This window comes from Accipiter gentilis, chromosome 24 (genome assembly GCF_929443795.1).
Source record: "Accipiter gentilis chromosome 24, bAccGen1.1, whole genome shotgun sequence".
Lineage (NCBI taxonomy): Eukaryota > Metazoa > Chordata > Aves > Accipitriformes > Accipitridae > Astur > Astur gentilis.
In genome coordinates, this window is record NC_064903.1 from 23,699,680 (window position 1) to 23,838,483 (window position 138,804).

At 57.8% G+C, this 138,804-nt stretch overlaps 1 protein-coding gene across 1 annotated transcript; it reads left to right on the forward strand.

The window, feature by feature from the left end:
* Nucleotides 1-33,139: 33,139 nt before the first annotated feature.
* On the forward strand, nt 33,140-85,592 carry EFNB1 (ephrin B1). The gene is made up of 5 exons (XM_049827770.1): nt 33,140-33,383; nt 64,848-65,125; nt 81,652-81,744; nt 82,784-82,912; nt 84,030-85,592. Exons 1-5 carry the CDS (start codon nt 33,268-33,270, stop codon nt 84,416-84,418), a joined length of 1,005 nt encoding a protein of 334 aa, XP_049683727.1. The 5' UTR covers nt 33,140-33,267; the 3' UTR covers nt 84,419-85,592.
* Nucleotides 85,593-138,804: the final 53,212 nt, after the last annotated feature.

Sequence of the window (138,804 nt, forward strand, 5' to 3'; positions counted from 1 at the left end):
CAGCCCGCACACCCCACATCTGCACAAGGGGCAACTCATTTTCTTATCAGAAACGACCCGGCAAAGCCTCAAGCGCCGGGGAATTGCTTCAGCTCAAATAAACGAGCTGACAGCTCCATGAGACGGGGGTCTCCTGGCAGAGGGCAGCGGGGGGGACAAGCCAGCCGCTCGGGTTTTGGCCGTTCCTTGGGAACATCTTTGCCTGAAGGCTTTAATGGCAAACACAAATGTGTTCGACTAGGTGTAAGCCAAGGAGCCTGTGCCAGGTCTTGCTACCTACTTAATACCTGGGGCCTGTTCAATTATGATGACTCCCTCCTGGGTAATGAATATTTTTAGCACTCTGCTATAGTGATTTTAGTGCCCGGAGAGGCCGGTTCCTGGCCGGCCTCAGAAGGCGGTGCTGGGGCTGCTTATGTTATTCCAAAGATGTCTTCCCCTATACAGATCCCAAGGGACCTACAGAATATCCTGATCTCTTTCTCTTTTGTTGTTTTTTTTTTAACTTTCTCTGATGTAAGCGGAAATAAATCTGCTGCTTTGGAAGCGGGGGAAACTGCCGGTCCCCTCGCTGCTTTGGCATCAGGCTCAGAGCTTGGACAAAGGGCAGATCTGTCCCTGCTCGCCCCCTCCGGAGCCTGGGGCCGAAGAAAAGGTCCGTGCTGAGAGCAGAAAGGGGGGTTCGCCCCTACCCTTTGGTCTGCACGAGGGGCTCCATCTGGAAGCACTAAGGACGGAGGGGAAACTGAGTTTCTAATATTGTGTTTGGCTGCAATCTTGTTGTAGCGACTGCTGTTAATGCAAATCCCGTGTTGATTTTCTCCAGCTCACTTAGCTCGGTCGCAAGGCAAAAAAAGCAGGATTTCTCTCCAGCTGGAGCCAGGAGGCAGGGCTGCGGAGGAGGAGAGGGGGGTCGGTCAGGCAGGGGCGAGGGCATCGGGGCATCGAAGCCGTCCCTGGCTTCACCCACGCGCTCCCCCGGGCAGCGTGGGTCGGAGCCCACCAGGGACATCCCTCTGGTGTATTTGCTGGGCTCGGGAGATCATACTCCCCAAACTGTGGGCAGCTGCTGTGTCCGGGGGATAAACACCCACCCTGTGCCCCGAGGAAGAGACGACACGGCTTGAGCTGCAGCCTGCACCCGAGGAAGGGTTTCTGAGGCGTACCCTACCCAGTGGGCACCCGCTCCCTTCAGAGGGTTCTGCTTTATTTATCGCCGTTAGAAGACTCTTTTTCTTGCAGGCTTAAGTAGAAATATGGGACGGTCCATGACTCCTGAAGAGGAGCGCTGAGAATGAGCGTGGGCAGCTCGCCACGAGCACCCGCAGCCACTTGAGGCAGAATCCGCTTTTCCAAAAGCAATCTGTGGCTCAGTCACCTGTTGATTAATACCACGGCTCCGCGAGGTTTCCTCACGCCTGCGAGCCTCCCGGGTGATATCTCCTCGAGTCGCTCCAGTTACTCGCCTCTAATCCCCGGGCAGAGGAGAGCAGAGGCGATGCTGCTGGCAGCTCGGTGCAGAGGGATGTTTCCCGCTGGCCGGGGTCGGGGGGACGCATTGCTGATAACCGGGAGATCCTTTTGGGTGGGAGGTGGCTGGGTGCGACCGAGCATCCATCCGGACCGCGCTGAGGAGGGCACACGTGGCAGCCCTGGCGTCACTTCTCGCCTTGGACTGAGCTCTGGAGAACTTCAACCAGGAATGACAATAATTCATCTGACGTGGGGAGCGAGCACCGACACCTCTCTTTGACCATGGTCTGGAGCTGCTGATTGCGGTTGAGGGGTTTTCTGCTCTCAAAGGGACCCGTGCTGCGTGTAGCCGCCCCACAGCCTCCCCTCCCCGCACCGAGGGTAGGGTCAGGGTCAGCAGGTGACAATTTGAGCAAAAACCGATCCCATACCAGGTTCTTGAAGTCATTTTGCTTTTGTAATGTGCTAATTCCTGGGCCCAGAGAATAATTGATTCCAGATCCTAGAGCATTTTTGCAGGAGGGCGATGGATCTTGGCAGCCCTTCCCACCTCCAGCGTGAGCGGCGGCGGCGGGGAACCTGCGGGAAGGACGGCAGCGGGGAGGGCATCAGCTCCCCGTGCCGCTGCGGTGCTTGGTCCTGCAGAGCCAGGGTGGCCGTGGGTGGCCGTCGTGCATGCCACACCGCCCGACCTGCCCGCTGTGACTGCGGGTACACCCCCCTGCTGATCCTACCCACCCGCCCTGGCTGCTGCACGTGTCCCCCGCCGCGGGGGACATCTGCTCGTGCTTTTCTCTTTCCCCCGGCTCTCCAGGCCGGAGGTGCAGCTTCAATCTTTCCGAGAGTTCAGGAAGGTCAAAGACTTTTTTCAGTGGTTCTCATGGGGCTGCGTCTTCCCCAGATTGCATCAAGGCGAGAGGCTCTGCATTATCCGCCGTGTCCGACCCCGCGGTTAGCTCATTCCTTGGCCGGGATGTTCCCATCCCGGTCGGATTTATTCACCCATCTGCTGGTCCCACAGAATGTGGATCCTTTGGGGCTGCCTTTGGATCTGCCTTCCTGGAGACCTCTGGCCAAAGCATCTGCACTGCGTGTGTGGGAAAAGTCCCGCTGACCCCCTGACCAGTGCTGGGGGGTGCCAACAGCCCCCTAAACTCCGTCTCTGCCCCCCCCCAGGCCCTGGCTGGAGAGCCAGTGGAGGTGCACGGGACTGCTCGTCCTGCAGCATCGGCTGTGGCTCGTCCCCTGCACATCCCCAGGGAAGTCCCATCCCCCGTGCAGGGATGGAGGGATGAATGGCCGTGGCTGGGAAAAGGGGGACGGGACCGACCATGTGTCAAAATCCACTCCTGCAGCCCCACGGCTCCTGGGTGGCTGCTGAATAGCACCGCATCTCTCCTGAACCCTCCCTCTGTGTGACCCAGCAGCAGGGACGTGCTTTTTGCCAGCTCGCCGGAGCCTGGGGCCAACATCTGAGGTTTTTCCTGGCTCCAAGAGCAGGGAGAGCTGGGTGCCCTCCCGCAGCCCCTACCTGCCATCGGCACCCACTGTGCATCCTTCCCAGGCTGCAGGCTGCATCCTGGCCCCCGTGCTGCGGTCCAGGGGTGATGGGAAAGTGCAGATGTGGGGGGGAGATGTGGCGGGGGGGCAGCCAGGTCCGCAGTGTTCAGAGCCCAAGGGGAGCCTCTGTGTAGCCAGAAGCTTTTCTGCTGAAGATTGCACTCGAGCAGAGTCGGCTTACGTTTATTTTTTCCTCTAATAAAAAACTAATAAAGGAGAAAATGAAAAAATAATTTTCTGGAATTTGGCTGTGTCTGCCCAGTTTCCTTTGTCCGATCAGCAGGGCTGCGGATGCGCCGGCGTGTGAGACGCAGGTCATTGCGGCGTGGGTGCTGCAGTGCAGGGCACCGTGTCCCCTTCCCCTTCCTCTTTCCCTTCTCCTTTTCCCTTCCCCTTTTCCCCTTTCCCCCTGCCCAGGCCCTGCCTCCTGCAGAGGGACAGGGTCAGCGCACGGTGCTGTGCCAGAGCCCAGCATCGCAGGGTCCCCATCCCACCTGCAGACCCTCTTCCCCGCCTGCCTGCTCCGCTGCCTCCTGCCCACGCTGCCCGCTCTGCCTGCCCTCGCCGCAGCCGCCGGCACCCCTTTGCAGGGGACAAACCTCCCTTGTGCCTCCCTTGTTGTTGTTTTGGGCTTTGTCTCTCTCTAAGAAAACCGCCCGGTGTAAATCTCTGCAAAGGGCCCATCCTGCATTATTTATGCTCGCAGCGGGACCCTTCGCGCTCTTTTATCCTGCCTCTTTAATACGAACCAGAGATTTTTTTGGCTTAAAAAAGTCTGCTGTGTTCCCGCTCCTTCCCCCGCCCAGTCCCGCTCTTTGGAAGTTCAGATAAGGGGAAGATTTATACGGGCGAGGAGGGAGGCGGTGAGCAGGGGGTTAAGAGAGAGTCACTTTTGGGGGTTCTTTGAAGATAAATTTAACTTGTTCTTATCTGGGCTTCATGCACTCAAGAAAATGTTAACACTTGGGGGGGCTGGCCACGGCTGGGGGAGGTGGGGGCTGTTTTTAATCTTTACCCTGTTCCATTTTGGGTTCATTATAGCGACATTCATCACTCCGGCCAGGTAAATAACTCGGGTCCTCGCTATTGCCCAGCGCAGCGGTGGGAGCTTTCGGGGATGCTGGCAGATAAACGTGGGCTCTCCTGCCCCGGGCGCTTAATGGGGTGATGCCGGAGAAGCCGTAAGCACTCGCAGGATGCGCTTTTATTTCACATCTCATCTATTAGGAGTCGACGGGCGGGAATGGGGAGCGGGGGGGGGTCCCTGCCCCGTGGGGCAGTAATCGAACACACCCCCCCACGTCCGCTGTCAGCAGCCGGGAGCGTGGCCCCGGCCCCGCAGCTGGGGCTAATGAGCACGGGGGCTCATTAGTGACCCACGCGCTCACGGCGCAGGACGGCCGAGCTCGGCGCCAGGGGTTATTAACGCGCTGCCAGCCGGGGTGACGCGGGAGGTGCGGGGGGATCCCGTCTGCGGGAAGGGGGGTTTTACAGACCGGCTTGCCGGGAGTTTTCCTCACTTGGCTTCTTCAAAGCCGTGAGGTTGCCTTTGCTTGCAGGGTCTTTGCCCGGATCTTGGGGCTTCACGCTGTGTCGAAGTGGCCCAACGCCTTTAGGGGAGCACTCGCTCGTGGGGTGACCTGAGCAGCCCCGGCGATACCCGGGATGAGCTGTGCTCGCCGCCCTGGGCAGCCAGCAGCATGGCTGGGCAGAGGCTGTGAATGCTTGTTTTGTTTTGTTTTGGTTTTTTTTTCCACACAGTTTCTTGTGGTGGGAAATTTCAGGCTAGAAGGTTGAAGGTTTTAGCAAAGGAGGGACACGCACAAGCAAGGAAGGGACAAGGAGATGAGAGCACATCTATGCTCATAGGAAACTTTTACCTTCTTGTTACCTGGCCTCTGAGAAAAGGCAGAACCGCTTCGCTTTTCTCCAGTTCCTGCAGGTTGCATCCCTTCCCAGCAGCCTGCCTGGCACCCAGGGACCACCCTGACCCCAGCGCCGTGGGGTGTCGGGGCCCCAGCCCGGGCAGTCCCGTCCCCCCCAGCATGGCAGCGGTGCCTGGGGCAGATGCGTGTCACTGCAAAGGCCATTTCCCCCGGCTCGGCGGGACGGTTTGGTGCCTGACCCGTGACCTCGGTGTCAGCAGGTATTAACGATCCCCTCATGCCTGGCGGGGGAACGAGAGCCCAGGCTGCCGAGGAATTCGCTGCCTTTGGGGAGGCAAAGAGCATCCCTGCTGTCTTTGGGGAGGCAAAGAGCATCCCCGCGCTGCCGCACCGGGGACGAGCACCCGTGACCCCCGGAGTGCTCAGCTCCCGGCCCCTATCTCTGATCTCCATCACTAATTTATGTCCCGAGGCTTCGGCTGCCAGGGCTGCTTTAATTCACCGGAGGAGGGAGGGCAGGTCCCTTCAGCCTGGCCATATATCTGCCTGGGGTTATCTAGGAATTCAGCCCTGCTATCGCGGCCCTATAAAGGGCTGAGCATGGTGGCGGCCGTGCCCTCTCCTGCCAGGGTCCCTCTCATCGCCCCGATGCACTCCAGGCTCATCACCCCCCTCCCTGGGGTCGCTGGCTCTTAACCCGGTGCAGGAGCGTGGGGCACAGCTTTTGGGGCAGGAGCACGTGCCTCTGCTCTGGGGACACAGGGAGGGAAAGGGTCCCGACAGCGCTGGGGCTGGGCGAGGATCCTGGTGGTTTTGCTTCCCAACTGGGCTTTTCTACGGTGACTTCATTGCCTTTTTGGCCCAAGGGCTATTTAACGATGCTCCAACCAGCAACAAATGGTTAAAACCAGCCACAAGCGTTTAAAATCACAATAGAAAGGACAAATGGTGAAAAGAAAAGCTGTGGTAGAAAGGGGTGAAATAAATGACTTTCCTAAGACCATACCAGCAGGTCTAGAAGGCAAATCGGTATCTCATCCGCAGAGCATTGATGTTTTCCATGTGCTTTGTGTTCTCTCATGCAGTGGTCTGGGTGGAAAACACATAGGAAACCATTTCCTCTCCTTTTCACTCCCCCTCAAAGGTAAATGCTGGGCAGAGCAGAGGCGATTCATCAGGCTGAGGACATGTATTTATGTTTCAATCAACTGGAAATGAGTAAGTACCTGGGTAACAGGAGTGGGTATTTTGCATCTGGCTGTTGAAAGGTCGGGGACCCTGGGGGTCTCTTCGCATCTCCTGATATATTGAGGCTGTGTGTTCAGATGCCGTCCAGTGTCAGCCCTTCTCCGCCTGGGAAGGAGATGGGAACACTTTCCTGGAGCTGGTGCCGGCTCACCGGAGCATCGCCCCGGGTGCGTGCGAAGGGAGAGCGAAGGCGTCCCCCCGCTCTTGCTCCCAGTGCCCCCCTCATTCAGGCAGCGAGTGTCCTTAGGAGTCCAGTCCCTGGTGAGGCAGGAAAATCTCCATGTCCCCACATCTGAGGCGCTCACCAGTGACCTTCTTTTCCAAACCCTTTGCTACAGCACTGGATGCTGATGCTCTGCCTGACCCCTGCTACCCGAGCGGGCTGGGGTGCCGGGGAGCCCCGACGGGAACTTCAGGTCCCAGCCCCACGACACTGAAGGACAGGATCCTCTGCGGGACCCCCTTCCCACTCACCAGCATCCTCCCAGCACAGCCCCACGCTCTAACCGGGACAAGCCGCGACCATCCCAGTGCGCAGAAATACCCCACGTGGGATCTCGGCAGTGGGTTTCGGCGGTGCAGGCAGCGCTCGGGCAGGGTGCAGGCAGGAGTGCCAGGAGCCGAAACACTTTGGGAAAGGCAGAGTCCTTGAGTGCCGGCGGGGAGGACACAGGGAGCCCGAGGCCGGCCGGAGAGCGGCGAGCACGGCCCCGGAGCTCTGTCGGCAGAGAAGGGATGCGAGCGGCAAAGGGAAAGGCAAGGCAGAGGGCAGGAGCTGGCGGGGGCTCGAGCTAAAAAAGGCTCCTTTCAGCATCGAGGAACCCAGCTTGCCTGAAGGCAAGAGAAAGGAGCAGAAAAATATGGTAGGTCAGTTGTAAGATGTGGCTTAGGGGGGATACGGTGAGACTGAGGCAAGGGTAGGGAACAAAGTCCTCTAGCACATCAGAGGGAGAAGGGCTGCGAGGGAATTCGTGCATCCACGAGAAACCCACAGGCAATAAAAGAAAAATGAAGGAGGGAAGGACACTGCAGAGGAGAGAGAGGATTTCTCTGCACAGACTTTTTCAGACCGAGTACGTGCGCCGGTGATGCCAGCCAGCCCAGCCGCGGGCAGGGGCGAGGGAGCTGCCGCTGCCGAAGAGGGCTCCCGAAATCACCGGCACATCAGAGGGCGCAAGGACGGCCAGCCTCCTCCAAGAGTCCACAAGGATGAAGCAGCTCAGCTGCTAGACTACATAGATCGGGCTGAGAACTGGCCAAGGAAAAAAGACTTTCTCTTAAAAATGCCGATTCATCAACTTTGTCATGAACAGATCAGCACTGTTTTCTTTTTTCACTGCAAAAAAGGGAAAAACCTCTCAAAATTAGTGAATTTTTAGCTCTTTTCCGTTTCAGAATACCCTGAAATTAAAGTTAATGATAGGAAAACATATTTAAAAATAAATGGCCATCATGACTGAAACAAAAGCTTATGAAAATAAGGGGAGAGCACATTTTGATTGTCCTGAGCTCTTCTTTGCAATTATTTTCCCTTCCCCTGCTCTTTTTTTTTTTTTTTTTTGAGATGTGACACCCTTACTGCCCAGCCCTGCAGCCGTGACTGGATTTGGATGGAGGGGGTGAGAGGACCCCTGGCTCAGGGGAAGTCACTGAGCCCCTGAGGATGATGAGGATGGGGCTGAGGTGGTCCAGGGATCCTCCTGCAAAGAGCCACGGAAGGAAGCTCTGCCCCACCAGCACCGCTGGAGCAGCAGCAAAGTGCTGCGAGGAAGGTGGGAGGCAGGCGCTCGCGAGGGACGGATGCTGGCACATTGCGTTGGGTGGATTGAGCCGTGAGCTGGTAGTTTTAGCTGCACCTCTTGACTACTTTCAAGCCAACGTTGAGGCCATTTGGTATTCTGTTCCTGTGACTTTTCAGAGAGGGATTACGAAGTCTTCGAGGCATTACTAGGTGCTAAAGTTATAATGAATAACGCTTTAATTAAGCTTGTGGTCCCTAAAAAAATACCTCAATGAAAGATTGGAGAAAATACTGCAGAGGAAATATCTCCTGTACAAAGAGCGAGGCTGTGCGAAACCAGTAATGGGTCTAGCAGAAGTTCTCTCCGTTGGATATAGAGTGAGAAAAGATGTCTTAATTGCTAATCCAGAGAAATTTGGAGCAATAGCCGAAATGTCCCCTCCCCAGCGCAAAGTGGATCTGCAGAGGGTTCTCGGAAAGATTAATCACGGGAGAAATTCATTATAAACATAGGTGAACCCGAAGACTTGAGGCGCTTCGCGAGGCTGCTCTGGAAAAGGGATTTTCAGTGGAGAAGAGGAAGCTGAAAGAGGCGTTTGAGCAGCTCCGAGCACCGATTGCTCCTGGGTGACCACGCTGGTGGCTGCGTGGGGCTGTCCTGAAGGAAGGGCGACGGTGGCATTGCCCAGCCACCACAGCATCGCCGCTGAGACTTGGGGACCGTGCCGCTGCGAAGGGAAAAGCCTTGCTGCAGTTCTCCATCCCGGGGGCGTGGGGCAGCAGGGTTCAGGGCTTGGGGAGCAGGTGGATGCTCCCCACAGTTGGCCGTGCCCCTGCTCAGAGGACCGCAAGGTGACGGCGGGGCTGTGAGACATCCCTTATGACAAGACAAAAGTCCCTCGTCTCTGCTGTCCTGTGCGAGGGAAGGCACGTCCCTGCAGGACCCGGGCGGCTGGGATGGCAGCGTGCCATGCACGCAGACCTCGGTTGGGTGCAGCAGCGGCACGGATGCTGGGGAGGAGAGGGCAGCAGGGAGAGGGGCAGGGAAACTCCGGTGGGGAAACTGCTGGGGTGTAGGGCCACGAGCCCAGCAGTCCCATGCAGCATCGAGGGGCATTTCTGCGGCAGCGGCCAGTGAGAAGCTGCAGTTCCCGTGGGAGCATGGTGGGTCCTAGCAGTTCTCTCCTCCTCCAAATGGGGTGCTCCCCCCTGCAGCCCCATATTTCCAGGCTGGTTTCCCACCTGCAGCCCCCCGGCAGAAGCACGAGCCGGGAGCGCCGTGCCGTGCCCCACGGCAGCACTGCCGGCAGCGAGAGCTGGTGGGGCGGCTGGCGAGCTCGGGGCAGAGCAACCTGCGGCATTTCGGTGTCTGCTCCCGGACCCAGCCCTGAGTCCCCCCAGGCAGCAGGAAAGGGGGAGCGGGGCAGAGAAAGCAGCTTCACCCCATCCACGAGGGTCTGTGCCCCAACTACAAGCCCACCCACCTCCCTTAGCAACCCATCCTTTTTGCTGGGAAAACAGCCTCTCTGGGGAGCTGACGGGAGCCTGGCAGCACCCACAACTTGGGCTTGCGGAATGGGGACCCCCAAGTGCCGTAATCCCACGGCAGGGCAGCAGGCAGGGATCCTGCCTCGCCGACCCGCTCGCTCAGCAGCGATGACCAGACACCAAAGCAGAGCCGGGCTGGGGTCTTGTTTTCCCACCTTCGCAGCTGCGGGCGGGAGGCCAGGGAAGCCCCCCCGTGCCCTGAACCGTGTCTGGAAGCACTTGCACAGCCCCGGCTGGGAGGAGGCAGCCGGGCACCCGAGAGGATGCGCGGGGCTGGGGAGGGAAGGGGCGATGAGCGGAGCAGCATGTGTGGTGGGGACGGACGATTTAGCGCAGCCGTCCTTCCTGCACCGCTGCTGACAGGGTCCCGACCCGCGGGGGAGATGTGCACAGCACAGACCCGATGTCGGGGCGATTCACGCGGCTGCAAAGCCGATTAAACTGCTCCGCAAAAATGCGTGCGCTCAACGAGTGGGGAAGTGGCTGGGGTGGCCATGACCTGGCCCCAGGAACCCATGCAGGGCTCACGTGGGACTGGGTTTATTTTGGTGCAGAGCTGCAAGACTTTTGCACGTCCGGACTTTGCTCCTGAACCGGGTGGATGCAGCTGGGGAGGATGCGGCCCCTCCTGTCCTGCAGCTCCTGGGACTCCAGTGCCCTGGAAAAACAGCCCTTGCTCAAGGGCTTGGGCTGACCCCATCCCAGCAGTGCAGGGGATGCTGCCATAGTCCTTGTGCCGCCCAACATGCAAAGCACGAAGCCAGGATCTGGCCCCTCCAGGGCTGCTGATGAGCTTTGCGGTTTCACCCTTATCTGATCGAGCCCGGTGTGGAACAAGCTGGGAGCTGCGGCCCCGGCAGCACCTCGCCGGGGGGCAGCAATGGGAAGAGCACCCTAAAACCTCACCCATCAGCTGTATAAATGGGGGGGGGGGGGGGGGGGGGGCATCCTGCAGACCCCAGCCGCTTTCTCTGCCCCCTCAGGGGTCCCAGGCATTTTCCAAGCTGTCGCAATTTGGAACAGCAGCTTGTTTCACGGGGCTGACATCTACAGCCAAACGCTCGGAGCTGCGGCCGCTGCTCCCAGGAGGACAGGGTGTGCAAGAGCCCTTTGTGTCAGGGCACGGCAGAAGGTCCCCATGGGGTGTCCCAGGAGAGGACCCAATTAACGGGGGGGTGGGATGCCCCCGCATTGAAGCGGCTCGGGGTGCAGGACAGTCCCCGCAGCGTTGTACCGAGCGCTGCCCTCGTGCATCGACCCGGGGCAGGGAGGATGCAGGCAAAGGTCTTGATCAAAGATAGGTCACTTTTGTAAACACATCTGAAGCCACCCCACCGCTCCCCTTCCCACGGAGCATCTGCTGGGTAATGTCTTTGAGGTGTCCCAGAAGCAGCACGTTGCAGGGGGAGGTGCAGGAGGAGAGCACGGGCGAGCCCAGGGTGCAGCGGGACAGCGGTGCTGGGGGGGGAGGCAGGAGGTTGCAGCACCTGGGCAAGAAAAAGGGCGATGTTAAACCAGTCCAGCCTCTGCCACAGGCAGTCCTCCCCACCTTGTGGCAGACAGAGGCTGATGTGGAAACCTCCTTTTTGTCAGTCGTGACATGGAAGACTCTGGGTGGAGAAAGAGAAAAATTCAGAAATGAAAGTTTTGGAAGGAGTTTTTATATTTCCCTGTTTGACTCCAAGAAACAAACTCCTATTCTCTGCCCCTTGCCAGTTTCAATGAAAGGCTGTGAAAACACATTTTCCCATCTTTCTTACATCTGGGGGAGGTGTTGTCTGGTTTACAACCAGTCCCACTCCCCCAGTTTACCTCACCCCTTTTATTTGACTGAGTCACGGGTGCCCATGGAAGCCCTGCCAGGACCGAGGCGGATGTGGTGCGATGGCGTTATCGCTTAACGAGTTACCCACGTTGGCAAAGGAGGAGATGAAAGAGATTTCATCCCCCCGGGATGGAAGCGAACATGTTTTGCCCCATGCTCGCCCCGGCTGCGAGCACTCGTATGCTGCAGCTGGGCTGGCCTGGGGTAAACACAAGGAAAGAGCCCACGGGCACCTGGCACCACCGAGAGCACGATGTGGATAACCGGGATGGAGCTGGGGTTCTGCTGGCCTGTGCTGGTCCCAGTTGGCTGGCGGAGACTTTGGCTGCTCCGGCATCCCGGGACGATAGGGCTGATCTCAGAGCAAACACCTGCAGGGCTCGGCACAGGGAAAACAAAGGTGATGTGTGGGTTGGAGGGAGAGGGGCTCAGCGGGTCACCCGGCCTCCTTATCTCCCGCAACTGTTTGCTCCAAGATTAAGTCAAAGCCTACAAGATGCAAAAGTCCAAGGAGAGCCAGCCCGGAGGAGGCCGGGTCAGGATGATCAGGGGACTCTCCCCCCCTTCCCACCACGGGATTTCTGGGCACCTTCACCGAGGGCTGCCGTTTAAAGTCCAGGCAGATTGCTGGCGTGATTTACGACCCATTATTCTTTGGTGCAAGACTTGGTTAATGAGCAATGAGGGGTTGGGCAGGCTGAAGGGGTGATGTGAGGAGGGGGCAGGCTGGGCGCACCCATGGGAACCCATGGGGAAAGGGCTTCTCCTCTGAGCAAACCCGGGCAGCTGCCTGGGCATAAACATTAACAGATTTAAAAAAAAAAAACCCCGTAACTAAATCCCCACTGAAACTAAAGCACTCCCCAGGGGGAGGGAGGGGAGAGCAAAGGTGAGCAAGGCTAGTCTCCTGGCAATGCCTCGGGGAGTGCAGGGTACGGCCGTGCCTGGTGGGCACCCCAAAACCCTGCCAATCCCTGAGGCAGGAGAGGGGCTGGGCAGGCCCTGCCCGACCCCCAGCCCTCCTGCAGGACCATGTGTCTGACCCCCTGCGCTCCCCCCCACTCCCCGTGGGTTTCTCTAAGGGCATTTCTGAAGCTTTGATTCATACCTTCCAGCCTGCCCGGAGGCAGCCCCTCACCCCAGCCCCGTCCCAGCAGGGTGGTGAGATGGGGCCAGGCTCTGCGGGCAATCAGGCAGACAGTCTCTGCCTGCTTGAGGCCGAGACGACCGTAAATCATTGCCCGAGAAGGGGTCTGCAGCCTGGAGTTCTCTGCAAAGCCTGGGCCGCCGTGACGTGCTGCCCACAGGTCACCAGCTGCGGGCAAAGGGCACTGTCCGGGGTCTTCGTGTTTGCTCTGGGAGGTGATTCTGCAATAACAGTTTCTGCTCGACTCGCGCCACGTGTGCCTTCGCATCCCACCCCCCCCAGCATCCCACCCGCCGGGGGAAGCGGGCAGCACATCTGCGTATACAGCGTAAAAGTGATGACAGCCCCCAAATCCCCCATCCTGTGCGTGGCAGTTGTACCGGCCGGCTGCCAACTCGTTCTGTGCCGTGTTTCCAGCACCCTTGGGTGCTCCCTGTCGCAGGAGCCATGCACCGGCCAGGGAAGAGCTTCCCTGCCTGGAAAGCTGCCTGCGTGGGATGCTCTCCTGCCTGCCAGGCAGGGCCCGCAGGGAGCGATTTGTTTGTAGAGAGGCTGAGCAACCGCTCCCATCTTTCCCTTGAAACTGCAATTTCATTAAAGTGGTATTCAGCTAAAAGGTCAGCACAAAACCCCCGGCTGAGCTCACCGCTCGCCCCCCCCCCAGCCCACCGTGAGCTGTCCCCACTGTGGGGGTGCACAGCCCACCTCCCGGCTCCGACACCCCCCCCCCCCCCCAGGGGCAAAGCCAGGGCTGGAGACAAGCCACGATGGGCATCCACATCCCACCCCAGAGATGAGTTACCTGCAACAGCTCGGGTCCATGCTGGAGGTAGGGCCAAAGACATGCCCACACCGAGGTGAGGAAGGGGCTGGGGGGCTCCAGGCTGAGCTTAAATAGAGCCGCAGGCAGGGCTGAGGACCCCCAGGTGGGGCTGCTCAAGGTCTGACAGCCCCGCAGTGCACCAGGGCTCTGACAACAGCTTAACTTCGCTCTGTGTCTCGCTGCAGCATCCCCAGCCCTGCAGCAAGGACCACAAAGCCCATCTGAGCCAGCCGGGGTGACAACGGTGACACCAGAGCTGCACCCCCCCGCTGTCACACTCTTCTGCAGGCAGCAAGCGACTGGTCCTGGGAGAGGGAGCCGCCGGCGAAGCCCGTATCCCGCGGTCCAAGCGAGCTGGAGAAGGCAGCCAACTCTGCCTCTCCAAATCCCTTCTGTTTTCTCTGTGATACGGATTTAGGGAAATGAGAAGAAAGTGGCGGAGAAGGGCCAGAGGGTCCAAATCTAATTTAAGTCAGCGCATTAGGCCAGGGGCTTATTTGGCCCAGGCAGCGTTGGCTGCGAACAGGATCTCAGGGAAGGCACTCAGCACGGGATGTCGGGAAAAGCTACCATTCCTGAGGCCTGGGTACAATGTGTTGTAATTAATATCTGTGGGGAATTAGGAAGGATTTGAAGACAAAATGGCCTTAGATTAAGTTAAACAGCAATGTGATCTCAGCTTTGTTAGAAATCTGCTTTCCTGAACGGCTGGGTGCTTCCTCACAGTAGCGGGGCTGGGTGGCCACCAGCGACTGTCCCCCCGCCCCCCCCCCCCCCGTCCCCCCGTCCCCACTCACCCAGGCAGCATCGGGGCCATGCACGGCCCTGGGAGCCCACCCTAATCCTGCACCCACAGCCTGAGGCATCCCCCATGGTGTCAGGGCTCTAGGAAAGGCTCAGAGCTCAGCAGCCCTGCTTAGTCACCGGTCTTAAGTCCCCTCTGATGGGGGGCAGAAGAATCCTCTCTGCCTCCCCAGGGATCGGATGTCAGGGGAATTAAGCAAGAAACAGGATCCAAATCCTCCAGTTCCTCTCTAAGCCGCCTCTTGCACAATCGGGTGCCTCCAGGTGGGTCCGGTGGGTCCAGCCTGTCCCCAGCCACGGATGTCACCCCTCGCTCGTGTCCCCGCGTGAGCTGGCTGCTCTGCAAAACGCCCGGGCGCGGGAGGGTGGCTCTTCTCCGGGGTCAGAGAGCTGGTGCTGCTTTTGGGGTCCTTCGGGATGTTTTACAATATGGGGTGTTATTGTCAGCAGAAAGCCCAGGCTGAGGGTCAGGTGGCAGGAGAGGAGGAGGAGGAGGAGGAGGAAGGTGGGTGCTGGGGCTGCTTTGCCCAGAGAAAGCACCACATTTGCCCCCCATCCAACCCCATCTCTGCTGCCCTTTGGGGATCGCTGCGGACCACTTGGCTGCAGAATTAGCCCCAGGGCAGGAGGAGAAGCGCATTCTGCTACCCCAGCCCTCGCTCCTGCCTGCCCTCCCCGGGGCATCGCGACCCCAATTCCTGCAAAATGAGGCTGCAGGACCGATGTCCCCACCTTGCCCCTGTGGGTTGTCCCCGCAGCCCAGTGGCCTCGCTCCCAGGAGACCCGGACCCAGCTCTCCCTCCCCTCGATGCCACAGCTCTGCCTGCTTCTTCCTCGCCTCCTCTTCCTCGCCACACGCCGCTGCACATGGTGGCAGCGCTTTGCATCCCGCCCTGCTCAGGCAGGCTCTCCTTCCCTCTGCCAAAGTCAACACGGCACCGGCGACGCGCTCAGCCCAGTCCCGGTGCTGACAGTCCCCCAGCCTCCAATCGACAGGTAGGAAATAAATAATGTCAGAAAGATAAACAGAGTAAATACAGCCCCGGCTATTTCATTTCGGAAAATATTTGCAGAAGAGGCGCGCCCATCCCACCCGGCGTGAGTCAGCGGCCAGGCAGGGTGCGGCTGGGGGGGGGGGGGGGGGACGGTGGCAGGACCCTGCCCGTGACCGCGGGGGGTCCCCAAAACCGACACCGGGGGTGTAGCACCCGGCTTTCCCCGGCACTTCTCCTCCGTGGCCGTAAAGGGGCACCCGGTGCCTTCTGCCCTGCGGGCTGTTCATTTGCGACAAAGCCCTTGTGCAGGGGTGGGTGGTGGGCACCCAGGGGTCCGTGTAGGGGGAGAGCTGCCCGCTTCTGCAGACCCCCTCTGTGTTGTGCAGAGCTTGTAGGTCACCTCACACCAGGGTGGGTGTCAGGACCCTTGGGTGGCCCCCCAGCTCCCCGAGGAGTCCCTGGGAGATGCTTGTTCTGCAACCCCCAGTGCAAAGCTGCAAAGCAGGGGGATGCCTGGTTCAGCGGTCGCTGAGTTTGTCAAACCAGGAACCCAGAGTCCAGCTTCCAGGCTGTGCGGAGGGGCTTGCGAAGAGCCCTGAGCACCTCCAGGGACCTCAGCGGGGGCTGACCGCGGTGGTCCCGCAGACGGCATCAGGAGCAGCAAGAGCAGCCAGCCTGGCCGGGAGATGTTCTGCAGCAATCCGGGTGCTTAGCGCCGTGATTTATCTTGCCTTGCTCACAACTTTGCTTTTTCCTTCCCTCCTCACATCTGGCCACATGTGCCTGTGACAGCGCTGGCTGCCGCCGCACCCCCGTGCCTGCAGATCATGTGCGTCCCGCTAATTGGCGGTGATGAATGAGGGAAGGAGCGGAAGCGTGGCTCGCATCCCAGAATACGGCTCTCGGCGTGACAGTGACAGATCAGCCTCCTCGAACCCAACGGGGAGCTCAGGCTGGGCTGCTCGCTCAGGCACAGTCTCTGGGGACTCGCAGAGGAGGTCCCAGGAGAGCACCGACCTCCCCACGGCCACACTCGGGAACAAATCCGATTTGCAAGGGCAGGTTGCGGATGCTGCAGAGGTGCTTCCCCCCCTCCCTCCCAGCTCTGCGGGGCTCGTGGGCTTAACCCCTCCGTGTGCCGCCCACACATGCATCATGCAGAGCTGGTGCAAGCTGATGGGGCTGCACCGACATCCACGGAGCGAGTCTGCTCCACCGCAGCCGGGTCCTGGGATGCTGCAGCTTTGCTCCCCATCCAGATGTCCGGGATGGCTCAAGGGGGTGGGATTGGAAAGGGAGGCTTCCCTTCCTCTGTGCTGACTTGGGCTGTCCAGGGAGGTTGGTATTGCAGTGGGCGTGCTGCAGAAATCAGGAGGCTTGGGAAAACTCCCACAAAACAGGGATACATTCCTAAAAAAGCATTTGGAAAATTCCTTGGAACGTTGGAGGTATTCCTGAAGTGCAGGTGAAAATATCCTGGAAGGCACAAAGAAAATTATTAGAAATCACCAGGAAAATTGCTGGAAAGGTCCTCGTCTGAGGAATTTCTGGAAAGCAGTGGAAAAGTCTGAGAAAAGTCTTAGACTGAGGGTTTCCTAGATGGGGAAGTTTCTGAAAAGTATTTGGAGAATTTCATGAAAGGATTCTAGACTGAGGAATTTCTTGAGAGCCCTTGTGGGATTCTTGAAATGCTTTGGGATTCTCCTAGACAGGTTGTAGATAAGGAAATACCGGAAAACTCCTGAAAGAAAGAAAACTCCCAAGAATACTGGAAAATTCCTGGGAAGTTTCTAGATGGAGGAACGTCAGTGAAGCTCTAGGGCATTCCTTGAAATGTTCCAGATCGGGGAAGCCCTATGAAGCCCTCGAATATTCCTGGAAATGTTCTAGACACAAGCCTTAGAAAGACCTGTGAAAAATGTAGGAAGGTTTTAGACTGAGGGATTCCTAGGAAGATATGGAAGATTCCTAGGAAGATATGGAAAATTCCTAGGAAACAGTGGGGCATTGCAAGAAAGGATCTAGATGAAGGATTTAAGAGGAACAACCCCTACCCAAATTCATAGCTGTAGGAAAAAACCCTCTAGAAACTGTGGACATGTGGATCCCTAGGAAGGTCCAGGACTTTCCCAGGAAGTTCCAGGTGAAGGACTCAAACACGGTGCTCAGCTCGATCCTCTTCACTTTTCTTTTCCTCCTCCCTAAGCTCTCCATCTTTCACGGAAAGCTGTGCAGAACTCGTGGGACATGACTCTCTTGTCTCACGGACCTCAACGTGTTGTTTGATTGCGATGGTCAAACAGACATGGCACATCAAAGGGCTCCGCTGGCGGAGGGAAGAGCTGCCGCTTGCAAGAGCCGGGCAAACTCTTGGGGCAGGTTCATCGCTCGGTGCAAGCACCAGCACACCCTGTGCCCCAGCAGGATTTAACTGGAGCTGATCCTGGTTTTGCTCGCTGCCTACTTTTCGGGCTGCTGAGCTGACCGCAGGGAGCCATCAGGGTGGCGAGGAGTCTCCTCTGGTGACAAGTGCCACAGTTCCATGAATTCACTTTGTGGGAAAAGTATTTCTACTGCTTCGCGTTAAAGCTGTTGTCTAAGGATTGTGTTGTCAATTTTTCCATTCACTCTTTTGTAAACCTCTATAATTTTCAGTTATTTGCCTCTTCATCCTCTTTTCCAGGCTGTGGGGTCCTGGTCCATTGTAACTTTCTCTATACAGGTGCTATCCCAAACCTTTGATCAGTGGTGCAATGCTTTTCTGCACCCTCTCTTCTTTTTATGGCGTGGGTCAGTTGGAGCCAAGCTGCAGGAGCTTCACAACTCCAGATGAAGGAAAAATGACATTTTTCTCTTTTGTTCTTTCTTCTGGCTCTAAGAGTTCTTAATATTCCACTTGCCTTTTTTGACTCTCACTAATCGTTGAAAGGATGTCTTCAAAGAGTTCTCTGCAATGTCTCCAAGATCTCTTTAAAGACCAGTAATTGCTGATACAGAGCCTGTCGCTGTGCGTGTACGGTGGGGATAATGCTTTTCATGTTCATTACTTTGCAATTATGAATAGTGAAGTTCATCTGCCATTTTATTGCCCTGTTCCGCACGATCATTACATTTCTCTGCAATTCTTTAGTGTCAGCGTTAGATTTGGCTGCCTGAATAACTTGGTGCCACGTACAAGCTCACTGCTTCGCTGCGCTCGCCCCTCTCCCAGATGGTTTCTGGGAGGGGACCGCTGGAGGTCCCTGGCCAAGGCTCCCATGGGATCTCGCTGAAAGCCCTCTCCACCGCAGCAGCAGGCTGTTCGCGCCGAATCCTTGCCTGCTGTCTCTAACCAGTGATTAATCTGCAAGACCTTCTCATTTAACCCGGGGCAGCTCTCTTGCCTCACCAACCTCTGCTGAGCGACCTTGTAGAAAGCTTTTAGAAACCCCAACTATTGCACAGCAACCTCCCTGCTCAAAACGTCTTCCGAGAGCTGAGCTCAATTACTCTAATTGCACTCTCATTACGGCACGGCTGGGTGCAGACAGACCTGCCCCAGCCCTGTGAGCTGCCGTGGGGCAGCCGGACCCAGGCAGGGTCCCAGTTCGGGGACAACTCCATCCCTGCCAGGATGCGGAGTTCACCCTGCTTTCCTCCCAGAGCATCTAAAACTGGAGACTTTGCAGGTCGCTGTCCCAAACGGCGCATGAGCTAAGTGGGCTGGAAATTCAGGGGAGGGATGCTGTGCTCCTCGGGGCTCTGCTCTACAGCTTCAGCCCGGCTAGAGAGGAGCTGGGCTGACTGGGAGGGATGCTCCTTCTTTAACAGCTTCCAGGAATGGCAGCACAAGAATAGTAGAAGGTAGAGGAGGGTAGAGGGGGTTTTTGGAAAAGCTCCTCAGGCTTGACAAAAGCTCTTGAGATGCTTCTCCTGCTGTCAATGGTACCCGCTCCTTTGGCCAACACCCCGCCGAGGTCAGACAGCTGGGAGGAAAGGGGCGGCTGAAGGGCCTCTTTTTCTTCCAATTTTTCTCTTTTCTTGAGTGAGGAGCTTGACAGGAATCAGCTTAAAGTAAACAGAGGAGTCCTTGGGGCAGGATGGCCAGCCGTTCTGCAGAGCTGGCAGAATTTGCTGAGGTTGGCGCTGCTGCGGACAGGGAGGATTAAGCGTGGGATAGTTAGCTGGGCTTTCCCAGCATCCATAGGATGTTAGTTTTCAGACTTCATCAATAAGACTCTTCTCCTGTGGCTCCCAAAGATGTTTATGAAAGAGATACAGGAAGGGAGGAAGATCAAACCTGCTTTAGCGAGGCCTTTCTGGCTTTATCTGTGGTTTATGAGGTGACCAGACCTTGGCGGCTCTGTTTTAACTTGTTTTGATCTGGCTGTGCTTTATGACTATTATTCTGAAATGTTTTGACAGAAGCGAGCCTCACCCGTCTGGGCCGCTCCGCGGGAGCCGCATCTCCCCGCCACGGGGAGTCTCGGGGCCACACTTTCCGGCTGCGGCCGGGAAAGTGCTCCAACAGCCTGGTTTTTCCCTAAAAACAAAGGCAAAATGCAGAGGGAGTTGTGGGAGAGACGGTGCCAGCCCTGGTGATGCTGCAACGCAGGTCTGGTTTCACCAGGGAGGACTTGGCTTGCTCGTGGTGCTTCGTTTCCCCACCTTACTTCTGCAGAAGAGCCGAGGGTGCATCAGGCTTGGGCCAAAGACCTGCATTTAGGTCAATTTAGCTTTTCTTCTCATTTGCACTGGCAGTGGGGCAACTGCAGTTAACTGGATTGAGGGTTGGGAGGACAGCACCGAAGGGACCCGGGTGTCCTGGGTGCAACAGCTACGTGTTAGGGGTGAGCCCACCTTGGGTGCTGGGGACCCTCGGAAGGGGCACGGGCAGGCTGCTGCTCCCCCGGCCCCTCTGCCCGGGGGCCACTCTGCCAGAAGCGAATTTGCCTGCTTTAACCCAAGCGTTTGGCAGCCTTTATCTTCCTGGTGCTTGTTGTTAGTGGGACTTTCCGAACATCCCAGCGATGGTTTTCCAACAGATATTTGGGCTTTCAGGTTGTTTCCGTGCGCCGCTCCCTCCCCCCCCCCCCCCCCCCCAGTTGTCTTTTGTTAGCATACATGTCATGCTTTTTTTTTTCAGTTAAAGGAACCTCCAGCTGCAAACCACATTTCTGGGAGGACAAATCCTTTGTGTTTTCAGTGAAAATTGGAACATTTCAATAAATCATTCTCATTTTTATTTAATTGTTTTGCAGACAATACTTAAAGATGGCATCAGAGCTGCTGGCTGGCTGGCTTTGGAGAAAAGTCAGATTGACCCATCAGCAGGGGCAGCGGTGTGAGCTGTGCCGGGGTCTGCCGAGGCCGAGGGAGCTGCGGGGAAATGCCAGAGGTTCCCGGGGACCGGTGGGGTTACATTAGCAGCAGACACCTTCCCCATCTCCTCTTTACAGTCCTTCAAACCACAAGCAGCACAGCACAAATAACTGTACTGCAAGTCGCCAGCGCGCACTGCAGCTGCGTACTGCACACCCGAGCGATGTAATGAATCCTCGTGTGGTTTTGAGCAGGTCTCCAGCTCAGAGGATGGGGTCCCCGGGGGGGGAGAAGCCACATCGCCCTCGCCCATCACCAAAGGTTGCTTATCGCAGCAGCCGACATCTCGGCACTGGATGGAGGCAGGCGGGAGCAATGCTGGGGTAGCAGGGACCAGACCACGCTGCAGAAGAAAAGCAGCCTGGACCAGCATCGTCTGAAGAAGCCGGGCCGAGGGAGGGCTCTGGGTACCAAAGGGAGGGCAGGATCCTGCCCCGGGTGCTTGGCACCGCGCTGCGGGGCTGGTCCTGCCCGGGGTGCACGCAACCCTGTTACTAGAAAGCTGGCATGGGCTTACCCGGATCGAGTACCTGCTCCCTGGTAATTAAGGATGTGTTGACATTAAGAGCCGGGTATCTCTATTTTGTTTAAGCATGCTTATGGACTACAACCGCCCCGCTTTGTTATTAGCTTTGCGGAGCGGCGTGTGCAGCGGGTGATTAGAAGATGAGTGGAAAATTGCCTCCTGCTAATTTATGCAGATTTCCTCCCCTCTTTCTGGGCGCTGCCGCCCGCTCCTCTCCGGGCTGTGCCCGCTGCCGGCCCCCTCCAGCCCGCTGCCCACACATCGCAGTGCCCTGTTTTGGGGATGCCCTGCTCTCCGGCGTCGAAAGACCCGTGGCGTGGCATTTGTGGTGACCTTGCATCGCCGGCGCCTGTTGCAGCCGGCAGCCCTGCTGCCGGGACGCCGCGTGCGGCTGCAGCAGGGCGGTTAGCCGCATCCTTGCATGAGGCGAGGTAGAAGGAAGACCGTCAGGCAGCGAGCCGCGGCTGCCGTTTACATCTCAGTGGGTGTTTTCTTCATTAAAATGCTGTGGGAAGAGGTTACCTCTCCTGCCTCGGTGTTTATTACTGCTGAGATGGAAGCAGAAGCTCTTTGTCAGGGAGAATGCAAAGTAGTTTGGGCTGAAAGGGCTTTCCGTGTGCCGGAGAGGGCACTTGGGCAGCTGGCCGTGTCCGTATCGGCTTCCACTGCGGTACAAAGGCTCTCTCCTTTGGCAGGGGGAGGATGGGGAAGGGGACCCCTGCGGCCCCCCGCCCTGCCCACCCTCCTGGGGGCAGAGCCGGCTCCCTGCCCGCTGCCCTGGTCCCCGAGGTCTGCGTCGCTTCACCCTCTCTGCAGGTTTGGCTTTTGGACAGCCTGGCTTTTAAGCCGGCTGCCCTGTATGCGAAGTTGAATGTCTCTTTTTGTGGCTGAACCCCTGTTTATGTCTGTCCTTTGCATTTCTGAGCCAGTTTCGCCGAGGACCCCTTCAGCCCCCCGTATCTCGCTCGGCATCGCTTCCCCAGCAGCGGCTGCGGGTAGGTTATTGCCAGCAATTGTCATCTGCCTCACGGATACAGTTGGTTTTGATCTGTTGCTTCCTTGGAAAAAAAGAAAAACCCATCTCTCTTTTTATTTTGTTTTAAGCATCGTTTATCGGAGGAGCAGCACCTTCTGGCGATGGGGTGTGTGGGCAGGGTGCCCCCCGCCAGCCAGCCACCCTCTGAGCAAAAGGCTTGGGGGCACCTGGGAGGGCGGGAGGGCTCAGGCTGGGGCAGCAAGGACCCCCCCCCCGTGCCACCCGCAGCGTGGGGCTTCGCACAGCCGGGCACCCACCCGGGCTCCCTGCCCTCCTGCTGCCTTCCCGGCAGGGCTTATCTGGGCTGGACATGCTTTAGAGGCACTGCTGAAATTGATGCTGCTCACTGAACTCCTTAATTGCTTTTAGTTGTAGAGTTATTAAGGAACAAGATTTAAATAATGTCGGGGGGGGGGTGTGAACCCGCAATATAAATGAGCTGAAGGAGCTAGGAGAGAAGCTTCCCGTCGTGCCGAGATGAGTCCTAGCAGCAGCAGAGTTACAGCGAGGAGTCGTCGTCGGCAAAGGCTTGTCGCGCCGCTCCCCCGGCTCTGCCTTTCAGAGGCTTGCAGGTTTCCTATTTTTCCTCCAAATCTGCTTTGCGATTAAGCAAACACTCCAAAGATTGCCCATGAATAGTCATGCAAGAACTGCCTGTGCTTGTGAGCTGCCTGTGCTTCAGCTGCCTTCGCTTCCCACAGGTATCCCGAAAAATGAGTTTCCTGGCAGAAAGGAGATGAGAAAAAGTGCAAGATTTTCCTTGAATATTCCTTATTATTCACTGAAGACTTGTAGACACTAGTTAGTGCTTGCGCTGAAGATCTGATAGGAAGAGCAGCGCTTGCCCAATTATGGAGTGGAAACGATACTGGGGGGTTTGCAGCCAACTGGAGCCAGCTCCCGCGGTTCAAACGGCAGAGCCCTGGTAGAAAATACCCTGCCAGGCAGAGAGCAACCGCTGTCGGGTGCAGGACTGCCCTCGCTCTGCTCTTGGCAGATCCTTTCTTCTGGTGTGCGCGTGGGTGTCTAAATCTGAGAAGAAAAAAAAATCGTGATTATCTGGGGGAAATCCAAGAGCGAAAAGAAGCCAAAATCCTTTGGAAAAACTTCCCTTGATCACAACTTGGTGCGCTCGGAGGGTCGGAGAATAAGGGATGGATTCCGGGTGCGCCTTGACTGATGGAGGCAGATCATAAGATTCATACTAAGCAAACATGCTGAAAAGGGCATTAGAAGAAGCACTCATTATCTGCTTCTCCAGAGTGCTAATTGGGGTCACGGCGTGATTTTTGGAAGGATGGTGCTGCGAAACCCGGCGCGAGCCAATTGCTCTTTGCATAGCGAACAGTTGTGTCTGGGTGACGGGGGCTTTCCGGTGAGATGACAGATTCACCCAGGGCTTGAAATTTCTGCCGAAAATTGTCTCTCCCAGCAGAAAGGCACTTGGTAGAAAAGCCATTTCTAGAAGTTGCTCTAGAGCTGGTTGTCAATATTTCAGAGATCAAATGAACACAAAGCAGTTGGCTGCGCGTTTCCGCCCACTGTACCCGCTGGTCCTGCCAGCCATCCCATTTCTGTGGCATGCTTGATTAAAGCAGGGAACTCAGTTCTTTCGGTGGAAACACAGGAAGAAAATGGCTCAAAGAGAAGGAAAAAGGGAAAGGAATGGGACACTCGCAGGGCAGGCGCTCCTGCACCCTTGGCGTCTCTCCCATTTAGGAACCAAATGCTCTGGGCTCGGGCTCCCCTTCCCCTGTTCTGAACCAGAAACCGCCCAGCCTGATCCCAGAAATGCTGTCGCCCATCTTTGAAGCTGGGGAAAACCAAGGACAATAACAACAAGTTGAGAACCCTCCAGAAAAAAAAAAAAAAAAAAAAAAAAAAAAAGACATCAACAGCTCTGCTGTTTCCTAAGATTATCTTTGCATTTCCAGCAGCACCCCAGCAAAAATCTCCTCTATCCCCGGGCCCGGTGCAGCGGCTGGCGGGGCAGATGCGGCACCCCACGGCACCCCGGCAGCTCGCAGCAAGGTTGGATCGGGGGGAGCCGAGCACCCAGGGGTGTCCCTCGGCTGGCAGAGGGGCAGCGCCGGCGGGGTACCGGTTCTGGGAACCGCTGCCGGAGGCTGGCGGGCAAGGGGCTCCTCTGAACCGGGCCAGTACCTGCCGTAGATGCAGCTCGTTAAACGACTGGCTGGAGGCGAGACAGACAGATCGCTTGATAAAGATGTAAAGCGAAATAGAGGGTAAATACAGTAATCTCCAGAACTTCCCACCAGGGTGTTAGCACTGAGGTTGTAAATACACTGAAATCAAAGACTCATAAAACATGCAAATTGCTCTGTGTTTGTCTGTCTCCTTCCCATGTCTTTGCCCCTCACCCCCTTCCTCTGAATGTCTATCTTTCTATCTCTCTTCTTTCCATGATCTCTTCTCTGCTCCTGATGAGCCTGTTAGGGCGAGGGAGGGAGCCTTTAAAAGACATTTTTGTGGTTCTGGGAAGCAAGTCAAAAAAAATCTGCTTTTTTTTTTTCCCGCCACCCTGCCCCCTTCCCTGTTCCAGACTCAGGGACACGTCACCCCAAACCTACACAGCCATCAAAATAAACATTAATTAAGATATTTTCAGTGATGTTCGCTGTCACAAATTACCAGCCTCACAAAAGAAACGCTGCTGTGCAACTACTCATGATGTCAGTTTATCCCTTTTGCGATTGTTGAGATAAAGCATCATTTCTCCGCTTTCCTCTTCTGCCTCTCGCCCCATCCTGCTCTGTGCCGGGAGCCAAGATCTCAGCGCGGCTGGAAAAGCAACGCCGCCTCTGCGGGCTCCCTGGGCCGCATCGGCAAAACCTGCGGCGGGGCACGGAGCGATGGTCCGAGCAGGCAGCGCGACACCGCGTTCTGCCTAAATGGGAGGATTTTATAGCCTTGGTGCCCTGTGGGAAACCGGGCTCCCCTCCCAACACCCAGGGTGGGTGAGGATGGACTGTGGTGTGCAGGGATGCAGGGGTGCAGGGATGCAGGGATGGAGGGGTGCGGGGATGCAGGGATGCAGGGATGCAGGGGTGTGGGGATGCAGGGTGCAGGGATGCAGGGATGCAGGGATGCAGGGGTGTGGGGATGCAGGGGTGTGGGGGTGCGGGGATGCAGGGATGCAGGGGTGTGGGGATGCAGGGTGCAGGGATGCAGGGGTGTGGGGATGCAGGGATGCAGGGGTGCGGGGATGCAGGGATGCAGGGGTGCGGGGATGCAGGGATGCAGGGTGCAGGGATGCAGGGATGCAGGGGTGCGGGGATGCAGGGTTTGCGGGGATGCAGGGTGCAGGGATGCAGGGATGCAGGGGTGCAGGGATGCAGGGATGCAGGGATGCAGGGATGCAGGGGTGTGGGGATGCAGGGATGCAGGGGTGCGGGGATGCGGGGATGCAGGGATGCAGGGTGCAGGGATGCAGGGATGCAGGGGTGCGGGGATGCAGGGTTTGCGGGGATGCAGGGATGCAGGGGTGTGGGGATGCAGGAATGCAGGGGTGCGGGGATGCAGGGTTTGCGGGGATGCAGGGATGCAGGGGTGTGGGGATGCAGGGGTGCAGGGGTGCGGGGATGCGGGGATGCAGGGGTGCAGGGGTTCGGGTGCTGGAGCTCGCTGGCCCAGGGCAGTGGAGATGGTGCCGGTGGGGCCGCGCAGCCGCCCGGGGAGGCAGCGTGGGCCGCCCGGCGCAGGATGGCTGCCAGCGAGCAGGAGCTGGCAGGGCAGGGTGGGGAAGCAGGAAAGGGAGCCCCGCTCCTCCTCCCCTCGGGGAGAGCTGTGGCTCTCGGCGGGAGGGTTGTGAGTACACACAGACTCTCTGGAGCCTCCCATGTAAATCCTGGCAGGACCCAGCCAGCTCTTAGCTCATTCACGTGAGATCACCGTCTCGTTCGGGGCACTCGTGCGGGTAGGTACGTGCTGGGATTTCTGCGGGGACCCTACCCTGGGGGGCTGCCCACAAGTTGGGACCTGGGAGAAGAGTTCAGCCCGTCCAGCCCCTCTCCCTCCAGGTCCCTCCTGCAGCAGCATCGTGACTATGTGGCCATGCACGGAGGTCCCCCAACCTTTTCCAGCCAGCTAGCAGAAACCCTCTCTCACGCCGAGACACAGGCTCTGACCCTGGGGATGGAAGGTCTGGCCCTGGGGACAGCAGATCTGACACTGGGGGTGGCAGGTCTGACCCTGGGGACAGCAGGTCTGACCCTGGGGACAGCAGATCTGACCCTGGGGACAGCAATGCTTTTATTTGCTGCCCCGGCCAAGGGGCAGAGGCTGTGGCAAGCTGGAGAGCAGCCCTGGGAGCAGCCGAGGTGCGATGCCCTGGGCACCTCCACCGGCAGCCGCGTGCCCCGGCACGACGCCGGCGTGGTGCGAAGCACGGCCTCCGGGCTGCCGGCATTTTCCCCTTGGGTAGGATACGGCCTGAGGTCGCCTTCTGTTCTTCTGCCACCCTCAATCATTTTTCCTTTGGTGTTAAAACCTTGCGGGATATTTGCATGCAGTTGTGACTTCCCCTAGCCGCTACCGGTCCAAAGAAAACAGATCCATGTGTTTTAAAATCTCGGCTTACATACCATTCCTCCAGCTTCTGCTCCTTTTTGGGGCTTTTCCTTCTTTCAGTGGATCAGTGACCTGAAAATGCACTTTATGTTTTCCCTGGGAGAGGTAGATGAGAAGAGCTCTGGCATAGCTGCATATTAAACCCGACCTGCCGTCCCCAGCAGCCTTTGCTGTGCTGCCGGCTGCCGCTCTCCCCCTCCGACAAGTTTCTAATCACTCGCCCCAGATAGATCCGATTAGATTATTTTTTTTCCCCTAACAAAATCATTAAGTTTCCTGTGCATATTTCTAGCCATTTGGCCCCTTTCATGTTTCCCTGACTGTGGAAGTATGCGCGGCCCTGCACATCGGGGTATCTGCGGGAATTTCATTGACAAGCTGCTTATCTTCTCTGCCAGGTCATTAACATGCTGTTTACGCGTTCTGCCAGGTCATTAAGGAAGATGTAAACGAATGACCTCCGCAGTACCCTGTTAGATGCTCCTGACTCCACCGCCTGCCTCCTCCAGCAAGCTCTGCGCAAGTAGGTAGGTTGCTGCCTTATATATACATATATATATATATATATATTCCCACCATATTGCTGTTGGGATGTATTACCGTGCAGTTTAGGGCTGCTCACGCTCCAGCCAATTTGAGTCATTTTCATTATGTTTTCTACAATACTGTTCAAAGAGCTAAAAATAGCTCCCTACCGCTTCTCACCCATTGCCATTACTTTTTAAAAGAGCAAGGCGATCTACTTCTGGCAGGGACTTTCAGCGTGCATGGCTTGGCTTTCGGTAAGTTCTGGATGCTCGGGACCTTCTTGTCCCCGGTTGCTCTCCCTTCGTGTTTTAGGGTGATGCCAGCCGCCTGCCGGGGATGCGGTTTTCGGTGTTGCTGCCCTCTCCGCCTCGGCAGCCCACCAGCTCCGCTCCTCTGCTCTCCCCCTCGTCCAAGGCACAGCCAAAGAAATGAATTTGCTCCCGACACGGTGAGATGGGGCAACGATTTGTCCTGCCCTCGGGAGGAGCGTGAGGGATGCGCGGGACGGGCAGCTGCCGCCTTCTCTGCCTCCGCTGGTTTCTCGCAGAAGGCAGAGTAAAGCGGTGAGTTCAGCCTCTCTCACCCATTTCTGAGGCCTCATTAATTTAAGCCAATATTCTTTCCTCCCCAGAGGTCCTGATGAAAGAGAGCAACTCCATTGAAGATGCTTAAGCATTAAGCCTGTACTCAAGTTCCATTAAAGCGCCTGATTAAAGCGGTGAATGGCTGGACTCCGGACAATGCTAAGTGCTTTCCTGAATCAGGTGCCCTGACTTCCCAGTGCCCGCGGCTGCACACCGAGCTCCCGCTTTCTGCCACTTTTCTTCCCCGCAGCCCCTGGCCGGACCCTTCTTCGGTCGCCTTTTACATTTTCTTTTACTTGCAGGGATTTCTTTCTTATCTTTTTTTTTTTTTTCTTTTTCTTTTTTTTAAAACCTCAAATCCATGAGTGGCCACTTCTGAAGTGATAGAAATCTTATTCCTTGCCTTTGGTTTTTTTTCCAGGCAATTGTAGCTTACACCACCTTAATTATCGCGTCTCTGAAAACTGGTTAAAGATTTTAATACTTCCTTCCCCGGACCATTATGCAGTAGACTTCTCAGCCCCATAAAATGTGCCTTCTGGAACCCGATGGCCTTGTGCTGCCGCATTTCCCTGCTCGGTCCTTGCCCCGACGGTTCAAGGGCCTCCAGCTCCCCCCTTGCCTCTCCCCCCGCTCCTCCCCGGCACCCCGGGCAGGTGGGAAGCGCCCGAGGCGGTGGTGGGGCTGCAAGCAGCCATAGCAGATTTTCAGTTAGAATATGGGCTTTTTAATTTAAATCATATTACACAGCTAGCGAATAGGTTGCATCATTTTAATCAGCCAGCACATCTGCAGAAGGTGCAAGTTTCCAGGAGCCTGAGCGCAAGAATGATGGTATAAATCACGGCGAAGGCAAATTCTTGACATCACCTTCATTTCTGAATTTGATCCTCTGATTTAGCAGCGCAACGCTGGCTTTCTGGCACCCGTTTTGCCTGGCTGTTCGCTATTTAATAGGTACAAGGCTTGTCAGACATCTCCACACATCCGATGTCCTGGCGTTTCAAAAATCCCTGTGGTTGTTTTTTTTTGAAGAGGGTTGGATTAATCATGAATTTTGGCCCCAATCTGCGCGGGGCTGTCTCCTTGGAAAGGCTCTGCGCCTCTGCAAAGCCATTTGGGATACACGTGCTGTGTGAGTTCAGCCTGGTGAGATCTCATCCGTTTCATCCCAGAAAACAGTTAGGGGGAAAACCTACCAGGTCCCAGGGTGCCCATGCCTTTGGGATGAGTGAAGTTTATTCCCCACCGATTTTTATTTAGGTGAGTTTTAAATAACTCGAACGCTTCCCGGGGGGAACCATCCCACAGCCGAACAGATTTCAGCACTAAGCAGTTTTTCCTGGTGTTCAGCCTAAATTTTCTTTTGCTCTGTTTTATCCCATTACTCTTTCGCTATAAAATTTTGCAGGCAATTTAAATACGAAGTAGCTGTGGAATAGATTTTGGGATGCAGATCATCATTTGATGAGGGTGTGATTGTGCACGGTAAGAAACTGCAAGCCACGGCTGCTCGGGAGGAGGCGGGGGTGACGGTGAGCTGCCGGAGAACCGAGTAGATTGGGGGCTATGCTGGGTCTTACCAAAGGGCGTACAATAATTTCTTTTTCGCCTTGTCCCTTTAGAATGAAGCAGGTGGGGGTGATCACCCCCCCAAATTGCATTATCATTTTAAATTAGGTTTCAAGGGAGGTGGAAGAGGGAGGAGATGGAAGCGGAGACACCAGAGTACAGACGTACCGACGGCGTGGGAAGGGGACAGCGTGGTGTACGGGCAGGGGAAGCACTCGTGAGCGTGCGTGTGGCACAAGGCAACTCCTGGGCCCCAAAAATAGGAAGAACGTGGGAATGAAGCCATGCCCTTTCCTCTCCCGCAGGCCCCCCACCCCTGGTTGTAGGCAAGGGCTCCGGGGGAGCACCAGGTCTGCAGGCTGCTGGAGACCCCCGCACCCCTCCTGGAAAGGGACCCCAGAGCGGTGTTACCCTCCTGGGCGCCGGGGAGGGAGCTGAGTCCCCTGAAACTCATGACACCCGCAGTCATTGAATACTTGGGGCAGCTGTCCCTGCTCAGGACATCAAAGGCAGCCAGAGCCGCCGGAGCGGGGACCGCGGGCCGAGTCCCGCATCGCCTCTTCTGCATCCAGGGCGGCATCACACCGCGCCTGCGTCTCGGTCTGCTCCCCCGCAGCTCTGGGTGGCCGTCCCGAAGGAGAATGCCTCGCGCAGCTGGTCCGCGGCCGCGTACGTAGTTCTATTCGGCCCCCCACGCCTGTGTGCGCATACGTGCCCTTGGCGTGGGATCGTGTAAGCGCTGCTTCCCCTGATGTATAGCATGGGAATCCTCCGGACAGCTGGGAGGGCTGGGGCCGGCGCGGCGGGAGCTCTCTGATCCCTCTCCGCCGTGGCAGCGACTGAACTCCAGCCAGCGCTGCTAGCAGGTGCGCCCGAGCCGTGCACCCTCGCTCCGTGCACCCTCGCTCCGTGCGCTCTCTCCGTGTGTGCTCGCTCCACGCACGCTCTCCACGCGCGCTCTCTGTGCACGCTCGCTCTCCGTGCACGCTCCGTGCACGCTCCCTGTGCGCTCTCTCCACGCACGCTCGCTCTCTGCGCGCTCTCCACGCGTGCTCTCCGGGGAATGGGCTGGTCCTGGGTAAGGCTGTGCCCGTGGCCAGGCGCAGCGTGCGGGGACATCGGTGACAACCCTGGGAGCGCGCTGGGGAAGGAGAAATGCGGAAAAAGGGAAGGGAGATGTGAATCCCCATCGCTCCCTGGGCTGACGAGCGGGCATGGGCAGGGCGGCAGCTTCCTGGTGACTTCTCACCCGCATCCAGCTCCTCGTGCAAGCACAAAGCCCGGGATTTTTGGAGGAGGACGGGGTGTCGTTTGCCCCCCTGCACCTTCCCCACAAGTGCTCGGAGATCCTTGCCTTGGCCCTCCAGGACAGCAATCCCTTCCTGGTGCTGCCGGCGCTGCTCTGTCTGGAGCTCAGCCCAGTTCCCCAATGTCACTGGTGTGGCTGAGGCTGGGAACCATTTTCCAGTTTATTGGGTTTTTTAGCCAGAACCACCTGAGGAATCGGCCTGGTTCGGCAGCACTGATTTCCTTACCGGGGCTGGGTGGGAAAAGCAGGATTTTGTCCCCGGGTGCCTTTCCTGGGAGGCTGTTCCCTGCCATAGGAGCGACACAGGGAAGGGCCGGGAAAGGGTTTTCCCGTTCTCCCAGACCGATGCCCGCCTCTCCGGGATGCCCCACTGCCAGGAATGAGACCTATCCCCGCACCGCCATGCCTCTCCCACCTTAGGAGCGTTTGCTTTGGTGTCCCCTGAGACCTTCCCGTACGTGTTTACCCAGCGCGCGGCCGTGACGTTTGAACCCGCAACGAGGTGGCACGGGGTGATTTTTGGATGCTCCTTGGTGGCTCTGCCCATCTGTGGCGCTCGCCTCTTTCTGATCATCCCTGGGATGCGCCAGCACCCGTCAGCACCAAACCGGTCTCCGCTGGTTCCAGGCGAGGGGCTCCGATCCCAAGGCGATCCCGAAACGATCCTGCCTCCTTCTCCCTCCACCCCTCAGTTTGGGCACAGGGGACGCAGGGGACGAGCATCCTCCTTCCGAAGGATTCCTGGGCTCTGGATCCCCACCTGAGCCTGTGCCGGGAGAGCCGGCATCGCCATGGCAACCGATCGTGATGTCATGGGCAGAGATGATGGGGCAGGGATGTCAGCGATGGGCAGGCAGCAGGTACCGCGTCCAGCCGTGGGGACCAGGCCGGCCGGGGCAGGTCGCCCTCTCGACCCTCCCTCCAAAAAACCAAAGAGAATCCGATTTTCTTTTTTTTTTTTTCCCCCTCCTTCCTCAAGGATTGCCATCGCTTTTGAATTAGGGTGTCATCAAAGGAGCGCGAGCCCCCGCCGCGTGCCTGCTCCTGTGCGGCAACACGCTGCTCCCCGCCTGGGGATTTCATCTTAAAAAAGCAGAAACCTGACAAATCGCCACCCCGGTTTGATGGCGGGGTTTTGCCACGTAAGGTGCCGGAGGAGAAAGGGCGGAAATGGAGAAATAAAAAAAGTAACGGAGAGAAATGTGTCTTGGGGTGTTGCAAAACGAGGGCGTTCAATGCTTTTTTAGCCGAAAGCGGACTCCAGAAGGGGTTGGTTTTTTTTTTCAATTTTTGCAATAGAATGAGAACTGACTTGAGCTTTAATTTACATTTTCTTAATAGAAAGAGGACTGATTCTGGAGTATTTTTGCGACTCTGGAGTATTTTTGTAATAGAAAGTGAAGTGACTCCAGAGTTGGTTGTTTTTAAATTTTCTTAATACGAACAAAACTGACTCCAAAGGTTTGGGTTTTTTTATTTTTGCAATATAAACCAAACTAGCTCCAGCATTGTTTTCTTTTTTTAAATTTTATTAATAGAAATCGAACAAAGTCTGGTGGGGTGGTGGTGGTCTTATTATTTTTGTAATAGAAAGCAAACTGACTCCAGAGGCTTTTAAAAAATTTTCTTAGTAGAAAGTGAACTGATTTTGGAGTTTGTTCTGCCCCCCCCCCCCCAATTCCAAAAAACCTCCCCCAGAATTCCAAAAAACTCCAAACCCCTCAGAAAAATCCCCCCAAACCTCCCAAAAAGTTCCACGCCCCCTCCAAAACAACTTCAAAAGACTTCACAAAAACTCTGAAACCCCTCCAAAAAAACTTCAAAAAAACCTCCAACCCCCCTCCATAACCCCTCCAAAAAAAGCCAAAAAAAAATCCCCTAAATGTCTCAAGACACTCCAAAAAACCTCCAAACCCCTCCAGAACCCCTCCAAAAATCTCCAGAACCTCCAAAAAAAGCCAAAAAAATCCCTGAAACATCCCAAGACCCTCCAAAAAACCTCCAGAACCCCTCCAAAAATCTCCAGAACCTCGAAAAAAGGCAGAAAACCCCCAACCAAACCCCAAATGTCGCCAAACCCTCCAAAAAAAGTCCAACCCCCTCTCCAAACTCCTCCAAACCCTCCGAAACCAGCCCACAAAGTGCCAAAAACCTCCCCAAATAAATCTCCAAATCCTCCAAAAAAAAAAATACCTCAGAAAACCTCCATAAAACTTCCCCAAATCTCCCCAAAGGTGAATTTGTTCAGTCCTCCACCGCAGCCATTTCCCCCTCCCCGCCTTCTCCTCACCGATCGCTGCCGGGCAGGGGCGGGGCCAGCCGCGTCCGCTAGGGGGCGCCGTTGGATCGCGGCTGGATACGGATCCCCGTTTGGGGGAGGCGGGAATAGATTTAAAAAAAAAAAAGGGTAAGAAAAAAAAAAAAAAAAAAAAAAAAGGAAAGCTGCGCGGGCCCTTTAAGAACAGAAAGTGGGCGTGTCCCCTCGCCGCAAGGCCCCCGCCTCCCCCCCCCCGCGCCGCTCCGCGATTGGCCGCTTCGCTCAGGGCTGCCCGTTCCGTTGCCTGCGCGGAGGAGTAGAGCGATCGTCGCGGCGGGCGGTGCCGCTGTGCGGGAGGGGACGGCGGCGGCGGCGGCGGGACGGGAGACGGAGGAAGGCGGCGGGGAAGCGGTATGGGCGCCTGACGCCCGTCCCGTCCCGCCGCCGAGGGACGATGGCGCGGCCCCGCGGCGGGCGGTGGTTGCTGGGCGTCCTCCTCGCCCTGTGCCGTTTGGCCGCGCCGCTCGCCAAGAGCCTGGAACCGGTCTCCTGGAGCGCCGGTAACCCCAAGTACGTGAGGCCGGGGAAGGGGGGGGGGGGGAACCGGGGAGGGTGGTGGTGGTGAAGGGTGGGAGGCAGTGTGTGTGGGAACCCGCCTGGCAACCCCCCGCACCCCGGCGGAAAGGAAAAAAAAAAAGGAAAAATTGAAAAAAATGAAAGATTGACCAAACCGGCAGGATTTTTAAGGGGGAAAAAAAAAACCCAAAAAACCTTCCCCGGGAAGCGGAGAGGGCACCGCGAAGAGCGGCTGGAGGCTGCGGTCGACGGACGGAGAAGGAGCGACCCCCGGCTGGAGTACGGACCCCGCCGAGCCCCGGCTGCTGCGGGCTTCCACCTTCGGGGCTCTTTTTTTCTTAGAAAAATGTACTTTTAATTTTTTTTTCCCGATTTTTAACCATTCTTTCGGGCTTTAAAGATTTTCTTATCTTCAGGGTTTTTTTTGATATTTTAAAAGGCCTTGTATTTTTTATTTTTAAATTTTTATTTATTTTTTCTTCTCTTTTTCACCGGGATTTGGGGAGGCTCCGCCGAGCCCCGCCGCCCCCCGCCGGGGGGGCCGCCACCGGGCCGGATCGCCGCTCCCCTGTACCACGCCGACGCTAGAGTTGGATTTACTATCGTTTTTTAATATTTTTTTTCCTGGGTTTTCTCTTTTTTTTTTTTTTTTTTTTTTTCCCTTCTAAAAGCCAGGCCACGGAGGAAGGCGGGGGGGGCGCAGGGCGCGGTGGGACCCCCCCGGTCCGGGTCCGAACAAAGCCGACGGGGCTGCGGCGCACCTCCCCAGCCCGGCTCCGGCTGCATATACAGCTAAATTCGATATATATATGTGTGTTGTATGGCTGCGTACGTGTCTCTGCCCCGGCTGAGGTGCAGGAACAATGAGAAGGGGCTTTTCCAGCTCGCCGGGATGAAGGGCGAGGAGGAGGAGTGGAAGGTGCTCGGCCGCGGTCGCTGCTGACCTGGGGATGTGGTGTCAGGATGGTTTTGGTAGCCCTCTTGCTGGGCTTTATCTTGTAGATCACACAGTGTTTGTTTATCTTAGCCCCTTCTCGGTTTAAAAAAAAAAAATAATCCTGCTATTAGCCTGATTTTTTTTTTTTCTTTCTTTCCCACCATATTTCTCAACACAAAAAAAAAGAAGAAGAGAAAAAAAAAAAAGAGTTTTTGAGGGTTGGAGAGAACCGAAGCAATTTGGACAACCTTCCGCGCTTGGATGCTTCTATTCCAACCAAACATTTATTTCTTTTTTTGGGGTGGGAAAACAACTTTGCGGGCACACGCGTGTGCACACACGCTCTCGAGCTCCAGCCCAGTGCGTTGGAAATGCTGGGATGAAGGCTCTGGCGGCTGCGGGGGCTCCCCGTAAGTTAATTCTCCTGCTTGGTGTGTTTTTTTCAGTCCTTCTTTTTGGAGATGTGTCTGTTGGCTGGGAGCAGAAAGAGCCGTTACCCTCGGGAATTGCTCCGTTGGCGAAGGGAAGGCAAATGGGTTCTGGAAAATACCTTTTTCTTTGGGAAAAAAAGGGCAGCTGGAGGTAGAAATCGCTTCGGCTCGGTGGTGTCGGGGGACGCCATGTTGCCCCCGTCGCCCCAGTCCGCTTTCGTAGCGTTGGCTTTCATTAAATTGCCAAGGCCTGGGAAGTTGGGAGGCGGCGGTGGCGATGCGGTGGGCAGGCTGGAAGCCGGGGGGGTTGCACGCCGGTGGGTTTTCCACCATCCTCCCGCTGTGCCGGGGGGGCTGCCTGCGCCGGCCCCCGGCCCTGGGTGCGGTGGGCTTGGAGGCATCCATTCCCGGTGGGGTGTCCGGGGGTAGCTCGGGGTGTTTCTGGGTTCTCCCCCAATTTGGAGCTCAATGGTTGTCCGCTCTCGGCGCAGCTTTCTGGTTGCGTGCCGTCCCGCGTGGGGACTGCTCCCGGGGATGCCCGGCGTGGGGCAGCAGCCCGGGGGGCTTGGGGGCAATGCCGGTGCTTCCCCAGCCCTGGGACCCCACAGGGCTGGGGGAAGGTGGGAAGTGCCTGAAATGTCACCGTTCCCACCCAGAAACGGCTCTGCCAGGTCGGGATGGGCGCTGGGGAGGGATCCCAGCGGCGGGGCAGGAGCCGTGGTTGGATTTTGCCGTGCTGGGGGCTGTGGGTGCCCGGCCGGGCTCCCACTCGCGCCCCGTCAGCCTGACCCCACGCTCTCGTCTTTGGGGTCTGACTTTGGGGGTCCCTCACTTTCTTTTACGCCTTAATGCTCCCGCCTCCGATTTTTGCGGGTTGCATGGCGTTGGGCAGAGCCTCTTCGCGGCCGCTCCTGCCTGCAGACGTAGTTGAGCAAACCGGTCTGGGGAACCGCCTGCTGTAAGGAAGTCTGGTTCCAGTTTGAGGAGAAGCCGTGCTCTTTGTTAGACTGGGCTTACTCTCCTGGATAGATGCGTTAAAACCCCCCGTGCGCGCTCGCCACCGTACTTTGGGCTTTCAGGTGCCTTCCGCGGGCAATGATGCCGTGTCTGTGCCAGCCCTCCGCCCCGCTCCGCTGAGCTTTAACTCTTGTTTTCAGAGTAAAGAGAGCTAAAGCTTTTTAAAAATAACATCGCTAAGTGGAATTTTCCAACAGATAGAAGGAGAAAGCGTCGCGCGTTGGGCCGTCTGGCCTTGGTGGTGTCACTGTAAATAATGAAAATATTTTTCTGCCCTCTCCTCCCCTGGGCAGCTCGGGGTTGCGCTTACTAAGTGTGGGCTCGTAACTTCACCGGGGCGTCACCGGCAGGTTCCTGATCTCGTGGTGGTTATCAGAGGGACGCTGATAACGCATCTGATGGAAGGAACGATTTCCTAATCAAGTTAAGACTAGCTTAAGCTGCGGCACTGTATGCTGTGCTGGGGAAAGGTTTCCCTTGGGCTCCTAGGTGCGTGTCCAAAAGCCAGCAGTGAAATCATCACCGTCTTCCTAGTGTGAATAATTCTGTGTCTTTAAAGGGGGAAAAATAGGCCTAGAAATGCTTTCGGCTGGATAAAAGGTGATGATGGTCACAAACCCGTGCTTGGGACAAGCTCAGCCTAAATGAGATCCCCTCTGAGCGGGCTTTTCCCGGGATGTCTGCGGAGACCCTTGGAAGGGGTCTCGGGGAGCCAATATGGTTTTAATTTTATTCCATCGTGTCCGAAGGGGGTTCCACGGCGGGGGCCGGAGGGTGCTTTTGGGATTTAATCGGCCCTTTTGCTGCTCAGTTGGGGGCCTGGTGGGAGCGTGCTCTTGTTGGACAGCCGGGAATTGCAGGAGAAATTCTGGCTAAATCCTTTCTGAACTCCCTTGGCTGTAATTTTGGAGAAATATTGACCCTGGTGGGCTCCTGTGCCGACGGTTAAAAGGAAGCATTCCTAATAAAATATGGTTTGGAAAATTCATTTCAGGCTGGAATTCGCCTCTCCAGAAAGTATTTTAATAAGGAGGTGGGGGAAATGGGACACATCATCCGCGCAGCTCTGAAGAACCGGTCCTTTCGGCTCTGCTTTTCTCTCTTTCCCCTATATAAAGTTTTACTCGGCTCTACTTGCTCACCAGCTCTGCAGAGCAGCCCAGCAACTTTCTAAAAACAAAATAAATGCATTTATTTAAAAAAAAAATAAAAAAGAAAAAGGAGGGGGGGGGGAACCCAGACAAAAGTCTAATCTTTTGTGGTATTTTTATTCTGTCTTTAATGACATTATGGTGTCCTATTGAATTTTGTAAGCCTTGAGTTTGAAGCCTGGCGTATCTTTGCCTTTTTTTAAATGCCTTTTACGAGGGACAGAGTGCTTGCGGGAAGGCTGTTTCTGAGGGGAATGGCTGGCCTGGAGCTCTGCATCGGTGGGCTCACACTTGTCGGAGCAGATGCAATTTAATTACCGTACCAGTGGGCGCATGAGGCGCTTTGCAGTATAAGGAGTTGGGAAATAGTGAAAACACGCTGCTTATTTTTAATTAAAAGCCGCGTTGGGCTCACGGAGCCTTCGGAGACTCCCTTCTCCTGGGGAGTGTGCTGGGCCGGGAGGTGGGGGCTCCCTGGGAGATTGGGGGGCACGGATGGTCCCGTAAGGGATCCGATGGCCCCCCACGCACCCCTCTGCCTCCCCGGGGCTTTGCTTATTCTCCACAGACTGGTTTGGGTTAGGTGAGCCTGGACTGTCTGCATCCCAGTTGGAGTTTCCCTCTGGAACGGAGGAGCCCTTTCCAAGCGTGCCGGGAGGTCACGGCTGGGAGGGTGCTGCACGCTCCGGTGCTGGGGGGGCCCTTTGGTGGGTGCCAGGCTGTGGAGCACCCTCCCAGCATGGAGGGCTCTTTGCTCTCGCTCCCCACCAAGGCAGAAAGGCCGGTGCCTGGCCGACGTTGCAGCGGCCAGGTTACCCTTCTTGCTGTGCCTGGGGGAAAGGAGCACCCAGGGCTTCTTGCGTGTCGTTTGGGAATGACTTCATTAACTTAAATTAAAAAAAAAAAAAAAAAAAAGCGAAGGCAGGGCTGCGGCTATTGCAGTAGCTGGGTAAATACCACTGGATTCTATAAAATGGATTTAACTGCTTCCTTTAAAAGAAAAAAAGAGCCGTGATGGGGTGGCTGATTGATTGTAAAAGGAGCCGTAGCTTTCTCCAGAGCAAAACAGCTGCCGCAGCTCCTCGGGGCCGCATGGCTGCGGGGACGGGACGGGGCTTTTGTGCCATTTCTGACCGTGGAAGGCTGGGTGGGAGCTGGTGGGGGGCTGCTTCCCCCCACCGCCGCACCTGAGCGGCTTCATCGCCTTTGGTTTGAAGCCGCTCCTTGGATGCTGGTCCTGAAGAGGCTGCGTGCGGCAGGGTGGGATGTGGCCTCGCACAGCCGGGTCCTGGCTGGGTGGGCAGGGGTCCCCTCTGAGCGGCTTTACTGGGCGGGCAGGGGTCCCCCCTGAGCCCTGCACGTGTTTGTACGAGTCGCGGGGATTGCGAAGAGCTGCGGTGCCCCTGCGGCCCCTTGCACGACACACGTTGGGAGGTGTCTGGGTTGTCCCCTGGAAACTGGGGGCTTAGCTCTACGGGTAACCCTCTTCTTTCCACATAGGATTTTTTGGGTCCCGCCTGCCCCACAGCTTCCCAGTGGCATTCCGGTCCCTGCCCCGCTGGCAGGGCACCCCGTCATCAGCAGAGCGGTGGCAGTGCTGCTGGGAAGCCAGTCTACCCAAGGAGCACTGGGGTCCGGTGGGAAAACATCTTGTACCGATCAGTAGCACATGCTACTTGGAGTCTGGCAGCTGAAACAGGGTGGGGAGAAACAAAGCTGAAATCCATTCTGTGTCTAATTAATGATTGCTTGTATCGGGAGAGCAGGAGGAGGACTCTGGGCTCGGCGCTATCTTGGCGTCACATCTGGGCAGGAATGTGGCGGCGGTGCTGTGGGGCTTTTGTTGTGCTCAACTCGAAAGAGCCGGGGTCCTTTCTGCTGCTTTCTGACGCTTTTTTCCATCCCATCCCTGGCTCTGGGGCAGGTAGCATGGCAGAGAAACCTCCTCGGGCGAGCAGGACGGGTGGCGGCGGATTGCCTGCTCGCAGAGAGGTTCAGTGCCCCTCTGTGCATCCCCGGCATCCTTCGGGGAGGTTTTTCTTGCCCCTCGTGTCTTGTCTCCGGTTGGAGCACCGGTGTTCTGCTCATGGCTGTGCTGGAGCTTCAGCATCCCGGTGCTCCTGGCTGGCTCCACCAGCCTGTCCAGGCTCGGTCCCAAAAATGAGTCGGACAAGCCAGGGCTAAACGTCCTGCCTGGTTAGGCTGGATTTGCGGACGGGGTGGGGTTTGCGCGGCTTCTTCGCTTTCGGGGAGCGGGGTTCTTCCTCTGGGGCTGCAGCCAAACCCCGCAGAGGCTGTGGGTGGTGCCTGGAGGGGATGGGGGGGCTTTGGGGGCCTCCAGCACCCTCCAGCCAGAGGATGGGGGGACAGGTTTGGGGGGGTCACTCGTGGTGTTTCAGCGAGCAGTGGCTTCTCCTCGGTGAGCTCTCCCCGCCGGCGCCTCCGGACGGGATCCGACCCGGCTCAGGTGCCGGCGTGGCAGTGCTGCCCCGGCCGAGCCGAGCAGCTGCACTTCAAAAATGCCAGCTATTTATAACCCTGGCTCGGCTGCTCTGGAATAACCTTTCCCTACCCGCAGCCGGCCCTTCCCAGGTGGGCTGCCCCTCCTTTCCAAGGCCGTGGGACCGGGTTTTGCCAGCGGGGCTGCTGTGGGGGCTGCGCCGAGAGACAGCAGGGAGGGGGGGGGCTTGTTAGCATCTGACCGTGAACTTCCCTCGGTGTTTTCCAAGGGCTCCGTCCCACCGTGATGCTGCGCCTGCGCCTACGTCCAAGTGTGCCGCGTCTGCTGGCTCGGCCGTCGGCGGGGTTGGGCCGCGGTGAGGGGCTTCGTGTTAACGCGGTTTGACGTGGGTCGGCTCTTGCTGGGGGTGGGATGCCCAGGGGCCACTGTGGGAGCTCTCCGTCCCTGCTCCTTCAGGCTGGAGTTTTGGAAGTGCCTTCCTTGTGGTGGCCGGGTTCCCCTCCCCTGCAAAGGCCTGGGGTGGGTGCCGTCCCTGGGAGGGGCGTCCCGGCTGGTTTTGGTGACTGGTGTCCCTCGTCGCTCCATGTGCGGTGATGAGACACGAGCGTCCCTTTTCCCGGCAATCCCTTTCCTTGCACGCAGCAGCGGCTGGCGGCTCCCTGGCTTGCAGCACGAACCCAGCTTTGGGGACCGTCTGCCCCGCCTGGCTTTCGGCATCCGACGGCTTCCGAGCAGGCACTCCAGAAAAAACAAAATGCGTTTTCACGGCTTATCGGCCAGAAATACCCTTACACCATTAATATTGATCACGGAGCGTTTGCTTGTTTTCCTTCTTATTAAGGCTGGGAAACGTCTGTGGTTGCAGATGCAGTAGTGGCAAGGCTGAGACTCGACACCGTCTTCTATATCCCACCGGTTTTAATGTTTTAATGGGTTTCTGAAGCGTGTGAGCCAGACCGGTGTGTGGGTTTGCACACAGGGGTGGCAGCCTCGGGTCTGGCGGCAGTGCGGTGTGATGCTCGGGGACGCGGTGACGCTCGGGGATGTGATGGTGCTGGGCTCGGCGTTCTTTGTCTGGGCTCGCTGTAGTATCGCAGCCGAACGCGAGGGGGAGGTCCGCGGGCCCCCCCCGGCTCCCCCCGGCGTTTCGGGGGGGCAAATTGTTGATGTGCGTTGGAAAGGGGGAATGGGTGCAAAGGCTCTTCTCCCCTTAAAGCGGGGGGTGGCCAGTTTTTGCCCGGGCGGAGGGTCAGGGTGGGCTCCCCCCCCGCTCAGTGCCGGCAGGGATGACGGCGTACCCTGCCTGCAGCCGGGCGGGCAGCATATGGAAAGGATCTGGGTGTAATATCCCGGGCTGCAGCGCGGCTTTGCTGAAGAGGCCACTTCAGCAGGGGACGCGGCGTGGTTAGTCCTCCCGGCTGACACATCCCAGGCCTTCCTCGGACTTGAAAGAGCTGGAGTTCGCCTTTGAATCTGAGGATTTATAGCCCTTTTAGGCCTCTCCAATAAAAGCACTGCTCCCTCCTCAGACGGAGCCCACCGTCTCCCTCCTCCGGGCTCATTATCCCGGGGATTTGCGTTGCGCGCTCTCGCTCTGTTGTTGGCTACCGCCGCTTTCGTCAGATGCGCGGCCGAGAACTTCGGAGCGTAACGGCGGAGCTGCGGGTCCCGGCCGTGCTGCCAGGATGCGGCCCCCGCCATCATCTTCAGCGAAGGCGGCTCCAGACGCAGCAGGGTGAGGACCCCTCCTTCGATGGTGCTGGGGGTACGCCCGCGTCTCCCCCCTGCGGTTGGGGACCATCGGCTCCCCTTGCCCCCGCCTGTTCCCGGTTGATCCCTCTGCCGTCCCTCGAGGACCACGAGCAAACCGGGATGCGGTCCCGTCCCTCTGGGCGAGCGCGGGGCGCGCGGTGTGCCCCCACCCCGCCTGCCTCGTCTCGGCACATGTGGGCACTTAAGCATCCTCAGCCCTACGGATCGTGTCTGCTTTCTACCAGGCACGACAAGCCCCTAACTGTTTAAAGAGAGGCTTAGGAAAGAGTCCAGAGAAACGACATAATAATTATTGTATTACAAATTGTTTCCTTTAATGGGCCCTGTCGGATCGCTCAGTCTGCTAAACACATTGTGCCCTCCCCCAGCCCCGCGCTGCTGCGGCCCCTTTCCACCGCTCCAGCCTCCCCTTCGCAAACCCGGCCCCGCTGGAAAATTCCTCCCGCCGAGGAGCCCGGCTGGTGGGGCGAGGGATGGGGGGGCGCTGCGTGGGGACCCACCCATCCGCCCCCCCGAGGGGCTCCGTAAGGCAAGGGGAGGATGGAGCGGACCCGTCTTCGAGGAGGGGTCCTCTCCCTGCAGGGGGGTGGTGGTCCCTGTCCCTTCCCGTCCTCCGGAGCGTCGCATTGCCCTGGACTTCGCGCATCCCAAGGGCTCTTTTGGGCTGGTGGCACCCCCAGCTGGTGCTGGGGGCTCAAGGGCACCCACTCACCGGTCAAAAACGTCTTGCCGTGCCCGCACTGGTGCTGCAGGCAGGGCGGGATGGGCAGAGCGAGGTTCCTTCCCTTCCCCGGCGTTGCGGTGCTTGCGTGGCGGTGGACGGCTCCCAGGCAGTTTTTTGGCAGCTCCCACCCCTGAGGGCTGCAGGGTGTAAGGAGAGGAGCCACTAGCGGCAGCGTGAATTTTTTCGTTGCCCCCAAAGAATAAACGTGTCGGAATTAAGCAGCAGGTTACGTTTCTTCAAGGCCGAGCAGCAAATATGTTTTAAATTTGGCAGCCGGCAGCGGAGAGCGGGTGGGAGAAATTTTCCAGGTATTGCGTTACACTTTCCCCTAAAAGGGCTCTGCTTTGGGGCTGGGGATTAAAGGGAGGAGAGGAGGGGGCGGCCGCGGGGACGGGGGCTGCGGACCCCCTCCCTCGCACGTGCTCGCAGCCCCGCGCGCTCCCGCTCGCTCCGGCACGTTCCCCAGGGCGCGGGGGCCGCGATGCTCGCCCCGGCTGACTCAGGCCCTGCCCGGGGCAGAGGTGCGCTGCGGGGGATGGCCGGGATTAATTTTTGGGCTTCCTCCCTCTGGGCGCGATGGGAAATTTCCACCTGGCTGTGGGCACCGCCCCGCTCCCCCGGCTTGCCGGGCTCTGCCTTGCCCTCCTCTCCTCCTCTGATGTCTTTAATAAATGCTTCATGCAAGAGCGAACCTGGGATCCACTCCCAGCATGGAACTGGGGCTCGGCCAATTAGTCAATTATTTTAGAAGAAGAAATTAAAAAAAAAAAACCCAACCTTTTTTTTTTTTTTTTTTTTTAGGGGAAGGTCTGGCCAACGTGGCAGCCGGCAGCCCTTCTCCCGTGGGAAGCGCTCGGGTGGGGGTGAGCTGGGGGGGGCTTTGCTCAGCCCCTGCAGTCGCTGAACTCGGGTGTGTGTCCCCCCTCCCTGTGTTGATGGGATGGGGTGCTCCCCCTTGTACCAAGCAAGAGATGGGGTCTTGGCAGCTGCCTGCGCTCTGGCTCGCTGCCCGTGTCCCCTGCACTCGGCTGTCGTCCCCGTTCCCCCCCCCCCCCCAGCATGTCCCTTGTCCCTGGGCAGCCAGGCGGGTGGTCCATGAGCATCCCCTCCAGAGCTGGCACTGGTGCATCCCATTGTTCCCAGCTTCCTTCCCAGCGGGAGGAGGAGGAGAAGATGTTTCCCCAGGAGGTGGGGAAGGGCTGTCCCAGCCCCATTGGGGGGGTGCAGAGCCCCCTTCCCTCTCGCTGGGCAGATCAGCTGTGCCCCATGGTCCCCACTGCCCGAGGGGGCCGGGGATTAGGGGGCACCCAGCTGGGCTGGGGTTTCAGGAAGGCGCTCGGAGGTGCGAAGGGCTGGAGGCAGCTGGAATTTCCCCTTCAGCTGTGTTTGGTTTTAAATTTGTATTATTCTTCTTTCGCGTAAATTCTGCAAGGACACGGCCTGGTTGTGCATCCCTGCCGGCGTGTGCTCTCCGGTGGTGCGTCTCCCTCCCCAGCATCCCCGTTAGCGGTGCCTCAGCTCTAGCTAATTGCTGAAATCATTGGGGCAGCAACAGCCTGGCAGGGCAGCGGTTCTGGGCCGGGGTCAGCGGGGGGAGAGGAGAGGAGGGTCCGTCATATGGCTGTGCCTCTCGCCCCCCAGCCCTCTCCCACCCCTCCGTCCTGCACTGGCACAGCTTTGTGCCTGTTGCTGGTGTTGCTGCACTAGGACAACTTTTCCCTATTTCTTTTTTCTCTTTTTTTTTTCCCCATGCCTGAGCTACAGAAAAACTTGTCGTTGGGGATAGGGGATGGAGGAGAGCTGGCTGGCGGGATGCTGGAGGCTGTCGGCTTGGTGTTCCCTCCCCAGGAGCGATGGGTGCTGGGGCTCGGGGGGTGGCTCTGCAGGGACAGCACGGAATGGTGCACGGGCCCGTCTGCCGGCTTCGTGTCTCGGGCTTTCTTTGCAGAATTAAACTTTGTTCCCAAAAAGGCGGGGAGACGATGGCACCCTGGGGTAATGGTGGGGAGCAGCCAGTGCCCTTCCAGGGACTGCCTCCATCCTGCGTGGCTGGGGTGGGGGGAGTCCCATGCAAACCCCTTCCCAGGAGTGGCTCCCGATCCCCGGGAGGTTTAACACTTGATGTTGCTTTTGATCTTTGCCTTGACTTGGTTAGTGATGGGCGCTGCTTCCCTAATTACCCCCTTCATGTGGGGCTGTGTTGGTTGTTTGTGCTTACCAGGTCTCTCTCTTTCTCTCAAGAAAAAAAAAAAAAATACCCTGGAAGGGTGTGTGCGGGGTGGGGGAGCGCAGCATGCTTTCCCATACCACGCAGGAATCCTACAGTGCTCTTCATATAGCCCTGGGTGCTCCCACCCACGGCAGGCAGTTTCATGCTCCTTGGCTGGTTTCATAACATCCAGGAGAGGCACGAAAATCTTCCAAAACCACCTCCCTTTGCTGTGCGTGGAGCCCGTGGGCTTGGGAGGGCGGGGGGGGGGGGGAGGTTGCCCCCCCTTTAAGGGTGCCAACCAGTCAGTGGGGCTGGGGGCTTTTTGGTCATGCTGCCCAGACGCGAGAGTGCCAGCGCCCACCTAGCATCCCTTCTCGGCTGGATTTTACTCCTTTCGGGGTGCAGGCTGCACGTCGTGCCTGGACGCGTTGTGGGATGGTGATGGTGGCAGGGAGAACACAGGGACTCCTGCTGCTGTCCCCGGCCAGGGGTGGGTGAGAGCCACGGGGTCCTCCTGGCTCCTGCTTTCCCAGGCACGGCCCTTTCCTTCTCCTTTTACGTCTTCGAGCATGGAGGCGTGTGGGTTGAGGATGGAGATGTGTGGTTTGAAGATGGAGGCATGTGGACCATCTTGCAGTGCTCCCAGGAGTTCCTCCCTGCCTGCAAAGCGGTGTTGGAGGTTTGAGGGACATCAGACTTGCAAGTAAAGCATGAACATGCTGCAGCTTCGTACCAGTGCACGGATGGAGCAGAGAAATTTTTGTATTTCTTATCCAAGAGGGCTTTCTCCTTAAGGTACCTATGGGTGCCTGTCCCTGGTGTGCCCGGTTCACCCTGCGTGCCCAAGACCTGGCAGGAGGGACCTTGCCCGTCTACCCTGCGCCCTCCGATGGGAAAGTCTCCACTGCCTACTTCTTGTCGGGGAGCGGGGCGAGAATCCTAGTTTATTAGAGAGATTTGTTGATAGTACGAATGGTTTCCTTGCACAAGGACAGGGAGCGGGTGACAGATACAAAAGCGGTGGGATAATTACTTCCAGATGCTGCCTCCCCTAGTCGCCGGAGCCGTGTGTGTTCCAGCACCCTGCCAGCTCCAGCGAGCAAAACCAGGGAGTCAGCCCAAAAAATGGGGCTGACCCCAGTGGTTTCAAACAGCTCAGACTGTGACGGCTCTCGATTTCACCGCATCTTCTGGCAGCTGGAGCGGTCCTGTGTGGATGTGGGAGCAGGCCGGCTTGGGAGCTGCAGCTCTTGGGGTTCTGCGAGCCCCCGAGCTGGGGCTTTATGAGGAATGCTGAGCGCTGCCGGCCTGGGGATGCAATCCGGAATTGGCAGCGCCGGCCGCGTTGTGCGCGGCAGGCGGCTCTCCCGGATCCGTGCTGGAGGAGGCTGCGCCCGGCTTCCCCGCGGCTCGGGATGCTTTTGCTGTAAACACCGCGTTTTTTGGCATCCAGGCTTTCTTGCAGGGAGCATCATTGCTAGCAATAGATTAATGATTATTTATTGGTTCTTAATGCCAAGTAATGTAAACATCTGGCTAACGCAGCGCACATGTTGCTCGCACAATGAGACATCTCCGAGTGTTTGGCGTTGGGTTTACGCGCTTTACGAATTAGAAGGCGGCAAATGGTGGGTTGTTTTGATAAACTCCCCTGAAGGTAGAGATTCTTGAAGGGCTTCGCTGCTGACCTTCTTGTTAATTACTGCTCTGCAGCGCCGGGAGGACCAGCTGAAAGGGAGTAATGAAGCGTTGTCATCCGGCGCGCTCAGCCCGGCCAGGGCCCCGTGAGGAAAACGCCTCCTCCCTTTTGCACCGGGGATGTGTGCCTCTCTCTGCATATTTATCGAGCTGGTTCCCCATGCCTGGTAGATCGGAGCCTCAGTTCGTAAGACCGATTTTAAGGTTATGGTTCTGACCTTGGTTTACACCAGTAATGGGTGTTGGTGCAGGATTTTTCCCAAGGTAACTGCTACAGAGGTAAATCTAGCTGATGGTAAAGGTGCTGGCCAAGAAAAGGGAGCAAAATGGCTTGCCGGCGTGTTGCTTGCTGATGGACATGGGTTTTACTTCCCCGCAATTTGCCCTGCTTTTAGCCCCAGACAAAGCTTGGTGGGAAGGAGAAAGGAAAATGTGAACGGGGGAAAACTTACTACTCCTGTGATTCCTGTAGTGCTTCTGAAGGTGAGAGTTGAGTCACTTTGCTTGGTACTAGCTCAGCAATTCCACCTCGTCCCCGGAGAGTGTCTGAAGTCACGCAGGGAGAAATAATGCTTGGGGTTAAAAATAGACGCTGACAATAGGAAGGGCGGACTGGAAAAGCTCCATGTCAGGGGAGGTGGATGGAGCCCAGTGAAAGGCATCAGGATTATGCTGCACTGCTAGAGCTGGGCTTTAATGGGTTAGACCGAAATTAAACCTCATTTGCACTTGTCATAACCTGGAGCAGATTTCACTCTTGGGCTTGGATGTCAATCAGTCAACCCGGAGAAAGTGCCTCTGTTTTTAAGGGTCTTGCAAAAGTTTGTTAGCGAGGATGCGGTGCTGTCGGGGCCAGGGCTGGGAGGAGAAGGCAGCTCATTAAATCCTAATTGTTTGAGGAGGGCAGGTGGGGCACGGCTTTGGCAGAGGAGAGCCTGGCACGGGATGGAAGTGTTCCAGCTCCTCTGGCATTTTTTAGGACTGATTTGCAGAGGGAGGGACTTAAACTCGATCTGCCAGCTGGGATGCGCAGTCGTGCTGCGCCCAAAGCGCTTTTGTCGAGCTTGTCCCAGTGCCACCAGTAGCCACCTTGCTGGGAGCAGGGCGTGCAGGGTGCCGGGGACGGCGGTGGTGGCGAGGGGAGGGTGCTGAGCGGTGCAGGACTGCAAATTCTGCAACCCTTGCCCGAGGCTTTTGTTAAAGCTCATTAAAACCATCTGTGGTTACCGGAGCCTGACCAGAAAACCGGGGAGGCAGCGGAGGCTGGGGCAACCCGAGTCCCCGTCCCCTGTCCCCAACGTTGGGGACACGGCCAGCGCCGTCCCCCCGGGGCAGCCGCCAAGCAGCGGGTGGGAGGAGAGGGGGGGGTCACAGCTCCTGCTGGAGCAGGACCAGGAGCGATTCCGGCTTCTCCCTTAGTTTAAAGCTTTTTTCATTCTCTCCTGTTTCTTTCACTCTGGCAGCCCGTTCGGCCCTCTCCACCGCGCGAGATGCTGCGAGTACAATAGGGCTGCGAGGTGGGGCGGGAGGGTGGAAGGAGATGAAAGGGGAAAAGTAAAATTGAAGCATGTCTGGAAGGGCATTTTGATGTAAATGGGACTTTTTGATAGACTTTGAGAGACACCGGCAGAAAGGGCACCGGCCCCCTTCAGCGTGCTGAGCTCCGGGCTCGGCTCTTTTATTTGCTCAGGAAAAGGGCATTTTTTTTTTTCATCTGTGTTGGGTGCCCCCACAGTTCGTACTGGTCCTCCCCGTCCTCATAACCACCCGTGTCCTGGCATGGGGCAGCCCTGTGGGCACATCATCACGAAATCTGATGGAAAGTCCTGTTCAAAATGGGAAAGTGGTGGCTGAGTCTTGGGAAAGGGAGGTGGCTTCTTGCAACCCAAGCAGGCAATCCATGGGTGGCCGGGAGGGCATGGCTCTGTCCCACCTTCCTCCCCCCGGCAGCTCCCGCAAAACTTTCCCCTCCCTGGGGAGGGCGCGCGTTTGATCCACTCTCGTCCTTTTGATCCCAGCCCTCGTCCTTGGCACCGTCTCGGCAGCTCTCCTGCGTTCGTGGAGATGTGGCCTCGCCGTGAGTCATCCTCCTTCCTTTCTGCTGCTTTTTTATTTTTCCCTTTTCCTTCTCCTAAGAGAGCACTTATTAAAAGGAAGCAGCATATTCATCCAGGAAACAAGAGCACAATAAACGCAAGGCATTTATAGTTTAAAAGCCATCTCCGTCGTGGTTGTCGCTGCCGCTTTGACAAGCTGGGGGCGAGAGGCAGCTGCCGGCGGTGGGGGGCCGGGGATGCTCCCCGTATGCATCGGACTTGGGGTCCCTGGTTCTGCCCGGTGGTGGGGAGCCCTCGGCGGGGGCGGGGGGGGGTGTCACCAGTCTCCTGTCGCCTTCCCACGTGCTCGTGTGCTTCTGCTTGGCAGCTACTGACCCTGCCAAGGCGAGAGGAGAAGAAATGAGGACAGAGCTGCTCCCCGGAGAGAAGTCTGACAGGTCGGGGGGCTGGGAGGGGAGAAGATGGAAGGTCGGTCGGAGCAGGCGTCCGCGTCCCCGTGCCGGCGCAGGCGATGGGTAGCCCAGGAGGAGACCTGTCAGTTCTCATCTCCGTGTTGTCGGCTGAGCCCGTGTCCTCCCTGCACCTCCCCGCTGCCATGTTCGTCTTCTTTGAGTTGTTGTCTTGCGCACCGAGCTGTTGGCAGTCTGAAAATTTACTGCCAGTATTAAAACCATCAAAAAACTGAACTGTTAGTCAGTAAAAATGGCAAGGCATTTGCAGGGAAACTTGTTTCTTCCTCTGACAAACTTCTGAGTCAGTCCTTTAATCTCTAATCTAGGTTTATGGTCATCTTTATTGAAATGCTGGGCTCTGTGAAGAGTTGACATGTATGACCATCATAAACCAGGAGTTATGGGAGCCCAGAATTGCCTTGATGGTCCAAGTGTCTGCAGGAAGCATTTTTAAAATCCGTAATCAGGATTTATTGGCCATTGTGGCTGAAACTGTCAGTAGAAAATAAAATAATCAGCCCAGGACTTTTTTTTTTTTTTTTGCCTCTTTGGCATTTGACTCCTTCCACATATTCTTAAATCATTTTGTGTCTTGCCTACATGCTTAATGCCTTTCTAACTGGGGGGCTGCAGGTGAGAGGAGGGGGATGCAGCCCTAGTCGGTGCTAGGCACCCCAGGTCCCATCCCTGACCGGGAACAGGCTCCCCGTGCCCTCCCGTCCTCCCCATCCTGGGCAGGCTGAACATCATCTAGTTGGTGTACCACGGCGTGCGGTGTTCGTGGGCATGTCCGTGGCAGCGCTGCTGCCGTGGAGGATGTGGACATGGGGGACCCGGAGCAAATACGCCTGCCTGGAGGAGCCTCAGCTGGTTTCTCGCCTGGGGTAGCTGGGTCCTACAAATGTTATGTGCTTTTTGGGCTTATTTCGCTGTTGTTAAAGATGTACGTAATGGGAAGCATAAGTTGTGGAAGGGCATCCTGCTTGGGTCGGTCGGGGAAGGGAGCAAAGCGGCTCCTTGTGTCCATTGCTGGCCTGGCGGTGGGTATGGAGGCTGTCCTCCTCCTCCTCCTCCTCCTCACTGCTTCGGGGAAATGGAGACTGCCAGGACCTTTACCACTCAAACTATCAATTTCCGTGGAGTTACCATGGTACTGAGACCAGTGCACAAGGCCAACAGTACATTTTTCTACAAGACAACTAATCTATGCCAGCGCCGCAGAGGAGCCCGCGCGGCTCCCCGGGTGGCACGGGCGATGCTGAGCTGTCCGCCCTGGGCTACGGCTGCGTTAGCAGCCCCAGCGTGCCCGCAGCCCCGCTCAGTGTTAGAGCAGCCCTCAGTGCCCTGTAGCTTCTCCTTGCGAAGGACCTTGGTGTTAAATCTCCTGTTTTCTCTCTTTTGGATAAGCTAAACCGACCTGACCCAACTTTTTTTTTTTTTCCGCCCCCCACTCTTTTTCCAGTCTTGGACTCACTTCTGTGCTTTGCAATTGTTCCCTGTCCATGTCCGATGGGGGCTGTCCAGGCTATGGATGGACAGTATTGCTCGTCCAGGCTGTGGGTGCACAGTATCGTTCCCGCTGCTGCCTGGTGTTTCCCTGCTCATGGGTGCAACGTGCATCCCATGGTCCCCGCATCCAGAGCCAAAACTCTGACCCAGCCCTGAGCATCTTTCTTGGCCCTTCCCCATTATCTGCAGTTGCCAATTTGCTCTCCCCTAACCTGTGACCACAAGCAACACCCGACGGTGCTGGGTCCTGAGTTAGCCTGAAACAATCTGCTCAGGTTGATAAATATCTCTGTTTCCATTTTGTTTAACAAATATCTTCTTTAATGGCAAGGGTTTTTGTTAAGCTTTCTCGTATTATCATCATGCTTAATCATGCAGGGTGACTTCTAAAAGTACTTTTTTTAAATGCCAGTTTTTATCCAGGTTTTAAAATTGAAATTCATTTTTTATCCAGAGGCAGGATATAAATGACTCTACTAAAATTAGATTAATCCTAATAAGAATGTCAGTTATCATTTCTGAATACATTAAATTTTTTTTTGAAATTTTACATGCCTCTTTAGCTATAATTGCTAGTGTAATTTCTTACATAGACATGGTGTGTCCTCACGGTTGACAGAAATACTTAATGCAATGTCGACACTGCAGTAAGTTACAAATTAGTGCGTCGCAGTCACTGCAAACATTTTGAACTTTCTCCTTAAGTTAGGAAAAAAAAAAAAGAAAAAGCACCTTAAATGGAAAGCAAGGCTAAAATGCATTTAGCTCGTTGGAGTAAAGCAGGACGGTTGGAGGCTGGAGCCCTTTAGAAGGGCCTTTCCTGAGCTGGGAGAGGGAGACAGAAAGCAAGGGGGGAGCTGAAGGTCCCGGGGGGGGGCAATTTGGGGTTCCGGCAAGCGAGAGCAGGTCGTGGGATTTGTGTGTGTGGGGGTGGGTCCTGCCCGTGTCCCCGGGGGCTGCAGGGCAGGACTTGGGGCGGTTCTGCAGCAGCACCCCTGCTCACTTGGGCTTTTTTTTTAAGGGATGGTAAATAAACCCCCTTTCCTGGTGGATGCCCCGAAACCGTCGCTGCGCGCGTCCAAGGTGAGCGTCTGATCTCTGTTTGCTCTCGCAGCGCCCTGAAAAGCTGGGGCGATGCCGGGGGGGGGTTGGGGATGATGGGGTGTCAGCACCGGAGTGGGGCAGACGCCGCTGCTGGCAGCCCGCGCACGCAGCGGGCGCTTTGCAATAAACTCCTCGTCGCAATAAAAGGGTTGGCAGCATGAGCCCTCTCTGGCTGCCGGCGTGGTGGCATCGCGGTGATGTCCCCAAACCGGTGGCACGGTGCGCGGTGGGGCGAGGACGGCAGCTGGGAATGCCGGAGCTAGCGGGATTTTGGGGCAAGGCTCTGGGGAATCGCATCTGGCAGCAAAGCGGGAGGGGAGGAAGTGGTTGGAGGGAGACTTTGGTCTCTCCTGCGGCATCTCGTCAGCTTTCTTCCATGCGCGTGGGTGGCAAGCCGGGGGTTTTCGTCTCGGAGGAGGGGGGGAAGAATTCCGAACGCTCCTCATCCATGGGCAATGGGGAACTGCCACGCGTTGGGCTGGTGAGGGTGGCTGGGGAGCGAGGTGGCAGGCTGGGTGCTCTGCCCTCCTCCTCCTCCTCCTCCTCCATCCCAGGCCCAAGGGCTGGTTTATTTTTAGGTTTAAAACCCGAGCTTTTCTTAGCTCCTTGTTAAATCTCCTGCTGGGAGCAGGGGCCGTGTGTCCCGGCAGGGTCTGGGGGGGACATCCCTGGGGAAGGGGCCGGAGAGGAGCACCAGTCCCGAGATCTCTGGGTCTGGCAGCATCTGCGACACCCGAGACAGCAGTGGGCTTTCTGGTTCCTGTCCTCCTCCCGTTCCCAGCAGGAGGTTGTACATTTTATTAAAGTTCAGCTGTACGTGTATCTGGCCTAAAAATAAAAGCAAGCACGAGCCAGATCTCTTTCAGCAGGAGGAGAGGTTTAAACCTGACACTCTTGTGTTGTGCTGGCGTCTCTCTCGGCCCCTCTCTCAGCTGCCGCTGTGCCGACCAGCCCCGAACTGGGTAAACTGGGAACAGTGAAGGGGCAGGCATGGGGGAGCACAGGGGGTCCCAGCCCCTTCCAGTGGTGAAGCCTTTAGGAGGGTCTTTCTTTTTGCCACAGCCTGTAGACATGTAGAAATCCGGGCCTTTTGTGCCTGAAAGGGACCTTTCCGTGAAGAGGGAATGTGGGCAGCCCTGGGAAGAGGTTTTGGGGAGAAAGGGGCAGTTTTCTCCCCAGCGGAGTCACATCCAGGAGCACGGCCTGAGGCAGGGGCTGGATTCACGCTTTCTTGCGGAGCTTGCTCACCAGGCTTTGGTGATCGCTCACGGTTTGTGTGCAGAAGGAAAAGAGTGTGTGTGTGGGGGAAATAATCTTTTGAGGTCCTATGACTCATCTTTAGCTTTTTCTCCCAGACCTAAACCAGACCCATCCACCCCCGTGGTGTGGGGTGAAGGTCCTGTACGGCCAAGAGCCGCGACGATAGGGCTGACTCAGAGGTGAGGAATACTGCGTGACCTGGTTACTGGGGCAGTGGTTGCACGGCTGTAGTGGACAGCTGTTGGGGTTGTTGTACGCAGGCACTTGGTTATAATGGGGCGGTTAAGAAGGTCTTAATAAGTTACAAGGCGGGCTGCAGTCGAGCGAGTTCCCGGTAATGACACGAGGGCTGAGGGGTTGGTGATTTGCAGCTGCCTGGGAAGATGGCACTTCCAGACCCAGCCAGAATGACAGAACTCGTTTGGCCACATCTGGGAGATCAAAGGGCCCGGCGGTGAGTCACGGCGGCGTGGCGAGGGGTGACGCTGCTCCCCAGGGACCAAGGGGCTGGCAGCCGCCACCGGCACGGCTGGCGAAACCCGGGAGACCTGTTTGGTGCAGGGCAGGGCATCCCGCAGCTGGGCTGTGGGTAACCATCCGCAGGGTTTTTCTCCTCTCCCTGCCCGATTCCTAATGTTGGGATTAATCCTTCAAACCGCAGCATCGCTTCCCCGGGGCGAACCTAAGCCCCATCCCTCCCGGGGATCTGCTCACAAGTGGGGTCGGTGCACGGGGGGCTGTCGCCCAGCCCTCGGTGGGATCTCTGGGGATGGAGACGCAAGCCCTGGCACGTCGTGGGGGGCTCTGGGGTGCCGGGGGACCTGGCTGAGGCCAGGAGGTCCTTGCTGCTCCCCAGAGCAGCCGTGGGTTTTATTTTTGTGGAAGTCTTCAGAAAAACGAGTGAGGCTACTTGCCTCCTCTCCCGTGCTTCGGAGACGGCCGCATGGCCGTGTGCGGCTGGCGTGGTGTGAAGCGGGGAGCCGAGAAGTTTGGGGACCCCTCGTGTACCCCTGGGGATGCAGCAGCAGCAACTCGCGGCGCTCGGTGTCAGCCGGGTGCGGGAGGGCGCCCAGCTGCGGTCCTGCGGGGACCCAGGCGTGGGGAGGTGGTTGCTTTGGGGTTCCCAGTTGCAAACTGGGTTTGTGGGGTGCAGGGTTAGCGGGGGTGTCAGGTACGGGGGGGCAGGGAGGAAGGGGCTGCCTCTCGCCCAAGGACTAACCGCAGGCTGTAACTTCATCTCTTGGCTGTTTGCTTTCAGTTCTTCATTTTTCCAACCGAGCTGGAAAAGCGAGAGGTGGGAAGCGGTGGGGGGGGTCTTTGGAAAACACCGGAGTTGGTGTCAGGTCTGGTGGGCTGAGCCGCCCCCCCCGCCCCGCCGCCGCCTTCCCCTGCGCCCCCAGCCCCGCGTTGTGGAGGGCTGCAGTTTGCCTCCTTTCTGTCCCGGCTGGGGATTAATCTGCATGACAATTAGCGGGGCTTGGCGGGGAGGTCTTGGTCTTGGGTTCCCTGGGCATATTCCTGCCGCTCCCGCTTTCCCTTCCAAGTGGGCGCCCAGCCGCTGCCGTGTCCCCTGCCAAAGTAATTCTTTGCTTTGGAACCGGGAGACAAAATCTCCTCCGTCTTATTTTGGAGGGGTCAGGGAAGGAGTGGGAACCCCGCTGATCCAACCTTGTTCCCTTTTAACCTGCCTCTTCGTCTCTCCCCCTCCCGGCCCCCCGTCCTCCGGATGAGCGGGGCTGCAGCCAGGGCACGAGCGTCCAAACCGAAGCAAAGCCGAAAAACACACGGGGCCGAGCGGGGAACCTGATCCGCTTCCGTTGGATCATTTAATATCTGCAGCATCCAGCGCTTGGGGTTTGGGTTCGTGCCGCTTCTGGTGCCGTCTGGCTTTTGCAATGCCTGCTGGGGTGCCGGGCTCTGCTCCTTACTGCTTTCCTGCTTCCTTGGGGTTTTGGTTGGGTTTGGTTTTTTCTGGGGGGGGTGGGGGGATGGTGTGGCTGCGGCATCCAGCTGCCAACCTCTGGACGGGCAGCCGGGGCGGAGCAGAAGGTGAGCGCCGCTGCCCACGCCTCGGCCCTCGCTGCCGCTGCCCGCGCCTCATTGTCTCACTTCTCTCTCCATTCCTACGCCAATTAAAGAGCCGCGTTGCCATTCATGGCCCTTATGGTTTTGTTCAGTTGTCTGTCAGCTCTTGTCAAGCCCTGTCCCCTTCCCCTCCCCCGTTTTCAAAAACAAAACCCCTGACAAACCCCCCTTTGAATCCCCTCTTACCTCACTCCCAGCGTGGGGCCCCATTGACGGGAGATGCCGGCGGCGGCGGCGGGGAGACCGCTCCCCACGCTGCCTTTGTGGGCCGCCGGCAGCCCCCCCCGGCCCCCGGCCTCCCCGCTTCTTGCCAGCATTAATTAGATAACTCGGCTCGTCTTTATTTCTCCGAGGGGGGGGTGCGGGACGATATTACTTGAGGGAGAAAATATGGCTTTTTCCTCTATTTTCTTGGCCAAGCCCTTGGTTCCATTGCCAGCAGAGTCGCTTATTGTGCTGAAAAATAATGAGTTTGCGGGAGCGCGTGTGGGGCGGGGGGGTGAGCCCGGGGGACCCCCCCAGTGCTCCTTATTCTGCCCAAACGGCGTCTGCACCCCATGCCGGCGCTGGCGGGAGCCCGGGGTCCCCAGAGCCGCACGCCACCGGCTGCGGAGAGCGCTGCAGGTGGCAGCAGCAGCCTGCGCCAGTGCTCTGGCCCCAATTAAATCTCCTCCAAACTCCCTCAATTACCCGCTTTTTTTTTTTTTTTTTTTTTTACCCATCCCACCCCCCCCTCACAGGGTTTGGATTAATATCATTTGCTTGCATGGTTTGAGTGCAACATCTGAACGCACAGGGTGCCGCACGGAGGTGGGAAGATGGAAGAGCGCATGGCTGCTCCCATCAGCACCTGGCTTCTGCGAGGGCTGTGAGCCTTCCTCCTCTTCCTCGGGGCATTGGGATGCTCAGCAGCCGTCCCCTTAAGTGGTGGATGAGCATCGGGAGGCATCCTGGCTGAGCCCACGAGGGGACAAAGGAAAACATCTGCCTTTTGGTGGGTGCTGCCACCCACCTTTGGCAGGTCTCGGCCCCGGCGTGGCGGCGGGCTGGGGGTCCCAGCTCACCCCCCACCGCCCACGCATGTTTTCTCCAGCCACAGGGAAGGCAGCGAGCATTCAGGCAGGATGCTACGGAGGTAATTAAAGCCCCGAGATCCCCATCCCGAGGGAGGGGGTGTATCGACAGCGAACAGGGGGCACCCAGCAGCTCGAGGGCTGGCACGGGACCCTCCCCTCTGACAAGCCCCGGCACGACAGGACCCTGCGCCGGTGGTTTCTGCAGCGGCTCTGCTATTGCTGGTGCGTTCTCTGGCCTCTGTGGGATGAAGCCCGAAGCCACCCAACCTCTGCTGGGTGTTTGCGGGCGGCTGATGAGCTGCGGTTGGGACGGGGCAGGACGAGAGGCAGCTGGAAACGTCAACCTGCCGGTCCCTGCCGCAGGAGGGGACGGCAGAGCTTTCTCCCTGGCCTCTCTGCCCGGTTGGGTGCGTTGGTGTCCACCCGTGGTCAGCCGGCACTGTGGGTCTCCCACCGCCTGTCCTCCTTGGGGCTGGTGGGGAGTTCGGGGCTCGGATGCTCTCCGGCGGCGCGTACCTTCGCCGGTCTCTAATTTCGTGGATGGCTCGAGGAGAAAGCCCTTCCCGCAGCCCTGCCGCGGGCTCTGAGTCACCAGGGCTGGCCCTGGCTGCGGTGGCCATGGGACCGGGGACGTCGCCGGCTGCGGTGGCAGCTGCCGGTGACGGGCACCGAGGTGTGTACGGCACCCTGCAGCACCCGTGCATGCTTTCCCGAAGTCTGGCTGCTGAGCCATTTTCTGCAGCATCCTTGATGGCTGGAGCCCTCTTCTGCTTGGTTTTCTTCTTGGTTGGCAATAACCTTGGTGTAACCGCTGCTGGAACCGCCTGGTCCAGAAGCCCTTGGGAGCAGAGCAGACTCCTGAGCTCGGCAGCAGCAAAGCCAGTGCAGAGGGCAGAGCCGGACCTGTGGGGATCGTCGTTTTTGCGTGGTGACCCCTCCTAGTTGTTCCTCATCTGGACATTTCCTGCCACGGCATCTGGTGCAGGGACAGCAAAAGCAAAACCTGTACGGAGGGACTGCATTGCTGCTTCGTGGGTGGCTTTTTTGGCTGAAGAGCACCTCCACTAGTGGAAACGTGCTGGGTGGTGGTAGCGGGTGGGGTTTTGAGTCAGCCCTTGCCCGGTGTTGCTCTGGATTTCTTTTTCCCTAGGAGAGGGGTCTGAGCTGGACGAGGGGAGATCAGACCCTTCTCCAAGCTGCAGGTTTGCAGCGGGAACTTGGGTTCTCCTCTTGGCTTCCCATTGCGGAAAGACACTGCAGTTGTGTGTATTTTCATGGTAAAACAGGTTCTCTCTGATCTTTCTCCATTTGCTAATCAGGTACAACTGGGCCCCTTTACATTTTGTAAGGGCTTGGTCTTCAGAGTTAGAGCAGCGAGTGGGCAACTTCTGAACAAAGCTCAAAGAGGCGTGATGGGATCTCTGCAGCTTCCCAGCTGGGGCAGGGAGCTCTGAGCTGGGTAAGCAAGATGCTCACTCGGCCTTCAGTGATTGAAACTGGTTAGGGAGAGTTACAGTACGAAGCGTTGAATGTGAGGCTTATGCTTACTAAACCTCTGCGTGAGGTGTTGGAATGGTCTCCTGGCATCACCAAAGCCACCGGCTTCCCTATGGAGAGATGCTGGGAGCTGAGTCAGGGCTGGGGCTGGCACTTGAGCGTGGGCTTGCCTGCACTGTCTTGAGCATCGCACCTCTTTCTGGGCAGAGAGGGGTGTGTTGGTGTCATTTTCCCCCTGCAGCTGGTGTTTCCTTGCCTTCTGCTTAATTTGAACCCCAGCTTGACCGTGACCTGGAGTCGGTCACAGTGCGGAGTTTACCGGGGCTTGAGCATCTTTTAACTTCATCTCAAAAAATGGCATTCCTGGCACCCGGGGGGGTCACTTTTGGGTGGGTGGGTGTTTTTACCAGCCTGCGATGAGCCTTACAGCTGACATTAAAGCAACAAAGGGGTTTTGGGGAGCAGTGGAGTTAGAAAATGGCATCCTCGTGCTGGGGGGGGGTCAGGGTGCGGGTTGCCATGGCGACCCGTTTATGCCTCACTGATGCGTCGTGTAAATCCGTTTGGAAACGAGAAGGGCCTTTTGTCTTTGGGAGGGTTGAATGGGCCTCATTAAACCCGAGATGTGGAAAAAGGGCCTTAGAGTGCATCTGGGAGGGGAACGGGACGGGACGGCCCCGTGGGGCGGCTGCGGGGGCTCAGCGGAGGCAGTTCCCCCTGCCCGGGGATGGCGAGATGCCGGGGGGGCTGGAAGGTGCCTTTGTGAATAGCTGAAAAGTATCTCTTTGAGCAGTGGAGGTCGAAGGAGCGAAGGAGGTATGAGGCTGTTTTCGGAAAGAGTTACCTGGAATTGCTGGGTTCTGTGCTGACCACCTCGGCTCCAAAAGGATGCAGCAGAAATAGAAGAGGTCTGCAGAAGGACAATGAAAATAATTATGCATAGACTGGGGGGGGGGAGATCGAAGGCTCCTTTTAGAGGAGTCTTAATAATAGAAGAGCACATAAAAGAAGTGGGATCTAAAAGTGTGGGGATTCGCGTGCTCCTATTTACCCTCTCTTGCGGTAACGAATAATTCGACTGAACAAGCGAGAAGGTGACAGATACAGATGGAAGGCAGAGGAGAGCGGGGAACCTTTTTATTCAAGTTGTAATTAACTTCCTTCCGTGGGATATCTTTGTTCCCAAGAATTTAAGGAGAGTCAAAAAGGAGAAAGGGTGCTGGCACTGCTCTGGGAAAGGGCTGTGGATGCTGCTGTTGTACTGGGATGAGGTGGGCCGTTGGGTTAAGTATGTAATTCCTCCGTTTTAATTGTCCTTGGCTCTTGAGAGGTCAAGTGAGTTGGGTGGTGGGTTGTGGTGTCCCGCAGGGCTGGCTGGGGACCCCCACTGATGTGCCAGTGTCTGTGGGCAGCCCAGCCCTGCCTGGGATATCGCTGGGAAAACCATCCCCATGAAACGGGATATCTGATGCTCTTGGTTCAAGCTTGCAGGGGACCATGTGGTTGTCCCTGTCCGACGATGCTGTTTGACTTCAACCACGGCCCAAGTAAGGTCCCAGTATTTGGTACCAACCCCTTGGTGTCATTTGCTTGGTGAAAATACGGGTTTTGGCAAACGCAGAGGTGGCTGGGTGTCACCGGAGGAGCTTTGGAGTGACGGCCAGAGTGTGAGCTCTGGAGGGACCCCTCCGACGGCTGGAGCGTGACCTGGCTCTGTGGCAATGGGGGGTCTGGAGAACTATTCCAGGGACAGGATTAATTTCTTCTAGGGGGTGGCCAAGTGTCCTGGGCAGAGGGAGTCCCCTGAACCTGGGCAGCTGCTGTGAAACGGTGGTGCTGTGTCCTAGAAAAGCCAGTAAGAATGAGGCGGAGAGAGGCAGGTGTTTAATTTTATGTGCCGTTGGGCATTGGTGAAGCTCTTGCAGGTTTCAGAAGTGTTTTCCAGGAGAACACACCCAGTTTGCACATGGAGTTTTGGCTTTTTTTTTTACTCGTTCTCTTTACCTTGCGGAGCTGCTGGCTGTTTCCCATCCCTTTTCTGGGGTGGTTCCCAGCTGGTGTGAGCTGCGGTGGCTCGTGGGAGCCGTGATCCTGCTGGGATGACCCATATGCTCTTTTGGTATGGAGAGCTGAGCCAACGTGGCCTTCAGCTGCCCAGGCACCAGGAAGACACGCAGCTCCTGCGTACTAGAAAATGCCATATGCACCTCAGTTATCGCTGCCCTCCTCTCGCTCTACCAGGCATCGGCAGCCTTCCTGCAGCCTTCACTGCCAGAAGTAGATGTCCTGCTTGTAAGATACAGTTATTTTTGGATTTCTTTGAAGAAAACAGCATTTAGCATATGTCATCTTGTATGTGTGTCAGCATTAATGCTTTAGAGCATCTTCTCCAAGGAGGAGATTGTTGTTAAATGTTGTTCTGTTTTCTGCAAAGCATGAAATAAGGTGGGGTGTGTCGTGTTTCTCGGACATGGGGAAAGGCAATGCTGCCCCAAAGGTTTTGTAGTTCACGTGGTGCAAGGAGTGTCTGGGCTCGGGGAGAGAGAGGTTGTTGGAAGTGCGTCAACCCATTCTTTTAAAAAACTGTATTTTCAAGCAATTTACTGGTCATGCTCTCCCTAAGGAAGAGCTGAAGGACTGCTAGCATGTTTGTAAAGGTGCCAGATACCTTATCTGCAGGACACTTGTGTTTGCAGCTATTGCTGTGAACGTGTTAGCTTGTCCACGTTTAACCATGACCCAGTCTGCTAGCCCGTGCATGCCCATGTGGAGAAGAGGAGCCTGCATGGTGTGTGTGTGTGGAGGAGGGAGGTACCATGCCCAACACGAGTCCTGAGCTTGCTCCAACCAAACTTCCATGGTTTTCCTTCTTGCTCCTGTGTTCCAGGGCTCCTCGAGCCTCTAGCAGCAGTGGGATGGAGCAGTTCATCCCTGCGCGATGCCCGGCGGGGTCTGCCAGTTTCAGGAACCGTGGTGCTGCCGGAGCAGCTTGGTGCGGCTGGTGCCCTGTGGGCCAGCTGGAGAAGCCACGGGCTTCTGATTTGGCAGGCCGTTTGCCGGGACCCCCGCCACCCTCCAATGCGGCTGCTCCTCCTTGAAGCCGAGGTGTGAGCTTTTCGGCTGCCGGTTGGAAGGACAGCGTCCCTCTGCCTCTGGTCGCACCAGGGATCCCGGTCATCCTCGGTGTGCGCAGCCGTCGCGCGGGTCTGTGCCCGGCCGCGTGGGGGTTGAACCGAAGGAGCAGCCGGCACCGCGGGGCTGGTCTGCGCTCACCCGGGGAACGCGCCGGTGCCGTGGTGTGGCTTGAGCTCCTGCCTAGGCACAGCCTGGGGACACGAGGGCTGGGATCCTTCCCTGAACCCTGGGCAGCCCTCCTGTGTATTTCAAGGGATTAGCATCTCTTATTGCCCCATTCCTCTTCCTCTCCCTGCAAACCGCCTCCGTCATGCCAGGGCGGCTGCCTCTGACACTAGGCACCGGCCGAGTCCATGGCCCTTCCAGCAGGTCCCACTGGTAGCCGCCAGGTCACTCCATCGGGTCCCACTGGAGGCTTTTGGACCCCTGAGGGGAGACTAAGCTTCCCTGCTGGTGAGAAGGGGGGCTGCCTGGTCCGCAGGGGGTTGGGGGTCCCCGTCAGTGGCCCCCCAACTCGGGGCAGGGGAGAGGCTGCTCTTTAATCCCATCCCTCTGCTCCGGCATCCCGGCATCCTGCTGCCAACAGAGCTCCCCTTGTTTACCCAACTCAGAGGAATCGGTTTACAAGGCTCACAAATACCCTTTTCACCTTTCCCATCAGAAAACACCTCCCGAAACAATGAGGAAATTGGACGCCGCCACCTGATCGCTCCCAAGGAACCTGCGGGGCCGGGAGCTGGGGGCTGTGGGGGCCGGGAGCTGGGGGCCGGGGGTGCGGTGGCAGGGATGCCTGCCCGGGATGCTCCTCGGCAGCCGGCATGGCTCTGCGGGTGGGCAACCGCAGGTGCCACCACCCAAAAATCAGCTTGAGGGGCTTTAGGTGATGAAGCTGCTGATAATGGGAGTGGAGGCCAGCGCTCCCCCCTGGCAGGCTCTGCTCAGCTGGGTGCAGTTTGCAGCACCTGCAAAAAAATATATATTTTTTTTTAAGCTTTAATGGCTGTAGGTAGTCTTTCCCACCACCTTTGGCATCAGGAGGAAGGATGCTGAGATATTATCTGTGAGCTGAGCCGCCATCCTCCTCCCAAGTGGTGGGAGAGGTGGAGGAGGGTGGTCGGGGGGGAAGGTGCATGCGTGGGGGGACCCCACCGGGTGCCATGGGTGGTTGGGGTGCCGGGTACGGGCTCACGGGCTTCCACATGGTGTGCAGGATTCGCCCCGAAAGCACTGGGCGCTCGTCAGTGGGGCGCTGGTTGCAGGTCTGTCATCCCACCCTCCCCTTCCACGGGGCGTGCTAAGCCTGGGCTCACCAGGGCAGATTGTGGGCAGGGGTCCACTCGTGTCCCAGGAACAGGGTCAGAAATTGGGCTTTTGGGAGATTACGGCTCTGAGCAGCAGCTGTCTTCCCTCTCGGTGCCCTGGTGCTCTGCTGGACCCAAATTCAAATTGTCTAATAGAGTACATGTCTGGGGCTGTGTCCCAGAGCATGTTATTATGCAGGTGTCAATCTTAGTTCCAGCGTTAAGGTTGAGTTGAATTTTAATTTTTTCTTCTTTTCCTTCCCCACCTTAAAACGGGGAAATGAAACTGTAAGGTATGGAGGATACAGCATGTGCTCTGAGGGCACAATGAATTTCTCTATTAATTTAAAAGGAGATCTGTTCATTCTTCCCAGTTAAGATAAATTTGAAGATGTGTCCTTGTAAAGACAAGTCAAGAGTGTAATTCTTTTTTGCCTTCAACGGTCCTTCTGAAGTAGAATTTCTCATACCCAGAACTTGCTGTAATACTGCGTACGGGCAACTTGTGACAATTTTTGGACACTTTTTTCTCTGCTGTTCCTGTGATAAATGTTGCTTTTCACCTTCTGTATTTTAAAGGAGAATTTCCTGGAGAACTGGCTTCTTGCATGATAGGAACCGTTGTCAGTCTTCCCTAGCATGGCCCTCATAAGCCGTTGCTTGCGACAAAGCAAAATTTGGGGGGGGGGGGGGCAAAAAGTCTCGATGTGTGGTTAAGAGCTCAAAGAGCCCTGAGAGGGTTTTTGAAGGCGTACGCTTTGGGAGTTTATCTTCACCGCTCATGCTGCCCAGCCTCTCGGCTGGGAAACAGCCCTGCTTTTAGAGAAGAGAGGGAGGACGCTAAGGGGGAAATGGCGAAGAAAAAAATGAGGGAACTCGGAGGACAAAGGGTAAAACGGGTGCGTGCAGGCAGGAACGCAGCTGGCAGGGAGCAGTGGTCGGAGGGAGCACCCCCAAAAGTGCTGCCTGCTTTGGCTGGTAGCTCTGTTGTGCTCGAAGTTCGTGTAGATCTGGAAAATGTTCCTGGGCAAATTCCCAGGCAGAAGCTGGGTGCTTCTGAAGCTAAGACTGAGCGCTTGCAGAAGAAACGGGGCTCGTCATTTTATCCTTGAAACAACTAAACCGAACATAGGCCTTCTTTCTGAAGTTTCTGGGACGAAGAAGTGCCAGCAGGCTGTGGTGCTGGGACGTTCTCAGCTCCCCTGATCGCTTTATGGTTAAAAATCAGCTTGACCTGATCCCAGGCGGCCATGCCGTCCGCGCAGGCTGGTGTCGCGCGGACCGGTCGGTTTGCAGGTTTTGGCCGAGGAGGTGCGATAGGTCCTCCTGGTACGGAGATGGGGGACGGATAGCAGCCTTCTCCTCCCGCTCCGGCGTTGCAAGACATCTGCCGGACTTGTTTGCGGCTTCCTGTTTGGCATCTCCTGGGCAGGAGGGAGCTGGCAGGGGCCGGAGGAGGGAATTTGAGTCACTGGCGAGTCCTGTGCCAAAAAGCCTCTGACTCAGCCCAACCGTGGAGAAACGAGTGTGGGATCCAGCTGCCTCTCTCGGGGTGGGAACCCGTGAGCGGAGCGTGCAAGTGTTCACTTGCGCTGCATGTCTGCGGCCCCGGCGTGGGGTGGGGAGGGAGGGGCAGGGGCTCCTTTGCATCTCCTGCTGCACGGCTCCCGGGATTGCGGCTCCTGGGATTGCGTCAGGGCTCCGGCTGTGGGTGGGGGGGAAGCCTTTATCGCTCCCCAGGCTTTGGAAGCGGCGTGCTGGCCGGGGGCCAGCTGACCTACTTGGTAACGTTCAGGCGAAGCGCGGCTCACCTGCCGGCAGCGCCGGGGATGGAGCCGGGCTCTGCCGTGCCAGCAGCGCGGCATCCCACCTGCATGTTCAGGGGTTAAGTTTCCTACAAGTTTCCTATTCTTTCGTGAGGCTATTGCCTTCTTCCAGAAGTCGTGACTTTGGTAAAACTGAATTGCTCCCCACGAGCTTGCACGGCGAAGGTGCAGCCTGCTGTACCGGTGGTGCCGGGGTTGGGATGATCCCAACTGTCCCCCCCCATGGCCGCGGTGCTTCTCCGGGTACCGCCGGAGCTGGGGTGATCGAGGCTGTGCCACGGCTCGGCAGGGAGGATGGGGCAGATAATCTGAGCTCAGCTCCCGCGTTGGGAGCAGCGTGGGTGAAGGGGACCGTACCCCCTGTCCCTGTGCCTTGCCTCCTCTCCTGGGACTGGGCGAGGGCGAGCACCGGGGCTGCGACCTGGCAGAGAGGTGCAGCTGATGTCTGTCTGTCTGTCCTGGCCATCCCTCCCGCTGTTACAGCTGGCACCGAGCTCCGGAGCCCTTGCCAAGGGCATCGGGGTATGCGTGGGCTCCGGCTCCACCTGCCTCCTCCCAGCCGGGCCGGTCGGCGTGCAGATCTGCTGGAGCTCCTGCAGCCGGAGGCCTGGAGCCTGGGCTGCTCAGGCGCTAGTTTCAGCTCCGTGGCTTCTTGCTAAGACTTGTACCAGAGCCACGGAGCAGGTTGGTCTTGTGTGTTTGATCTTCCTTCCGCGGTGCCTCCAGCCCCAGCCAGTGCAGCTGGCTGGGGGGGAGAAGGTGTCCCGTCCCCTCATCCGACGGCTGGGGTGGGACGGGATGGGGACCCGCCGTGTCCAAGAGCAGGAAGGGAAAGCCACGGACGTGGAGCCTGCTGAAGCACACGCTTCGGTTTTTGCCATGCCCACATTACGCGAGGGAGTCGCAGCAGAGATAACTTTGCAGGAACATCCATTCCCACCTTATCTTCCATCAAGAACGCCTTACGTTGCCTACATCAAAGTAGATGATCTGCTGCTTCCCTCCTTGTTGCCCTAATCCTCTACTTCATGCTTAAAAAAAAAGTAGTCAGAGTATTGCTCCACAATAATGAAATCTGAATGCTAATTATCAGCATATTACCTTCCTTCCCTTCGCAATGCCCTGCCTTCCAGCCCCAAATAGCTTTCCTCCCTCCTCGCTCCTCTCCATCCGGTCCTCCCACGCTCCTGGGCACGCCGTTGAGCCTGGCCTGGTAGAAGTTGTCCTGCAGGATGCTTCCCTCCCTTCCATTTAAGGACAGGAATTCCTCGGGGAGCCGGGGCGTGGAAGGGATCCCTCCCTGCGCCCCATTGTCAGGACTTCTCCCCGTGCCTAATTATCGCCTGTCCCTGCAGGAAGCTCCTCGCCTGGCCGTCGGGCAGAGCCACGGCGTCTCCAGCCCGCCCGCTCCGCAGCCCTTTGTGGGAAGACTCCATTCCCTTTTGGGAGCCAGGCTGGGGTCTCGGAAGGGCGCTCAGCCTTGTCGCGGCAGGAGGGCTGGGGAGCGGGAATGAACCGAGCGAGCCCCTCTTGTTGTTGTGGGAGCCTACGCTGGCTCCTTGCACGTGCAGTGACGGTGAAGGAAGAGGAGAGCTGTATTCCGGTGTCAAAAAAGCATCTTGCAGCGGGAAAGCAGCAGAGTTTAAGCACAAAATAAATGGTGTGAAAGCAGGGCTTTGCGGGGGGTGGGACGGGCTGGTGTGGCCCCCACTTGCCTGCACGTGGCTAACTTCTTGCCCTCCTCTCTTCCAGATTCATGACTGGGAAGGGGCTGGTCATCTACCCAGAGATTGGGGATAAACTGGACATTATCTGCCCCAAGGCGGAGCCGTCCAAGCCTTACGAGTACTACAAGCTGTACCTGGTGAAGAAGGACCAGGCAGATGCCTGCAGCACCGTCATGGACCCCAACGTGCTTGTGACGTGCAACCGGCCCGAGCAGGAGATCCGCTTCACCATCAAGTTTCAGGAGTTCAGCCCCAACTACATGGGCCTGGAGTTCAAGCGGCAGCAGGATTACTTCATCACATGTGAGTTGCCCTCCTCTTCCTCGCCGCCGTCCCTGGCTCGGGGGGGGGCGGCGGGGGCCTGGAGAGTGTCGCCAGGCGCTTTGTTCACGACTTGGCCGGTGCAAAGAGCTGACACGTACGGAAAATATTTCCCTGCTGGATGAGAGAAGGGGGAGGAATGTGTCACCGGCTGAGCGGGTCACCAGCCTGTATCTGGCTGCTGTGCCATGTCCCCTGCCCTCCCCGCAGCCGGGAGCAGGAGCGCAACCATGTCCCCCCCCCCGCCGGGGTCAGCCCTGGCAAGGAGGGGCAGCGTGTGTCTGGAACACCATCACGCCCGGAGCTTATTTTTTGCTGCCGTCTTTGCTGGAGGTGTTGCAGGGCATTTCTCGTAGGGCTTTGCCTTGGGGCTGGGAAGCTTCTGGTGGGGCCATCAGGGTCAGGAGAACGGTGACGGAGGAGACGCTCGTCCTTCTACCTGGGTGCTGCCACTGAGAACAGCACTGGCAGAGGGAAGCTGCCGGCGGTGCCAAGGGCTTGCTGTGGTCTAAATGGCTGTAAAATTTCTGCGTGGCAGCCTGTTCGTCTTATTTCTCCGTACAACGTGTTTTTATGGAGGGGAGAGGGAAAGAGGGCTGAATTTTCTTGGAGCCCATGGTCCGTGCGTGTAGGGGACCATTGCACAGGGATGTATCTGCCTTTGCCGGCTCTGGCAGGATGGAGTGAGGATTCCGGGGAGCTCGACCGTCCCTCGACAGCCAGTCTGGCAGCGCCGGGCACAGCAATGCCTGCCAGCTCGCTCTTCCCCTGCTCATCTTCTCCTCAACCTCACCGTTCCCGCCTGGTTCAGTGCGTCGCGCATGGACCCGCGGCAGAGCAGCCGGCGAAGGGCACGGTGGCCGCGCGGCTCGTCTCTCTCCTCGCTGTCGCATGCCGCGGGCTCGCCGGCCAGCGGCCCGGCACGGAGGTCAGCTACCTGCGTGGGAGGCGAGCGCTGAGCTACGGGAGCCGGTGCTTTCCAGTCGGTAAACAATGTATTTTTAGCCTGAAATCTTTGCCCTCGGAGGGGCTGCCGAGGACGTCGCAGGCGGCTGGGGGCAGGAGGTGCTCTGCCATAGCGCGGTGCCGCGGTGATGCTGCCAGCCTGGATTTCCCCAGCGAGTCCTCCCTGGGGCTGGGACTGCCTGTGGTTTTGCTGCAGAATAATTTGACTAAACCCGGTGCACGGAAAGCAGCTGGGACGGGCTCCGGCAGGTCAGCCCTGAGCCCACCCTTGCTTCCTTGGGTGATGGCGGGGAGGACCTGGCGCAACAACCCGCTCGGCCTGCTCGGCGTGGCGGTGGTGCCGGCAGAGACCGCGGGCTACACGGGGCTGAGTCACCGTTTGGCGGGGCTGGTCTCTGCCGAGAGCTGCCATCGCTCGGTCATTCTCGTTGTCGGGATTTGGGGCCATCTGCCTGCTGTCACTCAGGGGGCACAGGTGGGGTCACCAGCTTTGCAGCCGTCAGGGGTGCAGGCGACCCTGGCTGCGAGCCCAGGCGCCGCGGGGATGGGCTGGGAATGCCAAAAGCCCTGGCACAGCTCCCGTGCAGGCTCCTGTCTCCCTTACCGCCAGTAACCGTGGCCGGTGGCTCTGGGACCCCGAAAGGTCAGCCCTTCTGCTGTCCCTCAGCTGATGCAAGGCTTAATTCAACAGCAAGCTTTCCCTGCAGTGGGCAAAGAGGGGGGAGAGGGGCTGAACACGCAGCCATGAGTCTGCCTTTTGTATGTCAGGCAAACATCTTGAAGCGCTCGGTCAGCGGCTCCTCCGTGCTCGGGGGTCAAGTTCAAGCAGCGGCACGGTCGTCAAGCTAATGAGGGCTGAAAGCGGGGTCCTGCCTCACGCCCCGCTGCTATGTCGCCTGGGACCCCCGGGGCTGCAAATAGCCCCCAAAGACAAATACGTTTCCCAGAAGGAGCTCAGGAGCCTAACAAAGTGCTGGGGAGGAGAAACGTGGGGTCCCTCGCATTGCAACGCAGTCCGGCAGGAAGGTGTGGGCAGGGCAGGCAGAGGGATTTTACCGGGCTCTGAATTGCACAAGTTTTAAGGAGCTGCTTTGCATTTCACAGGAAAGCTCTTGCTTAAGTTAAATCAACTGCCCGTAGCTTTTGGTGGCGTTTTCACAAGCGGCCGACGGCGCGCTGCCGAGTACAAACGTGGCTCCCCAAGGGCCCCCACGGCTTTGAGCCGGTGCCAGCTCCCCTCCGACGCTGCCAGCACACCTGGGTCACCATTGACTCCGGCTGGCTGCACCTCCGATGGGGTGCACAGCCGGGATTTTGCAAGCTGCGCCGTGCCGGCTTTGCGCAGCTTGCAAAATCCTGACTGTGCATCCCGTTGGAGGTTTGGCTAAGGCTTTCAAACTCATTGCGGTTTTGCCCCCTTTTTCGGTATGATTCTGCTGCCGGCAGTGGGAATCTTCTCCCCCATCTAGAATTTTTCTCTGTATTTGTAATGCAATCCTGCTTTCATCCCAAGGTGGGGGGATCTCTAAAGAGACTGCCATAAAATCCTATTTATCTTCTATTTCCCAGTCTCCTCTTGCAGCATCTTGGAGCCTGTATAGGCCTGGAATAGGGATGTGGAGAGCGGGGTGCTCAGAGCATCCCTGCGGGGTGCCCCCCCCTCTCTCCTCGGGGGGCCGACGGTGCCCTCTGCCCCCTCCTCGGACCGTTTCTGACTTTAATTTCTCTTGACTCCTCTGTGCTTTGATGCGAGCCCCCTCGGTGCTGGGAGCGAGCGGCCACTGCCAGCTGAACTTTGGCCCCTGGGTGGGCCGAGGATGGTCCTGTGATCTGGCCGTACCCTCTGCCGAGCAGCCCCAGGAGCTCTTTCTGCCAAGAAATAAAATAGCCAAAAAAACAAAGTCAAAAGTCTCCTGAGCAGACCACCCACGTGTTGTCTTTTTTTTTTTGTCTTTTTTTTTTTCCTTTTTTTTTCCCCTTTCCCCTCCCCTCTCCCCAAGCTTTGCCTTGACGCACAAAAGGGTTTTTTTCTTCCTTTTCATTTGCCGGCAGCCCTAAGCTGGGGGAAAAGATGCTGAAGCGGAGGGGAGCGAGGCAGCAGCGGGACGTGTGCCGCTTGGCCCCCGCCTTCCCCAGGCGGCTGGAAAACCTCCCCGCCGGAGCCGGGGGGCTTCCCGGGGTCTCTCCCCATTCAGGGCTCCTCCCCCCTCCTCGCCCTCGCCTTGGATATGCCAAGCCTTGTTTAGGGCCACTTTTATCACGGAGGGACACGGCCCCAGCCCTCGGCTTAGCAATGAAAAAGGCTTTTGAAAGAGAACGTAACCTCTCCCCATCCTCTCCAAAGCCTTGCACCGAGCCCCTCTGCGCCAGCCCCAGGCTTGCGTTAAAAGCATCTTTTCTCCTGGGGCTGGGCAGGGGAAGGTGATGCTTCTTCCTAAGCCTTTTCATAAAGAATGAGATGTGGCAGCTCCTGCCTGCAGGTCCTTGGTGGAGGACGTAGGGCTCCAGCAGGACATGGGGCACTGTCCCCAGGATGGAGCCCTGAGAGGGCGGAGAAGTTGGGAATTGGGTGTTTTGCTCCCCGGCAGCCTTTGGATTCAGGGCAGCCTGTGGTTTCTTCTGCCCTTGGTCTCCTGCGGCTGCCTCCCTGCCTGCCTTTGGTGTCTGGGTGGGAGTCTCCTGTCCCCAGCGTCCCGTACCCTCCCTGCAAAACCATCGTATGCCGCGGGCAGACAGAGGGAAGCGCACGGTGGTGGCTCTCCCAGGCGGTTCCTCCTGCTGTGCTGCGTGGGAGGTAGGAAGGTGAGGTCCAACAGGAACAAATTCGTGCTTTTTGCCCCAAAAGAAACTCCTTTTAGGGGTTCCTTGGCCAAGCACAAAGTTGCGGGCAGGCTGCTGGAAAGGTTGAGGGGGGACTCCAGGGTAGCTTGTACTTGCAGACCTGTGTGTGGATGCTACTGCTGCCACCGTTCCCTGGGCCAGCAGTGAGGTTTGGATCATTCACACCGTCCTCATCAAGGCAGAAGGTGCTTCTGGCTCATTAGCAGGCATGTGGTTACTCCTCCCTTCATCCCCGCTGAGCTGGTAGAGAAGCTGGTTGCTTGTGAATGGCTGAAATGGGAGGGAAGAATGTGTCCAAGTACTTAAAAGTAATCCATCCGATTGCTTTTTGGGCTAGCAGGAGCAAAAGGCTGTAGGAAGATGGAAACCAAAGACTGTTTTGTGAAGGTGCTGTCCTAGAGGCGGGGTGGGGGTCCTGCTTTGTGCCTGTGGGTCATCTGCACCAGGTCCGAGAGCTTGACCGTACCAGCATTTCTCCTCGGCTTTGTTTTTATGAATTTCTGACGATTTTCTCTGCTTCCTTGGCTGTCGGTGCCCCACGCAAGTAGCCTTCCCCATCTCCCTGGTGTCTGTGCTCCTGGGATGCTTGTGGGCAGCTCCAGCCACCCCCACCCCCCCACCCCCCCCCCGCTTAGCTAGCCGTGCAGGTTTGGCTCTCTCCACCTCACCTCCTAATTCACTGCAGCTCTTAATTGCGTTTGCTGCTACTCTTTGAACTTGCTCCAGTTTTACTATCTCCGGTAATGAGGTGCCTAGATAGAGGTGCATTAATCCTGATGTCCTGGCAGCGGGGCGGCGTGAGGAGGAGCTCCCGGCGCAGCTCCCTGCCATGCCGATGCAGGAGCTCGGGATGCAGCCCAGCGGTGCCCTGCCTGCTGCCGGTGCCACCGTGTTCTTCAGCCTGGGTGCTTGCTTCATCCTTGGACACGGTGGTGGTGGTGGTCCCTGCAGCCCTTTTTGTGTTTGATGGGGTGCAGGAGAGCGAAGACCCCCGAGCGAAGCCTCGCTCAGCCTTTTGATGCTCTCCAGGCAGCTGTTTGCAGATGTGATGGGCAGCGCCTCGGCCAACCAGCGCTGTGGTGTTTTTGCAGGTGGGATCTCTCACCCATCCCTCTGCCAAGTCTCTGGGCACGGCCGCAGTGTCCCACCTCTTTTGTGAGCTTGTTTAAGGCAAGGAGACCTTGTTTGATGAAAATGTTAAAGTAAAAGTGAGGCCCTGGTAGATGCTTGCCCCATAAATCTAATACGTCTGCTGTTTATTGTTAGTCTTTACGCCCTTCAATCCATTTTTGATGTAATAATGTTCGTAATCCAATCTAACGCTTTTTGGCAGCAGGATTCAGCGAGACCAGATATATTACCCTGAGTGTTTCGTTAAAGCCCTTGTCTTGCATTTCTGTTTTTAGATGCAATTAGACTTAACCTGGCAAGAATTATTTGTTGTAAACCATGGCTGCCTCTGCAACATGGGCTTCGTCCCTGGGCCTTTCTACATTAGCATTTTTCTATGGCTTGCACTTCAGCATGGGGAAGGAGGTCACCTATGTACTGGCAACTGCCAGAATCATCCTTCCTTCTTTCTTTGGGGACACGCCGCCTTACTTGCTTTTCTGTCTGTACTCCTCCAGCTTCCGAAATAGCTGCCATTGGTTTGGGAAGCCTTTTAGCCTATGCCAGCATGTGTGAGAGTGTCTGCAGAGCCGCTTGACTCCTTTCTGCAACCCTTGGTATTTAATAATTTCCTCCCTGGTTCCTTCTGCCTTGGCAAGTGCCGTGCTGGCTGCCCGTCTCTGATGGGTGCTGTGCCGGGGGGGGGGCCGGGTGCAGCCCCCCCAGGGCGGTTTGTCAGCCCGCCAGCTCTTTGCTTTCTTTGCTGATTGCATTTGAATGTGGCCACTTTCATGTGCTCCTCATCTTCCGTCCCACAACTTGTTTGGTGAAGATGAGTTGAAAGCAAAAGTGCCGTTTGATGCCGTGATGAGCGCTATGAACTTCTGCTGATAAAAACCCAATTAACCGGCTTCCTCATTCTTCACCCAAATGGGCCGACGCTGTCCTCGTCCCACCAGCTTGCGACATACCTGCGGCGACGCGGAAAGCCTGGGCGAAGCAAAGCCGTCCTGGCGGATTAGCCATCTGGTTTTGGGGACCGGCTTTCCTCCTCCATCCCCATCCTGCCGGGAGCTGGTGGCAGAGGGTGGATGAGACCCTCTCCCCGCAGGAGATGCTGCATGGGAGCCGGCGGGCTTGCGCCGGAGACAAACGGGTCTCTAACGGTGTCCCACTCCCAACTTCAAAGCCCGGGCGCTGGACATGTCAAACCCAAATAATGGCCCTTAGACAACACGCGGTTCCTTGTCTTGGAGGCTTGTCTGAAGACCGTGACCACAGTAAATGCGATTTTGTTGAGCCCTGTCCCTTAAGCCTCTGCCTCTTTTCTCTTCTCCTCCTCCCTCCTGACCTTTTCGGCTCAGCGCTGTCCATGGACAGCCCCTGGCAGCTGATCTCATAGCTCAGCCTTTCACGGCCCTAATAGGGATGAAAAGCCCTATCAGAAAGGGCCAGTGTCCCGCACCCAGCCAGGAGGTAAATACCCAGCGCTTTGATCTGCTCCTGGGCCGGGGAGAGGGGGGCCCTGCCCAAAACAGGGGTGCCGGTGCCACTTAACTCTCTGCCTGCTGGGCACCAGGCTGCCTGCATCCAAGGATGCTCTTCCCCAGGAGAAGCGATGTCCAAGAGCAACTCTCTAATGTTGGCGCGACCCATTAGTACAAAATAAAACGCGTTGGACTCCTCAGTGCTCCTGAAAACCTGTGGGCAGGACGTGCAGCCGGGGCGATGGCAGCAAGGAAGGTGACATCCAGCTGGCAGCCGTGCATCGCCTGCCCGATCCTGCTCTGCGGCCCCCCACGCTGCTGGAGCAGCGTGACTCTGCCTGCACCCCCCAAAAGATGCTCCCTTGGCAGCTGTGGTGGAGGGCCAGAGCTAAAGGCGTTTTGTGGTGCACGCCGTGGCCATGCATCTGCCTCCATCCTCTTCGTCCCCCTTCCAGCCCCTGCTCCCCCCGGCACATCGGCAGCGGCGGGGCTTGGGGGCCCCAGGGAATCCTCTGGAGCACGGACCCTGATGGACCCTGCTCTCCAGTGACGCTCGCCTCCGAGGGCGTCCTCTGGAACACTGGAAGAGATTAAAACTTGGTTCCTTTTAGACTAAACTTCCAGTAAGAGACTTGAAAGGCAGAAGAAGCCTTCAGCTTGACGAAGACTTGAAAAAAATCCCAGCATACAGCAGTGGCTGGGAAGGGCGTACAGTAGATAAGTGCAGGCAACTACTTCCTTGGCATATTTTTTTTAAATAACCATTTCTTCGTCGAGACCCTCTCCCCAGGCTTTTCCCGTGGGATCCCTTACTGCTCCTGTACCTATGGTGCTTTCTTGCTGCCAGGGCACCGGGAAGAGGCTTGCAGGCACCACCGCAGCTCCAACCTGGTGTGAAAGGCTGCGTGCTGTAGCTTCGGCTGCAACCTGGGATGCTGGGCGGTCGCCCGGGGTGTGCGTGTTCGACCGTGGGTGCTGGGGTGGGCGCTGGCTGTCGGACCAAGAGCAAGCTGGGGGGGCTCCAGGAATTGATGCCATGCTTGGACCGTGAGACGTGCAGAGTGCAAGCAGGTTTGACATTAACGAATTGTGACACGCAGCCCTTTTCCATCTCTAATTTCTAACGATCCGTGTTTCGAACGCTTCTCGACCAGGCTGCCTGTGCTGGGGAGGGCTGCCCAGGTTGCGTGCGGCACCTTTAAAAGCTTGCTTTTCTGGGGAGAATTGGTTTTACTTGCTATTTGAAGTTTTTTTTTGCCCTAGGAATGATGGTTTTTCTGCTGCTGCTGCGTAATGACTGTGCTCTTTGATCCCGCCTGGCAGCGCGGAGCGGGTGTTAACACAGCTAATTGAGAGCCGGCCGCGGTGGGCTGGCGGGGGGCAGTGGGGTCGGGGGGGGTGGCTGCTGGTCCCTCTGCAATGGGGGTCTTCCCTAACTTGGGGGGCAGAGAGGCCTTCCCTCCATCCTTCGCACGGTGAGGGGGCGAGTCCTCGTCTGGATACTCAGGTGTCGGCGAGCTCCTGCGCCGGCTGACGTGGGATGAAGCGCTGGGAGCCGAGGGCGATCCTGCTCCAGTCCCTGCGTGGGTGCAACACCGGTGGGTGCACGGCAGAAGCGGCTGCTCCCCCCGTGGAAGCGGTGCCTGGGCCGACTCCTGTCCCAGCCGTGAGGGTTCTTTGCAACTCCAGGCCCGGAGGTGCACCGATGTAAACTTCCCTGCTGCCTGCAGATTCCTGATGCTTATGCAAAATTTGCCTTTAATTGCAGTGGGTTTTCCTCCCGGCTGTCCCACAGTGCACCCTGAGCTCCTGTCCCTCCCTGCTGCCCTGCACCTCCTCGGCTCCCCACGCTCTCCCAGGCAGAAGATTTGCACATGAATCAGCCTCTCCGGTCCCTGATAACTTTGATTTTTCTCTGAGCCGCCTCCAGCCCGGCACCCAGGCAGCGATGGTGTAGCCTAAGCTCAGCCGGCTGCTGCAGCTGCGGTCTCGGCGAGCAGCGCTGGCTCCGCATCCCCGCATCCCTCCGTGCAGCATCTCGTGTGCGAGGAGAAGCTGGCGTTGGCATCGGCCTCGCCGGAGGCGGGGGGGGGCACCGTCCCCCTGCGCGTCCCTCTCTGTCCCCTTCACGACAGATTTCTCAGTCAGTCGCAGATGTTTTGCTACCTAACCGAAGAGATTTACACCCTGTTAAAACGCAATAAGTGCTTTCCTCCTCTCTGGCTCCCAGCGGGGCCCACAAATGACTCTGGCAGAGCATCAGGTGGAGAATTACATGGCACTTTTTTCCTGACCTATAACCAGTTGCTTGGGGCTACCGCAGAGACTGTGCAAATAACCTTTCTCTTCCACCGACGCTCTCTTTTTTTTGGAAGGGGGTGGATAGACTTAAAGACAAAGGCTTTATTTAGTGCCGTGGTCGTCCTGAGCTGCGCGAGGAGCGAGGCTGCGCATGCTCCCCGGCGCGGGACAGGGACACGGGGAGCTTGCGAGGCTTCTCCGCATGGACGTCTCGGCAGCGTTCGTGCAAAAGGGCTTGTGACCGAGTAAGCAAGCAGTGGTCTTGCAAACAAGAAGTGCTTTCCAGCCTTGATGAGGTTACCTGCGATGTAGCTGTGGCTCTTAATTATGATGCTAATTGGGGCTGATTATAATTTTTCCATCAGAAAGCTGTTTTAATGGGAAATTAGGTTTTCACTTAAGCGTCACTTGTGTTAAAGTGTCTTTTTTTCTATGCAGTACTTCGGTGTTTGCCTGTTGTTCTCCCTTCGCCCCAGGAAAGCACCCTAGAGAGTCCCAAACCAGCGCTTGGGTGTGGGAGCAGTGCTGTGGCACGTGAGGATGAGTGTGGGTGCGTGGTATCCTCCCTTCTTACCCCTTAACCTGGCCGGCGCTGCTGGACCTGTGCTTTGGGAATGTAGCTGCTGCCCTTTAAAAGGGATGGGGCTAATTCAACATTTTTGTTTGTCTTTGGGGGGGGGCTGACCCTGGCCAGGAGGAGATGAACTCCATCCCAACCAGACCAGTGCTATCATTTTCATTCCTATTTCCAGAAGCATATTTGAACCTGGTGGTTTTCACATTGCGGTGCGTTTGCTGTTCGCTGGAGCAAGAAGCGTGGGCTGGGATATGCGGGTTCCCCAGGGCACACAGCAAGCGGTCCGTCCTCCGCAGTCACGCCGGCTGTCCCCTGCTTGCCATGTGCGTGGGGAAGATGGAGGTGAAGCCCTGGGTTCCTTCGCTGTGCCTTGGCCCCAGCTGGCGGGAGCGGACCGGAGCAGCACACCAGGTTCTCCCTTTGGTGGCAAAAATTGGTAGGGTTTTTCAGCAAGACAAAGTTATTACTATAGCCAATTCAGCCTCTATCAGCGCTGTTAGGTCATTTCCTCCTGCCTTGGCTTGGAGACCCACCAGCTCTTGGCCATACCTGCTTGTTCCCCCTTGGGGGAAGGACTTGGTCTGAGGTTGCGGTGGGGAGTCTAGCATTTCCCTCCCCAGTGCAGGGAGAGTCACGTGTTTTTATATATAAAAATCTATTTATTTAGCCAGGCAATTCCAGGGCTGGGCACATGGTGCTGGCAGGTGTTGGCATCCCCCTTCCCTCCAGCCACACTCGGCTGCTCCAGGGCTTTCCAGGAAGACGTAGCACTTCAGAGAGCCAAAATCCCTAGCAAACACCACAACCGTAAATGGGACCTTTGTGTCGGCCGGCAACTGGGTTTGCCGTGTGCCCCTCCAGCTCCTCGCCCCGCTCGGCGTGGGCGTACCGCCGGCAGATGGGCTGGTGCGGCTGCGCCTGCGGGAGCTGGGTTGGGAGCGTGCGGCTCTGCTCGCGGCTCCCAGCTGCTCCGGAGGGGTTGATGCCGTCAGCAAAAACCGGAGCCGCGGGCTGGAAGGAGCTGCGGAAGCAAACCGTGCGCCCACACCTGGCTTTGCACATGAAGCCGTGGCGGTGGGAGGCTTTACGGCTACGCCGGAGGAGTTAAGCGTGTCCGTGAACCTCGGCATGCCATCGCCCAGCGCGCGCTGGTGGGGGTCCCGCCGCCGCTTCTCCGGCAGCCTGCGGCGGTCAGCCCTCGGTTCGGTGGGTGTAAACTGCCGGGACCCCCGTTCGTCCCCTGCGGAGGTAGAGGGGAGGAGATGAGCTCCATGTACCTTCGGTGGTGTTTCCCAGACCCCCGGAGCTGTTGTGCTGCAGGCAGAGGGAACCCGAAACCGATTACTGGGACACAAGGAGGGTTCGCCGTTCGGTGCTTCAACACCCCGGCTGCGGCAGTTCCTGGGACGGGCTGTTTTCTAGAAAACACCCACTTTTTTCCTGAGTTGCTTGTGTTTGTGGGACCCTGAGACAGTAAACCCCAAGGAGCAAAGAGGAGGATGCAGATAACAAACAGGGAAGGTGTTGCTTGTGAAACCCAGGTTTGGGTGTTAGGGCGCTTTGGCAGGGCAGAGCGGGAAGGTCGTGGTGGTTGCCCCCAGCTCCGAGGATCTCTGCGTGTTTCCCACCCCGTGGCAACTGCCATCGCCGTGCACAGAGCAGCCTGGAGCGGAGCTTTTTCCTGCCAGAAGGGGTTTTTTTGGGTAACGGGGAGTAGGTGATGGGTGGGCAGGCTGGGAATCCCTGCCCGTGGTGGTCAGCTCCTGGTGCCCACCGGGGACGGTGGGGAGAATGGACCGGGGGCTGCGTGGGCTGTCTGCAGGCTGACCTGCAGTTACGGGCTCTCTTGCATGCCCAGTATAGATGTGGGGGGCAGAGAAATCCCAGTTGGCACCGTGGCATCGGTCCTGGCTGGCTCTGTGGACCTGGCAGTGCCCTCCGACGTTGGGGTGGCGAGCTGGGGAGGGGGCAGCCTCCTGTACCCCCCGGGCACCCTCGGGGTTAGCTGCTCGGCTCTTCTCTTTCTGTTGCAGACTGGGAGGCTGGAGCAGCTCTGGAGCTGCCAGGAGGGTGTGTGAAACCCAAGCCTTGCACCTCCTGCAGCCGTTCGGGGACAGGACAGGGCTGGGCTGGCTTGCACACGCATTTCTGGGGCTTTAGGGCCCCTTCCCGGTGCAGCTGCCTCTGGGCTGGAAGGCTCCTGCCGGCTTCGCTGGCAGCGTGACAGCGTGGGGCTCGGCTCCCCCCGCGCAGCCCCTGCCCTTGCTCTGGCAGCCGACCCAGTGAATGTGCCGGAGCTGATGGAAAGGGCTTGGGAGGGGGGTTGTCTGCGGGGGGGGGGGTGGTGGGCTCACCTCCCTTCAGTGGGGCCTGACAAGGCAATAATAATAATAAAAAATAACAACAACAATAATAATAATAATGGTAATATAAATAATGGTGGTGATACCGTGAGTGTAGGCTGCGTGCCCCTGCCACCTCCCAGCTCAGCCAGAGAGGAGGAGGAGGAGGAGGAAGGGGCTGCGACTAAGCCCTGCTCTCTGGGCAGCCCCAAGGCACTTGTGTGGAGCAGGCGGGTGCCTCTGCTGGGTGACCTGGAGGGGCTTTGGGGGTCCCCTGGGGTGCCAGCCCTGGCTGGGATGGGGGGAGGAAGGAGCCCGGTGCCCGTGAGGGAGCTGGGCACCGGTACAGCACCTCTGCTGATGCAACACCCGCACCTCGGGTGCTTAAAACAGCTTGAAAGACTTGGAGGAGAGGGAAGGTGGCGGGAGCTAGATTTTTATTTTAAATAGAGTCTGTTTGTGGATTCGTGCAAGGGTCTGCCGGCACGGCGTCCGAGCACACCGGAGGTGCGTGAGGCGCATCTTCAGGGCCACCCGCAGGGTCTTCACCTGTGCCAAGAGGGGCTTTCAGGCTGGTGCGGGTGTCCTGGCTGAGCTGTGGCTGATCCGAGGCTGCCCTGCACCAGCTGCCCCTCAGCGAGGTCGGTCGGTGCCTTCCCACCGCCCCGTCTGCTCCGGCGGGACGGGGGTCAGGCTGCGGGGGCACCCCGAAGCCCTGTCCGCGAGCGGCGGTGGGTACCGGCGGGATGCTGCCGCCTCCGCCTAAAGCTGCGCGATGGAAACGGGAATCTTGGACAGGTCTGGGGGAGAGGAGGGGGGATCATGGGGCGGGTGTCCGGGCTGCGTCCACACAGCGCCTGGCTGGGTCTGGAGCAGGGCTGTGGTGCACAGATGGAAGAGTAATTAAGAATAATAAAAGGAAAGAGACTTGGATTCGCTACAGTCTCAGCACATTAATTGTGCTTTGGGGCCCAAATCATAACGGAGTCCTGCTAGAGGGAATCCAGAAGAGAAACCAAGCGTCTCGCTCTGTCCAAAGCTGACCGTTTAAGAGACCCTTGCCTTCATCTGCTGCCAGGTATTACTTCCAGAGTCTCCCATCTGCCAAAATGCAAGTTCTCGTTTGAAATATTTTTAGGGGAGGAAGAAAAGCTATGGTGACACTCTGCGTGCTAGCGGTGGGGAGGCAGATCGTGATGCACAAGGCACAGCACATGGCACCGCTTGCTGCTGGAGGTGGAAACCTGGGGTTGTTGGGGCTCTCGGAGGCATCTGTCCCAGTTGGCTGGTGTGTGTCACTGGGCTGGGACTTGGTGTTTCTCTGGTCTCGTGCCCGAGGACCAGGGCGAGTTGTGCCAGCAAGTGGAGGTCCTGCCTGTGCTTCCGTGCACGCTGAGCATCTCTTCTAAATTGACAAGCAATTACATGGTTAATGGTATCAATGGTAAACCCTCATCACTCAGCAGCCTGAGGCTTAATGCTTCATTAAGGGAAAGGCATCTAATAGCTCTCTGGGCTGGGAGCTGCCTTTTCTTTAAGCCGGAGTAGAAGTCATCTGTCCAGAGGCTGCTTTTGCTCTCCCGGTCCTACAGCCAAACTGTAAGTAAGTCCCTCCAAAATGGAAGGGGGGCAAGAAAATGCTCCCATGCACTCCGTGCTGCCGGGGCTGGCCAGATCAAGCCTTGCTGATGCGAGAGCTGCACGTTGCAAATGTGGCGCGTGGAGATCACAGCCATCGTTTGAGGCCTGCCATTTCCTATTCCCTTGGGTATCCCCAGCTCCCTGCCTGTCTTCATCCGTCGTTTTATAGCTCTGCCTCGTGCTACCGCCCTGCGGCCACCTCTCCCCAGGCTCAAGGCTGCCTCTCGCCTCTCCCTGCAGCTCGCTGTTGTGCCTGTGGATTTAACCTTTTTCCTCCCCTGCGTTACCGTGCGTTTGTCGACACTGAATTTCATCCACCGTTGAGGATCGGTGGTGCCTCTGCCGCTCTCCTATGAGCGCAGCGGCGAGTATCACAGACGCTTTGGGCTTCCATCTAGCTGCCTGCCAGGTTCCTCCCGGATTGCTCATCTCTGCTGGAGTGGTGCTGGCCTGATCCTGTGGCCTTCTGCTGGTAAATCTTCCACTGAAAGCAAGAAACAGAGCGGGACTATCAGCTCTCCATCTCTGAGCTCCGAGAAAAGCACGACGGAGGAGCCTGCAGTGCCACCGCCGCAGACCCCTGCTCACCTCCGGACCTGCTGCTCAGCAACACGTCAGCCTGTCCTACGTTTTTCTATAAAACCCACCAGATGTTGTACTCTCTCTTTTAGCCATTTGGATGGGATTTTGACTTCTGGAAGCCCCACCAGCTGCGTGGAACATCTTGCTTTGCTTTGGTTTGGCCCATTTTGGATCTATACAGAGCGTGGCAGCGTGTGTCCTTGTTTCAAGAGGCTGTACCGGAGATGATCGCCATGGTTTTTGCAAGCATTTTACCCTTTTAGCCTCCCCTTTTTATGTTCTCTCAAGTAGCTGCTTCATTTTTTTCATGCGGTTCCCTTTCAAAGCTACTTTTCTCCCCTCATCATTATGACGATCAGAACAAGAAGAGGCTTCTTGAACAAAGTCCTGTGTGTGGCGCGGGAGGAAGGATGCTCAGCTGCGTCCCCTCGTCCGTCCCTGTGACTCCAGCTGCCATTCTTCTGTCCTGCTTGAACCATTAATATTTTTGTCGTATCCAAATGCAATGTCTCTGTCGTTATTTTGGAGGAACCGCTGTCTCCTGTTACTGCTGCGTGCTCTACCTTTGCAGGATCTCCTAGTTCCCCACACTCGAGCCACGCTTTGTAGATCATTTTGATATAATTAGCTTATTACCTTATAAGTAAGACCTTACGAGGTCTCGCAGAGGCTGGCTTTTTACAGACTGCTTTGTTTTCCCCTGCCCCGCTGTGTTGCAGCATGAACGGGTGAAGTCTGTTCGAGATGGAGCAACCTGTGGCATGGTGCTGGGAAGCTGTTTGTGGAACTGCTTCAGGGCCATGAGCTGGGACATATTGGCTCATTTCATCCTCAAACCGGTGCCTTTGGCCTGGGAGAACCGGGCTGCTGAGCCTTCTGCCGGAGTTATCTCCCCAAGATGTTTTTATGGGGAGTTTTTACTCAGGCCCTGACTCTGGTTCACATTGGGAGGAGCTTGTGCAGGCTGTAGGGGGATGTTTATCCTGTTTCCCAGGCATTTGCATCAGGATTTGTGCTGACAGTGCTCCTGTCAAAACGCCTGCCAGCGAATCCCAGATGTGTGGATGTACGGCTCCGTCCAGGGAGCTCCAGGGAGCTGCTGGAAGGTGAAACCCTGCTGCGAGAGAGGTGATAACTCAGCAAACGGCCCGATGGCTTTCTGATTAGTAAAACATTTGCTGGTGTTTCACACGAGAGCCTTGATTGCACAGAGGCGTTTGGACAGAGCTGATGGACTTTGAGCCTGCATCCCAGCGTGATCCAGGCTCGCTTTCCAGTGTAGCCTAGCATCAAGTCCTCATCGAGGGACCCAAGGGTCCTGCTGCAGGACAGGGAGTGCAGAAGAAAAAGAAAGACCTTGCTCCATAACTCAGCCTCTTCCCATCACCTCCTCACCAACACCCAGTGGCGTCTGACGGATTCGTCCCCACCGACCATAAGTCACCCCCCCTCCCCAAACCCGAGTTTCTGCAGGGTGGAGGCAGGAATTGGGCTGCACAGGCAATCTGAAACCCCGGGGCTGAGTTTTGGCGTTGAGGCTCGGTGTAGGTGTTGGCTGTGCTGTGCTGGCCAAATCCTGCTTTGCTTCACTGCCTTGTCTCTGTAAAATTATCCCCGTAGCTTCGTGATTCTCCATTGCATCACCTTTCCTAAGCCCCACTCATGCCTTATGCTGTCGCCGTGCTCCTCCCAGGTTTTGTTGCTTCTCTGGGTGAATAAGTCCCTGTGCCTGGATTTGGTGGAGTACCGGGATGATTTGCGTTTGCCGTGATGGATGGAGGTGCTGGCTTGGTAACCATCCCTGCTTGCTGGGGAGAGCCAGCTGCGTGCCAGAGCCACCCAACCTATCACCCATCTCGGCACAGCATCCACTGGGTGCTCACTGCTGCCGGCAATGAGGGCCCTTTTGGGATCAGAAGCCGTTTTTTTGGAGTATGTTTAGCAGAATCTGCCATTTGGGTTCTTAATCCTGTAATCTTCTGGTTTGGGGTTTTTTTCTCCCGTGTCCACCCCTGCCCCGAGCTGTCCCTGCCACGGCAGAGGGCTGGTAGGTGCGTGGGTGGGGGTCCTCCTCTGCGTGGTGGCAGTGGGAGACGCGCAGCTCCCTGTGCTCCCGCAGGATTGAAAGGCTTAAAAATCTGTGCCGGCTAAAGCAAAAAGTTAATGTGAATATAACTGACTTCTGCCCTGCAATTAAAGCCACTCAACCCTATTGGGGCTCTGAGTTTACATTCTTTACTGAGGCACAGTGTGTAATTATATATGTATAATTTAAACTGTGCATATGCATGTGTTCCTATTATACACCAAGGAGCAAAGGAAATTATCCAGGAATTAAAGGGGGAGGAGGGTGCAGGCACGGAGAATGGCTCGCTTGTGTGGATGTGGCAGTGAGGGGAAGCTGGAGGGATCACATCCTCACCACTGCGAACCTTGGAAGGTGCAGAAAATGAGAACTTGGTGTATTAAACACTTGTGGTGGGCTTTGGACTGGGGCATGAAGAAGTGGCCGCAGCAGGAGGTCAGGAGCAAGCCCCTGCATCGGGAGGTGCTGAGCTCCTGCCAGGTCCCTCGCGGTGCCTGGGGACAGTGGGGACCTGCCCAGCAGTGCCACTCCAGCTCCCAGGAACCCTGCCTAACGCTCCTTCTCTTTTCTTGCAGCCACTTCCAACGGGACACTGGATGGCCTGGAGAACCGGGAAGGAGGTGTCTGCCAGACGCGCTCCATGAAGATTGTCATGAAAGTGGGGCAGGGTGAGTCCTTCTGCACCCTGGGGTCTCCCGTAACCAAAATGCCTTTGCCCAGCAAAATGTTGGCCCCTGTCCTGCTGTGCTGTGGGGGTCCTGGGGAAACTGAGGCCAGGCCAGCTGGTCCCTGGAGCCTACGAAGCCTCCTCGGTTAGTTCAGCAGAATCTCATTTTTAGGGTGTCTTTTTCCTCCCTTTTTTCTTTTCCAACACTTGCACACGTTTGGTGCATTGGGATTAGAATGGAGTAATTGTTCTGTGTTAACCTCGTGGTTGGTGTCCCGGTGGGAAGCTAGCTCAGCACGGGACCCACAAACTGTATGAGTGCCTTGGCGGGGGGCGGGGAGGGGTTGGCACAGACAGTGCCCCCGTGATTTGCCGGGCACCCAAGGAAGGGTTTGAGCTGGGCAGGCATTAGTGCTTGGGCTCAGCGTGATCCCAGCAGCTGTCAGCGGTGGTGGCCACCGTGCTTCGGGGACGATGCAGGCTGATGGTGGCAGTGGGACACCAAGGGTATCGCCGATGGTAGTGCTGTGGCAGAGCGTGCTCTTGTCCTGGAGGGAGCTTCCCAACACCTCCCATCCCAAGCTGCCGGCTGCCTCCCAGTCCCAGTGATGCCTCGGGCTCGTTTCGGCCCCCGACCTGGATGCACAGCTCCTGGTGGCTGCTTTTCATTATTGTGTTTTTGCTTTGGGCCCAGTATTTATAATAAACAGAAGAAGCAGCGCTGCAGCCTTGGCAGGCTCCCTTCCCTTCCCGTTCCTCCCGCTGCCTGTGCGAGAAACTTGCCCCAACCCACGCAGAGGAGCTCAGAAAACATAAAAGCAGGGGGGATTAGGGTGGGGAGGCTGCTTCCCACAAGCCCTGAAGCAGCTCAGCCTTGCTCTGTTGCTCTCGGCATCTCCCATTGCTCCTGCGTCTCCCCACGCACCGTGGCGGGTGGCTGGCTGGGATTTTGGGGGCAGTTGTTCTTCAGGCGGGGAAGCGAGCTGCCGCTGTCGAGGTTGAATGAGGTTTCTCATCCGTCCCTTCCCTCTCCCCCACAGATCCGAACGCAGTGATCCCAGAGCAGCTGACGACGAGTCGGCCGAGCAAGGAGTCCGACAACACCATGAAAATCGTCACGCAGAGCCCGCGCAGCAAGGTCCCCGCGGTGGAGGAGCCTGGCAAGCCGGGTGGGTTTTGCCAGGGACACCCCAGGAGAGGGATGGGGTCTCTGCCTGCTGACGGGGCTGGAGCTTGGCAGGCAGCTGCTGCCGGCAGAGCAGCTCCAAGCCAGGCTTGCTGTATGGATCCTGGGAATACCAGGCGCTCCGGAGCAAGGATCCAGATGGGTTTCCTGGAAGCACTGTGCCCATCTCTGGTGTCCCCACTGCTCGCAGCATCTCCTTGCCCCAGCCCTGTACCTTCTGGCCAGGGACCACTCGGGGCACGGTGCAGCCAGCCAGGCTGCAGTACGGAGCAGCTCGAGTTTGTTTTCCCAGCTCCGGTATGTCCTGGCAGGAGCTTTGCAGGGAAGTGCTGTTTCAGCACTCTCCTCCTCCTCCTCATCCTCCTCCTCCTCGCTGACCATCTGTTCCTCGCAGTACATCTGAGAGGGCTTGGAGGAGGTGAGGTCCCCGGGTTTTTGAGCTGAGCCAGTGTGAAAGCCCTTTGAAGGTGGTTTCCTGAGTTCCTGACCCTGCTGAGAGAAAAGTGAAATCAGATGAAGTAGGGAAGAGTTGCTCTTTTCTTCTCGTCCGGTTCGGCCAGCCAAGCACTCTTCCCTCGGGGAGCTGGGGCTGCCCCGGCCCGGGGGTCAGGAGGAGGTGGGGGGTCAGTAATCGGCTATCGCGGGGCTCCAGGTATCAGAGCCCACTTTCAGTAGAGCATCCAGATCTGTCACGGAGAGCGAAGGCTCCCGGGGTCTGGACTGGTCATCACCCGGACACGAGCAGCGCTCTGCTCCATCGGCCGGGAGATGGAAAAGGGGGAGCAATGCGGGGTGGGGGAGAGGGTGCGTGGTCCCTCCCCTGCGGATGCCCAGGGCTCCCGCCTGCCCTGCCCAGCGCCTGCAGGCTGGGCTGGAGGGATGGGGTGGGAAGGTGGGGAGATGCCGCCAGCCCCTCGGAGGTGAGAGGGCTGCTCCCCTCCCCAGGCAGCAGGGAGGGAAGCCGTTGCGCCGATTTTCAGGGGTGGAGCGGGGCTCCGATGGATGGCTCGCCCACCCGCCCCGCAGATGCGATCTGCGTGGAGGTGGGGTGCAGGCTGCTGCCCGCCGGGCTCTGACATCCCTCTCCCCTCGCCTTGCAGGCTCCGTCAACCAGGACGGCCAGGAGACCCAAGGTCCCAGCGACGGCTTCTTGAGCTCCAAGGTGGCCGTCTTTGCGGCGATCGGCGCCGGCTGCGTCATCTTCATCCTCATCATCATCTTCCTCGTCGTCCTCCTGATCAAGATCCGCAAGCGGCACCGGAAGCACACGCAGCAGCGAGCCGCAGCCTTGTCCCTCAGCACCTTGGCCAGCCCGAAATGCAGCGGGAACGCGGGCTCCGAGCCCAGCGACATCATCATCCCCTTACGGACTACAGAGAATAACTACTGCCCGCACTACGAGAAGGTGAGCGGGGACTACGGGCACCCCGTCTACATTGTCCAGGAGATGCCCCCCCAGAGCCCAGCCAACATTTACTACAAGGTGTGAGGAGCAGCCTGGGCAAGCCGCCGATGCAGGAGCGCGGGAGCGCCGAGCGCGGGGGGCAGCCGCCCCCCCGGGTCTCCCCACGGGCGGTCTGGCGCCGGGAGGGAGGAAGCGAAACGAACCCCACGGCACGGCGCGGGGAGCGCCAGGGTCCGGCGCCGGAGAGCGGATGGCTCGCTCGCACGCTCGCGCGCTGATTTCTCCCCTTTGTATTTAGTTTTGTAGTTCTCAGCTTTTGTAATCCCCGAGACTCGAGGGTGAGCCTTCAGCGTCCTCCTCTTCTTCTCCAGACTGCGGCCGGCCAGGGGGCGGGCGCCGTGCCTTTCCGTGCTCGCTCGGACACCGCCGGCAATCCCGGACGCTCCACCTCCCCTTTTCGTTTTGGGATTTCCCTGCGTCGCCCCTACGTCCTTGCGTGAAGTGCCCGTGCGCCTGGCGCCGCATCGGCCGCCGCTTGGGTCCCGGAGCCCGGACCGACACCGGGGCCGTGGCGAGGAGCCTCGGTCCGAGGAGGAGCGAGCAGCCGCGGGGGGAGGAGGAGGATGCTTTGCCTAGGTGCCAAGATGCAGACAACTGTGCAGGGAGGAAGCTGGCAAACCCGATTTACTACTACTACTATTATTATTATTATAATTATTTTAATTTTTTGTAACATTTTTATTTTTGTGAATTCCGGGCGGGACTCCGGCCCGCCGCCCGCCGCCTTCGGGCACACGCCGTCGCCTCCTTCCAGCACGCCGTCCCGCCGGCCGTGGGGCAGACCCCGCTGCTCCCGCCGCTGCCCTTTTAAACTTTTGTGTTCGTAGCTGTTGACTCTTGTTTTAGTCTCTTTATAAAAAGAAAGAAAGAAAAAAAAAATATATCTATACCATGTCTCAAGCATTCAGTGCGCGAGAGTCCGGGTGCTTCTCCTGCCCCGCGCGGAGCAGCGGCCTCGGCCCGGCAGCTCTTTCCGACCCCCCCGAGGGCACCCCACTGCAGAGAAAAGCCTTTCCTGAGGGTTTCCATCGGGCTGGGGCTGAGCCTGCTGGAAACGAAGTGGGGGGGGCGGTGGGAGGGCAGGGGGTAGCTGCAGCCCCCGGTCCTGTACCCCAGCCGGCGATGCTGCGGGTGGCTGTCCTTGGGAAGGAAAACTGGAAAACAAATGTTCCTGACCCACAGCCCGAGCTGGGGGGGGTGCCAGGAGGAGGCCAGCGCTCAGAGCTGGAAGCCCCCCCCCCGGGAGGTATCCCTCCGGCCGGCTGGAGCACCGGGCTTGACTTGGTTGGGAGCAAAGCTGAAGGCTTCTCCACCCGCCTGGTTCACCGGGACAACCCAGTGCCCCTCTGCGGGACCTGCCTTCGGGAACTGGTCCCCAGCAGCGCCTGCCGCCCGCCGGCCGTGCTCCCGCCGCAGGAGCATCGCCCGGCCATGCCACCTCCCGGGGGTCCCGCAGCCCGGGCTCCCCCTGCCCTTGCCTTGCCCATCTTCTGCCCAAAACTGGAAGGGGTTTGAGCCTTGGGCTCTTTTGGCGGGATCGTTCCCAGCTTTCTCTCCCCGGGAGGATCCGCCGGCACCGTAGCTGATGCCGGTGAGCACGGCGGGGCTGGCGGTGCCCGTGGCCGTGCCCTGCTGCCCTCCGGTCCTCGGGCTGTCCCAGCCTGGGGGCCGGCGGCCGTCCCCTCCTTCCTCGCTTTCTTTTCCTTTCAGAAGTAGCTGCTTTTGCTCAGGGAGCAAGCGCGGGGCAGGCGGTTCTGCTCCCCCGGGGCGGCTCGCCGCGCTGCCGGGCGGTGGGTTTGTGGTGGCACGGGGGGGTTGCCTGGCCTGGTTTGTCCTTGCCTGTCCCCAGGGCCTCGAAACCCGCGTTAGGAAGTGCCCAAAGAGCGAGAGAGCTGCTCTGCAAAAGTGCCTTGACGAGGAGCGGGCAGGAGGGGCAGAGCAGGGGACGGTGAAACCTGGCGGCTTGGATGCTGTACTGGGGGTTTGGCCGCGGTCTTGAGCGGGACGGGAGCATCCCTTGGTGTCGCGTTGTTGGGGTTTTTTTTGGTTTTTTTTTAAAAGGAGTTTGGGCTGGAGCGGAGCAGGCTGCCCCAGCTCTCCTCCCACCCTCGGCATCCCGAAGTGAGGACGGCTGCCAGGGTCCTAAACCGGCTACTGCTCTTGGGAGAGAAGAGCTGCGGTGGGTGCTCCCCCCTGCCCACCCTTCTCCCCGCTCCCCTGGCCCCCCATGTAGCACCTTTCAGCCCTCTTTCCTCCACGGCATCCATGCCAGCGCTGCCCACCCCGGGCTGCTGCTGAAAGGCGGGGAGCCGCCCCAGTCGGGACCCCCGTTCCCTGCCGGGGGACAGGGTCTGCTCTCAGAAATCACAGAAAATTGTGTCTTAAAGAAAAATCCCCCTTTTCCCTCACCGGTGCCCTCTTCCATCTGCAAAATCATGACCTGCAGTTCCTGAAGCGAGCAGAGCCCCGGTTGGGCGGTGGTGATGGTGGTGGCAGTGGTGAAGGATGCTTTATCGATGGGGAGCTTCTCCCCGCAGCCCGGAGAGCAGCGGCTGGCGTGGAGGAGGCGGTTGGGAAATTATTTAGTTTTGGTTCATTTTTAGAGGAGAAGGGAAGGAGTCTGGCGATGGGTCGTAACAAAAGCAAACTGATGGCCCCGGGTGGTTTCCCGCGGTGGCTCTTCCCCGGCACGGTGGCTGTCCCCAGCCGGGCTGAGGCTCAGCAGCTGCCATCAGCTTCACTCCTGCTGCTGGGGGCAGCTGAGAAACCTTGTAAATATGTGAAGAAAGGGTGAAATCGGAACTCTTGGTTTTTGCTGAGCACCTCGGTCTGCTGGGTCCTGAAACAGAGTGTGTCCCTTTGGTTCTTTTCATTGAAAGCATTGAAGTTTGGTTGGTTTTTTCTTTTTTTTTTTTTTTTTTTGTCCCCCCCCCATTTTGTTTGTGTAAATACTAGTCTTTTTTGGAAGAAATAATGTAAAGATGTTTTGTATAAACTCTGAATTATTTTCTGGTTGCTTTTTCTTAGAAAAACAAATGAGAACTAAAAAAAAAAAAAAAGAAAAAAAAAAAGAAATTTTAACCACAAGAACGGGTGTAAAACATTGTCATACTGCGCTCAGCCCCGGAGCTGCCCCGCGGGGCTGTGCTGGTGTGCGGGTGCTGCCGGGCAGAATGGCAGCGGGGGGGGCTCGGTCCCCCCTGGGGGGGGTCGAGATGGGGTAAGGGGCCATGCCCTTGATATAATGCAAGATCTGCCGGGCCCCAAGCAGAGATCGAGGCCGGGAGCACCGGTTCTGCCCCCAGCGCGGCACAGCGGGGCTGGTCGTGCCCCTTGCCGCCGGCACGGCCCCGGCACTCGCGGCGGGGTCAGACTTGGCTTTTTCCCAGCAAGTTTCTGGCTGTCCTGGGTCCGGGCAGAGCTTTCAGCCCCGGCCTGAGCACAGGCAGGAGGCTCGATAACACAAGGTGAACGAAAGGACCATCGAATTTATCTCCTTTTTTGTCTTTAACCAAAAAAACCCGAACCTCGGGATGTGTAACTCAATGCAGCATCCCGAGATCCTGATCCACTTTTCCAGACCCACGGAGCTGCTGCTGTTGCAGATCCCTTTCCCCAGCTATCCCCATCTTCCAGTTGCCAACCGCAAGCCCACCGTAGCCCGATCTCTGCTTGGTTCCCCGGGCCGGGGGTGGCTCGCTCCTCTTCAGCAGCCCCCCAGGTTTTATACGGGGCAGTGCCAGGGGTCCCTGCCCCCGGGAGGTGGCCGTGCCCACCGAAGCCATCTCCGGTGTCACCGGCACGCCTGGCACTTCCCCGTGGGCAGCCGGGAGCTCCCTGGAGTCCCACTTGCTCACGGGAGCCGGGCAGTTGCCTGTGAATCTGCATTATATCAGCAGAGGGTGAGGGGGGGCTGCCGCAGCCTCCGCTGCCCCTGGGGGGGGGGGATGGAATTTGGAGGTGCTGGAGCAGGGGCTGGTCCTCCCTCCCTCCCGGCCGCACCGCGCACCAGCACACCCGCATCGCGCGCTCCCACATTTCAGAGCTGTGACCACGTCTACATCCCACGGCGTCGCATCCGCACCCTCGCCACGGTCCTCCCGCGTCCCGAGGTGGGAAAAGTCCCCGCGTTCCCGGGCGGCCCCACGTCACGCGATCAACCAGCCGCGGGGCCGCTGCCCCGACCCCGTGCCCGGCTGCCTTTGCCGCGGTGCGGGCACCGCCGGAACATCCAGGCTGCGAGGTTTTCCCTGTCCGTCCTCTGCTGCCATTAGTCGAGAGGCGGATTCGGACTCGGAGCCTGGATGTGGCCGGTCCTGCTGCCGGCGCAGGGCACGCGGGATGGCCGGCTTTGGCCGAGGGCCGGGAATTGCCGCTGGCGAGCGCCCGGAGCGGTTTGGGCACCGCGCAGCTTGGCGGTGTGGGGGGACGCCGGGGCTTTGGCTGGGGCACGGAGGGAGCCAGGACCCTCTGTCCCACAGCAGGGCTCGGCAATCCCGCGCTGGTTGATCGTCCTCGGCTGCCGGTGGGGCTCCGGTGGTGCCGGGCGCCGGGGTCCCGTCGGCCGCTCTCCCCGGCGCCGCAGACTTTTGTTTCTTCGTGTCATGTTCCTCTTTTTGATTCCTTTCGCCTTCTCCCCAGCTCTCCCGCCCAGTAGCATATCATCGGCATCGGTAACCAGCTCTGTGGCATCTGAACTCCATGGAGCCGTGATGGAACCTGATATATTGTTAAATAAAAGGGTTTTTTTCCTATGGAAACCCGGCTGTCTCCTGTGTGCTTTTTTGCTGCCCCACGTTGTCTTCTGAAATCGCAGCCTGGTCTGCGGAGATCTGGGACAAGTTAGCTGGCGCAGTTCATTGCCGGCTTTTCCTGCTGGTGTCGGACGGAGCTGTTGAGTTTGTTTTGGTCAGCATTAAAAATTTGGAGATTTTTGTCTAATACCTGCAGCAGCTCACATGGCCCCAGTGACTCGATGGACTTAGGGTTGGACACAGATGGGACCGGTTGGATACTCGATGGATACGGTTGGACTCGATGATCTTAAAGGTCTTTTCCAGCCTAAATGGTTCTACGATTCTATGACTCCGTTCCTGCTGCTGGAGGTTTCTCGGAGGCCACCAGCTCCCCCCGGGCAGCTCCCCAAGAGCAGAGCTGCCTGCCCAGCCGCTGTGCCGGCACGGCCCCCGGGCTCGCGGTGTCCCCGGTGGTCCCCGTCCCCCAGGAGCTCGAGGGGCTGCTCCTGCACTCGGGAGCAGGCAGAGCCTCGCAGGAGCTGTGTGTGGATGGGGCAGGACGGTAATGCTCGTCCCATCTAGTGACTGATATTTATTTAGTCATTCCTCAATGTACCTTCATTTGATAAGTTATTAAAAAGTCATTTTAGGAAATGGGATGGTAATAAATCCTTAACAGATGGTGCTTTTGCTGGCTCCAAAATGGGCTCTACCACAGTCATTGCTCTTGCTTTTTATAACCAGCTTTCATAGGGCACTTTGCATTGCTATAAAGTACCACGCAATGCAGTACATTATGAATGAGAAGTGGGGTGTGGATGGGAAATGCTCGATGGGTTGGTTCAGCCGCGTTACTCAGCCTGGAGCCCATATTTCTGATTTGGGTGGACTTTGGACACCTTTTTGCTGCAGGGACAGGATGGCTCCCCTGCCCTCTCTCGCTGCTTCCCTGGTTCCCTCGGCTACGGCTGATGCCTCATCCGAGGATTGCCTCTCCCGGGGGTGGCAGTCCGGCCGTACGGGATAGCAGTAGCATGAAGGCAACTCGGGGAGCCTGGGACAGCTGAAGAAGAAAGATCCCGGGAAAGGGCAGTGGTGGAGCGGTTACATGTCGTCCTCATTGCTGCTGTGGATCTGGGATGTAGAATGTGGGATGCGGGATGCTGGATGCGGGATGCAGGACATGGGAGGTGGGATGTGTGCCGGGGATGGAGCAGGATGATGGGGAAGGTGTCGCCTCCCAGCCAGGCTGGGCTCAAGATGATGTGGGAGCGTGAGTGCCGGCCACTGAGGTCCCAGGCAGAGGCTGCAGCCTCTGGGTGCCCCCTCCCTGCAGATCCCAGGGGACTGGCATGGTGGTGGGGAGGCTGGGGCACCACGGCCTCGCCAGTCTCCAGCCCAGAGGAGGAGGAAGGCTCTTAGCGACCTGCTGGTAGGAATGAGCCTCCTCCACAAACGGGCAAGGGGAAAATCGGGGTGCACCAGGGCACCCAGAGGAGGGGAGCAAGGCCGGCTTCCCTCTAGCTTGCCCAGCAGTTGCTCTAGGATAGGACGGAGGAGTCGAAGCTCTGCCTGCCTGGTATAAACTGTGTCTGCACCAAGCCAGGTTGTCCCATCAGGGGTTGTAGATGCTGGATTGCACGGTTACCGCAGGGATGCAGGAAGGGATGGGTCGGGTTTATGGGGTCTCGGAGGAAAAATGAGGCCGAGGCACCAAGAGAGGGTGGAGAATGAACTTCTTCTTGGCCAACGTGCAAGGGGTGAGAGACAAGGTGGGCCGAGGAGATCAAACGCAGCAGGCTGGTTCGGAGGTGCTTGGGGCGCAGCCCGAGCCACGGGGACCATGCCAAGGTGTCTGTAGGAGCCAGCAGGGGCTGCCTGGGATCGGGGTCAGGGTGGGGGGAGCGGGCCATTGGGTGTGACAGACGTGCTTATATGTGGTTTGCTGGTTGGAAAACCCTTCTTCTCTGCATGCTTTGATCCCAGTGTGAATTAAATAATGCTTTTAATTTTAAACAGCTTCTCTGGTCCCTGATGCCCAAAGGGTAAAACTGCAAGTGCCAAACTTGCTCGGACCTGCCAGAGAAGGAGAAAAGTACTTTAACAGGTTCCATAACCCGGCACCCGTCCGGGGGAGTGGGGATGCAGCAGGTTCCCCCAGCTCCGGGGCTGCTCCAGCTGGGTCCAGTCGGGAACCCGGCACGGGCTCAGGGACACCCACAGCAGGGCCTGGTGGGACAGACCCTCTGGGACCTGCGGGATCTCCCCTACCCCTGCGAGTCCCGAGGCTGCTGCGGAGGGGGGTCCCGTGGGGCATCATCCCCATTGCAGGGGGCTTGGGGGAGCCGCCACGCTCCCCTCCTGCTCGCACCCTGGTGCAAAGTCCTGCAAAAGCACCCGGGCTGGGAAGGGCTTTGCTTGGGAGCATCCTCGCCCCTGGCTCTGGTGGGGAGAGGACATCGAGCTGCGGGTGCCCGTGCCCACGGGGACATGGGAGCTGAGGACACGCGAGCACGTGGCGGCTCTGCTCCCAAGGGCCGGCTGGTAGCGAGGGGGACCGGCAGGATCTCGCCCAGGAGCCTCCAGATCTGGAAAGTTCATTACAGCTGCAAAGCTGCTGATGTTTTTGGACGTCCATCAGGCCTGGATAAGTTATTTTAATTATTTAACATAAAGGAGCTTTCTGTCAAGTTTATTAACTCGCCCTTGGCTGGATCCCACTCGGGTTTGAAGCGGCTGCCAGGTCAGCAGAGCCGGAGTGTTTGCAACGGCTGCGCACCCCCAGCCGCGGCTGCGGGAAGGCTGGATGCTGGGGTGCAGGAGCCGGCCCGCGGGGTGGCATGGCCAGGGTGGCACCCCACGAGTGCCCGCTCTGCTCCGTGGAAGGGGCAGCCCGTACGGGAAGCACCTGTACAACCTGGTTAAATGATGGGAAGCTCAAACCGCCTCGGTGGGGGGTGACCAGGGAATAACAGATCTTCCAGCGCCGGTTTGAGACGAGGCTTGACTGGAGATGGGGCATCAAGCTGGGCTGCTGTGGGGCTCGGGCTGAGCCCTGGCGTGGGGAACACAGAGCAGCCCCCGGGATGCCCGGGACACGGGCTGAGGCTGCCGGAGGTGCCGTCGGATGCAGGACAGATGCGTGCTCGGGGCGCAGGTCCCTGCGCGGGGGCTGCAGCATCACCTCTCACGCCGCGCACCCCGCAGCATCCCTGTCGGGCTGTTTTGGACGAGGAGATCAGAGCAAAGGCTTCCCGGGCCACCTCTGGCCTCATGGCCACAGACGTGCATACCAGCGGGTCCATGTAACCTGGCAGCAGCCTCCCTGAATGGAAAGCAGACCGCAGAGAGAGACTTGATGCTTTTCAGATGTTTTTGGTGTATTCTGATCTCTCCGTTTATATAGGCGCCTCCTGAGGATCGTCCGGTTTGTCCCGGCGCGCCGGGGGGTGCGAGCAGGGGAGGCAGGAGCAGTGGGGGGACCCAGCCTGCAGCAGCGGCTCCATGCACCGGTGCTGTGCCGGTGGCACTGGTGCTTCGATGGGTGTTCTCGCAACCGCACCGCTCCTCGCCCTGCTATTTCCAGCACTGTCAAGCCATCGCCTGGAGCTTCCCTATCCCTGCAAGGCCCTGAGCAGCGGTTGCTGCTGCACATCCATGGGATCAGCCAGCCCCAGGAGGCAGCAGGGACAGAGCCGGAGCACCAGTGCCTCCAGTCCCCTGCTCATCCCGGCCTCGGCTGTGTTGTCCTGGGTCTTGGCTGGACTGAGGGTGAGCAGGGCAATGGAGCCCCAGTTCTCATGGCTGCTCCGAGTTCCCTTTCCGTTATCACACCCCGTTCCCCCCCTTGCTGCAGCCCTATCCCGGACACAGCCGCCCTTCCCAGCCCGCTCAGCCTCCTCCTCCAGCATTTCCACTCCAAGGGGAGCATCTAAAAAACCCCAGCCTGTAAGAGGCTATATAACAGCAATCCCTTTTAATAAACCTTGGCTGGGCCAGCTGCTGCAATGAGGTTTGGGAAGTTTATCCTTGTTTTCCCTGTAGTATATCCAAAATAACTAACAGGTTCCCCTGGTCGATGCGATGGGCTTTTCCCACAGCCAGGGTTTCTGCGGCATCCACCGACGCGGCTGCACCTGGTTTCCACGCTCGCACGGAGAGGAGCCTGGAAGATCCATTAGGCTGTCGTGGTATGCAACGAGTCCCGCGGGCTCCGTAATGAGAGCAATAACGGCAATGCACCGGAGGGCCGTTTGTCACCGGCCCATCGCGCGGGCAGCGGGGACGGTGCCGGGCCATGGGGGACAGCGGACCCTGCCCCAGGGCTGGCCGCTGCTGCTGGCGCGGTCTGCACCATGTGCTGCAGCCTTCCGTGTGGAAGAAGAGGAGGAGGAGGAGGAGAAAGAGGAGGACGTGGCTCAGGATGCCAAGACGTTGGGTCAGGATCCAGCGCTTGCTCCGTGTTTATGTGCAGCAACCGGCAAGCAGCACCCTCCTTCGTGATAGCGAAGCCATCTGTGCCCCAAGGCAGAGCAAATCTGGGACGGGGGAAAAAGCCCAGCCCAGGCTCGACACAAAGGACCGGCAGTTTTCTGTAGCTAAAACCAGCTGATCTCAAGTGCTCTAAGAAAGGCGTCACGTGCTGCCAAGGTTTTTTTTCTCTGCCGGCAGGCCCGAAGCCAGGGGGATGGTTGCAGCCTTGTTCCCCTGGCAGGGCTTCCAGCATCCCGAAACAGCTCTTCCTTGGATGTATCCCAGTGGGGATGCTGTGCACGGGGAGGGGAGAGCCAGCCAGCTGGGACATACGCAGCCACGTAGGGGCTCCTGTGCATGACCCCCCCCGGGTTGCCAGCAGCCTGGTGGGACAACCAGGAGGAAAGGGCCGGGCTGCAGGGGCAGCAGGGCTGGGAAAAGCAAAGGACCTTTGGGAGGGTGCTGGAAAGCCAGAGAGGGAGGAGGGAGGGAGCTGTCTTCCATCAGGATGAGGCCCAGCAAAACAGGGAGCTTTGGGACAAATTCAGTAGTTTTTCATTCGTTAAAAAGGAATGAATACAAGTATTGCTCTACAGCAAACGTAAATTAATTATGTGCAAGGTTTTAATGTTACTGAAACACAACCCTTGGAGAGGGTCCCCTGGCTGCTGGAACAGGGTCTGAAGGAAACACAGAGCTTTTCCTTTTTCTTGTCTTGACGGAGGATGAGAGGTAAATGTGAAATGTCAGCGCGGCGGCCACCCCGTGAGCTGGGGGGGATCCTGCCTCTCAGCCCTCCTGGGACCCCGCCGGGGGGGGGTTTACCCCATTTATTTGGTCGCTCTGCTCCTCTGCCTGTATAGCAGTGACCTGTCCCTAAGGACCCAGGGGAATAAGGGCACCTTGACTGCAGGGTGGACGTGTCCTGGGGGGGGTGACGTGACCCATGCACCCATCACTTCATCCCGCCCCAAGGAGAGATGCGGGTGAGCCTTTCCTGCCACCTCCCGCACCCCCAAGGCCAGCGCCCAGAGCACAGGGATGCAGTTTGGGCAGAGCCACGACAAAGAGCTCTGTGTGTTGGGGTGATGCCCAGCACGTCTCCTGCAGCCCTCGTCCCAGCGATTGCCTCCTGCCTTGGACCCGCACTCTCTGCCCCGGCTGGGAAGGGCCGAGCGAAGCTTCGGTTTCAGCCAGGCTTCTCCCCCCTTAATTCCTGCAGCCTGGTGTAATTCTCCCGAGTGAGCCCAGCGCCAGGTTCCTGCTGGAAATTGGCTCTTGCTGTGGCTCTGGGGTCTTTGTAAGGTAGCTGAGCCAGAAAGAAAAGAGAGCCGGCGATTCAAAAGGGCAGGGGCTGGGGAGGCTTTGCTCTCTTCTGCCCGGGTTGGGGGGACGGGGGACCTCAGGTGGGGACGTGGCCCCTCTTCTGTCTGGCGTGGGGTGGAAAAAGCCCTGAAACCTGCTGGGGGGCTGGTCTGGGGCCGGCCCCGAGGCATGGGGCAGGGGATGGGGTGCCTGTGGGGTGCCAGCCCTTCGCAGCAGCAAGAGGCAAAGGGCTTCTCTCCATGCCCAGGACATGTCCCGGCTGGAGGTGGGCTTCTCCTCCTCTCCGCAGGGTCTTTGTCCTTCCCCTCTCACAGCAAGGCAAAGCCGCTGTGGCATGGATGGAGCTGGGGGAGGGATACGGGGAAATGCCCTTTTGGGGCGGTGTTGGCCAGAGCCAGGAGCACAAAGGCAGCTGCCTGCGGGGTTTATTTTCCTTTTTGCATTAATGAGATGAAAGCACCAGGAGGCTTCCTACCACCCTGGCCCCATGGTGGGGGCTGCCCGGGCTGCTGGCGGGTGGCTTGTGCCCAGCGCTGCTCGCTGCCCTGCCCGGGCACCTTCGGGGCCGGGGTGCGGTGGGCTCCTGCGGCTGCTGTCCCCTTGGGACCCCCTGGGATTTGGCTGGCTGTGGGTCCCTCTCCACGAGCAAAGACCGTGGCTCCCTCTGGGGTGGAAGGTAAGACTGGTGCTTCCCATCTTGGATGGGAAAATCTGGGCACAGGCTTCCTCCTGAGAAAAAAGGTGCTGTTTCCCTGGCTGCCCCCGGGATGATGCTGTTGCAAGGGCAGCCCTGGTCCTGGTGCTCGGCCGCGGGCATGGGAGCTGTTTGAGGAGCAGGCGCTGGGGACCGTGCTCTCCCGTCACCAAACGTGCAGCTCCTGGGAAGCGGTACCCAGGTCTGTGCCCTCAGCATCCCAAACCTCTGATCCCCGGAGCTGCCTGTGCATATTGCAGGCCAGCACTGCATCGTCTGCCAATGCCAGAGCTTCTCCTTGGGCAACCTTCCTCGCTGCCTTGGGGCCATCGAGAAATGGATGGATGAATGCCAGAGGGTGCCTGGCAGCAGCTGCGGCCACGAGCAGTGATGGGGAGAGGAGGGCACGGCGCAGGGCAGGGCGGTGGAGGAAGCCGCATGGCGTGCTCTCCCAAGAAGAGATGTCTCGGTGCGTGCCGGCGGCACCCTGGCCGGGGGCTTTCAGCCATTACCAGCGGGCAGCCCAGTTTCACCTTTTGTGTGACCTCGGCTGATGCCCAGCTCGCTCCATGTGCCGGTACCGTGCCAGGGCAGCGGGATCTTGAAAAGATGGCAGCTCCTGTCCCTGGATCGCTTTGGACTGGCTCTAAATGAAAAAGCAGTTTGTAAGAAAGATGCGTGACAAACTTTGGCATCCTGCTGTTTAATGTAATAAGGTGTCGGCCATTAATTATGTGCTTAACAGGCCAGCCTGGGGAGGAACTTTGAGCAGCGAGTGGCCAGATCACGAAGAGGGCCGAGCTGTAAAGCCAGAGCTGTGCTACGAGGGAAGAGGTTTCCCAGCGAATGGATGGGGAGGGCTGAGCTTTGTCCCAGCGGGAGAAGGCAGCCCTGGGCGGGCAGGGAGGGGGCGCGTGGACCCCGCCGCCCTGCCGCTGCCCCTTGGCTCTACCCGTCCCCCTCCCCACGCTCCCACCCGTGAACCCCCCGGGCGCAGCCTTGCCAAAGCCTGACGCCTCTCTCCTCACCCTCCCCGGACTTCCAATAATAATCCCGGTGCCTGCTGGGTTTTGCTGCTCTTGGATGCCGGGAGTGGGGCTGGAGCGTTCGACACGTAAGGCGATACTCCGTCAACAGCCGCAGCCTGCGCGGCCGAACAAAGCCCCACTGTCTGCCGGCCGGGCGCGCTTCCCCCTGGGCGCGCATCGCCCAGCACGGGGTCAGCAGGAAATTAATCCCAGGCTGGGGTGAAAGGGTTAATGAATGCTGATTTTACAAACATCGCCACTATCCTTCCCCAAACTAATAGAGGGATAATTAGCTCTTAATAAAAGGGAAAGATGAGCCCGGCCAGCCTTGGCAGGGATGCTGAGTGGTGCAAAGGGGTGGGTGTCCGTGGGGTGCGCAGTGCCTGGGAGCTGCGGGGCAGCTGAGGGCTGGGGGGGCTCATCCTGCACCCCGATGAAACACCCGGGCAGTAAGCATCTTGCAGCTCAAGCCAAGGCAGCGAAGCCTGGGGGTCAGAAAGATGGTTTTTGTTCCACGTCCTGCAGGTTTTATGTATTGCCACCGTTGGTTTTGCACCTTCCCAGGTGGTCCCAGCTGCTGGAGGTGGGTTTGTGGGAGCAGGAACCCCCGTGCAGGCTGAGAGGGACTGGGGGGCTTTGCTCCCATCCGTGAATGCAGTTTGGGCGTTGGCAGCCCCATCATTCAGCTGGGGATGGGACAGAGGGCTTGGCAGCAGCCAAAAAGTCTTCCCAGGAGCGGCGGTGGGTTTCCCGGCATGCCCTGCCTCGGTGAGATGCTCCAGCGTTGCCTGCGCCCCGCGTTCCTTCTGCTCTTCCCCGCGGCACTGCCGGCTTGCGTGCAAGCCTGGATGCGTGCCCAGTGGGGAGGGCCTGCGGTGACAGGGCAAAACCAGCCGTGGCCGGCGTCAATGGGAGAGAAAGGACCTTTCAGGGAGTGCAGCCATGCACATTGCACGGCCAGGACCCGTGGAGAATCCCCTGAGCGGTGCGGGCAGGGAGGTGGGCACCGGCCCGTGCCCCCGCCATCCTGCTGTAGCATGGCTGGATGCACAGAGGGGATTTTTGTGAGCCCCAGGGTGAGTAAAAATTGCAGGGGCAAGGGAAGATGGAGGCCCGTGACCTGCAGCTGGCGTGGGTTGGCTGGATGCTCTGCGGCATCCCGACTCAGCACCAGGGCTGTTCCCGCTGTGGGTGGGGTGGCCCCAGCTTCGTCCTCCTGCAGCACCGCAACATCCCAGTCATCGCCCTGCGCCTGCCCCCAGCCTCCCCCCGGTTCCGAAAACCCATCGCAAATGCCAGCCACAGTGGGCATTTTCAATGGGTCGTGGTCCCCCCGCCCCGGCGCTGCAGCATCACGCGCTGCGGGTGGGATGCTGGCAGGAGCGAGCAGGCTGCTCGGCCGCGTGGGCTCCGTCTCGCCAGATCTCCAGAGCAGGACCAGGGAGCCGGGAGCGCTCCCAGCATCACCCCAAGAGCTGGGAGGTGCTGGGGCAGTGGCAGTGGGGGGGCTCTGCGGGGTGCTTGGCTCTCGCCGGCTCTCACCCTCCGCACCGGGAAAGCAACCGGCCGTCGGCGAAGCGATCCTTCTGCCTCCCGCCACCCTCCCCCGCCAGCGGGTTTTTAAAGAAATGCTTTTGCCGTATAAATCACATATATTAAAATTTCCCACCAGCGCCCGTTACTGTGTCACTACCCACCTCCTCGCTCAGGGACGCGCAAGGGGCTGTAAACAGCCGATTTGCTGCCCGGTGCTGGGGGTCCCTTGCCCAGCTCCCCCCGCTTACAGCACAGACGATGGAGGCGGCTTCGCTGCAGCCGCTTTTGTTTCTAGCAGAGCGGGGCGAAACATTTCCGATGAATGCTTTGCTCGACAAAAATATGCAGTTTTGGACCGGCCTAAACTATTCATACATTCTGGATTTGTGGCCAAAAAAATGGATTTTTAAAAATATAAAAATGTCTCACTTTGACATTTTTTAAATAAGATTTTGGCTTTGCCTTTGGAGTCAAAACTGGGAGATCAGGTTAAGCTATATGGAACATTTTTTAAAAGATAACTCTCCCTTCCCCAAGTAAACTTTGCTTTTTCTTTGGCTGTATTTAATGTGCGTTTGTTTGTTTACCCTCTTGGAGACAACGGCGTTTGCTTTCGCAGTGTTTCTTGTTTGCTTCCGGTTGCTCAAAATGATTTGTTTTTATTATTATTTGGTTGCTGAAGGAAATCCCAAATCAGTTATTTTGACAGCTCTTGTGGCAGTGGGTTTTTCTCCCGCGCTGTCCCGCGCTGGTGCGTTACCAGGTGTTTAACCCACCGGCAGGAAAAGGGGTTCGGAGCGCCGCTTCCCACGGACGTCTCCTTTTGGGTCGGTTGGCTGGTTTTTGGAGGGCGGCGGGCTCCTCTGCGTTTCGCCCCCACCACCTGTGAAACCTCCTGGCTGGGAAGATGCTGTAGCAGCGGAGCCGGCGAGGGAGGCGGCGGAAGCCGTGGGGATCCTTAGGGACGTGTCCCACTCCGCCACCGACTCACCCTTTCTCCTTGGGGGGGTCCCCAGTGCCCCCCTTCCACGCCGGCACCCCTGGGGCCAGGAGGGCGGCAGGGTGGGCAGCGGGCGATGCTGCGTGGGGACCAAAGGAGGGTGTCCCCTGTGAGCAGAGCCTTTTCTCCCCACTCTGCCCCTGCCTGCACCCTCCCCGCCTCGGCGGGTGCAGGCAGAGCTGCCTAATGTGTGCTGGCAGCTGCTGCCGCCGGCTCTCCGGGGGGAAGCGGCCGCACGGGCTGACGAGATGCGGCCTGACGGCTCGGCCATGTTATACAATGGGCTGCGGCGGGGAGGCGGGGGGACGGGGTATTGCGGGGACCGGGGCCCCCCTCTGCAGAACCCCCTCCCCGCATGGGTCACGCCGGGGCCCGCGCTGCATGCTTGTTGCATGGCGGGGAGACGACGACACGGGAGGGCTTCCAGCACCCGGGTCGCAAACCGGTGTGCGTCGTCCTGGCCGGCTGCTTTGCTTTCTGTACCTCTCTGCGGGGTTTTCCGTGAGGATGCTGTGACGGTCACTGAGGAGGATGCTCTGCTGGTCACGGGGCTTATGGGCTGGGAGCAGCCGAGCCGTGGTTGACGGAGAGGATGGTGGAGGAGGAAGGTCTGCCTGGGGCTGGGTTACGGGACCCCCTTTTCACCCACTCCTGACGGCTGCCCAGGCTTCGGCCCCACCGGACCAGGAACTCTCCGGCACACCCCAGCATCTCCGGCCCGGCTGCGTCCCCCGGGACCGGCTCCGCTGGTGTGACAGGCGTGAACGCTGCAGCAGTGACATGGCTACGTGCCCTTATTCTTCACAGTGGCCTCTGTGTGCAACTTTTAATTGCTTTTGTGCCGTGGGTGGTGAGCCCGGCTGCCCAGGATTCGCGGCGCCAGCGGGAGCCAGCTCTTCCTCGCTATTGTTAGCACTGACGGCGTGCCGGGTCCCGGCGAGCCCAGGCACAATTCCCCTCCGTCAGCCGGGATGCTCCAAAGGGGCCCCGGAGCCAGGTGGAAAGCAGCCCCCCGGCTTGGGGTGCCTGGGCACAGCGGGCAAAGATGCCTCCGAGTCGTTCCAGGTGCAGGAGAGCATTTTCAGCCCTGTCCATCCTCCCTGTCCCCACGCCTGCGCTCCCCCAGCCCCAGGCTGATGGCAGGAGCCCAGCGGGTGATGCAGGGAGCTGGAGCAGTGGGGGAGATGCTTGTGGCCAGCTGAAGATCTCTCCCTCTCGGACGCCTGGTCGGACTTGGCCGAGCTGCAGGCATAAAATATTAATTGGAGGCAGCAGCGCAGCTCCGTCCCACTGGCCACGGGACAAGCCATCAGCTGGCAGGGGACGGAAAAGGCAGCGGGAAGGGGCTGCGCCCCTCACCGCGGGGATGGGGGGACGGCACCGGGTGCTGCGGGCACGGCGAGCCCCCGCGGCTCTCCTCCTCCTTGGCCTCCAAATGCTCGCACCTGGTGTGAAACTGTGGCTTCTTTCCGGCAGGAGCAGAAGGGTCCTGCGGCTCTCAGCATCCTCCTTGGCTGGCAGCTCGGCCACCTGGAAGACAACGGGAGTCAGCCTGGTTTGGAGCGGGTTGGACCCCTTCTGCCTACCCGGTCCGTCTTCTTGCAAGTGCACCAGGGTAGAGGGGGGGGCTGGGACCTGCTTGCCACTACCAGGGTGGGGATTTGGGGGCAATCATGCCCCAGGACAGGGTCACCCCGACTCTGCCGTGGGGCTGAGCCTCTCCTCCCCACTCAGAGCCCTGTCTCAAGAGGGAGTGAGAAGGGAAGGGGAGTGTGGGAAGGAAACAGCCCTGCCTGCAGCCCTGCTGATTCTCCCCTTGGCAGAGGATTCTGGTGGCCGGCTGAGGTGGGTGATGGTGGGACGTTGCTGTTCCATGTCCCCAGCAGCTTGGGACCTCGATGAGCCTGTGAGCATGGAGACAGCCCCCGCCGACATCCCTCGTGCGAGGTGATGAGCAGGATGCTCCGCACGGATGTCTTATGACACGGTCCCCATCTGTGCCGTGGGGCCGTCAGTCCTTCTGTTGGTGGGTCCAGCTCCCAGGCTGTGCCTTGAGGACTCACCACCACCGTGGTCTCCCGAGTCCCCGAGCAGCCCCTGCCAGGCACTTTCACGGCAAATCTCCAACCTCACCGGGAGCCCGGGGTGAAAGCACGCCATGGCGTGTTGTGAGGAGGCTGAGAGACCTGGAGGAGCCCCTGGAAGACGGTGACAGCTCCTGAGCCCCATGCAGCTTCGTGCTTGGTGTGATTAGTGTTACTGGGGATTTCAACCTCTCCTCCACTCCCCGCTGCTCCGCGAAGCGTGTCTGGGCTCCGTGATCCGCAGCTGATGGCTTCCCACTTGCACTTCCTTTTAAGGCTGAGGCAAACAGGTCTTTTATTATTATTTATAGCAGAGAGCTGGGGCCGAACCCCCCCGCTCTCCTCTCCCTTCGGGGCTTTGTGCGATGGCTGCTCATCTCAGGAAAAGCGGAGCTGTGGCACGCTCCGCGTGCGGCCGCCGACCCCCAGCCCTGTGCTCCGGTCTCGGACAGCCACCTGCGGGGAAGGTGCCGTTCCCCATCACAGGGGCCATGGGAAATATATTCCCTTTTGGCTTTTTCAAGCTGCAAAAGTTTTGCAGTCCTTCCCAGAGCATAAAAGCTCTGGAAGCAATAAGGAATGTGATACAGCCATGTGCTGCTCTATTCCCATCCTCTAAAACTGCCCACCAGCCAGCACCGGGCATGGATGCCATGGATGCTGGTACCGCTGCTCCCAGGATGGATGGCACCGGAGCGGGGTGCCGGCATGGGTCCCTCCCCGGCTGTGGGTGGGCAGCAGCCTGGTACCCTCAGGGCAGGACAGACACAGGCAAATCGCAGGAGAAGCAGCACAGAGCTGGGAGAGAGTGACCGGGTGGCTGGGGGGAGGGAAGCCCTGCTCCCCCAGTGCTTTTGGGGGCAGGAGATGGGGTTTCAGCTAAGATGCTGCCCTGGTTGCGGGGCAGCTGAGCTCAGGGTTTGGGTGCTGCTGGCCCTGGGTGATAGCCCTCCTGCCTGGCAGCACCGAAGCTGAATAGCAGGAGCTAATTTGACCTGGAACTCATTAAGAGGCACTGCCAGGCACCCTGCCGAGAAGAGCCGCACATTCCTTGCCACGCTCATCCCGTCCTGCAGTTCTGCGTAGCAGCTTTTGTCCAAGCGGCACCGAGCACCCCAAGGCAGCGTGTGCTCCCGGCAGCACGAGTCATGGAAAGCAAACAAAAGTTTCCTGTCCCCAAGCCCGTGGCAGGTGACAGCACATGGGGAGGGAGAGACGAGGGAAAGCTCTGCTGGGAACTGAAAAGAGAGCAGAGTTGGCATGGGGAGCTCTTCCTCTCCGGAGGCAGGGATGTGGAGGAGCAGGCTCTCACGGAGCAGAGATGGGGGGAGGACCATCCCCAAATCTCCCTCAGCCCTGGCAGGAAGGTTTCTTCCCCCCAGTTGCACGCAAAGGGTGGGATGCAGTGGCCCGTGAGGACCATGCCCAGCGGAGGGGCTGTCGGCAGATGCTTGGACCAAGCTCGACATCTGCCTCCCTGCCCGTCCTCGCTGCGGCTCCCGTCTGTTCTGGCCTGGCCCTTGGCTGCCGTGTGAAGGAATGTTAATAAGTGCCGAAACGAGAGAATAAAAATATAATTGTTCCTCTCTCCAGCGCATGTCGGCTGCTGAGTTGATGTAAGGGCTTCTTTGTGCTGAGTCGGGAGCAACACGAGCTCTGCTGTCTTCCGCGCTCGGAGCCGCTTTGCCTGGTAATTGCAGGTGTATCGCGCTCGCCGGCTCTCCGGAGCTGGTAATTGGAAACACTTGCAGGGACTGCGGCAGGGAGGCCGCCGGGCCGCTCTGTGCTCCGGGAGCACCGGCGTGTTCGGCACCGCTCTCTGCCCGCGCCGCTTGCCGCTGGGGAAGCTCCGATTCACGCCCTGCGGACGGGAGCAGAAACCTGTGCTGCTTGCAGCCCCGGCTGCTTCCCTGTGCTTATTTACACCCGAGCGCGGAAGGTTTTGATTCTTGCCAACTTTAAGTGGCACAGATCGGGAATAGGATGAAATAGAAGCAGCAAAGCCCACAGGTGGATTCGTGGGGTCTCTCGTGTCGCCCAGGCACGCCGTGCCGCGTGGCAGCACCCTCTCCCCACGCTCGAAGCAGTGCCGTGGCTCCAGGGTGGGAGCGATGCCGGAGCAGGAGATGCGAAGCCAGCGGTGGCCCCAGCTCTCTCCGGAGCCCTGCCACCGATTCAGTCCTCAAAAACGGGTCCCGGCATCTTTGTCCTGCTTCCCTCGCTCAAAACCAGCCGAGTCCTGCGTCTGCCCATCCTCGTCCTGCCCCGTGGGTGCCGGCAGCAGGCAGCTCTCCCCGGAGGATCCGTGGCTCTGGCCGTGGCACTCTGCACCCCTCTGTCCCTTCTCCCGGGGCTGGGTGCTGCCACGGTGCCTCTCGCACCCGGCTGCAAATTCGGCTCCGTTCCAGGCAGCGCGAGCCTCCGCCGAGGCTGGGGGCCGTGATTTACCGTCGCTTAATTGACACGAGCAGTGCTACCCTCACCCCCTTCCCTGCAGCCGCTTTAATGACCTACTTCTAATCCGGGGACTGGGATAAATTAGAGGCAGAAAAGGCCTGGGAGAGGTTTTGTTTGGCCTTTCTGGGTGTTTTTTTTTCCAGCTTGGGCAGTGCATCTGGGAGCCCCCTTCACTCTCGGGGACTCTTTAAACCCTGCTCCTTGAAAGACTCCCCCAGAACAGCTTCTCTCCCGCTCTCTTTATTGCCGTGATTAAGCTCCTCTCCCCACCCCTGTATCAAATCCAGCTGCAGAGCTGAAGAGATTCTTGGCAGGAGACTGAAGACAGAAACAATACTTCAAGTGGAGAAGGGGGGCCGAGGGCCAGAGCTCTTCCTAAAGCCCTGGAGAGCTGTGGGGCTTCATTAAGGGGATTTTTGCAGCCTGTGGTCAGAAAATCCTTCAACTTTGTAGCTATAAAAAGTAAATTTCTATAATCTGTTTTGCCCAAGCAAATTAATGCGAGTGTTTCGTGGCTGGCGCCTTGGCTGCATTGATCTGCGGATCACCTGAGCGACGTGGCCCCGCTCCTGCAGCACGCTCGCTCCTGCCGTGTCCCCGTCCCTGGGGATCTCCCCCTGCCCTGGCTCGGTCCCTGCTGGGCTCTGCCGGGCAGGAGTCCCGGCACGAGAAAACTCTTTGAGTTGGGGCTGAGCAGAGCTGGGCAGAAAGTGGGAGGTGGGGGGGAGCGTGCCAAGCACCCACCGAGGACGCGGTCCCCCCTTTGCCAGTCCCTGCTGTATTCCCCGGGGATTTGCTCCACGCACATCTCTCCCGCTAAATGCCCCTGGGATGCTGAAGGCACCTGAGGACCCAGGAGATGAGCTGGTTTGGGGGGGGGGGGAAGGATTCCCCGGCTGCCGAGGTGAGGTCCTTACCCGCCACGTGCTGGGGTCTGCCGAGGGCCCCTGCGTGGGGACCGGCAGCTCGGGTGGCTGCAGGGTGCTGAGGGATGGATGACGCACTCGGCACATCCCGGCAAGGAGAAGCCTTGGGTTGCTTGGGGAGATGGTGCCTACAGGAGACTTCCAGGCCTTGGGGCTGCAAATGGGAAGTCATTAGCAGTTGGGTGGGGGGCAGGAAGGGGTAATTAAAAGCCATCAGTAGGCTTGGCAAGGAGGGAGAGGGGTAGATCCCTGCCAGGGTTTGCCCATCATCACAAGACCTGGCTGGAGACGGGAGGAGCGGGGCGAGCCGTGCGGCTCCTCGGTGGGACGTGCGGCCGCCGAAGAGCCCGGGATCAAAAGGTAACTGGAGAACATCGTGCAAGATAAAAGCCGGGAAGGTTTATAACTACAGTGACAGAAATATTAGCCAGCCTGGCAGGATGGCACGTCCTTCTCGAGGTGCTCGTGTATTCGTGCTGAGCACCATTCTGCCTGCAGAAGGGCTTCCCATGGCACAGCCGGGAAGGGGAGACGAGGAGTGAAGATCCAGGGCATCTGCAGCCTGTTTCAGAGGTGAGGCTGCCTCGGGCAAGAGGCAAGAGCAGACCCAGCGCAGGAATGAATGTGAGAAAAGCAGACTTTGCTCTGGGTGGGGAATCACCGAGGGATTAAAGGTTTAATAAGATCAGAGGGACAAAGCAATAATTAGCCTAAATTATGCTGTAATTTAGGAAATTAAAAACAAAGCCTCTCATGTCAGAGTAATAACCGTGCCAGCAAACAGGGGGAAGAGATGAAGAGCAAAGAGGGGACGTGACAACTTGGGGCAAGGAAATCAGAGGAGCGGCCGCTGCTCAGACCCGGGAGGGAGGATGGAGGAGCAGCAGGAGGGAGGAGACCCCAGCTCGGCCCTGGGGGGGGGGCTCAGCTTTGGGCCCCCCTCGGCAGTGCTGGGTGTACAGGCTGGGGCAGGCTCCGGGGTGCGTCCCTCGCCTTCGCCTCCCTGCCCGCAAGGAGCGGGCGTCTGGCGGGCGGTGGGGCTGCAGCCCACCCGTGGGTGCTGGCAGGGGGGCTGCTGCGAGCGGGAGGGGGCCGGCGCCGCTTTCGGGGCTGCCAGCACCACGGGGCTTAGACCCCAGTGCTGCGTCTCTGCTCCCCACTTCCATCAGCTTGGCACGGCATAGCCCCTCTGCACCTCTTGTCTCGGGGGGTCCGCCGGCCACCGAAAGCCCCCTCTTATTCCTGGGAAGACCAACCCTCGCCCCCCCTCCCTCACCAGCAGCTCGCCCGGGGTCCCAGCGACGCTCAGCACCGGCGTTTGTCGAGGTCCGGCACCAAGGGGTGCCTGGGGATGCTGCGGGACCCCCGCTCCCCCCGCACACCGAGACGAGGAGTTGGGGAAGCCGCCCCTGGCTGGGTGCAGCGTTTTCACTGGTACTGAAGAATTTGCCTGGAGAGACAATCAGCTCAGACCCCAAGACTTAGCTCATTACAATAACATCAAGATTAAATGGGATATAGAAACAGCTGTCCTAAAGCTCCTTAAAGGATCTGAACAGATGTAACAAAAATAGATTTACATTTAATTTATTAAGTTTTTCCTCCCTTAACGTTTAGATCATTTGATTTTTTTAATAGTGTTTTATCTCTGCCTGGGCCTCCCCAGCTACTGCCGTCTCCCCTGTTAACCCAAGACCCTCATTCTGCAACACAGTCACGAGGAAAGGACCCATTTCAGGGGACCGGGGACACTGAACTGGCCGTTTTGGGTACATTCACATTTGGATTGGATGCCCAGTTGCAAATGAGATAAATGTGAAGAGAAGAACTAGGGCAGCATGATGCTCAGAGCAGCTTTGGACTTGACCTTGCTCAGACTGGGCTGCTGAAGGCAGTTGCCTGTGGCTGAAATAGCTGATTTCAAGCTCTGTATCTACCGTAGCTGCCGAGAGATGAACAGAGAGTGGTTTGTTCAGCCCCGTGAAACGGAGGTTGAGAGACGATATAATGACTCTTCATAAACATACCTGGGGGAGCAAATGCCAAGGAGGGAGACAAACCGTTTACCTTAAGTGATAGTATCAGCACAAGATCAAATGGTTGTAAATTAGTCATTAATTAATATAGGCTGGAAATCAGGAAAAGATTTCTGACCGGCTGAAGGGTGACAGTCTGGAGCAGTCTGTGGGGAGGGGGACGCGCCGGCCGGGGACCGGGACGCTGGCTGGGTCTGGGAGGGAGCTCAGCGGGTTTATGGAGGAGTTTGTGCTGCTGAACGTTAAGCCCAACAAACATGGGGAAGTTTAACAGGAATTTGAGCGTCTGATCTGTCAGGTTGAAGGATCTGGCGGTTTTCTGTTTGTGTGAATTACGCTTTTATTGTACCAACCCTACGCTCCACCTGTGGTAGCCACGCACGGAGCTCTGGCGGTCCAGGGCTGGGAGCTGGGGTTGTTCTCCGCATGGAGCAGCCTGGCTTTTGGGCTCTGGTAGGACTGCAGCCGCGGGACCCTGCGCCAGGCGAGATGCCAGGCTCTGCCCAGGGAGCTGACTGGTGCAAGCAGCCTGGCTGCGCAGCATGGGCAAATCTCCTACCCTGCCTCCGTTCAGCAAGGCTGAAGGATGGGGCATGTGAAAAGCAATTGGAGATTCTCGGAGGGATGATGTCAAGGTGAAGCCAGATGCTATTTTTAAATAATATTTCCCCTCTACTCCCCTTCGAAGGCACGCTGCTGCTGCTGGGGCGCCTGCACCACGCAGCGTCTTGCAGAGCTCACCGGTGTCAAGAAACTCATCCTGCCCTGCAAAAGCCCAGTCTGAGAGCGGTTGAGAAGCAAAACATTCAGCTGAGCCCTGGCCGAGCTTGATCCCCCCCTGACCTCCGCACAGCAGCGGGCGCTTGGCTGTCAGTCTGAGCACGGTCAGGCTGGAGGCTGGGCAGCTCACGGAGCTCTCGCTTCTCCAAAACACGGTTTCCTTCCTCGGGAGCCGTTGCAGGGAATGTCACCCGCAGCCCTCAGCTGCAGGGTGCAGAGCATCAGCGTGCCTGGGCAGCCAGCGCCGGCTGCGGGCTCCTGGGTTCCCCTTTTGCTCTTCCAGGGCCCCCGGCGATGCTCCCCATCCCTCACCCAGCACGTGCTTCTGCTGCAGAGCAGGATGTTTTCCTTTGCCTTTGAGTTTCCCATTTGTGTTCTGATACTCTTTGTAGCTCGCTGGTTGCCCGTATTTCTATAGGCGCATGGCCTGTGTTTACTAGGATGCTGTTTTGGACTGTATTTGCTAAGGTGCCGGAGGGCTCAGGCATAGGGAACCTGCAGAAGAACATCTGTTAGAGCCTCTCTGGCTTTCCCTTGCCTTCATTACCTAGGCTGCATTTTCCCCTTTCATCTCTTTCTCTCTTCCTTCCCTCTTCCCCATGCTCTCCAGTCTTTTTCCTTATCTGTTTTTTCACTTCCCGCCTTGAGGAAGTAATTTTGCTCAGATGTCCTACGCATCCATCACAGGCACAGCCGTTCTCCCAGGCCCTTCGGTGGGACTCCGCTTTTGCTGGAGGATCTGCCGAGTAAATTGCTTGGATGGGAAATGAGCACCTGGGCTCATTACGACCGAGTCCGGGAGATGGTAATTATCTGCCTGAGAGTGAACAGGGTGTAGGACCTGCCAGGAGAGCGGCACCGGCTGATGGGCTCCGGCAATATCAACAGCCAGGCAGCGCGGAGCGGGTATCTGCGCCGGGGACCAGGGATGCTCGCAGGGATGGATAAAGGCTTGGTGACAGGCCAGCATAAAGCGAGACTGCAAGGGACTGGCAAAGGAGAAAAATTCACCGATGCAGGCGCCTGACCTGTATCCCCGCATGCTGAACCCTTGCAGGCTGTGCTGGGAGGACGGTCGGGATTTTCAGCAGCCCCAGTGCAGAGCCCTGCAGAAAGGAGGTTTTTCCAGCTTGCACAGCCCTGGGGTGGGTTGTCTGCCCTGTCTCTCCCCTGGTTCTTCCCTTGGGCCTCCCAGGCAGCTTTTCTCAGCCCCTGGAGAGGAGGATGGTCGGGGCACGCTGCCCGCACGTGGGCTTTTGTCCTTCCTGGTCCTGCGGCCGGCCACGGGGAAACAGGAGGACGTTATCATCTCTCGTGGTTGTTATCAAATGACAGGCTTTTCTGCTGAGCATTTCTTTCTCTCCTTGATGACGGCTGCTAAAAGGCTGCCAGGCTGGGGTGGTGGCCGCTCACCCTCGTTCTCCGTTATGAAAGATTTCAGGAGCATCTTCTGCGGCTGGGCTCTTCTGGAGCCGAACCTCCGCTCCTCCGGTGGGGAAATAAGCAGCACAATGTACTGTCGGGCCGGCTCAGGGCCAGCTCCCCCCTCAGGACAGGTTTTAGCCCTATTTCCAGCCCCTCTGCCACAGACACCATCTGCCAAGCCCACTCCGGCATGTCTCACAGTCCCCGCTCAACCTCCGGTCCCGCGTCCTTTCCAAGCACAGACTCACCGCGGTTATTGGAGCTCGGTTTCCCGGAGCTGCTGGGCACACACCGCACGCTCAGTGTGTGCGCGAGCGTCCATCTGTCCCCCGGTAACAACTTTGAGTCCACTGGCTAATTTTAACCAAATCTGACAGGTCTCTCGAGCACGTCATTCCAGCAAGTTTCCAGCGAGACAGATGCATGATAGCATGGCAGCTACCCGATGGGAAGCTCCGAAGCCCAGGCTCAGGGAAACGTTAGGAGGGGTTTGGGGCTAGAGCTGCTTTTTCCAGGCAGAAGAAGGAGCTGTGCCGAGACGGACTCCCTGTGCCCCGTGGCCGAGCGGTCTGGCTGGGCTGTGCCAGGCCCCCCCGTGGGGCAGGAACGTAAAAGGGGTCTTTGGATAAAGACAAAGGGTCTCAGCTTTCCCGCAGCTCCCTGCAGCCCCGCGCCCTCCCTGCTTTCCCAGCCCCCTGCCCGTCTGTCAGCTCCTCTCCCCCGGCCAAGGCGTTCTTCAGCACCAGCCTATTCCTCGGTGATGAAACGGCCACTCAGCCGCTGCCAGGCAAGAGACAGCGACCTTGTGTCTCCCCTCTCAGTCTCCTGAAACAGCAGCTGAAAGATGGGGACAAGGTCAGTGACTCCCGCCGGCAGGTTTACTGCCGAGGAGGGGTGAGAGCTCGTCTCCAGGCTTAGCTCTCGGGGATGCTCCCTGAGATGCTACAAGCGCACGCAGAAGCTCGCCTGCACCTCCCCAGCTTGTGGGGTGCTGGTAGGGCAAGGGGGAGCAGTGTTTTTCTGCAAGATGATGGGGCTGGTTTGGGATAGAGGGCTGGATAAGTGTTTACTGCCCTCCATCCCCTCCATCTTTCAGTGCTGTTCCCCACTCTCGCTGGCTGCTGCCACGCCAGTAGCGGTGGGGCCATGGGGGACCAGTGATGGTGATGGCAGGTAGCATCCATCGCCTACCTTCGGGTCCGTGCGGGCTCTGTGGGCTAGAGCGGTAGGTACAACAAAGTCTGTGACCCAGCCCTGTGGGTCTGCCCCCAGGTCCCTCTCCTTTTTCCTTCGCCTCCCCCCACACGACATCAAAACGATCTCAGCCCTTCCTCCCCCGCGGGCACGCACGGTGTCTGCAGCCCGATGGATGGCCGGGGTGGATAATCTCACCAGCTTTTACATGTGAAGCGGGAACTGGGTCAGCTGTGCCGTGATGGGAGCCGGGGTGGCGGAGCCGGCACTCGCCAGCACCGGGCTGGTGATTCAGAGGGTGGCGGTTCCTTCCTCTGAGCCAGGGCTGATTCAGCGGTGCCAGGGGTGCTGCGCTGCTGCAGGCCCAGTCTTTTGGCCATTCCCTTTTTGTTGGAAATAAAGGGTTTTGTTTTGTGTTTTTTTTTTTTCTTTTTGTAATTGTACCCATTTAAAGCAAGCTGGTTGCTTTCATGTTAGAGAGGGAGTGCAAATCCCGGTGTGGCAGCCAGGCATCCAGCGCATCCCCTGTGAGTACCGGGCAGCTCCCCGGGCCAGCGCTGCATCCCGCCGAGCCCGGAGCATCGCTTGTCTCCCTGGGGAGAAGGTACGGCACGAGGCAGAGCGAAGGTCTGGTCCTCGCAGCGATGCTCTTGCTGAGATGCATCCGCAGGTGCCACCGTGCGCCCTCCGTACGTCACGGCTCAGGAATGTCCCCTGTGGGACCTCCCGTCCCCAGCCACGTCTGTCGCCCACAGCCAGATACGGGCATTGCTGTGATGGGTCCTCGGGGACAGATACCCTGTTTGCAATAAAATCCCGCTTCAAAGAGTTACCACGACTCCCGCGACAAAAAAAGAACTCGACTGTCTGTAACAGTTTTAAATCCATCACCGGGAGATTAAATTCTAAAGGGATTTTAGCTTTCAATATAAACAGCAGATTCTTAAGTACCTCTTCATTTTCTGCGTTTAGGAAAGACACAGAAAGGCCTAAAATCCTCCCAAATCCCTTAGCATCGTCGCAGCCCTGAGCAGAGATGGGCCAGGCGTTGGGCGATGGTCTTGCGCCCGCGGCGGGGTGCTCCCCGGGGAGCCGGTCCGTGACTGCACTGGAGGCTGCGATGACGGGGCTGCGTTTCCTGACTAACCGCATTGGGAACAGGAGAACTGGAAGGTCCCCAGCTCCCTTGGGGCAAAGACACATCAGAAATACCAGGAGTATTACAGCTGTATCAGGGAGCTGCCTGTCTGGAGCGGGGGGAGAGGGGAAAGGTGTTGGGAAAGCTGCTGATGAGGAGGGACCAAGGATGCAGAAGCCAGCACGGAGCATCCTCGGGGGGGAGGGAGGTGTGGGGCAGCTGCCCCCCAGGTGGGAAGGTGTGGGGCGCCGGGTGCCTCCGGTGATCTGGCTGGAAATTTCCCATGAGCTGTGCACATCCCAGACGAGGCCGGCATGACGATGCCTTGACGAGACACCAGCCTGCAGTCAAATTCTTGCTCAGGCTCTTTGTCTTCACCTGGGTGCGGACCCGAGTCGGAAACCAAGCCATCGGGCGTGTCGGCATCCCGCTGTCTGCGGGTGCCTTCCACCGCCCCGCTTTCATCTCCTCCGCCCCCAGCTCCGCTCTCATGGCCGGTGGTTGGTGGGTTGATGGTCTCAACACCTCCCGCCGCAGCCTCGGAGGAGGCGAGATGCCAGACATTCCCCCCCAGGCCAAGGTGAGCCCGGCTGTCTCGCATCTCCTGAGTCACCCCTGGCTCGCCCCGCTGCCGGCCCCGGGACCGGCAGCAGCGAGGGCAGAGCTGGCACCGCCACCGCGGCCGGCACCGGCACCGCGCCGGCACCGGTTGGTCCTGCCAACGGGGAAGTGGCAGGCAACTGGAAACGAGGGCTGCTGTCCTCTGCCTGGGTGATGGCAGAGGTTTCCTCCCTGGCCACCGGTTCTCTTGTTTCCTCTTCTGGCTTCTCACAAGTGTCCCTGTTGAATTGTTTTAATTTTTTTTTACAATTTTTTTTTTCACGTGTTTTTTGCAAAACTGAAAACTGATAACAAAACTGCAGCAGCTCCCCATGGCCGGACCCATGGTGCCCATCTCACCGTGTGTGGCCAGGACTCTCCTTGTCCATACCTTGGATTGCTCCAGTGGTCCCCCAGCAGCAGAAGCCAGCGTGGAGGCTCAGGGGGTTCCCTTGAATTTCAGGGGGGTGGGGGACTTCTGCTCTCCTCCCTCATCTTTGCCTGCCCAAAGCCACCACCACTGGCTTCTTGCCTTGCTGCCCGCTGGAATTACATGCAGCACTGGGACTCACGGGCAGCGAGGGGTTAACGGAAATGCTGCTTTGAAGGTGCTTTCTCCTTTATTAAAAAAAACAACAAACAAAGCAGTGTAGTTCTGTATGAAAATAACCCAACCAGTGAAAGAGGAACCACCTGAATGCTAAAATCTTGCTCTGAACTCCTTTTTTTTCCTCCCCCGAGTAGCTCGTTCTGCGTATTTGCCATGAACCCAGCCACAAAGCAGAACGGTTGGGTCATGTAAAATCCTGCACCAATGGCCAGAGCCCAAGTCAGAGATACCCCTGAGCAACGTTACCCCAGACGCCTCGGCTTCCCGCGGCACATCCCAGGCTGGACCCGCCTCGCAGTTTCGCCTGAGCCCGGAGCTGCCCGGAGGGATGGGGAGCTCAACCCCGCGGCTCATCGCTCCTTCGACCTCCTGGCCAGTGGGCGAGTGGGACCTGTCCGTGGAGACCAGCTAAAATGCTTCTTCTCATGGAGAGGCTCAACTTAACGCAGCTGGAATGGGGATTTGCAGTTGAAGTCGGGTCCTTGGCCATCCCGCTGGTGGGGAAGATGGAGCTCCGGCCTCCCTCCGTCGGGCTCAGGCTGCCGGGTGAACCCGGGCTCTGGTCCCTTTGTCTTGCACTGGCGGGGGGGAAACGGGGCTGAAGCGGCAATCCTGAGGCTGGAAGCAACAAAAATAGCAACTGGATGTCATGGAAGCTGTTTGCAATCAGCCCGCGCGCTGGAGTGGATGCACATGAAACGTATTTTGAGCAATTATGAAGAGCGAACAAATTAGTAAAGAATCAGAGTCTGTTCATGAACAATTCACAAGCAGGAAGAAAGAAAAAAAGGCAAAATGCTTTGAATAAGTTGTTTGCTATAAATAGTTTGCCCAGTTCGAAGAGCTAGTGACAAACACAGTCAAGGAAAGGGAAGGATAATACATCACAAAATGTACTTTGTTCATTTATTTGACAAGTGTAGCTAAGTTTTAATTATTTATGATTATACTTCATAATGTGCTAGCACATGTTCTGAAGAATATTTTAGTCTTAGTAATCTGAGACCTCGCTCCAGCACTGTCCGGGCTATTAAATCCCCGCGGCTCAGCGGGGAGCGGAGGACCTTCCACGCATGTGGAGCCCGGAGCGTGGGAATTAGTGAGGAGCAGATAAAGTCCCACTGTGTTTGTAACCCAGGTAAGGAGCTGCATTGTTTGAAAATACCGAATTGTGAACCTGACAATATGCCTTTAATCTTTGTCACTTCACATGCCAAATCCCAGAAGTGCTGAATTATTAAGTCTAAAGTTCCAAAATAAACTCTCACTCAGAAGATTATTTCCATATAATTTGAAATTTCCTGCTCTAATAACTCCTGCGCTGGGTCTGTCTCTTGCCCTAATCCTGTTTCGAAAGGCTGAGCCCAGCCCTGGGCCTGAGCAGAGCCCCTGGGGTGGGCTCACCTTCCCCTTCCCTCCCCAGATAAACCTCCATCTCCCAAACTGCTGACGGCTTAATTATTGCATGGGATAATTAGCACAGGGAACCAGACTGAGTCCTCTCCAAACTCATTTCACTGAGGAAATCAATCTGATCCCTCCCAAAGGGCTCCGCTGCCAAACTTAATTCCAAATAATTTAACAGAAAAGTGCTTTAATGTTTCAGAGGGGTAAACGCAATGAGACGGTGACCGGCCCGTGGCACTTTGCAGATGCCGATGGCTGGATGTCTGCGCCCACCCGGCTCGGGCAGCCCCTCGCCGGGACCACGGCGAGGCCGGGGGCTGTGGTCTCGATGGGCAGTGGGTGCTCGGAGCGGTGCGAGCGCCCGGCTCTCCCCTCTCTGGTAACCCAAATCCCAGCCGGGGATGGTCCAAAGGCCGCGGGTGCAGCTGCGGGGCCGGGGTCCCCCAGCGGGGAAGGTGGCGGTGGAGGGGATGGGGAGCAGGACAGGCAGCACTGCTCGCAGGCAGGGAGCAGGCAGGAGGTGGGCTCTGTGGGACGTGGGTGGGCGCAGGGAAGGATTCGACCCAGACAAAGCTATTTTTGCCATGAAAAGGAAAACTCCGCCTTTGCTCCCTGGATTATATATATGTATGTTTTTCCCCCTGCAGTAACTGGAGAATAGAAATAAAATACTGAATTATTAACTCTAATTACCCCCAGAATTACTTCAATAACAGTGCAATTTCACAGACGGCTGCTGCGAAGACAATATGCAGGGATAAAAGGAGGCAGAGAATCCACTTCCACCACAGGAATGTTTGCAATTTATTATTTTCACATTAGCCCTCTTTCTTTTCTTCGGTTTCCTCATCTTTTCCTTAGCAGTGGTCAAATTTCAAACGCTCCGAAGCATCATCCCGATGTGTGGCTGCATCTCGGGAGTATCCCGACCCCACCGAGCTGCAGAGCTGGGCTGGAGATTGTGCAGGAACCGGCTCGCTTGAGAGCAGCAGGGATGGAGCAGCAAGGATGGAGCGGCAGGGATGCTCCTGCTCTGCATCCTTCCCTGCTCTGCCATCCATCCATCCCGGTGGCACCGGTGGGCCCAGGGACTCCTGGATACAGGGGGACCTGGCTCTTTGCAGGCCAGCCACAGCCCCGGCGAGGCGCGGGACACACTCAGAGCAGCATTTCTGAGCCTGACACTTAAGCTTTCCTGGGTTTTGTTACCAATCCGGAACTGATCCTGTTTAATACCATTTTGCATATGCTCTAAAGGATGTTGTGTTAAGGTTATACAGTAGTCGGTCCCCTCCTCCCTCTGTGCAGGTGTAGCTGATTTTGTTTTTATTGGCTTTCTGCATTTGCGCGGGCTCTGTGAAGTTTTTCAACTGTCAGAAAACTTTGGTGCTTGTGGTCCAGCCTCTACAGCAGCACTGGGGCCGGGCCAGCCTCTCTCCTCGCCAGGCTGGGGGGTCCCTGGCACAATCTTTGCCAGCGCCTTTACCCACACCGCTCACCAGCACGTCTCAGCCGGCACTTGGGGTGTCCGACCCCTGTCTGGGGGGGTTTGAAGTGGGTGCTCTTGCTCCCAGCCCTTCTCACTGTCGGGTACCAGGGCACAAGCAGAATTTGGCATCGCAGGGATGCTCGGGCCCCATTTCCACAGGCAGGTTAATCCAGAGCAATTTGCGCTCTGCTCCACTGCTCTGTACCTGAACCGCAGCTCGGGGCCATGTCCTGCAGCTTTTCACAAGCACTAAATCAAAGGGGGCTCCTGGAAGGGAGACGGGGGGGGGGGGGGGGGGGGGAAGGGGAAGAGAGGGGAAAAAAATGCACTTTACACTGGAATGTGACCAGCCTGGGTAACTCAAACCAGAAGGCAGCCAGTGGCAAGCAGGCAGCTGGCAAGCGGCTCGCCGTGCTGGCATGGCCGCAGAACTGACCTGCCAAAAGCCTCTCAGTACTGTATATAAAAAATAAAAGAAACCCAGACCAAAAAAACATGCTGACTTGGAGAGCAGCATCACTCTCTTCTTTCCGCTCCATGCTGGTGGCTCAGGGCTGGGAGCCCTGCATCGCTGGGAGTGAGCAAGTTCAGTGTGTGTCCCAGTGACGAGGGTGCAGAGCCAGCTGGGGGGGGGGGGCATTTCGGGGTGGGAAGGTGATGGATGCTGTGTGAGGGTCACAGGGTGGGCGATGAGCGCTGCAGAGGGGCAAGCCAGCTTCTCAGCCCCGGAGCTGCCCACGCAGGGCTTTGGAGGAGAGGTGGGCTCCCAGGGACCCCCACCACCCGCAGAGCCACGGGGGATGGGATGGAGCGTGGGATCCCACCTGCACACCCACCCCGAGCTGCTGGAGAGTGGTCCAGGGTCCCGGTGCTGTCTCGTTCCCCGCGGGCAGGATGACCATGGCAGTGCTGCTGCATCCAAAGCAGCTCATACTGCACCGCAGCCGGGTGCTCCTGCCGGCTGATCCCTGCGTGTCCCCCAACCTCGGGAGCAGGGTCCCAGCCCAGCACCGGGCATCCTCTCCAGGGTTGCCTTCTCTCCTCTCCCTTCTGCCTATTTTACCTCTCCAGCTCCTGTTCTGGCTCCTGGCACGTCCAAGGGCCTCCGGAGGCTGAATGACCCACCGGGACCGGGGCAGATACCGCGCACACACGGGTGCCGGCAGCTCTGACGGCTCCATCCCTGGCTCCCTCCTCTTTGTGCTGCTGGTCCCAGTAACGAAGCGGGAAGAGAGCTGGCAGGTCTCCCCCCGCTCCATGCGCGCTGCCCTTGCCGTACTGTGCATCCCTCTTGCCAACAAGCACTTAAGTGGAGTACATCCAGCTTTCCCCAGGGAGCAGACGTTTCGGCAGGGATCAGCTATTTGAGTAGCTGGCTTTGAAACGGGAAGGGAAATCCCCAGACTCTGGCAGGCTGCTGCGGATGCTGCCGTAACGCTGTGAACTCTGCACTCCAGGGCTTCCATATAGTTTTCTCTTCCTTCCACGTTTCCCCCTTCATCTGCTGGTGAGCAGCCGCTGCTCTAGAGGACACAGCTGGCTCCGGGAACCCATCTGCGTTAAGAGAAAGGCTATTTTCTTTCCATGGAGAAAGTAGGTCTCCCCCTCTGCCAACGTCCCCCCTTCCCAAGTGGAAGAGTTAATTCACTCTGCGGCCTCTCCTGGTGTTTCCTTCCCAAAAGCTGGTCCAGCCCCTCCTGCAGCACCCATCCTCATGGGTCTTCCCAAGGCAGCTCCCGGCACCCTGGGGCTGCTCCGGCTGCTCTGGCCTCTCAAGGGATGCTGCATGCTGCCTTCCCGCAAGCCCTGATGGCTTCACTCCATCATCCTTTTGCTACTAGGAAATCATTTTGCTTGATAATGCATTAAAGTGATTGTTATTTTAGTGATCATACTCATATTTCTCCCTCTTTGTTTTCCTGCCAGGCTTTAGGGGAAACCTAAATAGATAAATCAGTTCTGCAAGCAGGTGTGGGAGATAGCTGTTCCCGGGCTGCTGGGAGTCGGATGGATGCTTTGAAGCACGGACCACTGGATCCACCAACAGCTGTACAGCCCCTTGGAGACACCAGCATTCCCTCTGCCCAGCAGCCACCTTTCTCACCCTGAGAGCTGTTTTCCTGCAGCTCTACCCCACAGCACGACGGAGAGCTGCCACGCTCTGCTCCACCGCCGCATCCAGCCTGCCTGGGGCAGGGGACGGGGGCTGAGCTGCCGCCGTGGGGCCGGGCAGGCGCCCACCGCATCAGCTCTCTGTCCCTTTCTGGGGTCCACAAGCAGGAACGCGGGGGTCCTGCCGTGGGTGGGAGCAGTGGTGTCTGCCCCGAGGGATGCTGCGGGATGCTACATGGTCTGGACGCCGCTCTCCTGGGAAAACACAGCTTGTTCGGGTGGCAGCAGCCCTCCAGCCCGGGAGGGAGCCAGTCTGGGAACCGCCGGAGCAGGGTCAGGCACAAAGCACCCAGACGTGCCCGTGCTTCCCCACGGCCGAGCGCTATCCCGGAGTCAGCCCGCTCAATGGGAGCTTTCAGTCTTTCCTTCTCCTTCCCTTCTCGCCATGCCCTGCAGCCAAGTCAGAACCCTGCCTTTGTTCGCATTTTTTAAAATAAATCATTTTGGGGGGTGAATTTCGTGCCAGTGAACAATGCCAGCCGGAACGTGGCAGGGACTATAAGGGCTCCGTTATTTGCGGCAGATGCCCAGCGCGGCTGAAGGCCAGCCGCAGGCAAAGCGGCTCCCTGGGATGCTGAGCACCCTGCCGTGTCCCTGTGGTGGGGAAAGGCTTGTGTCCCCCCCCGGGGCTGCTGTCACCTCCCCTGTGCTGCTGGCGGGAGCCCAGGCTGCGTCCTTGGGGTTGGGACCCCGGCAGCGCCTGCTGTGCTCGGGGCTTGGCTTCCCAGTGGCTCCCGCCAGCCAGGGCTTGGCATCACTGGTGCTTTACTGGGAAGGACTGGGATACACCGGAGAAAGGAGTGGAACTGCAAGGCAGGGTGGAGCAGGGGAAGGGGCCTAGGAGTGGGGCTCATTCCCGAAACACAGATAGCTTTGATAATTAGCCAGGACTGTGAAGGGAAATGATGAAAGGTAGAAAGGATTTGTTTAAGCACGGCATGTTTTATTGCTTTCCTCTCTCAAAGTCTCTCTTTAAAGTGGTTGGAAGATTTTTGCTCTTATTTTGCTTCAGATGTTGAACTTTAATTACAGCCAACGCACCGAAATACCTGTAATATGAATAAATCATGTAAAAATTTTCCCAGGGATTCCTGCTGTCCCCGAGCTCTCCCCACCTCACCACCGCACTCGGGGGTCCCGAGAGGGACCCCAGCTCAGCCCCGTGGGGTGCCTGCACATCTCAGCACTGCCATGGAGCTCTTGCCCGTAAGTCAGAGCCCAGGCTGGGCAGATCCCAGCAGCCGGGCGCTGCCTGCGGTGCCCTGGGGCTGGCATCGCCTGCAGGGTGCTGGCGGTGCTGGGCTGCATTTGTTAGGGAGGGCCTAAGGGAAAACTTGCCACCCTTTACCAGCCCAGAAATGCCGCAGTGCGATGCTTCACCCTCCTGGGCTGCTCGGTCGTGCCCGGAGGCGGTGGCAGGACTGAACACAAACTATATTTTCCGGATGCCAACGCTCCTCTTCCCAGCCCCGCCGTCAATTCTGGCTGCTGGGACAAACCCCTCCGGCACGGGGCAGCCCCCCCAACCCAGCGCTCTCAGCACCTACCTTCACAAACCTCTTTCCCTCCCACAATTATTGCAAGGGATCATTAGAGTCTGTGTGCGCTAATTGCTGCAATAGTTCCTTTCCTGGGAGGAAATCCGAGGAACGGTCCACGGTTTGTTTCTCTTCCCATCGCGGTCGGTGCGGATGCGGTTGAGTTTTCCGGGTCAGGGCCAGGGGGCCGGGGCAGCGATGCCACTCGCCGGGCTTGGGCTGTCTGCTCCCACCAGGGACGGCCGGAGCTGGGAAGAGACCAGCAGGTCTGCTGGGTGCCGGGCTGGAGAGGGGCTGCTCGGCTCAGCCTGTCCCAGCTGGGACCCTGGGGGTCAGGGGGGGCTGGGGGGAGGTCTGGGGTCTGGCTGCAAACAGACACAGGGTGGTGGAGCGGTGTCAGCTCCGCTGCGGATGGTGAGGCAAAGTCCTGCCTTGCCTTGGCAGGGGAAAGGAACGGAGAGGAGAAGAGGCACGATGCTGTCGCATGGCCCTGGCAGCCCCAACCTAGCTATTCTCCCGTTATCGATTATTCTTACGTATTTATTATTCATACTGCACCATAAGTGCTCAGGCTTTTTATAGGCAAACAAAGCCGGCGGGCGATGCCCCGAGGTGCTGCGCTCCCATAAACGACTCTGAGAGCTCCCAGTGCTTTCCAGGGCTCCCCCCCCCCCCCCCCCGCCTCGCCGCCCCGCATCGGGGTGCGCACAGACGGGGCACGGGTGACCCCAGCAGCGAGGGGACCGCGGCTCAGCGCCGCTCGCTCAAAACCGGGGAGATGCTGTAGAAGGCTGGATAGGAAAAAGCCCAATTAAGATAAAATCACAGGGAACTGATTAATAATTAGTGTGTAATTAGTTATCTCTCTACCATCTGGAGGGCTGAATCTGCTTGTGCAGCAAGCGGCTGTCTGCTGGGTGTCCCCGGCCACCCGGGCTGCCCTGTGCCATCCCTGCAGCTCTCCTGCCCTGTGCCGCTGGCCGGAGGCCCTCGCCGGAGCCCTGATCTCCTCTGGCATCTCCGCTTCGGGCACCTCTTGCTCTCCGGGTTGCAGAAGGAGGCACGGAGGCACCTACTTGCCGCTTCAGCTCTTATTTTCTGGGTTTATTCTGCCAGGCTGCCAAGGGAGAGCTCTTCCATGGGCCCGTCCTTGCTGAGAGGTGGCCCGAGTTATGGAAGAGCACGTGGACATCTTCTGCTTGCAGCGGGAACAGCCGATGCTCAGCCTCTTCCCCAAAGAAGTGTTCGTCTGTGCCAGAACCAACGTTTTAAATTTTCAGCTTCCTCTGTTTGAACCAGCAAGTTTCTTTATTTATTAGGTGGGCCAGCTGGGGAGGAAAGAAAAGACGCCGAAGCCAGGAGCCCTCGCCTTTGCTGCCCGAAATTTGCAGGGGCTCAGCCCAGCGAGTGTCCCTCGCCTGAGGGGCGACGTGGCCAGGAGCAGCCGTGCCGGCTCCTCTGCTGTCATGCCATGTATTTTAAATGTGATCATTTCTACCCTGCTGGCTCTCCATCCTGCCTGCGCTCCAGAAATGCCATCAGGCACGTGACTTGCCCATCCCCAGCCTCTCTGTCCCCTCTCCTCAGGGTGGGAGAGCATCCCACCTCCCTGCAGCCTCCTCTGAGTGCTCTGGGAGGCTGGGCTCGCCTCTGATGTGGGCTGTGTTGTTTCCACACACATGAGCAATTGATGGCACGCCTGAGAGCACCCGGGGAGCGGGGAGGTGAGCCAGCGACGAGAGAGTCTGATTCCCCTTAGAGGACTTCACTGGAGGGGATTTGTCTGACGAACATCACCAGTACAAAAACCTGAAAGCTTTCCTTTTCGGAGGAGGAATAAAAGAGCTTTGATGACACAATGAAGACAACCACCATCTCACAAGCGTCCAGAGGGTCTATGAGTTATGGGGCACAGCCCGTATCCCACCCGCCAGCAGTGGGGCTGGAGATGTGACCCAAGAGCGAGGGCACTGCGCAGGGCTGGTGGGGCGGGGGGGGTCACCCCCGGCCAGGGAGTACGGATGAGGACCTAGAGAAAGCTGTTGTCTATCTGTCTGGCTCTGTCTTTCACAGACTGGATACTGAGAGCATCACTTCATCCTTCCCCAGCCTTGGTAGATGTCGGGGAGGTTTTGCTACGGGTGGCTCATCCTCCACGGGAGTCTTGCCCACCGGGGCAGGACTTGATGCTGGCAGAGCTGTGTGTTTCTGCAGCACCGGGGAGCTCTGGCCCTCCCTGCCTGGTTTCAAAGCCTGCTGCGATAAAGGCAGCCCTGGATTGGGGCCAGGGAGTTTTCTTTGGCTCTCCCTGTGGTAAAGAGCATGCTGGAGAACTTGAGGGCTTTGCAAGACCTTCCCGGGGCTTTGCTAATGAACCCCTCCCTGTGCCACATATTTCATCACAAACCCAGAATGAAACCACAGAAGTCCATGGAGAGGCATTTCTGCTGCTCCAGAGACAGCAAAAATGTTCACATGCAAACGTGTCTGGTTTCTCTTCCATTTTGGAGCCCAAAGTAGCTTCATGCCTCCTATTTTCTGGTTAACAGAGCTGCCCTGGGCAGAGGCTTGAAATCTGAGGACGTGTATTGTCTTTCTTCTGGGAAGAAAACAGAAGGCAGCAGCTGACTTGTAATTTGAAGAAAATCAAAGCCCTACCCGAAGGGAAGGAAGGGGCAAGCTGTGCCATCTTTCTATCAATCTCTGCATTATCTCTGTGTCTCTTATCCCCTGAATCAGAGGCCCTGTGGACATCCCCAAATGAGACACGGGATTTTTCCACTGCCACTGCCAGTCTCCCCACAGCGAGGCACACGTTGGCCGGTTATGTACTCCATGTCCTTGGAGATCTGGTGCCCCAGTTTGAGAGGGAACCTTTTGGTGTAACTTCAGTGGTGTCATGCAGCCCGTCCTTGGGCAGGCAGAGCTGCCCCATGTCCTCCTCCTGATGGACACTGGAAGATTCACATCAACCTTCCCAGGCCCTTCGGTATCCCATCATTGTGAATCCGTGGGATCCCTCCCTCCCTGCTCCTCTCCATCTTGCAGTGTGCCACGGTATCCCGCTCCAGAGGCTGAGCCCTGCCTGAGGTCCCCTTGCGATGTCCCTCACGGGGTGAGGATGCTCAGGGAGTCACCTGCACCCTCCCCCAGGCTTGTGCTGAAGGAGCAATGGAAACCTTAAGTTGCATCCACATCTTATTGAATAACGCTTTAATATGTTGTATTAGTTACTACTCCTCTCAATTCCTCCTCCTTTACTCCATGGCTGGTTGATGCTTTGCTAATTTTTCAGCACCTTCTCCCCCTCCGCTGGAGAGGGGACAGGCTGTGAGATGAAGTTCAGGGACCATGAAGACACACACAGAGGTGGCTCCCGGTTTCCAGAGAGAGAGCAAGGTGGCTGTTTCCCATCTCTCTCTGGCTCCTGGGCTGGGGAAAGTCCTTGCTGCCCTTTTGTCGGCCTCTGGAGAGGGGCAGCCAGCTGAAGGAAGGTCGCAGAAGAGAGGAGGCACAGGCTGGCTCTCAGCTCCGGGCTAGGAGGGAGCCACGGAGCCGGCATCGGGGGGATGCTGGTGTTAACCTGCCTCTCGTCCAGCCCCTGCCTTGATCAGCAACGTCATCAGCCACTTTCCGCTCTGCCTTTAATTTCTGCCATTTGTAAAATCCGAGTTGTGCCAAAGTGGTTGTGAGACTTAGCTCATATTTATTACTCCTTTTGAAGGAGAAAAAATGCCTCCATGAATACTGAATATTAGCAGCTCAGAGAGATGGACTGATGCCACCAGAAATCCCTCGGCCGGCGAGGATGAGGTTTGCGAATGCCAGGTTGCATCCTGCCCCACCACCGCTCCAACTGGTCCAGAACGGCTGAATTTCTGTGCCCGTGTGTATTTGCTTCTATTTTTTGGCTATTACTTCACCCCTGACTAAGTTTTGCCCTCTGCAGACAGAGCAGGGCAGAGCCAAGAGCAGGTGGCAGGGCATCGGCTAAATCCATCAAATAAATGGGAAATTTCCTGCGAGCACCAGTGAGCCTGGGCTGGAGCCAGGTTCTTCTGTTGATATTTTAATGACGATAAACGCAATTAAGGATGAGAGAGAGGAGCATTAAATTAAATAAAGTATCAAAAGCTTGAAGATTCTTAGCTGATGGGGTCATAACTGTCTCTTGGGTTCCCTAGGCAAGTGGCAGGTGTTGCTGGATTGCCTTCCACCCGTAGAGCCGTCGTCCTGTCCTTCTGCCTGCCTGCTGCCTGCCGTGGTGTAGACTGACTAATCCTGACCTTGTGGCACACCTACGCCAAGCGCAGAGGCGCAGCACCAGGTAACCCCAAGTCCCCCAGCATCCCACCCCCTTGGGAAGGGCTGTTTTGACGTCTGCTGTCTTGCTGCTGTCCCCACCAGGCTCAGCCTTGTCCCAGCTGGCGATGGGACGTCCAGTAACCGGCCAACGGCATCGTCCCACAACTGGGAAGCACCAGTGGTTTGCTGGATGGGGCCTTAATAGCACTTCTCCATCAGTCCCCAGGGCTGTGGTGGTACCAATGGCCAAACACACGTGGCTCCTGGAGGAGCTGGAAGAGCCAAGGACGCCCAGCGCCCAGCTGGAGCTGTGATGGGCCAGTGTTAGCATTGCGTAGCGGAATCACTGGTGGTCCCGAATGGCTGTGGGATCGGCAGCTCGGCATTTGCCGGATCCCGACGAGGCCGGGCAGCTGCCGAGCGTGGGAGCACTGCCTTCGGGCACGGTGCCTGTGTGTCTGCCCGCGCCGTATCGCCTTTATCTTCTCCTTGAGCCCTACCAGGGGTCAAGGAGGGGAAAAAGGTTTTTTTTGGTGGGTCTGTACTAATTGTCAGGCTTCCCTCACGCTGGCGCACGAGGCGTGCTGAGCGGTGGGCTTACGATCAGCATTAGCGTTCCTAACGAAGTCCCGTGGGCTTCCCACCTTCCCTTGCCCCTTTTATAACAGTCACCGCTCCTAGAGACTTTAAAGCTCCTTTTGTTAGGGACTAAAAGCAGCCTTAAAATAATCATTAAAAATGGAATTAAATTAATTTAAAAGGGAGCCATTCAAAGCTGGCTTTCTTCTAGCCCTAACAGGTTTTCCATCTGGGTTTGCCTAACCTTAGGTGGGCCAGGCATGAGTCCACATCTCACAGACCTGCCTGGGGGAGGTTTCTTTGCCCCCCCCCCCGCAAAGCACGGTGCATAGGGACATCTGCCAGTCCCCCAGTGGCTGTCCCCGCAATGTGAGCACTTCTCATGGCTGCTGGCCACGGGGACACAGCGGAGAAGAAGAGATCTGCTGCAGTGGCCCAGGAGCATCGCACCAGCCGGGAGCACCAGTTGCTCCAGCCCTGGCTTGTCCTCACCTTCCCAGTGTGGGCGGCCCTGCCCTGGGCGGCAGGACTGAGCTCCAACTCTGAGGCTCTGCAGGCAAAACCCAATGCACAGGGCAATAAATGTGCCAGCCTGGTCCTGGGTTATTTTTTTGCCCATTTCAGAAGATTATAGCACAACTGATGGATTTTCAGGCCAGGAGGGACCGCTGTGACCAGCCAGGCTGACCTCCTGCATTCCACAGCCCGCTGCCTTGGCAGAAAACTCATCGCTTATGCTCAAGCTGAAACATATTTTTTAGAAAGATACTCAGTCTCCATTAAAAGACTTCGAGTGATGGAGATCCCACTCTGTCCCTGGGGATTCGTTCCAACGCTTAATTGCTCTGACTGCTAAAAATGTGCTTCTTATTTCTAATCTGGATTTGTCTTGTTTCGGCTTCCAACTAGGGATGTTGTAATGCCTTTTCCTGCTAGATTAAAGAGCCGTCTGCTATCAGAAATCTCTTCCCCATGCATATGCTTGTAGACCGTGAGCAAGCCACCTCTTGGTCTCCTCAATAAACTAAACAGCCGGAGCTTCTTCGCTCTGTCACTGTAATGCATATTTTCCACCGCCTTGACTCACTCCCAGCTCTTTTCTGAACCCGTTCCAAGTTCTCCTGCTCCGGTTGGAAGCGCAGACGAGAGCACTGAAGGCAGCATCCTTGCAGCGGGCTCCTCATGCCATGTGGCCGGGTAACAACGTTTCTCCCTCCTCTTTTGTGGATGCAGCCAAGGATGACGCTCATCTCCCGAGCCCGTGTGCATGCTGCTCGGGCTGCGGGGCCGCGCTGCCGCTCAGCGGCATTGCCTGCCAGGGTAGGCACAAGCAGGACAGGGCGGCTTGTCTGCAGAGGCACGTGCACCTGCCGGGTCTGCGGGACCTGACTATTTTGGGTCCGCCGAGCTGGAGGCAGGGATGCTCGGGACAGGCTGAGCTGCACCACCCGCTCTGCTCGAGGCTTGGCTGCCCGAGACGGGGAAAGGAGAGGGAACCCAGCCACCCACCCCTGTCCGCCCCCTTAACTCCCTCCTAATCCTGTCCTCTTTCGCCTAGTTTCCCAAGTTTGGTGCTGAAATGAGGTGGGATTTATAAGGGCCGAGCACAGCTCGGCGGGGCTTGGTAGGGGTGGCTGTGGGAACGGGGAGGGGGAGAGGAAGGGCTGGCTGTCGTCCAGCTCGTCGTTAAAAGTCAGCGTGGTGGGATTCACCCACTGGCTCATTAGTGCTGGGTCTCCTGGAGCTGTTGGAGCTGTTGGAGCTGTGAGAGCGGCTCCCTGCAAGATTAATCATCTGTGACCCATCCGGGCTGTGTTTTGGTCTCCTTTCCGAAGCCCATCCTGTTCCTGTTCCCTACCCACCGAGCAGGCTTGGCTCTGACGCCGGCCAGAGGTCGGTATTTCTCTTCCCTTCAGAACAATGGAGCACTGGGCTGCAGCAGCCGACACATAGCAGCGTGCTGATGGTTGCCAGCTGTGTTGCCTTAACATCTTCCCATTATCTCCGTATTGCTGGCTAACCCTATCTTGGGGGAAGCTTCGTCCTGACTTTGGCAGAGGGAAGAGTCTCCCTCCCAGCATGGAAAGTTGGCCGGGCGCTGGCTCGCTCTGCCCTGAACATCTGCTGCCGGCTTGGCGGGGAGCGGGGCTGCACGCTGGTGCTGACACGGGGGGGTGTGCAGGAACACACGCAGCCCCGCCGTGCCACGCCGTGCCGTGCCGCGCCGTGCCGTGCCGCACCGTGTTGCCCGCCACCCCCCCCTCCAGCCAGATCCCGGGGCTCCGGCTCCCCACGGCCCCCGGGAAACCCACCGCAGCGCCCGTTCCACGTGCGCACGCCCACTGGCGTGCGTTCCCACCGCACATCCATCTCGGCCCGTCCCCTGCTGCGGGCACGGCTCACGTGCGCGCACAGGCGTGCAACAGGCGTGCAACACGCGCACGTGGTGCTGCGGAGCTCTGAACTGCTCTACATCAAAGCAGGCACAGCCGGAGCCTTGGAGAAGTGCAAACAAAACCTTTTTCTGAAGCCCTTGGTGGTTACGGGTGCATGTATTTCCTCCTGTTACTTTCTCATGACTTGCTTCACCATGTGCGGACTGGGACCAGACTGAGAAAAGCGGAATTATGCCAAGAAAAGCCCTTTCTGCTTGATGCAAATGCCTGAAATGCAGAAGGGCTGAGTCCGTACACAAATAGCACGGTGGCCTTTGCCAAGGGGAAGGTCGTTCACCTGGGACATCCCCCTCGTCTTGTCTGGAAGGAGCCAGGGGTTTCTCTCAGCCCCTTGGCAGGAGTCTGCTTAGTAAGCACCAGTGCTCTCTGGATGAAAGCGCCAGGGCCCAAATCAGTTAAGGGAGGAATTAAGCCCCCAAGCTTGTCCTGGCCGGTGAGCCGTAGCACTGGGTGGGCCACGGAGCGGCCAGACCAGCAGGTCCGGATAAACCGGCAATGCCTCCAGCCACGTTCCTGCCGATGAGGACGGACGGCCGGGTGCTGGCAGAGCCGGGGGGGAGCACGAGCAGCGTTACACCCCCGTGGGATGCAGGGAGCTGCGGGGACGGGACCGGTGGGCATCGGCTGCGCGGGGGGGCGGCTCGTTGCTCTCCCCGCTGCAATGCACGGGGGGATTTCGTCTGCTGAAAATGCAAGATGCTGCACGTAGCTGCAACAGTCCTAGGGCTTGAGATGCTGTCTTGCAGGGATGCTGCGTGCTTTTTGCCCTGTGTTAGGGACCGGGATCAGGCTGCAGCAGCCCCGGCGTCCTGCCCTGCGCTGCTGGCACCAGGCTGCTCCCTGCTCGTGCTAGGGATGAGAAAGCCCGAGCTCAGGGAGCCAGCCCTGCCTCTGGACGTGGTGCTTTTGCTGGGGCAAAGCGGCAGCCCAGAGCCGCGGAGCCTCTCCGCATGGCTCTCCAAATCCGTGGGCCGTGAAGGAGCCGTGCAGTGGGAAGGAGCTGGCGGGGGGGCTGTGCGGAGGGGCCCTGCCAAAGTTGTAGCACGAGAGGGAAAACGAGAGTCCCAAATAATTTGAGAACCTGAATGTCTCTTGCTGTTCAGGTTTTGTGAACATCCTTAACGGAAACACATGTGAAACACGCTCTCTGTGGATCTACCCGAGAAGCCTTTTCCGTTTTTGCTGCGTTAGCAAACTGCAGACGACTCTGTCTCTCCACCGTGAACTACTGAGCAGGGACCCTGGACTCTCTCCTCCATTTTCATTCAGAGCCTCTGCCAGCGTCATAAACCCAGTAAAACGTTATGGCACTTTGCACCCACTGGGAAACCAAATGTATTTTAATGTATATTTAATAGATTTCAGGTCTTTCTGTTATTAAATTTGCTTTTCATTCCCCCCCTCCCCCTCTCTTTGGTGCATGAGACTCAATGGGAAATTTTAAGTGTATTAAACCAGCATCTCACAGAAACAAATCCAGATGGCCTGGTACGAATCAGGAAAAAAAAATCGCATCAGAATCTATTAGAATCTCAGCCCAAATGCAATCCACATTTCACCAGGCAGAGACCGCCCCGTTACTCAGCTCCTTGCTACATGACAGCCAGGAAACATGTGCTTTCTTGTCTGGGCTTCTTGGGAAGGTGATGGATTTGACAGCCTGGAAGCTGTGGGCCAGATTCCCCTTTGGTGTGCGCTGGTGGAAATAGGCACTGAAGGGGTTGAGGTCAACTGGGGTATTCTGGTTTTCCCTTGCTCTAACTGGGAGCTGAACCCGGCCCTCCAGCTCTGGGTCCCTCAGAGGAGGGGAAGGGACGGTGCAAACCTCCTGGTCCCGCAGCGTGATGCCCCTGGGACTCTTCTTCCCCCCAGATCTGGATCAGGACCAACCTGCCCGGGTCAAGTCCTACCTGCCCCCTCCAGCCTGCACCAGCAGTCTCCATTCCTGCCGGTCTTCCAGTGCTTGGTGCAGGGAACTCGGACGCCGGGATGCTGCTTTTGGGGTAGCAGAAACAGCTCAAAGGAGAGGTGAGCCCGAGGCAGGAGTGTCGACAGCTTCGGCAGGGGTTCCACTCCCCGCTCCCTCCCAGCCTCACCAGTCTTTTCCATCCCTTGGTGCCCACAGCAGAGCTGTTGCGAAGGGCCTGAAACACAAACTGGTTTCAGGAGCATCTGTAAGCAGGACATTGGAAATGAGTCCAAGACAGAAAGAGCTCCTTGTTCAGCTCAGCTCTTGTGTGCTCGCCGGGGGAAAGCAAAGACGTGGAGGGAAGATGGGTGGGAATCCCCGTCCTGCCAGCAGAAGGTGCTCGGCCGGTCGCCCCGGCCATCCCCTGCCAGCAGACGTGTCTCAGGACCGAGGGTCCTCCGGGGCATGTGGGGTGGACGGGATTGCTCGCAGATGCTTTGCAAGGTAAATATAACCACCGCTCCCCAGTAACTCATTTTCCACGCTTTATTAATGTTTCAAACCACAACTCCTTCCGTTCTGGTGAGGAAGGACAGCCCAGGTTACCAGGTGAAAACAGATTGCTTTCCTTTCTTCTGGAGCGAATGCCGGCAGCCAGCGGATCGCAGAGGCAGGAGGGAGTGGACACAAGGGCCTGGAGCGGGCACAGTTATTTATTTCATCTGCACTGACATTTGTGAAGCGCTCCTCAGTGGAATTTCCCCCAGTCTCTGTGCCCGTTCCTCCAGCGCGCTCAGCCAGGCTCCCTGCACACCCCTGCTCTGTTTGCCTTCAGTTAATATTCAAGCAAACAGAATGAGTTACGAGGAGGAATGTCCATGGAAACAGTGAATTTTAAGGCACTCTTGTAAAATATTCATAGAAAGCAAATTTTGAATTAATACAAAATGTGTGCACTGAAGACCCAGTGCTAAGAGTCATCTACTCAGGGAACGGAAATAATCCCATATGACCTATACGGCCAATAAAGCAGCTTGACTTTTGAATTCTTGCAGTAAACTGCCTGTGAACAAGACACAGGCCAAGAATTATTTGCAGAAATTATTCATTAAGGGCCTAATCCAAAACCCAGCTAAGTCAGTGGAAAGATCCCCCCTATGTTAGGCCCCAAATAATTTTGGATAATGAATACATTTGAGAAAACAGTGATCCTTTCCCGGATAACTCAACAACCAGAAAAAAAGAAGCAAACTTCAGCGAGCAAAGTTACGGGCTGTAAATAACCAGCTGAGCGGCTCTCGCCCCCGCTGCATCTGCTCCTCCCCGGCCGCGGGAGATGTGTTGGGTGCTGTAGGATGCACAACACCCCTTTCTCCACGGCTGCAGCTCTCACGGGGATGGGGACTAGCACAAGACACCTCCCGCAGGGACAACGCCAACCTGGCCCCCTGCATCCCCTTCCACAGGGTCCCACGGGGCGCCTGAGAAAGGCAGGTCACGGAAATAGATCGGGTAAGCCCAAATCCTGCATGCTCGCTGCTCCCCAGAACACACAGCTCATCCCTTCCCGAGTAAATCAGGCTGAAGAGATGGTTATTTGTTGTGGCTTCTCCAAGTATCTAATTGCAGAGTACCCTGGGAGAGTTAGGAGGAATAGTATGCCAGCAAAATATATTATTATTGTTAGTGTTGTTATTATTATTATTATTATGACTATTCCTATTATAACGTGGCAGTGATTCCATCAACAGATCATGGTGACACCATAAAAGAGAAGAGCAAGGCTTGAAATCGCCTGAGGCCCTCAGTGCTGGAATGACACAATTAATAGCTGTATATTTTTATTGCCACATTTACTACTATACATTAAGCCCCACAAATCTTGCCATATTATTAAATGCTGCTTTTTATCCTGCTTTGGTTTTGCTCGCATTTGTTTGTTGTTCAGGACGATGGGTGGATGATGCCGGCGGCTGGGCAAGTTTGCTTTGCCTCGAAAATTGCGTCCCATCTCCGGTGATGATGGAGGGGAATATACCCGGGGCTGAAAACAGCCAGACCACGAGAGCTGCCGTGGTGCTGGGAGGTGGAGGGAGTTGTTCCCAAACGCCCTTGTCCTAGTGGGACGGATTCGGGGCCAACCGGGAACCCCGAGCCTGCAGCGACAAGACACCGGAGACATGGGAATCGCAGCACCACAGGGACCGGCGGGGGAAATGGCTTAAAAAAACTCACCCGAAACAACACTGTGCTATATTTGTAAGCTATCTATATAAAACATATCTGCATTCAATATCAGTGTAATGGGAAGCCAGTGTCAGGGAGTGTGACCCCAAGTCCATCTGGATGCAATTCTAGCTTAACATCTGAAAATCAAATACATATTTTTGAAGCCTATCAGACAGAAAGGGCTCTTTTTTTTTGCTTCTCCTTCGGCGCGTGCAAGTCTCTGATGTGCGCACACGTTAATGGGGTTATTGTCGTAAGGGTGTGACACCACCGATCGCAGGAGACCGAGCTGCCTTCCCCTGTCTGGGTCAGCCTCGCGCCGCACGGCGAGGGCTGGAGTCGCCCCGCTCTCCCCTGCCATTGATTCACTTATGGGTTCACAACCGGGGCAAGGCACCCCTCCGGCTCTTCTTGGGACCCAGCACCGGGAAAGGTTTCCTTTATTTTACTTGAGGTCATGGATATGCAGCGAGAGTGGAAATTCACGTTCGGAGACTCCCTTGTGCTCAGTATAGCTCGGAAAATTTGGAGGAAGAAAGTTGTTCCAGTGTGCGGGGTTGGCAAGTCCTCCCCGGCTCCTCTTCCAGCACTGCCCCCAGGTTTTATGGGATTTCATGCATTTGAACGTTCACAGAAATATGGTTTCCTCGCTCGCCGCCTGACTCAGAGGAGAGCCGGGAGGAGCGAGGCGAGTGCTACCAACAGCGGGAAATATCTGCAGCCGGGGAAAGGCTGAGCTGGTGCGAGCATCCTCGCCGAGCCGCGCTGCACCAACCCGGGCACGGCGCAGGCACCACGTGGCTGATGGCAGGCGGCCAATCCAAACGCCATGGTACATGAACTACAAGTAAACACAGCTTGAGTTTCACATGTCAAATATGCTCAACAAACTGCTGGCGGATAATCTACAGGCCAAGAAACCAGACATAAAAAGTAGATGATGAATCAGTTGCAATGATGAATAAATTAGGGACTGTAACAGTTTGCCCATAGGCGGCTCGGAGAGGACAAGAAGGAGAAACCCAGCACACATACGACTCGCTGCCAGTTATTCGCCCAGAGCTCACTTCTCCTCCTGGCAAGACTTCTCCCTCGTGGTCCTGAGGGCTGGGGCAGGCTGCACGCTTCCTCTGCAGGGCTTTGGACGAGTGAAAAAAAGTAGGTTTTGCTCAAGCAGTGTCGAGTCAGCAGCTGCACAGTAGGACCCGCTGCAGCCCGTGCAGAGCGTCCTGGGTGGCTGCCCACCCGGGTAGCATCACCGTGGCCACGAGCAGCACGACTGGTGCTGTTCTCCCCGCTTCGCCACCTCTTTTCTTGGCTGATCTCATTTTACCCTGGTGCAACTCGGGGCGATGGGCTGATGCGGCTCCGGGCTGGGCAGTGCTGGTGGGGGGTTGCCTGTCAAAGGGCCGGTGGGGAAGGACTCGGAGGATGCACCCGATGCTCTCCCACCCGATGCTCTCCCACGCCGGCGTGATATTTCCAGCCCCCATTGATTTAATTGGCCAGAGCCGCACATGGCAGCTGGAAAGCAAAGTTCCCATCTTCCAAACTCAAACAGGAAGATTCATTAACCGTAAAAATATACAGAGCCCCAGCCCTTCAAAAGCCTGCAATTTATTTTACTCAAGGCAGCCAAACTTTATATAATCCGAGATGAATGCAGGGATCAGGGAGCAGGCGAGGAGGAAGGGGGCCGAGAGCGAGCGCAGGGGACGGCGGCGAGGACGGAGGTGGAAGGGGAGGAGGAAGGCGGCTATTAATGAAAGGACAGGCACCGGGGGAGCTGGGGAGAAGGGGGCTTTCCAGGAGGACGGCTAACGTGGGGGCAACGCGGGATGATTGATGAACAGGCGAGCCGAGCAATCAACATGCCACTTTATCCAGCCAACAAACCTGGAGCCGTTGGTATTTATACAGGCCCCAGCGTGATTATTATTGTAAGGGAGATTTCTCTAATCAAAACTCCAAAATTACACACAGGCCTTTCTGATTAATATTCCATGATAACAGCAATGGGGCACATCTGGCAAAGGAGCTACGATTTTTGCACTCCCAGTGTCCATTTATTTGCCTGACGGAAGAATAAAAAAACGCCTCCTCCGGTGCTGCCGGTGCACCCCGGGGTGGCAGGTTCCCATCGTAGCGTGTTTGCCATGCTGCCTGCCCCGCGTTGCATCTAAAATGATGCCCGGCTGGCACCATCCCTCTGCCCCAGGGCCTGGAGGAGCAGTGCCGTGGCTGGGGCCGTGCCGGCGGCGGTGCCGGCAGCCCTGCCCGTGCAGCCGCGCTGCCTGCTTGCAGGTGCTCCGGCTTTGGGAAGCTCCCGTTGAGCCGCTCGCCGGCCGTGCCGCTCTGCTTATCCCTGCTGCGACGTGACCGATGCTAATGTGATTTTTTTTTTTGGAAGGCAGGATGGAAATGGTCTAACCTCATATTATAAAAAACAACAAATACGTGCACGGCAGCAGGGCAAGGAAACTCCATCGAGGCTCTTGGTGCCGTGAGCTCCGCTCTCCAGCTGCCAGGTACACCTGGGCCGGTGACAGCCTTCGCCTGGCATTACCCGGCTGTTTAGGGATGATTCCTCTTACCCGATGGAGATGCTGGGGCTGGGGCCGGCTTCTGCCCCCGCACGGCTGGGGGGGGCCGCTCACGTGCCCCAGGGAAACATCTGGGGTCCTCTTCCTCCTCATTACAGCTGGTGGGATGTTAGGCTTGATTTGGGCATGATGTGCTCCACCGAGAGGAGCTGATAACCAGCTCCCATCTATCGCAGGGAGTGAGAGGTACATTAATTTTTCAGAGGGGTACGTTAAGCAGCTCGGGCTGGAAAATGATGATGCCCTCCCTCGTGGGGCTGTGTGAGGGAGAGCGCTTTGGGCTGGGAAGTGCGAGTGCTCGGCTACCGAGAACCGAGCATAAATTAACAACTGGTGCTTATGCAAATCCTCCCCATGCTGCACGCCTCGCGCGTGTCTGTCGGAGCAGCTCTGGGCAGATCCTGGCAGGAAACCTGCCCGTGCGTGGCACCGGACCACGGGAGAAGGTGCATCCAAGGAGAGACGCTCTTTTTATACCCCTAGGACGAGCAGAGGAGAGAGGAGTCTTGGTTTTTCCGAATGGAGGGGATAACCTGGCTCCTTTATTTTCTGAGCGGTAGGCAGCGCGGCAGCACGATCAGAACTGGAAATGCCTGTGAGGGAGAGTATACTCATGGGAATCTGGTGTAATGGGAATCTCACAAGATTTCCAGCTCAGCTGGAAAACTTAAATGGACTTAGGAGAAGCTTTGGATGAAAACTGCTGCATTTGGATGCTTTAACCAAACACCCAAAGACTCCCTTGACACAGGGCTCTGTTGCTTACCTGCCAGGAATGGTGGTCTTGGATGGAGGACTATAAACGTACCTTTTCTACCTAGAAACGTGCCTCTTACCACCGCCCCATTTCTTGTGGCACCGTATCTGCAGGCAGCCCCACCATCCCACCAGCTACTGCCAGCTGCTTCCCCTCCCAGAGCCAGGAGCTGCCTGCCTGCCCGGGGGAGACCATCCTGTCCCCCCCCACTTTTCCAGGCAGCGCCTGGACATAATAAAATGCGACCCTCCATCAAACTCCTCCTGGCCTTCGTGTACCCGGCTGTTGGGTTGACCGGTCACTGAGAAACAATGGCTGTTTTGAAGCACGTGGGGAAAAAGTCTTGCGTGGAGCAAGGAGGGATGGCGATGTCTACCTCCAGATGAGAGTCCGCAGGACTTCAGGAGGATGAGGTCCAAGCGGGTTTCTGCTGAAGGCAGCCAGCCTGGAATTAAAATCTGCAGGGACGAGAGAAAGAGGAGAGAGATGCGATTGGAAATTCCCAGTTACTTCATGGGCACCAGGGGCAAGTGGTGGTGCTTTTGGGGGCTCGCTGGCCTCGGCAGCCTGAGACCATGCAGCGTGTGGTCCGTTCACCCCCTCCGCTGTCCCCCTCCCCGAAAGCTGCGGTTGGGGTAGCTCAGAGGAGAGCAGCGCGGAGGCTGGGACGCTGCCGGGCCGGGCGTGCTGGGGCAGAGGGGTGGCCTGGAAAGGTCCGACCGTCTCTGATTTCCACCTTGCTGCCAAGTTTGGTTCCTCTCTGAGCCCAGTTACCTGGAGCTGATCTGCAGCCAGCACGCAGGTTATGCATTATCGGAGATTTATGAGGCATGATTTATGGGGCCGGTTGCTGTGCCGGTGTTATATACCCTGACTGAGGAGTCCAATTTTATGCATAAACTCTATTCTTGGATCACTGTACCTCCAGAAATAGTGGTTAAAAAAAAAGCTCTTTCCAGTCACCCACTGTTCCCAGGGCCGGGGAGTGGAATGGGATCTGGTTTGGTGCCATCTCACGGGCTTCGGTGCCGGGAGGGAGCTCCCAAGCAGCCTCACCGGTGGGGTTGGCGAGCCTGATCCCAAGACCCCTCCTTCCCGAACAAAAGACCCCGCTGGTTGCAGCGGTTTGGGATGCTGCACGGCTGGCCGTGGCTGGCACCAGGGAGGAGGTGGCAATGGCCACGGCGGGCGGCTCGTCCCCGCATCCCATCGCCTGCCGCTCCCCGGCAGCTGCCCCGGAGCAGAAAGCAAATCCCTGCAGGCAGCACGGGGTGGGGGGGAAGGGCCAAGGACCGCTCCGTTCCCTGACGGACACAGACCATCTGTCCCCTCCGTCCTTGACATTCCAGCAGAGCCGTTCAGCCGCTCTCCGGCTGCGACCCGCTGGCAATTTCGCTCGCCCTGCAGTCCATTAGGAAACGTGCCACGGCCTGGGGACACAGCTGCTCCTTGTGCCAGAGCCCGGCCCGGAGGGAGCGTGCGCTCGGATGGGACGGAGCGATCCCACACCTGTTTGCACTCGCTGGGTGACGTGGGGGCGAGGGACGGCTGCTTTCATCCCGCAGACAGGGTCGTGCTCGCAGCTTCGCTCCGGAGAGACCCGGGGTCAGGGCTGGGGGGGCATTGCCACCTGGCTCCCATTAGGAGGGCTCCGTTCTCCGGAAGAGGGCTGTGTCATTCCTCCACTCATGCCAATTATCCCGCTAGGTCTCTATTAGCCTGCACAAAACAAACCCTCCCTGTCCCGCGCTCCGACAGCCGAGCAGACGCGTCCTTGCCGAGGTGCTTTGCCACGTGCCGGCCGTCGGCCGCTCTCTCCGGGATGTGGATATGGCAAATGGCTGCTTTCGCCTTCCCCTTCCTCTGCTCGGGGAAATTGGTCTCATTTTTCTTCTTTTTACCTTTTTTTTCTCTCCTCTCTGCTTGGCTGAGGTGAGATGTGGCTCCCCGATGAGTCTGGCTGTGCCTTGAGCACGCCGGCAGCTGCAGGGTGCCAGCCTGAACCGTGAATTTGATGGTCCAGAGCCCTCCAAAATGAAGGCAGAAGGGTGGTCCTGAGTACAACAAGCAGTAGCTAGCTCCTCGCTCTCCGCAGCATCCTGGCTCAAGGGGAGGAATGTGCTCTCAGAGGTGCCATCTCCAAGGCCCCCGTTACGGTATTTAGAGCAGAAAAGCAGCTCCCGGGCTGCAAGGGTTTTCTGCAGCTGCTCTTGGGCTGCTCCGCCATCAGCTCTCTACTCCTGGGGAACAAATCAAGTAGCAAACCACTGAGGTTTGCTGCATGGCTGCCCTCCCCACTGCTCCCCAGGTAAGTGTTGCTGTAATAGGATTTGGTCCACGTCCCTGGAAAACCCTCTGAGGAGGATGTGGGGTTTTCGGCGCGTTAACTCCTTCATGCACCAGAGAGGGTGAAACCCCACCACGGCCACATCAAGCCCCAGGCTCTGCTGACAGCCTTGGCCAGGGCACCGTAGCTGCGGGAAGAAGCAGCCGGTGGCTCTTTGAGGACAGGGGGAGGATAAAATCCCCTTTTGCCAGCAATGAAGGGGAGAGCCAGGTCTTCCTTGGGGGGAGAGAAAGGATATGGGGAAAAATCATCCCATGGGGACCTGGCATCTGCGGCAGCACTGCGGGGAGCGGAGCCTGTGCCTGGGTTCGGACCCGCTGTTGCTGCCCTAGAGACCACCAGCTTCTCTGCCCCCAGCACAGCCCTTGGCCGCCCATGCCAGGCTCACCAAAGCCGCCTAAACTTTTCTGCATTTCTCTGTTCTCATCCCATTGCGGGAGCCATTGTTTAACAGCAGAAAATACCAGATCAGATCCCTTAAGCCAGTGGATTGAATGTGAGAATAAATTGCCTCTCACAAAGAGGAGGTTTTGGCACACCTGCACGTGTGGCCTGTGGGTTTTGCTGGTTTGGCTGGGAGAGTCCCCAATGCGGAGGGCTGGTGCTGGGGCTGCACCTCGCTCCAAGCAGGGAGCACCCATGGGAGTGCAACCGCCGTGTCTGGGGACCGTGGAAGGGCAGGGAAGCAGAGACCTCACCTGCTGATGGCTATGGAGGTAGGAAAACGGTGTGAGAGCAGAGACGGGTGCTCAGGGCTCCCTGTCCTGCAGCAGGACGGCTGCCCTCCTGCCATTGCTGCATCCCCTCCCAGAGCATCCCTGCTTCGGGCTTGGGAAAGGGCAGCTTCCTAATAGCTTGTGTTTATCCCAAACAGCCAGGACTTGCCTTCCCGCCAAGCTAGAGGTTATTTGAGGCTGCTGTCTTGCTCATCAGATCCTCATGTTCCATAAATTTAAAAAAATTTTAAAATCCTCCAAATCAGAATAACAACAGCCTGCAACATCTTATGAGAAAAACCCTCCGTGCCTGAAGCTATGATATCCAGCACGGAGCACCCAGTGTGAGGCTGAAACCCCAGCTCTTAGCCAAGGCACTTCTGAACTCGGCTCAGCTGCAGGGCTCTGGGTGCCAAACCGCCGAGAGACGCCCGAGGGGCGCCGGGACCGGCACCGCTGCCTGCTGGTGCACGGTGGTTCGCTCTGCCCAGGTTCTTGTGCGAGGGGACGGGAGCAGCCCGGGGCAGGCTGCGGGCAGGAGGTGGCCGGGAGCTGTCGGGGGGTCCTGTCCGTGCAGCCCATGGAGGGAAAGCCGTCGGGGTCCGGAGCGGCCGCCCACCGCGGGGCAGGGGGCCGTGGGACCCCAGGGCTGGTGGGCCCCCAGACTGGAGCGACTGGAAATGGGGAAGATTCACAGCACAGAGACTGAGACTATAAAGGGAGCTGAGGAAACTCATAAGGAGGTGTAAATTGGAACAATATGGGCTGTGTCGTGTCCTGATTTGGCTTCGGGGAATTAAGAGCTAATCTTTTCCCTGAGACTGGGATTGCTGGAGTTGTGCATGCAGCACACAAGGGAGTTTGTGATCTCTGAGTAAAGCCAGCGAGTGCCAATGCAGGAGATGCAGGACTGAGACTTTAGATGATTGTTTTTACATTTGGTCTTTCTGTGGTTATTGAGGTGCATGTTTAAAGTAAAAGCCTCCTTCTGCAGATTTGCTTTTTTAATAAAGGATCCCTGTGTGTGCTCAACTGAGAGAAATAGGTAACAAATTGGTGACAGTGGGTTGGAAATCGGTGGCAGTGGGTTGGAAATCGGTGGCAGCGGGTTGTAAACTGGAAGCATCTAGTAGGGCTTATATGCCAGTAATAAAAGTAATTCCCGCCCAGCAATGGGGGACTGGATGTGGAGGGAGGGAGGCTCTGCTGGGAGAGGAGCGGTGGGCAATGCTCCGGTCTCCTGCCCTTGACTTAAAGTGGGATTTTGGCTCCTGGGACAGAGGTTTGTCTCCCTGCCCGCATCGCTCCCTTGCCTGGAAATGTGACATGAAAGTCAACATATATGTGTGCTTACATCAATGTATACACACAAAGACACTGAGAAACTCCAAACCTCACTGAAAACTTGGCATTATAATGATATAACACAACAATAAAACATGGACTCCATCATCTGAATGCTCTTCAAGAAAATTTGGGTTGATAGGTTTTTTTATTTGCTTTTTCTCAAAAATTTCTGTCACTGCTCCCATGAAGGGCTCTGTTTCTGGGGCCTGCCCTTCCCTACCCCCCGTGCTGTCCCCACACCGTGCCCTGGCACGAGGCTGCCTGCTGCGCCCCAGCCCTGCCAGCCACCCCCCTCCTCTCCTGTCAAGTTTCCTTGCTATCTAGGTCAAAGATTAGCAAAGGCAATAAAAAAAAGGAAAAAAAAAGAAGAAGAGAAAGCAAAAGCCAGCATCGTGCCTTTCATGCGGACATTATTTGCTGCTTGCAATGGAAAACACATCCCCCCTGCACTTCAGTCTCCAGCCTTCCCCACCTCCCCGTGTACACTGGGTCTGAGCAGGAGGAGAAGGAGGA

Bases quoted from the DNA above. Each gene is read 5' to 3' on its own strand.
- EFNB1 (XM_049827770.1), top strand. From the start codon at position 33,268: ATGGCGCGGCCCCGCGGCGGGCGGTGGTTGCTGGGCGTCCTCCTCGCC. The intron at 33,384-64,847 runs GTACGTGAGGCC...CCTCTCTTCCAG, and splicing joins TGGAGCGCCGGTAACCCCAA to ATTCATGACTGGGAAGGGGC. The intron at 82,913-84,029 runs GTGGGTTTTGCC...CTCGCCTTGCAG, and splicing joins GGAGGAGCCTGGCAAGCCGG to GCTCCGTCAACCAGGACGGC.